This window comes from Pseudonaja textilis, chromosome 4, assembly GCF_049901715.1.
Source record: "Pseudonaja textilis isolate UNSWEBS1 chromosome 4, rPseTex1.2, whole genome shotgun sequence".
NCBI classification, from domain to species: Eukaryota; Metazoa; Chordata; class Lepidosauria; order Squamata; family Elapidae; genus Pseudonaja; species Pseudonaja textilis.
Window position 1 is genome coordinate 24,717,467 of NC_141993.1, and position 144,179 is coordinate 24,861,645.

General features: G+C 42.0%; 1 protein-coding gene across 1 annotated transcript; it reads left to right on the plus strand.

Annotated features, from left to right (window-relative positions):
* Positions 1-30,745: 30,745 nt before the first annotated feature.
* Positions 30,746-99,545, plus strand: KIF20B (kinesin family member 20B). Its single transcript, XM_087932414.1, has 35 exons — positions 30,746-31,074; positions 36,379-36,529; positions 37,569-37,655; positions 37,764-37,883; positions 38,038-38,176; positions 39,796-39,980; positions 40,344-40,389; positions 40,810-41,004; positions 43,544-43,655; positions 45,492-45,560; positions 45,955-46,101; positions 47,593-47,755; positions 49,084-49,395; positions 54,230-54,369; positions 55,761-55,926; positions 57,914-58,136; positions 60,557-60,618; positions 61,087-61,206; positions 65,463-65,592; positions 69,130-70,231; positions 72,696-72,834; positions 73,716-73,838; positions 74,668-74,725; positions 75,416-75,541; positions 76,265-76,404; positions 77,967-78,122; positions 79,575-79,742; positions 82,922-83,059; positions 84,705-84,899; positions 86,896-86,994; positions 87,984-88,172; positions 92,302-92,391; positions 93,269-93,416; positions 94,132-94,274; positions 96,905-99,545. Exons 2-35 carry the CDS (start codon positions 36,383-36,385, stop codon positions 96,968-96,970), a joined length of 5,643 nt encoding a protein of 1,880 aa, XP_087788540.1. The 5' UTR covers positions 30,746-31,074; positions 36,379-36,382; the 3' UTR covers positions 96,971-99,545.
* Positions 99,546-144,179: the final 44,634 nt, after the last annotated feature.

Genomic DNA, 144,179 nt, shown 5'->3' on the forward strand with positions numbered 1-144,179 from the left:
CACCTCAGGCGACATCGCCTTCCACTCCAAAAAAGACAAAACAATCGCCCAGGTTCTGGACTGGGTACGGAGGGGGTGGCCGGTCACTAATTTCACAACCGAATTCACACCATTTAAAACCCACCAGCTAGAGTTTTCCAGTTTACAGGGCTGCCTGTTGTGGGGAACCAGAGTCGTCATTCCAAGCTCCCTGCGCACACACGTCCTGAAGGCGCTGCATGAGGGTCACCCAGGCATCGTCCGGATGAAGGCGTTGGCTCGAAGTTACGTCTGGTGGCCGGGCATGGACGACGAGATCGCCAAATGGGTAAGCTCTTGCCGACCCTGTCAGGAATCCAGGCCAGCACCACCAGTTACCACCCCAACCAAGTGGGAGAGTGCCAACGCACCGTGGTCACAACTGCACATTGACCTGGCCGGGCCAATGCACGGCAAGACCTTCTTGGTGGTCGTGGATTCGTTTTCCAAGTGGATCAAGGTGGCCCTACTACCCACGACCACCACCCGGGCAGTTGCCCAAGCCCTGACCCGTTTATTTGTAACACACGAGCTGCCTGACACTCTAGTTTCAGATAATGGCCCCCAATTTACGTCTGCAGAGTTCAGCCGGTATGTCACCAACCTGGGCATCCGGCACATCTTAACGGCCCCCTTTCATCCTGCCAGCAACGGGTTGGCAGAGAGAGCCGTTAGGTCAACAAAGGAGGGCCAGATTCAATCAAGAGGACTGGCACTCTAAGCTCTCCCGCTTTCTCTTGAGCCAACACACGACCCCATGTACGGTTACAAACAAGTCGCCTGCCGAGTTACTAATGGGCAGACGCCTGAGAACGGTGTTAGACAGGCTGCATCCCCATTATTGCCCTGACACTCCTATCGGGTCTGACAGCAGGGTCAGAGATTTTGTGTTGCAGGACCCAGTGTTTGTCAGGAACTACGCCGGCGATCCGCTATGGGTACCCGGGAGAGTCGTGGCCATCACCGGTCCGAGGTTGTATCAAGTTCAACTGGAGGACGGGCGAGTCTGGCGCAGACATCTGGACCAGATAAGGAAGCGCCAGAGTGGGCATGCCAATGCTGAACCATGGACTCCTGTAGATCTCCAGCCGCCACACCAGAATCCGATCGGGAACCACCCAAGCGACCAGTCACCACGGACCGAGCGAGGGGAACGGACGGTAGACCGGGACCGTCCGCCAGAGACGCCAGCCTTGCCACCCAGCGATGCCACCGGGTTGCTGGACAATGACTATACTACAACCCAACCCGGCGGCAGGGACTATTCACAGACGCCAGATCAGGTCCCAGAGCAACCCCGCTCTCCAGCACCCACCAATCCTGATTCTCTGAACTCTGATCCACTCAGTGACTCACCGGAACTGCGCCGGTCCGGGCACTCGCACAGACCGCCAGCATATTTAAAGGACTATGCATGTTCGCATCTGGGGGGAAGGGGTGTTATGTCCTTGGAACTGACCAAAGTTCCCAATCCAGTCCGTCTTTGTTGCGGGGGCGTTTACAGCTCCCATTGGCTGGCTCCCTTCGACAGCCGGCTATAAAAGCCGGCTGCTAGGTCGAGCCAGTCGCTGTTCTCTGGAGCATGTCTGCTTGTTAGTATGCAGACGCGACAGCCCTTTATTCAGTTGAATAAAGCCTTTACTTGTGAATGCTCTGGTTTGGTCTCTCATTCCTCAATACATAATAGTAACGGCTTGGGTAATGGGTTGTGTGATGACCTTGTGAGATTTATTGCTGTGGTATCCTTGGTCTTGTGCTGTGATATCCTGGGTCATTTGCTGTGTTGCAACTTCTTGAGTTCTTGTGGTGTAATTTCCTGAGTTTTCTGATGTGATGTCCTGAGCGGGTGGTTGTGATGTAGCATTCTGGGTTTTAGTCTGGCTTCGAGTTTGGGGACTGGGTCTATGTTCTTGGCGTGTGTCAGCTTGTTTGGTTTTGGGGTCGGGGTGTGCAACAGTTGGCGAAGCAGCCGTGGTCTGTTTTCTGGATGGTGGTTGTCCTTCATTTATAGGATGGGCTTGGGCCTGGGTCTGATGAGGGGGATTGGCAGTGGTGTCACGTGTTGTTTTGGGTCTGGTGTTGGTTTTCGTGGCTGGGATTCATTTGTTGGTGAGGGCTAGCTTCCAGATGTCTGGTAGGCGGGAGGTATCATCCCGTCTATTCATGTTATGGGGGTGTTTCTCTATCACAATGGCTTCCCTGATTATTCTCTTGCTGGAGTGTTGGATATTAATTTGGTTCCTTCAAAATTAATTTCATGTCCTGTGGCTTTAAGGTGCTGGAAGAGGGAGGAAGTATTTTAATTTCATGTCCTGTGGCTTTAAGGTGCTGGAAGAGGGAGGAAGTATTTTCTCCTTTTCTGACTGTGTTTTTGTGTTCTGCGATGCGTGCATTTATTCTCCTGTTGGTTTGTCCAATGTATGTGGCTGGGTAATTGTTGCATGGTATTTCATAAACTCCTTGGTTTTCTAGCTGGATCTTGTCTTTGGGGTTTCTTAGGATGTTGGCTAATTTTTGGTCAGTGCCGAGGGCTGTCCTGATATTGTGTTTGTGGAGAATTTTGCTGATTTTGTCCGTGGTACTTTTGATGTAGGGGAGGAGTGTGATACTGTTGTCTTGTTCTGTGTCTTGGTTTTTTGGGGGTATCTCTTTTTGGATTAGATTGGTGATAGTCTTTCTTTGGAATCCATTGGAAATTAATACGTTAGTGAGGGTGTGTAGTTTTGTTCTCAGGTGGTCTTTGTCAGCTAGGCATTTGGTTCTGGAGATGAGGGTCTTGGCTACGGAGTTGATCTGTGCAGGGTGGTGATGGGATTGTGCATTTAGGTAGCAGTTGGTGTGTGTTTTTTTCCAGTAGATGGTTTGTCCTAGGGAGCCATTGGGTTTTTTGTAAATTAGGACGTCCAGGAAGGGAAGTTGGTTGTTGGTTTCTGTTTCCATGGTGAATTGTATTTTGGGGTGTAGGTTGTTAAGATGTGTGAGGAAGTTGTCCAGTTTTTTTTTCCCGTGTGGCCAAATTACGAAAGTGTCATCTACATATCTGAGCCAGAGTTTGGGTTTGTGTTCGGATTTGTCTAGAGCATTGGTTTCAAAGTGTTCCATGTATAAGTTAGCAATGACGGGTGAGAGGGGTGATCCCCTGGGTGCTCCTTCTATCTGTTTGTATCTTTGTCCATTGTGGATGAAGTATGTGTTGGTTAGGCAGTGGTTGGTCAGATCAAGGATGTGTTTGTGGGGGTTGAATTTGTTTTGGATGGCTGTCAAGGCTTCTTTGATGGGTACTTGGGTGAAGAGGGATATGACATCGAAGCTCACGAGTAGGTCGCTGGGTTGTAGGTTTTGTTTCTTTATTGTTTCCATGAAGTGGAAGGAGTTTTGTACATGTGAGGTGATGGGTTCTCCAGCCCTACACAGAATCCATCACCTCACACATACAAAACTCCTTAGAAAGACAACCTTAGACTCCATAGAAAGGACTTTTACTGAATTTGAAGTGGTAACATCAGTAGAAATACAAAGATCTGAGGCAATAGGTGCAGCAATTACATATAGAAAGTTATCCCAAGTTCCTACACCCAATAGTTCAACTAGCCATCCAATCTGAGGTGTGCATAGTGTCGTGTGGGTGCATCTTCAGGTGGCGTTTCACACATCTGGTATGCCAAGATGGTTGACCTTGGCTTAGAGAGACAAGAGGCTACATCTGCGCAGTGAGCATAATCAAGAAAGCACCCAACTTTTACAATTCACCAATTTCATTCTCTAGCACCCTTCCCCATACAAGGCCCAATTAATCTTCTCTCTCCCCATTTTTATGGCAGCTGGAAAGAAAGTAGCAGAAGAAGAATTCTTGGAGGCTGACAGAATCACCAGCTAGGAAAACACATCAAGGCAGCATTTGCTATCTCTTCAAGAACCCTGTCCATCCTTTCAGATTCTTAGTGAGATACTTCTAATATGCATTACTATAAATTACAGGCGTCAAACTTGATCACGTATCATGATGTATCGTGACATTTTTTGCCTTTGTGGAGCCAGGCTGAGCATGACCTGCACATGAAACATCTGGCCACGAGTTTCACAGGCCTGCTATAAATTACTCTTTACTCATTTGCCACTATTATTTCCTACAATTTCTTGTAAAATGCCATTAAATGCATAGACTACTTCATTCTTTCAATTAACAAGTTGGAATTTCAATCCAAGGAGTTAAACACATTCATCCATCCCTTTAAAAATATTTTGAATTTTGAATTTTTTTTATAGGTGCGAGTCTGGTATCATCACTCTTCAGGGTTCCAGATGGTCTACCTATAACTTGTTTTAACGAATTATTCTTTTTTAATAGTAATGTTGTTAAACATTACAATTAAAAAGATAAGAACAAATGCAAATAAAAAATAGAACAAAAAATAGAAAAGAAAGAAAAAATGAGGCTACAATAAAGTAAAAGAAAGGAAATTTTTAAAGACTTCATAACAAGTATAAACAATTTTAGTAATTTATCACCTTCTATTAAAATACAATAAATAATTTATTTTTTCCCATATTTCATCTCTATAAACAAATCTTTAAAGTCTTATCATTTCAGTCTGGAGGGGTTAGTAGACATAACATATATTTTTTAATCTTCATCAAATAAACCAACACTGTAATCCTTCCTTTTACTTTTAATTGTCTTGATATTTAGTCCTTTCAAATGCTGCCCTAGAACTTGATTTCTTTTCAAGTCTCTTTTCACAAAATCCTTTAAAACTTTAACAAAAGTCTTTCGTAAATCCAATATAGAAAAATTATCTAAGTTACTCTTTTGGTTTGTTATTTGGTTTGTATATCCAGGGGTGGGTTTCTACCGGTTCTGTCCATCTCTGTAGAACCGGTAACTCTGAAGAGCAGCAGGCATAGAACCGGTTCTATGTCTGCCGATGTTTTTGCCCACCTGCCCACCTGGGCTCTTACCTGATCTTTATTTCCTGATTTTTCAATTTCAGCTGCCGAACGAGGCACAGCCGCAGCTTTTCTAGCTGTTTCAAAGGCTGCTTTCTCTGCAGGCGGCTACTGATGACGAATTACAGGCGCACAGCTCGCAGCCTGCATGGAAGCTCGTAAATCTTTTGGCCTGTTACTTTTAAACTCACTTCCCAGTCAATCTTACTGGGTAAAACTTGTTCCTCTTCCGTATCATCTTTTAAACATAGTCGATCTATAATGGTAGACTCTTTTAAAATTAACTTCTGGGTCCATTGTTCATAAATATCCTTAAATACATCTGATGTTAAAGTATTTTGCTCCATTCTATATTAATAAGTCAAATTCTCCTTTAATTTCATCTTTAGTTCCTTCAGGTTTCCTCTAGTGTCCAATTTTCAAATTCTTTTCCTTTTTTAAAGTATTCAAAACAACAGCATTTTCCCATGGGAAGGATTCTTATAATTAATTTCAAAATCTTGAAAAAGTTCCTAATAGCTATAAAGCAGTTTTTCAGGGATTTTCACCATGAATCCTCACCAAAATTCCAATACTTTGGTGAATTATTCTTAGAATTTAATAGCAAACTTTATGGCCAAGTTTCCATATTGTTGAAAAACATAAGTTTGCACAGCCATAGTTTAAATAAGGACAAAACTAGCTGGATTCACATAGTGTGCTAAGCTATAAAGCATTGAGCAAAATCTCAAAAAACATTTTATGGCTTAGCTTAATGTGTGAACGAAGCTTATGTTTCATGTTGATCTTAATCTGTTATTCTCCAGATATTCTGAATGATCACCACTTCCAGCCAGGCTGAACAAAATCTGGGAGACAATGGAAACTTTAATCCAAGAATGGGAGGGTTACAAGGACAAGCCCAGAAAAAGAATCCGGAACAGGATTTCTGGATAAAGAACACTTTTTCTTTTGTATTATTTTACTTTAAAAAAAAAAATCAATCTGCAGGAGGTATCATTTAAAAGTGTTATCTCTGTCAATTGCATTGGTTCATTTCTCATTCTTCTAGTAGCTGTGCAACATTCCACAAAAACTTGCAAGTGCATACACATTTATCTACAAGCACACTTTCCTAATTTCATGGCACTGACATCCAAGAAGAGATTGATAAACTTAATTGCCACAGTAGTTTTAACCAAACCCTATTGAGAAAGTCTGCAATATGCATCAGGCAGTTAATGGAATGTTCTATGTTTGCCTTGTACATGTTCTTCCAGTAAGGTTTGGACAGGCAAATATACTGTACAATCCTTGAGGGCAAGGCAATATTTTCCTCTTCAGTGCTGATATTTTTGTTGGCTACGTTCAAAATTGTTTTGGATGCCTTGCATCCATTCTCTGATGAGGTAAAATAAACATTGTAAACAAGTTTGACTGGTAAGAACTTTGCTGGGAGCCTTAGTCAACCTATCTGCTTGCAATATCTGCATTTATTCCAACATAATAATTAAGTAATAGCTGAGGCAACCCCTTCTTTTGATGTGTAGCTGTTAATTAAATTCACTAAGTCTGTTAATGCCATTAATAAAAATTTGTCCATGCCTATAAATCTTGCAGCAGCATAATAAATTACCATTGTTATTTCTAGCTGCTACTATGGTTGTTATCAAAGTAATCTACTCTTCCCGTAACTCTTCTGATAATAATAATAAATAATGATCCATGGAAGTACCTCACCCTTTTCCAAATCTCTAGGCAACTTAAAGATTTCTGTGTTTGATCCATATAGGTATCAAAGGTCATGTAATTTTCCAGTGAAGTCAGCCAGGTCAAATATTTGGCTACTGGCTTTCTCCACTGTAGCTGCCACTCAGTGAAATGCATCCCCACTCTTTCAGTATTTAGGAAAATTATAAATATCCATTCCTTTCACTGAGGCTTTATTAGTTATTATAATATAGGTGTTAAATTTTGGCTTTGAGCGTAACTGTTGTGTGGCACATTCTGTACTTCTAATTGTTGCCAGCCACTGAGATTGTACAAGCAGAAGGATGTATCTATAATATTCAGTGCATCTCTGCTATCTCACATGGAGCTCATTGAAGAGCACACAGCCTGAAGCTGTAGAGTGCTCTGAAGGTCCTTCCCTTCCCTTTTAATTAACTTTTAATATCAATTTTAATATTTTAATTTGTAAGTATTCTCACCTATTTTTAAAACTTTATTGTTAAGTTCGGAGGAATGAGAGACTTAGCCAGGGCATTGCAAGCAACAAATACTTTATTATTAGAAATAAAGGGCTGATTGAGCTCGCCAGCCTGGAACGGGCTCGCAACAACCAGCGGCTAACCGAACCCCGCAGCCTGCTTATATAGCCGGCTGCTGGGGTAGTCAGCCAATGGGGAGGCAGTAACGCCCCCCACAACTTGAGCGGACCTGAGTGGGGACTGTGGAGAGTCCCAGGGACATAACACCCCTTCCCCCCAGATGTGAACATGAGTAATCGTTCAAATAAGCCGGAGGTCTGTGCTGGCGCTCTGAGCGTCGTAGCTCGGGTGCGTTGACCACTGGCCCAGAGCCCGAGGGAGATGGTTGAACTGATGAGGAAACGCGGGCATGCTCAGCGGACTGTGTTGGTACGGGGGTAGAACAGCCGACTGGCAACGGTGTGTCCTCGTACGTTGGTTCGGGCGACATACCCTCTGCGTGGTCTCTGTCTGGCTCCTCGCTCAGTGACTCACGTGGAGGTGGTGGAGTATCTCCCGGGCTGAAGTTGAAGGGAGTCTGGCTTGGTGCCTGTGTGTTGGGTTGTGCCCATGGTTCTGCGCAGGGCGTAGTGACTAGGCGCTTACGAAGCTGGTCCAGGTGTCTCCTCCAGATGCGACCGTCATCTAACTGGACTTTGTATGACCTAGGACCGGTGATGGCAATGACCACTCCAGGGATCCACAGTGGGTCCCCCGCATAGTTCCTCGCGAAGATGCTTTCCTGCAAAACAAAACCTCTGCTCCCCGCTGAAGAAGCGAGGGGTGAGTCAGGGCAGTAATTAGGGTGAAGTCTATCTAACACGGTTCTTAGGCATCTGCCCATCAGTAGTTTGGCCGGGGATTTATTAGTGACTGTGCACGGGGTTGCGTGTTGACCCAGCAAGAAACGGGATAGTCTATGGTGCCAGTCTTCATTGCCGAATCTGGCCAATGCTTCCTTCGTGGTTCTAACGGCTCTCTCTGCCAACCCATTGCTGGTGGGGTGAAAGGGAGCCGTGAAGATGTGACGGATGCCCAGATTTGCGGCAAAACGGCTGAACTCTGTTGAGGCAAACTGGGGACCGTTGTCAGAAACTATGGAGTCTGGAAGCCCGTGGGTCACGAACAGGCGGGTCAATACCTTGGTGACGGCTTGAGTGGTGGTGGTGGATAGTTGGGCCACATCAATCCACTTAGAGTATGAGTCCACCACCACCAAGAACATTCTGCCGTGAACTGGACCCGCTAAGTCAATGTGCAGTCTGGACCAGGGTGCGTTGGCGCTTTCCCACTTTGTGGGGGTGGTGATTGGAGGGGATGGTCTAGACTCCTGGCAGGGTTGACACGAGCTTACCCATTTGCTGATGTCGTCGCGAGGCCAGGCCACCACACGTAGCTGCGTGCCAACGCCTCATCCTGACGATGCCAGGGTGGCCCTCGTGTAGTGCTTCCAAGACTCGGGTGCGCAGTTGGGCCGGGATGACCACTCTGGTGCCCCACAGCAAACAGCCCTGCAAACTAGATAATTCTTGTTGGCGTATTTTAAAAGGTGTGAATTCGTTAGAAATACTGTGCCCGGCCACCCCTCCTCACCCAGTCCAGTACCTGGGCAACCGTTTTGTCCTTTTTGGATTTGGTGGCGATATCGAGGGCAGTGACAGGAAGGTCGAGCTGGGTGACCTCAAAGATAGCGTGGACCGGGCCGGGTCTTCAGCTGGAGCAGGCAGGGGCAGCGGCTGAGAGCGTCTGCGTGGCTTAAGGTTTTTCCTGGGCGGTGTATGAGTTTATACGAATAGGCTGCCAAGAATAGGGTCCACCTCGTCATTCTTGGGGACAACATTGTGGGGTTTGTTTGTCGCCGGCCAGGAGACCCAGGAGAGGCTTATGATCCGTGACTAGTTCGAAAGAGTGGCCGAACAGGAATTCATGAAATTTCTTAACTGCTGCTACGGCAGCTAAAGCCTCCTTGTCTATCTGGCTATAGTTTCGCTCTGTTGAGGAGAGGGTTCTAGAAAAGAAGGCGATTGGTGCCTCGGAGCCATTTGGTAGTCTGTGGCTTAAAACAGCTCCAATCCCGAAAGGGGATGCGTCAGCTGCCAACACTAGTGGAAGATGGGGGTCAAACTGAATAAGTACTGCGTTAGAAGTGAGTAACGATTTGACTGCGTGAAAAGCAGTGTCTTCCTTGTGACCCCAGTGCCAAGGAGAGTTTTTATCTAAGAGCCTGTGGAGAGGCTCAGCTACTGAAGCTTTATGGGGCAGGAATGATGCGTAAAAGTTCAATAACCCCAAGAAGGCTTGTAACTCTGCTTTGGTTGTTGGTGTGGGTGCTTCATGGATTGCCTTAACCTTGGACTCCAGGGGGTGAATACCTGAGGCGTCAATTTTATAGCCCAGAAAGTCCACCTGTCTAGTGGCAATGGCACATTTCTCCCTTTTTAATTTGAGCCCATGCTGTCTGAACCTGTCTAACACTGCTCTGACTCTCTGGAAGAGTTGGGGTCTGTCCCTGGCCGAGACCAATATATCATCGAAATAGGGTACTACGCCAGGGAGACCCTGGAGTATGCGCTCCATGAGGGATTGGAAAATGCCCGGGGCAACGCTTACGCCAAATTGGAGACGCTTGCAGCGGAAGGCACCCCTGTGGGTGACGATGGTTTGCAGTTCGGCTGTTTGATTGTCAACAGGGAACTGCTGATACGCTTGAGACATGTCCAACTTGGCGAAAATTGTTGCCGGGTTCAAAAGTGTGCAATAGATGTTGTATGACAGGGACTGGGTAAGCGCTAACTTGTAAAAATTTGTTGATTGTGGTTTTATAGTCCGAGCAAATTCTCAGACTGCCATCCTTCTTAAGGGGGGTGACGATTGGCGTCTCCCACTTGGCGAAGTCTGTTGGTTCAATGACCCCTTGCTTCAATAACTTGTCTAGCTCCGCATCCAGTTTAGGCCGGATGGCTAATGGGACTCTGCGGGGTTTTAGTCTAATTGGAACTGCCTGGGGGTCTACTGTGAATGAGATGGGGTACCGTTATAGCATCCCAGCTCATTGCTGAATACGCCTGAGTAGTCAGCGAATAAGGAGTCAGTGTCAGAGGTGGAGACAGCATGGACTCCTGTTAACCCTAGGCCGAGATGGGGAAACCAATCAAGCCCCAATAGAGAGGGGAGGTTGCCGCTAACTACCACTAGAGGCAGGTAACCTTTGAAAGCTTTAAAATTAACATGGAACTTGCCTTTGCCAAGTACCGGAATGTCCTTCCCCTGGTAGTCCCTCAAGGAGAGCTGGCACTTCTGGAGTTGGTTCCTGGATAGCTTGGGCTGTAGCTTCTTGAGGGTGTTCCACGAAATAATTGAGAGCGCTTACCCCGTGTCAACCTCCATAAGGCATGGTTTACCTTCTAATAGGACAGAGAGCGAGATTTTACTAATGGCATTGCAGGTATGTTTAGCAAAATGGCGAGTGCGACAGTTTAGTACTTGCCTTTGTGGACCCGATCGTGAAAAGGAGGAGGGGCCCCCGTGCGTGGGACAGCGAGCAGCTTGGCAGACTCTGGCTATGTGCCCCTTTTTGAGGCAATTGTTGCAGGTGGCTCCCTTGAACTTGCAGGTGGCCCTCGGATGAGATCCGCCACAGGACAGGCACAGGGTGATGTGCTTAGGCGGATGGCTGCTTTCTTGCCTGGCTCCTACCTGTGGTTGTCTGGTCTGAGCAAGGCGGTGGATGTCAGCCTGGTCGCTGGACTCCTCTGTGTTGACCACCTCTTCTGAATGGATGGTGGCAGCGGGTTGTTTGTGCACGGGGCCTTGGATTTCCGTGGCTGATTGGGTAGCCAGCTCTGATGCCAAGGCTTCCTCGACGGCTTGGGCGAGGTTGAGGTCCTTCTTGGCCAATAGACGTCTTTGGAGATGGAGGTCTTTGACCCCGCATACGAGCTGGTCGAGGAGCATGTCATCAAGGTAGCTCCCGAACCCGCAATGGAGTGCTGCAGTCCTCAAGGCAGCCATGTATTGGTTGATAGACTCTTTTTCAGTCTGCTTCCTCATGCGGAAGGTGAACCTCCTGGCAATCTGTGAGGGTCTAGGAGAATAATGGTTAGTGAGGATTTCTAATAGTTCGGTTCAGGGGACGTTTCTTAACTCACGTGGAGCTACCAGGGCTGTGGCAGTGTCGAAGACGATGGCCCCGCAATAGCTCAGAAAAAATGTTTTCCATAGAGCTGTCTCGAGTGTCCAGGTTGGGAGGAGCTCCAGTCTCGGCTCTTCCAGGCTGAGCTTGAAATTGAGGAACGCCCCCTCACCGTCACGTGGTCCTCGGGCGCTCCCCAGTTTTTTGCTCAGCCTCGTGGCTAACAGGCTGTTTTTCCCTTGCTCCGGTCGTTCAGCATTCTAGGCCTCTCCTTCTCATCGCTTTCTACTGGATCACCGGCAGGCAGCGAGGACTTCAGGTTTGAACTCCCAGGGAGTGTTTTTAACTTCCGAACTGTTTCCTTAGGGGAGAAAACGAGCGCTCGAGCGCTGCCCCCCCACCGCTTCGTTTGCTGCCTAATCGCTCCGCGCGAGGCCGCTCGCTCCTGCCTGCCTCTCCTCGCTTTAGCCGCCGTTCCCCCGCGAACGCCTTCTAGCCCAGGGTACGCTTCCCTGGTTCTCCCAAAGGCTCTAATCTCCTGGGAGTTTACCGCCGCTGGGGCTGCCTCCGTTACTTGCGGCCTCCATCTCGGGCCCCCTGTGGCGTCCGCCATCTTGGGTGGGCCCTGGAACGGCCGCCATCTTGGGTGTGCCCTGGAACGGCCGCCATCTTGGGTGTGCCCTGGAACGGCCGCCATCTTGGGTGTGTCCTGGACCGCCGCCATCTTGGGTGTGCCCTGGAACGGCCGCCATCTTGGGTGTGCCCTGGAACGGCCGCCATCTTGGGTGTGCCCTGAACGGCCGCCATCTTGGGTGTGCCCTGGAACGGCCGCCATCTTGGGAGTGGCCGCATGGCCGTCCGCCATTACTAGAGGCCTTTACAGGCCGCAGCCTTAACTGACTATTAGGCAGCCTGGGATTCCCTCGCCTCAGCCTGCCTTTCATTCTACCAAAGGCCTCCTGCAGAAATAGGGTCTGTTGGCCCTGCAGCCTTTTTCCCCAGCAGGCGAAGTAGCAGCTCTGCCCCCCACCCCTTCCCCGGTCCGTCCGGCAGGGGTAGCTGCCTGGCGCTTCACCTTTCTGGCTGATTGGTCTCTGGCTAGGCCCTGGTTCGTACCAAACCTCTATTTTAAACAGAAAAATTTTTTTGACTAAAAGGGGGCGTGGAACGTGCGTTGGGATTCCCGGCCTCCGTAGGCCGCATCCAGACCTGGTTTCAGCTTACATTATTCCCTTCTGCCTGCGGCCCCAGGGTCATTGGTTTTTTTTTCAGAGGCCTACCAGTAGGCCGCATTGCTTCCCTGACTCCTGGGCAGATCCTGGGACTGCTCAAATACCTTGCAATCCTGCCTAAGCCTCCCCCAAACTAAGGAGTTAGTTGCTTGCCATGTCCCTTCCCCGGTTCGCCCGGCAGGGACAGCTTGGCGTTTATTCTGGCTGATTGGCCCCCGGGCTAGGCCCTACTTCCCAACACGTTACAGAACAATTCTGTGGCCTTGACAAAAAAGGGGGTGCAACACGAGCACTGGGAGTTCCAGCCTCTGCTTTGGCTGTACCCAGACCCGTTAACCGCCTCGCATTAACCAAAAATTTTTTCCTTTTTTCTCTCCTCTCCAGATGGCAGACGACAATACCTCTCGTGGCACTTCTCTGAAGGCCAAGGCCAATCCCACCACCTGCGCAAACAGGCACAGGAACCATCCAAAGCTTCCCAAAGGGATGCCCTCAGGCGACACAGGGCCCTCGAAAGGGAAATTGACAGACGCTCTCAGGAGTCAAGCTCTGTGCCCCGGGACCCTTCCGTTCCATCAACCTCCACCCATCCTCCTCTCCCCTCCCCTCCTGCTTCTGCTTCTCCCCCACAGCCTGGACAGGCCCCTGAGGTCACCTTGCCCACCACTGCTGTAGAACTGCGCCCGGAGGAGTCTCTCCCCATGGCGGAAATACCCGAAAACCTAATGCAGGCTATGGAGCTGGCCATCCGGCAAAGGGTAGCGCACCAGATGCAGCAGCTGGCCGGTCTGGCTCCTCGGCCCGCGGCCCCCGAGGCCCTAGGATCAGCGGCCTCGCATGGTCAGGCAACTCCCCAAGAGGACTTAACCTTACCTTTGGAGTTGGAGGGAATGGAGGCCCAAGAACCCGGGGACCCTTCCCTCTTTGGGGACGAGCAGGACCTTGACATGAGGTCCCTCATAGGCAGTGATCTCTTTTCGGGAACAGGTCCCCTAGAAGGGGACATGTCGGAGGACGAGGGCCTCCCTCCAGGTCAGCCCGCGTTTCTAGGGCTCTTTAAACCGCACCTATTTAGGTCCCTCCTGTTCAAAGCCAGGACCACCTCGGGCCTGAACCCCTCCCCACCCAACCCAGCGGCGGCAGGGGTTCCTCCCGACTCTCTCTTCTTCAGCCCGTGGCGGAAACTGAGGTGATCCCTGTCCCGCCCATATTCTCAGACATGGTTTCTAGGCAGCTGGCCTCCTCGGGGCCCCCTCCCCCCAACGCCCAGGACAAGCGGTTTTTTAACCTGGAACCGCAGTTCTCCACCTTGCTCGATCCTCCCCGTGGACGAGCCCGTGGTAGGCCTGGTTTCCCGCTCTACTCCCAGCGACTCACCGATGCTCTCCAGCCCGAGGACAAGCGAGCTGAACTGGCCCTGTGCCGTGCTCACCTCTCTGACGCTTGGGCAGTCAGGGCTTCCACTGCCGCGTGCTTTTCACCAGGTCTTCCATCAAGTGGCTCCAGCAGCTCAAGCAGCATGTTCCCGCAGCCAATCTCAGGGCGCACCAGGACATTGCCAAGATCCTGGCCGCGGCCGAGTTTTCGCAGACGCCACCTTCCAGGCGGCAAAGTTCTCCACCAGGGCCATTTCGTCCCAGGTTACCGCCCGCCGTCTACTCTGGCTCCGCCACTGGCAAGCGGACGTTAAAAACAAGACTAAGCTAGCAACAGCCCCCATCTCTGGGGGAAGTTATTTGGACCGGTTCTCGACCCATTCCTGGCCGAGACCCGGAACAAGCGCAAGTACCTCCCTTCCCTCTCTAGGAGGTCCGACTTCAGAGGCTCCCCTCTCCTCGCCAGGGTTCTTCTCATTCCTCCTCCTTTGCCAGATACTACCGATCCTCTCCCTATAGATCTCCCTACCGAGCGGAGCCGGATGGGTCCGGAGGTAATCCTTCCAGGAAGCCCTCCCGGGGATCCGGGAGAGGTTCGTTCCGTCGTTCTCGATAATGCAGTCGCCCTCAGGCGCTTGTCTTTAAAAAAAAAAAAAAAAAAAAAAGAGGAAGGAGTGCGAGAAGGCCTATCTCTACTCCGACCTTTAACCCCTGCTTGCAACAGGCTCCTACCCCAGGAGCACTCTTGTCCTCCTCACCCTGCCCTGGGCAACTGGTCGGCAACACATCTACCCCCATTCAATGCTAGCCGGGGTCCCTTCTTGCGCTCCCGGGCCTCACACAGATCTCTGCACCTCCCCTCCTTCTCTCTGTCCCAGAGTTCTCCCAGGGGAATTCCCCACACAGGTCGGTCTTCCCAGTTTCTTGAATCCCGGTCCCAGTGCACACCTGTTGGCCTCTTTGGCGGGATTGCCTCCCGGATAGTTCCGCCTCCTCTTTAGGCCCCTTGTTGAGACATTCCAATATCCAGGGGTTTTCTCCTGTTGGGCATGCCTTCCAGCGGGTCATCAGGGTTCCAGGAGAGATTCTATACCAGACGGGGCCCCACCAGCAGGACTAGCCAAGCTTTGGTATGTCCCAACCTGGACACTCGAGACAGCTCTATGGAAAAGGGGCGTTGGTTCTTACCTGATACGCTTCTTTTTGTAGAGCTGTTGAGAGTGTCCAGCCCCACCCGTAGGCCGTCTGGTGGGAAACCTGGCTGTTCGACCGAGCAATCTAATATATTTTTTTCCTGAGTGTGATGAGAACAGGACTTTCCTTCTCGTCTGTGCAAAAACCTGGGGAGCGCCCGAGGACCACGTGACGGTGAGGGGGCGTTCCTCAATTTCAAGCTCAGCCTGGAAGAGCCGAGACTGGAGCTCCTCCCAACCTGGACACTCTCAACAGCTCTACGAAAAGAAGCGTATCAGGTAAGAACCAACGCCCCATTTCTTCCGGTGCTCCCCTGCATCAGCCAGCCCTATGGCATCGATGTAATGATTAAAACGATTCTTATATGACTCCCACTTCTCCTCATCCGGTTTGAACGATGGGAAGGCTGGGTGGGAGTTCATGATGAAATCCTCGTTAGATGACCTGTTGAGAAAATCTCTCTGGGTAGCAGCAGGAAAGGTTTTTTGTGCCAGCAAAAGGCTAGTGACTTCAGCTCTGGAGAGGTGTTTTTACAACTCTCAATTCTCTCTCTGGGACTGCTGGTGTTTTGGCTGCAACGGCCGTTGGCAGTGTTTTTTTGAATTTCGCGCCTGACTTCAGCTTACAGCACCGCGCTGTTACTAGACGGGAAATTCAACTGACAGCCGTTTGAATTTCGCGCCTTTTAGACTGAGCGGCTGCGGCTCGCAGCGCTACACTTCCTTCTGTAGCAGGCTAGCAAAACGGCTACAGGCGTTTCTCTCACTTTCATTAGTTCGCTGACCGCTTTCTCTCTGGCTGCGGCTCAGCGTTCGCTGCAGGCTAGCAAAATGGCTACAGCGTTTTTCTCACTTTCCCTAGTTCGCTTTCGTTGCCGGCTGATCGCTTTCTCTCTCTAGCTGGGATCAGCGGCTAGTGACTCAGCGGTCGCGTTATGCCTCTGGAAAGAATCCCATCCTCGTCGCCAGTGTTAAGTTCGGAGGAATGAGAGACTTAGCCAGGGCATTGCAAGCAACAAATACTTTATTATTAGAAATAAAGGGCTGATTGAGCTCGCCAGCCTGGAACGGGCTCGCAACAACCAGCGGCTAACCGAACCCCGCAGCCTGCTTATATAGCCGGCTGCTGGGGTGGTCAGCCAATGGGGAGGCAGTAACGCCCCCCACAACTTGAGCGGACCTGAGTGGGGACTGTGGAGAGTCCCAGGGACATAACATTTATGTTCAGTTTTTGTTTTTAACAGTTTATTTGTACACCACCCAAGTTACTCTGTGAGACTTTGAAACATAGGAAGAATGGTTGCAGGAATTGGACATGGCCAGTTTGGAGGAAAGAAGGACTAGGGGTGACATGACAGCTGTATTCCAATATTTGAGGGGCTGCCACAAAGAAGAGGGGGGACAACTTATTTTCCAAAGCACCAGAAGGCAAGATGAGAAACAATGGATGGAAACTAATCAAGAAGAGAAGCAACCTGGAATTAAGGAGAAGCTTTCCCTAACAATGAGGATAATTAACCAGTGGAACAACTTGACTTCAGAGATTGTGGGTGATTCATCACTGGAAGTTTTTAAGAAAAGACTGGAAAAGCCACATGTGTGAAATAATATATGGTCAAAATTCAAATACTTGTCAACTGAATCATATTTAGGACCGCTGTGGTGTCCTGGGGTCATGTGATCACCTTTTGTGACCTTACCTGCTAAGTCGATGGGGAAGCCAGATTCATTTAACAACCATGTCACTAACTGAACAACTGCAGTGATTCACTTAGCAACTGTGGTGAGAAACAAGGTGCAATGGAGCAAAATTCACTTACCAGATGTTCTGCTTAGCAACTGCTGGGCTTCCTTGCAGTCATAAGTCAAAGACTACTTGTGGGGAGGGAGATGGGCAGTTAAGAAATATGAAATATAAATAAATAATATCTGTTCAAACTCATAATGGACTCCCCAAAAATTACGACTACTGCCCCCGCCCCCCAAATTAAATGATCACATTTGGGTGGTTGGCAACCAGCCTGTATTTATGACGACTTGCAGCCTTCCTCAGAAGTATGACCATGATATGCAACAAGAATTTTGCTGAATGTCTTCCAGTTCCTAGCCAGCCTTGAGAAAGATTGCCTTTGCTAGCTTTCTACCCATCAGCTGGGTGTACCTCAGTGGTGGTATGCTACCAGTTCTGGCCGGTTCAGCTGAACCAGTGGTAAAAAATCCTCGACGATCAGCTGAGAGGAGAATAGAAGAGAAAAGTGCAGGATCGGCCCTCCCACCTGCCCCTGCGCTTTTCTCTTCTTTATCCTTTCAGCTGATTGGCACGGCAGGTCTCAGCTGGTGTGGGGAAAGCTGCCTGTGGGCGTTAGGCAAAGTATGCCCACCAAGCCACACCCACCAAACTGGTAGTAAAACAATTTGAATCCCACCACTGGTGTACCTTTCAACAGAGAACGGTAAAGGTAAGTGGAGCCAGGTGTGGTAGGGCAGAAAAAAGGCCCAGGCCTCTCAGGAAGGAAGAGCGGGGAAAAGAGGAGGTTAGCTCACTGAGGCCTGCTGACCTGTGGCAAGTTTCCATGTGCTGGTGGGTGCGAGGCCTCCCCCATCCGCCTGAAGCCCCCCACCTGTGATCACTTAACATCTTGCAACAGGGAGAACTGGGATTATACTTATTGAGCAAGGTGTCTCGCTGAATGAGTACAACAACTTGCCGCCAAAATTCCACGTACAAATTGTGAGGTCTTTTTTTTAATGTCCAGGACTACCTGTACTCTTAACATAAGTTTGACACTTCCGATCATCCATTTGTTTTTATTTTTTATGGATCAAGACCGAAGCCATTTCAAATTCATTATAAAAGAAGAGTGACTGGGGCTGAAAAAGACAAGGCCATCCAGAAGATAGACTGACCACTGAAAAGGAACCTCTTCTGTATTTTATTTGATATGGACACCCAGAGAAGGATCTCCAAAATCGCCTGGATAGATACAGTACATAAAGGAAGGGAAAACCATTGAAATAGCCTTGATCTCAAATCATTCAAGTTTAGGAAGAGCAAACAAGGGAGATGGCTATAAGGGAGGACCTTTATTTACAACTTCTTGTTATGGGACAGAACGTTCTCACACTCAGGACTTAATTCACTTAAGAAGAAACCATAGTTTCTCCAAAGAGAAACTGGCTACAATTGGATCATGGTGAACGAAGGAAGCCAATGAGAATCAACTCCTTTTTAACTTCTACTAACAAAATGAGTAGAACCACCAGCAATGAATATTTCAGGAGGAGTTGTGTGAATGTATCTCCCATAATCCTTGTCAAAAAATGGATATATGGCCTGGCAGAAAGAGAAACACAAAAGCACATGTTCAGAAAACATACCTTTTTATAAATAATGGTCTAAGAACAAGGGGAAAAAATACAAAAGAATGAGAGAAATAGCAGAAATTGGCTAGGGAGCCTCCCTCCCCCATCAAATCAACAAGGAGGATTTTTGCATATCTCAGCAGTCTCGATCCTAATTTGTGATCTCCAAGGATGCTTACTTGCAACAGCTGTCTTAGTAAAATGCAGGAAACAGCCACCAACACCTGTTAGCTTTAGAATCACTTAGTTTTGTTAATTAATTCCCTGAGAGAATGAGTCAGCCAGGCAGAAGCTAGTCATCACTTCTATTTTTGTACTAACTGTGATGGAGATGGCCTATATTCCTCATGACTTTTAAGGCCTGGCTGCTTACTGGTGCTGGCCCCCATTTTAATAGAGATCTTGCAGTAGAATTCAATACAAAACTAAAGTCAGCAAAGCATCTACTTCTGATTTTTATGTCTATTTGCTCTTTGTTTATTGATATGTAGAAAGTCAGCACCCACCCACCCTCGTAAAGAATTAAAGAAAGAAAGAATTAAATCCCAGTGGTAGGATTCAATTTTTTTTACTACCAGTTCCATGGGCATGTCTTGGTGGGCGTGGCAGGGGAAGGATGCTGTAAAGTCTCCAGTCAGAGGTGGTATTTGCCAGTTCTCTGAACTACTCAAAATTTCCATTACCACTTCTTAGCTACCTCTAATTCTGTGGAATATTAAAAAGGCAGGATAGAATATTTCCTCTAAAGGAAAAATGGGGAAAAAATCTTAAGGGAGGCAGAAACCAGCCCCAGTCTCCCTGCTCCAAGCAGAAACTGAGGAGGCCAGCTTTCAGAAACGTAGATTTGGTAATCCATTCAGAAAGACTGGGATCAGGCAGAAACTCCAGATAAGCACAATGGTTAGACAAGCCAAAGATTGGCTCAGACAAACATCTAGGATTTGCATTTCCCCTTTTGCCTATAGAGCCAGCCATGACCCCTACATAACCCCTACATGACTGCATAGAAATCTGACAACATCCATTAGAATATTAAAGGATACATTCTTGCACAGGGACAGGAATCTCAAATACAAAGCCCAAAAAAGGTATAAAAACCCACCTACTCTCAACTCCATTTTGGCAGCTGTCCCAGAACCCTAGAGTCTGTGTGTGGTCTTCTGTTCATCAATTAACTTTCTTTCTTAAGCAGTATCCATTTTATTCCCAGCTTGGAACCGGATCAGATGGATTTTTCTTCCAACAAATATATTTAGTTGAGCCTTTGCCTTATTTGTGAGATTAAATATAGGTGTATCATATAGGTTTCTACAGCTTGCCACAACCATGGGAAAATGACATGCACACAGATCAAGACCTTCACTTGCTTGGTTGAGGTTTACAGGAGTTGAAGTTAAACTTATGAAAAGGCCACCAGGAAAAGTAGAATAACTACAAGGCTGCCTGGTTTGCCATATAGTACTAAGTCATGATTTGTTTTTGTTCAACAAACCACCTGTAGGTGGCTTTGCATATTGCAGCGCAAGGGCTGAGGCCAACCTCAACCCACATTATGACTTAGTCCAATGAATTGGCTCATTCAGAGTCGCTTGTAGCAACAATGTGTTTTCTGGCAAGAATTTTTCAGAATATTACTTACTAACAATCAGTCGCAATTCAAGCATTACTTTTATACTGCATCCAGTTTGGGTCACCACACTATAAAAAAGACGTCGAGACTCTAGAAAGAGTGCAGAGAAGAGCAACCAAGATGATTAGGGGACTGGAGGCCAAAACATATGAAGAACGGTTGCAGGAATTGGGTATGTCTAGTGTTATGTCCCTGGAACTCTAGGAGTTCCCACTCAGGTCCGTCACATTGCGGGGGCGGTTTTTCCCCCTCGCTCATTGGTTGGTCCTCCCCAGCAGCCGGCTATAAAAGCAGGCTGCGGGGTCCAACCAGTTGCTGATCGCTGCGAGCCAGTTCCAGGCTTGGCAAGCACGGTCAGTCCTTTATTGCTATAATAAAGTATTTGTTGCACTCATGCTCTGGTTCAGCCTCTCATTACCCAAACTTAACACTGGCGACGAGAATGGGATGGCTACCAGAAGCACAATGCAACCGCTGAGTCACTAGCCGCCGATCCGCAGCCAGAGAGAGCGATCGGCCGGCGATAAGAGCAGCGCTGATCCGCAGCCAGAGAGAGCGGTCAGCAAGCAACGAGAGCGAACGCTGATCCGCCGCCAGAGAAAGCGGACAGCAAGCAACGAGAAGCGAACGCTGATCCGCAGCCAGAGAAAGCAGTCAGCCACTAACGAAAGTGAGAAGCGTCTGTAGCCGCTTGTTAGCCCAGCTACAGGAAAAGTGAAGCGCTGCAAGCCGCAGCCGCTCGTTGTTTCAGGCGCGAAATTCAAACGGCTGTCATTTGAATTTCAAACCTAAAAAGTACAGCGCGGTGCTGTAAGCCAAGTCACTGACGCCCACGCAGGCGCGAATTTCAAAACGCTGCCAACGGCTGACAGCCTAACCTCGTGTTTAGCCCAGAGAGAGAGAGAGGATTGTGAAAAAGCCTCTCCAGAGCTGAAATCACTTGTCTGCCACAGGCACTAGAAACCTTTTGCTGCTGCCCCAGAGAGAATTTATCCACAGATTGTACAATCGATTCCTCACTATGAATTCCAATCCAGTCTTCCCAGCGTTCAAACCGGATGAGGAGAAGTGGGAATCATACAAGAACAGCTTTAACCATTACATCGACGCAATTGGGCTGGCTGATGCAGGGGAGCACCGGAAAAAATCATATTTCCTGATCTACTGTGGAGCCATCGTCTTTGACACTGCCACAGCTCTCGTGGCTCCACGTGAGTTAAAAAACGTTCCATGGTCTGAACTGTTAGAAATCCTTACTAACCACTATTCTCCCAGACCTTCACAGATTGCCAGGCGATTCACCTTCCGTATGAGGAAGCAAACAGACAAAGAGACCATCAACCAGTACATGGCCGCCCTCAGGACCGCAGCTCTCCATTGTGGGTTTGGAACCTACCTGGAGGACATGCTCCTCGATCAACTAGTCTGCGGGGTCAAGGATCTCCACCTCCAAAGGCGCCTACTCGCTAAGAAGGACCTCAACCTCGCACAAGCCGTCGAGGAGGCCCTGGCAGCAGAACTGGCAGCACACTCAGCCACCGAAATCCATGGTCCAACTTCCAAACTAACGACAGTCCCAGTCCACTCCAAGGAAGTGGTAGCAGAGGAAGCCCCTACTGATGAAACCGACATCCACCGCCTCACCAACGCCAGGCATCCGCAGGTAGGAGCCAAGCAAGAAAACATTAGTCCACCCAAGCACATCACCCTGTGCCTATCCTGTGGTGGATCTCATCCGAGGGCCGCCTGCAAGTTCAAAGGAGCCACCTGCAACATCTGCCACAAAAGGGGGCACATCGCGAGAGTCTGTCAAGCCTCTCAAAACTCAGCACAAAGGCACCCTCCCTTCTCACATTCTGCACCTCAGAGGCAAGTATTGAACTGTCGCACTCACCACCATACCAAGCACACTTGCCATACCATTAGTAAAATCTCTCTCTCCGTTTTGTTAGAAGGTAAACCGTGCCGCATGGAGGTTGACACAGGGTCAGCGCTCTCAATTATCTCGTGGAACACCCTCAAGAGGCTACAGCCCAGCCTATCAACAAGCCGGCTCCAGAAGTGCCAGTTTAGCCTGAAGGACTACCAGGGGAAGGTCATTCCTGTAATCGGCAGAGGCAAGTTCCTTGTCAATTTTAAAGCTTTCAAAGGTCACCTACCTCTAGTGGTAGTTAACGGCAATCTCCCCACACTCTTGGGGCTCGATTGGTTTCCCCATCTCGGCCTAGGGCTAACAGGAGTCCATGCTGTCTCAACCTCTGACACTGACTCCTTATTCGCTGATTACTCAGATGTATTCAGCAATGAGCTGGGGTGTTATAACGGTACCCCTATCTCATTCTCAGTCGACCCCCAGGCGGTCCCAATCAGGCTAAAACCGCGTAGAGTCCCATTCGCTATTCGGCCAAAACTAGACGCAGAATTGGATAAACTATTAAAACAAGGGGTCATTGAGCCAACAGATTTCGCCAAATGGGAGACGCCCATTGTCACACCCCTCAAAAAAGACGGTAGCCTGAGAATTTGCTCGGACTACAAGACCACAATTAATAAATTTTTACAAGTTAGCGCTTACCCAGTGCCCGTCATTCAGCACTTATTACACACTTTTGAACCTGGCAGCATTTTTGCCAAATTGGACATGTCTCAAGCGTATCAACAGTTCCCTGTTGACAGCCAAACAGCGGAACTCCAGACCATTGTCACCCACAGGGGTGCTTTCCGGTGCAAGCGTCTCCAATTTGGCGTAAGTGTTGCCCCAGGCATTTTTCAATCCCTCATGGAGCGGATTTTGCAGGGCCTCCCTGGTGTAGTACCCTACTTCGACGACATCTTAGTCTCGGCCAGGGACAGACCCCAACTCTTCCAGAGAGTTCGAGCAGTGTTAGAGAGGTTCAGGCAGCATGGCCTCAAATTAAAAAAGAAAAATGTGCCATTGCCACTAGACAGGTGGACTTTCTGGGTTATAAAATTGACGCCTCAGGCATTCACCCCCTGGAGTCCAAGGTTAAGGCAATTCACGAGGCACCCACTCCAACCTCCAAAACTGAACTGCAGGCCTTCTTGGGGCTATTGAACTTTTACGCGTCCTTCCTGCCCCATAAAGCATCAGTGGCAGAACCCCTACACAGACTGTTGGATAAAAAATCGCCTTGGCACTGGGGTCACAAAGAAGACTCCGCTTTTCGCGCCGTCAAAGCACTACTCACGTCAGAGGCGGTACTTATTCAGTTCGACCCCAACCTTCCATTAGTGCTAGCAGCAGACGCATCCCCTTTTGGAATTGGGGCAGTATTAAGCCACAGGCTCCCCAATGGCTCCGAGGCTCCCATCGCTTTTTTTCTCCAGGACGCTCTCTGCAACAGAGCGAAATTATAGCCAGATCGATAAGGAAGCTCTAGCAGCTGTTGCAGCAGTGAAGAAATTTCACGAATTTCTCTTTGGCCACTTTTTCGAGCTGGTCACGGATCACAAGCCCCTCCTGGGTCTACTAGCTGGGGACAAACAGACCCCTCAAGTCCTTTCTCCTAGAATGACGAGATGGACCCTTTTCCTAGAGGAATACTCGTATAGACTCATACACCGCCCAGGTAAAACATTGTCCCACGCTGACGCTCTCAGCCGCTGCCCCTTGCCGGCTCCAGCTGAAGACCCGGCTCCAGTCCACGCTATTTTTGAGGTCACCCAATTGGACCTTCCCATCACTGCCCTTGACATTGCTGCTAAAACCAAGGCAGACAAAACAATCGCCCAGGTACTGGACTGGGTGAGGAGGGGGTGGCCGGGCGGTGATGTTGAAAACAAATTTACACCTTTCAAGACCCGCCTGCAGGAATTATCCAGTTTGCAGGGCTGTCTGCTGTGGGGCACTCGAGTGGTCATCCCGACCTCACTGCGTACCTGAGTTCTGGAGGCGTTGCACGAGGGGCACCCTGGCATCGTCAGAATGAAGGCGTTAGCACGCAGCTACGTATGGTGGCCGGGCCTCGATGAGGACATCATCAGATGGGTAAGCTCCTGCAACCCCTGCCAGGAATCCCGTCCAGCTCCTCCTATTGCCACCCCTACTAAGTGGGAAAGCGCCAGCGCTCCGTGGTCCAGAATTCACCTCGACCTAGCCGGCCCATTACATGGGAAAATGTTCCTAGTGGTCGTGGACTCCTACTCTAAATGGATTGACGTGGCACAGCTATCCACGACCACCACACTAGCAATTACCAAGGTATTAACTCGCCTGTTTGTAACACACGGGCTGCCTGACTCCATTGTTTCCGACAATGGCCCACAGTTCGCATCAGCCGAGTTCAGCCATTTCGCTGCCAACCTGGGCATCCGCCACATTTTCACGGCCCCATTTCATCCTGCCAGTAACGGATTGACTGAAAGAGCCGTCAGGACCACTAAAGAAGCCCTAGCTAGGTTCAGCAAGGATGACTGGCACCACAAACTCTCGCGTTTCCTGATGAGCCAGCACTCAACGCCGTGCTCAGTCACCAATAAGTCCCCAGCTGAGCTCCTGATGGGCAGGCGCCTGAGGACTGTATTAGACAGACTTCACCCACATTACTGCCCTGACTCTCCCCTCGCTTCCACATCGGGGGTTAGACATTTTATCTTACAGGAACCCGTATTCGCGAGGAACTTCGCTGGAGACCCTCTGTGGATCCCGGGCGAGATCGTGGCCATCACCGGACCCAGGTCATATCGAGTCAGACTGGAGGACGGCCGAATATGGAGAAGGCACCTGGACCAGCTGCGAAGGCGTCACAGCACCCTCGTCAGCAGCGACCCAGAATTACAAACCGGAGCGAGGCCTCAGCATCAACCCCACATCAGCATCAATCCCAGTGACCTGCTCGCACCAGCAGCCGTTCCAGGGAATCCGGACACGGACAGCGACGTCCAGATGGCTGACCAGTCCGAACAAGTCAACGGGAGCGCGTCCCCAGTGACCAGCCCTACGAGTCCCGAGCCAACCCGAACCGAGGGGCGCGTTAGTGACACCCTACCAATTCTGCCTTCCCCTACAGACTCTGAACTGACAGACAACCCACCAGAGTTGCGCCGTTCTGGGCGCCAGCATAAACCTCCTGCCTACCTCAAGGACTATGCGTGTTCGCATCTGGGGGGAAGGGGTGTTATGTCCCTGGAACTCTAGGAGTTCCCACTCAGGTCCGTCACATTGCGGGGGCGGTTTTTCCCCCTCGCTCATTGGTTGGTCCTCCCCAGCAGCCGGCTATAAAAGCAGGCTGCGGGGTCCAACCAGTTGCTGATCGCTGCGAGCCAGTTCCAGGCTTGGCAAGCACGGTCAGTCCTTTATTGCTATAATAAAGTATTTGTTGCACTCATGCTCTGGTTCAGCCTCTCATTACCCAAACTTAACATCTAGTTTATTGAAAAGAAGGACCAGGGGGAGACATGATAGCAGTATTCCAATATTTGAGGAGCTGCCACAGAGAGCAAGGAGGGGGAAGCTATTTTTAAAGCGCCTGTAGGGCAGACAAAGAATAATGGATGGAAACTGAGCAAGGAGAGATTCAACCTGGAAATAAGGAGAAATTTTCTAACAGTGAGAGCAATCAACCAATGGAACAGCTTGCCCTCGGAAGCTGTGGTAGTGCCATCACTTGAAATTTTCAAGAAGAGATTGGGCTGCCATCTGTAAGAAATGATGTAAGGGTCTCACTGCTTGGGTGGGGTGGCGGGGTTGGACTAGATGACCTACAAGGTTCCTTCCAACTCTGTTAATCTGTTAATACTTTACAAATCAAAAGAGGGGCATTTAATAAGAAAGTTTACTTTTGGGGGGAGTGAGATGTTCATGTAGCGCATCAAGAACAGCATTGGCAGAATGGGAAGTAGTATGATTACATGTTTCCCCACCAAAGAATGTTGAGAAAAGGCATGTTTTATTTTCACACATGCCACTCCGGCTCACCTATGATATTTTGTCATTCAGCAGGCAAGTAGGTGCAGCCTAAATATATATTAATATACTTGGGGCACTGTGAGAGGGTGGAATTCAAAGTGTTTCATATGAATTTACATTCCTGTGTAACAAGTCCGTATTTCTATTCCCATAATATGAGTGAAAGTTCTGAATTAACGTAGCTTGCCTAGAGCAAAGATTCAATTAAATGAAAATCCTTTTTAAATTATTTACTTATCATCACTTTGCTTAGGTAAACCCTGTAGTTTTGTATTGAATCCTACTGCCAGATCTCTGGAAAAAGATGTTCTCAGATAAGGTTAAGTTAGAATTTCCTCAAATCTTTGCAGGAGGCTGTCTTATTTAGTGGCTGTGTTTACACAAAACCAGAATGTAATTCTTCTCAAAATGTTTCACTGATCAAATTTACAGCTCAGCATGTTGTGTGAATCCACCCATATGTAACTTGTTCAATAAATAAGAAAATCATAGCTTAGTGTAACATTTGAAGCCTTTTAATGGATAGATAAAAAAAGTATTTTGTTCAGTTTTAGAGGTGATGCTCCCAATGAACCCATCAAATGTCTTCTAAGCCTTGCTAGGATTTGCCCAACATATTGAGCTATGTCTGGCTGGATTTGCCCAATAAACCAACATAACTCAGCCAACCACATATGTTAGCCCTATGCTGACTGAACTATTGGCCATATTTCACAACCAAGAGGGAGGAAATACAGTACAGGTAATTCTGGACTTACAACAGTTCGTTTAGTCACCACAGTTGGAACAGCACTGAAAAAGTGACTTATGACCATATATCACACTTATGAGCATTGTGGTCATGTGATCAAAATTCAACCGCTTGGCTACTGACTCATTTATGATGGTTACAGTGTTCTGGGGTCACATGATCACCTTTTGCGACCTTCTGTCAAGCAAAGTCAATGACAAGTCAGATTCACGTAACAACCGTGTTACTAATTTAACAACTGCAGTGATTCACTTAACAAATGTGGCAGGAAAAGTTGTAAAATGGGGCAAAACTCACTTAACAAATTTCTCACTTAGCAACATAAATTCTGAGGTCAGTTGTGATCATAAGTTGAGGACTACCTGTATTCCAAATTAGGCTGGGTTCATCCTGTCTGTAACTGACAGCTCCTTGCTAAAATTTATCAGCAACAATCAGGCCTATTACCCCTGTTTTGCTGAGACCTAAACATTACAAAGTTAAACATCACGAAAAGCATAACAAAAAAAATATTTTTACACTTTTAGCTCTTCCCTTCCCCCACTTTATATTACTTTCTATTAGTTTTTCATTTTCTTAAAATTTTTAACAAGGATGTCATAAAAAGCATGTAAGCATGTGAAATTGGTTTTTGCAGAAATTGGGGTCTGAATCTGACCCTGCACCTTCCAACCATGTTTTCCTTGGTTCCAACAATTGTCTGTGATGACCCAGGGCATGACACAAAGGCAACACAGTCAGATAATCAGTAGAAGTCCCTTTATTAGCTCCAACTTTGCCCCCAATGTCCTGGTTACCTTCTGGCTGGAGAAAAATTCTTCCAGGAACAGCTTTTGGCTGCCAAGAATCAAGTCCAAAACGTGGTCAACAAAAACTGTAACTGTAAGAACTTATAAGAATCAAGGCAAAAATGAGGCAATGAATCTGGCAGGGCAGAAGCAAGAATTCCAGAAGTGAAGGCATGGCAATAACTCCACATGGTTGGGAAGATGCCAGGAACACAGATAAGCAAAGTCAACACACAAGTGCGAGCCCCTGCCATTCACACAAATGGAGATGCATGTTCAAAAGCTCGCCTGCCACTTGTGCGTCCCTGTTCTGAACAGGCCGCCTGCTGTAGTCCATCAGACATTAGAAGCGAGGAGGAACTAAGGCCTATATAGGCAAGTATACCCTTGAACAAGTTTGGACTGTGTGAATCCCCAAAGCATTCTGCCATGGTGGCGCAGTGGTTAGAATGCAGTACTGCAGGCTACTTCTGCTGACTGCCGGCTGCCTGCAATTTGGTAGTTTGAGTCCTACCAGCTCAAGGTTGACTTGGCCGTCCATCCTTCCGAGGTCAGTAAAATGAGGACCCAGATTGTTCGGGGCAATATACTGATTCTGTAAAATGCTTAGGGAGTGCTGTAAAGCACTATAAAGCGGTATATAAGTCTAAGTGCTATTGCTATTCCCTTCGGTTCAGAGGCTGAAAGGGCACCAACAGATGGTTTTTTTTCTGGTGATATTGGCAGGGAATCCACAATCTTGAATAGAATCTCATAGAAGAAGACAATGACAGAGCCATCTATTCTTGCAGGGTTTTTTTAAATGGAAATGCACAGTTTTCAAGCAGGAAGGGAAGTGGAAAATTCTCTAAAGCAGCAGTTTCATTATTCCCCTAGTGGCAGTGGAGAGAAAGGAGTGTTATGAGAAGAAACAGGGTTCTCCCCAGAGGTGGTGTTCAGCAGGTTCTGACCAGTTCTGGAGAACCAGTAGCAGAAATTTTGAGTAGTTCAGAGAACTGGCAAATACCACCTCTGACCGGTCCTGGCCCCATCTGTTCTCTGCCTCCCAAGCCCCAGCTGATCGGCTCTGTCTTCTTTTGTTGCCCTGCACAGGAGAACAGAGCTGGAAAGCAGGTTAGTGGGTGGGGTGGGAATGGGATTTTGCAATAACCGTCCCCCAGGAGTGGGGAGGGAATGGGGATTTTACAGTTATCTTTCCCCTGCCACGCCCATCAAGCCATGCCCACAGAACCGGTAGTAAAACTTTTTGAATCCCACCACTTTTTCACCTGTTCCTTGTGCGATCCTATCTATAACAAGACATGGGTGGCATATAAATATGATAAATAGCTGTATAATTTAAAAATATATTTTTGTGTTTATAACAGAAAATCAGAATGAATATCAAGGCAGAAGCTGTGTGGTACTGATTCATGTTACATTACCTTCCTGAAATTGAAGCCTGCGGAAAACTTTTGGTGGCAAAACCAAAGTCCAAGATGGAATCCATGCTAACAGGCAAGGAGGAATAAAATTCGGGATTTAAGAACAAGGCAGCCATAATCATCAATGCCATTCAGAGATCACTGCTTTGTCTGATTCCTTTACCTACATTTGCAAAGATCAAGTTAAGAATATTCAATATTGATTGGAAGCAAAATGTAAATATTGTACCAATAATAGAAATGTTAATGGGTTTGACAAAGTAATGCCAAAACGGCTGCACTGTGTTTTGTATTTATAGTTGTAAACAATCAAAATACATATTAAAATAATAATTAAATTAAATTAAAAATTTAAAAAAAAAAGAATATTCAAGGACTCAGGGACCCCAAAAGTAATTGATATTGGCTCCAAGAGTTGATGGGACTGCCCAAGAGATCAATAAATGATTGGAGGTCAAAAGACCAGTAAATGTGTAGGTGGCTGATAAATGGAGTTAATTATATCTTTTGGGGTTTCTGTAAAGCTTCACGCCAGTCCCTAGTCCTAAATGTGAAGTGTTACCCAGCATTGAATGGTCAAATCCCAGCATTAGTGGCCTTGAGTTGTCTCTATTATTAGTGCATACACAACAATGTGAAATCCCAGCTGCTAAGTTCTTTAATGATGTGATGTTGGCCTTCATACAAACTGACTTCTTCCCAAGAAGGTAATGTTATAATGTAGTGGTGTAGTTGTATATGTGCATATCCAATCAGTATGGCCTTTTGCAATTGACTGATAGAATATTTTTTTCAAAAATAATAATTATTTGTAGTACTATTAAGGTACTTAAGTCATTTTCATATTAGTGTTTCTCAACCTTAGCAATTTTAAGAAGTGTGGACTTTAGTATTCGGAATTCTCCAGCCAGCTTGCAGGCTGTGGAATTCTGGGAGTTAGTGCACACAAGGTTGAGACATGATGTAAAAAATGTTTGGTGATTAATGAACAATCTCAAACTTCATGACGGGGATGATGACCAGAAGCGTTCAGGGATCCCTGTTCCATTTTGGGGTGGGGTGGGGTGGGATGGGGGCGAGGTACGCTGGTTCCTTAAAATGTGTGATGAGTTCTCCATGAAGTGAGTGTTGTTTTTACCATTGGTGACACAATGTGTTGAGTTTGGTACATTGCTAGCAAGACCTGCCAACTTTACCAGCCAGTCCACAATATGTGAGGTTTTGAGACGCCTACTGGGATTCTGATGCAATAAGTTGATTAGATTAGTATCGAGAAGGTTAAAAACTGAAACTGAAACAAGATGGGGCTTGCTTGCTTCATGTTATGGGAACTGACCTCAAATGTACATAAGGGGGGATTTTTGTGTGTGTGTCTCTCCACAATTTCCTATTTACCTTGAATAGAATAGAATAGATGCCTCTAAATTTCAACATGAGGTGGCTTCACAGTTAATTAAAGCCTGCCTTAAAGCCTGTCTAAGAAGCAAATTCTACAGAACCTAATAGGAATGACTTCCAAATATGCAAAGAATTCTAACGCCGGGTTTTTTCTCTCTTATGTATACTGCCTAAAATAATTTCAAGCCAGTCCTTAAAACCATCGCCATTAATCTATGAATACATCCATACTACAAACCACAGAGGAAGCAAAGGCTTCTCCCGCAGTTTTGGAAAGGGGGGGGAGAAAACTACCTTTCCCAGGATCCTTTTCGGCGTAGACGTTTAGCTCCCATCAGCCTTTGCGGCTGGATTTGAAAAAAAGCCGCGATTCAGGTGCCTTAAAGCGACTAGTGCGTTTGCTGCGCCGGTGGCTTTGAAAGTGGGGAGGGGTGTGCGTGTGTGTGTGTGTCTGTGTGTGTGTGTGTCTGCTGTGCCCCTGACTTTTGCACGGTTTTGAAGCGTGCATTGCATTTTTTTTTAATCGTGGCTTCTCAGAGGGAGAGGATGGATTGTAATGGGGCGCAAAGGATCCCGGACGTGATTTCTGCTTTCTAGAGCGGAGAGAACGGATTCCTGACTCGATCCTCTTTCTCGTCGGTCACCCCAATAGATTTGGAAGTAAAGTAAGTAAACGAAACACTCCCTTTCCCCTCCCCGAAAGATACAGCCAGGATTCACTGCGCTCAGTCCAGTTTGATGAAGTCCAAGACTGAGTCGGAACTTTTTCCTTGAACCTTTTTCTCGCCCTCCGTTAGGTTCACACGCATTGTATTTGAATATTTGAAACCTTAATCTTATAATCTTGGAAGATTTCCTTTTTGTGGAAACAAATTCATTTATTACCGACTTAACACCCTTTAAGTTTGCACAGTTTGGGGAGTGTGGGGGTGGGGGTGGACTTAGGGTCAATGGCCCGGACGAGTCCCTGCAGTTTTTCTTGGCAAGTATTTTCAAAAATAGTTTGCCCTTGCATTCTTCCTAGGGTTTGAAAGAGCATCACTGGCCCAAAGTCACCCAACTGACTTTGTCTTCCGGTTTCTAACCTGGACTTTAACCACTAGACCAAACTCATTAACTTTGCATAATAAAGTCACTTATAAGCCGATTGACTTAGAAATCAAACTAATGAAGTTTGCACCCCAAGGTCCTCATTGCTAAGTAGTAATGCTCTCTACCTGCCTCTTACTTGGCAGACAACTAACCCAATATAGTACAAGACATTTCTCCCCACTATCGATGCCTGCCCTGATTCTATGCCTCTACTCTCAGTCGCTGTGGTCTTGAAGAAAATGTATGATAATGCTTAATAGACATTAAAAATAGAATAGAATACCATTATTGTCATTGCATTCCACGAATACGATGAAATTTGAAAGCTACTCCAGCACAGTGCCCCAAACATCACATCACAATCATGCTACAGAGTATTTAAAAATTATAACAACAACAACAACAATACTACTACTACTACTACTACTACTACTAATAATAATAATAATAATAATAATAGGACTAAATCACAAATGCACTGTTTGGTTCAAGACAATTACTGCCTTGGAAAAGAAACTTTCTCAATCGATTAGTCCTCATTTTAAGACACCTATAACGCCTCCCTGTTGCTAACAGTTCAAAATATGAATGTCCAGGAGGAGAACGGTCTGTGGAGATTTTTAGTGTTCCAGAGAGGAGTCTGGTCTTCACAATCTCTTCCAAAGAAGAAAGAGAGCAAGCGATGATTTTTTGTGCTGTGTTTATAACTCTCTGGAGCATCATCTTATCCACTACAGAGCATCCAGCATACCATACCGTTTACACAGTATGCCAAAATGCTCTCAATGGTAGAACAGTAAAAAGTAACCAGCAACTTCTCACCCAGACCACTCTTTTTCAGCAACCTCAGAAAGTGTAGGCGCTGTTGGGCCTTCTTTGCAATGGCCATAGTGTGGACCAACCAAGTAAGGTTGTCAGAAATATGAGTTCCTAGAAATTTAAAACTATGAACTCTTTCCACACAGTCTCCATTGATATATAGTGGGAGGGGTTCTGCTTTGCATCTTCTGAAGTCTATAATCAATTCTTTGGTCTTTTTGAAGTTCAGGGTGAAGTTATGACTCTTGCACCACAAGACCAGTCTGAGAACCTCTGACCTATAGGCCGTCTCGTCTTCTCCTGATATGAGTCCCACTAACGTGGTGTCATCTTCAAATTTTATTATAGAGTTAGTGGGACAAGAGGGAGCGCAGTCGAAGGTGTAGAGTGAATACAAAAGGGGGCTCAGCACACAGCCCTGTGGAGAGCCAGTGCTGAGAGCAAGAGTGGAGGAAAAATAGCTGCTAATCCTAACGGTTTGGGGTCTGTTAGTAAGAAAGTCCATTAGACATTAAAAAGGGGGTTAGAGAAATGCATCTTTAATAATAGTTGTTGTTGAGAGTTGAATAACATTCAACAACAGCTCTTATTAAAGAGCTGCCAAGTAAGAGGTGGGTAGAGAGCGCTTCTACTCAGCAATGAGGAAGGGACCTTAGTTTGGTAATGTTATTCCTATTGGCACAGTTGAATAGGGATACTTAAGCCCATCTCACTTAAGGGGTGGAGACAAAGGCAACATTATGGGCAGAAATAAGCTCTTGTCAGAAGTAGGCTGTGGTCTGTTTTGTTGAATGCCTTGATGAAGACGAAATGAAACAAGCCACATGGCCCTCCCCCCTACCACATTCCCTAAGAGGTGAGAATTTCTCAGGGCATTTCAGTGCCAGGATACAAATTATAAAATACCAGTTGTTACAGGCAATAGTAATGAATCGAATTCAAGCCCTCCCCCCTTCTCGCAACTGAATGGCAGCATCACTTTTAGGGATCTGACGGTCGCTTTGTCAAAAAATGAAATAAGACTGGTTTGGCATGATCTGTTTTTAACAAACCCATCTTTTAGTTATAACTTTGCTTCTTGATGTTTGCAGATCTGTTTTTCGATTATCTTTCCCAATATCTTCCCAGATATTGATGTTAGCCTTTCCTGATTTCATCTTCGCCAGTTCAGGCTATCTGCTGATACTCTGCCTTAGTTATGTGTCCCTCTTTCCATTTTTTTGTACTTGTTTTTTTTTTTCTCTTTCAGTTTATCAGAGGGATCTTTGTGCAACCATGCTGGTTTCTTCTTGGATTTCTTTTTCTTTTTCTTGTGCAAGACTGGGCTTTTATGATCATATTTTTCAGTTTCCCATGCTTCTTGAGTTGTTTTCCCCTTTAGGATTTTCATACATGGAATTTTTCTTAGCCTCTCTCTGAGTTTGTTAAAGTCAGTTCTTTTAAGGTTTAAAATGCTAGATTATGTTCTATTGCTTGTGTTTGTGTTATACCGAATTCTGATATGATGTGGTCACTCTCGCCCAAAGTTCTGGCACCTTCAAGTTCCTTTGTCACTTCTCTATTATTAAGAATTAGGTCCAGTATAGCTTTTCCTCTAATTCCTTCCTCTACCTTTTGGATGACAAGGTTGTCAGCTAGGCTGGTTAGGAATCTGTTCAATCTCCCGCGCTTGCTGCAGAGTTTGTCTCCCAGTTGATGGTTAAAGTCTCCCATTACTACTGTGGTATGTTTCCAACATACATTTATTGTTTAGCAAAAAGTTCATCTATTTCTTCTACTTTGTTGGGTGGTTCGTAATATATGCCTATAGCAATGTCATTCTTTTTTCCTTTTATATTGGCCCATATGGGTTTTGTCATGCCCCTCGGAATCTGATTCAGAGGGGGAGGCTGAGCAGCTGACAGGGAGTGGGAATGTGGCTCCGTTGGCTGTGGAAGAAACTGGGGAAGGGCAAAGTCTGGCTGGGCAGAGCAGGGGAGCGGTAGAGCAAGGGAGAGGCAATTCAGAGGAAGACCCAGGCCCACTCCCTATGCATTCTAGGGCACGCAGGGAGGAACGGAGAAGGGAGCAACGTGGGTTGCGTGACTTATGGGGGAGGAACCCTTTCCTGATTCCCTTCATTAGCTGTAGCTGGGAACACAGCGTTTAAAAAGGGGAATTGTGCACAGCAAACCATTGGGAGCAAATCGTGAATTATCTGGTATTGTCAAAGCTTATCTGGGTTCCTGGCATCTTCCGAACTGTGTGTGTTTTGCTGGCCTTTCAAGTCTGCAATTCCTTCTCCTGCCCTGTCAAGTTAATTACTGCAGCTGTGGTTTGTGTGGATTTTTATTTACAGTTTGTATGCCCTTTGTTTTTGGGCTGAATTTCCTCCACTTAAAGACTGTTCTTGGGAGAGTTTTTTCTCCAGCCGAAGGTAACCGGGACACTGGGGGCAAAGTTGGAGGTACTAAACGGACTCTTCTTACTTATGGGACTGTGTTGCCTTTGTGCTACGCCCCGGGTCATCACAGATTGTAGGAGGTTTTCATCCTTGGTTTTGTGGATTTTTCCAGAGGTGTAGTGATCTTTTATGTTTCCTATGTACTTTTGTTAGTTGTCTAGGAAGAAGTTCATCTATTTCTTCTGCTTGGTTGGGTGGCCTGTAGTGTACGCCTATAGTAATGTTACAGAAATGTAGTAATCTTTTATGTATAATTCAACTCCATCTCCTCTTTTGTTAGGTCTGTTTCTTTTGAATAGTTTGCATCCTTCTAGCAGTACATTCCAGTCATCAGTTTCACCCCACCATGTTTCAGTAATGGCAACGATATCATATTTACCTTCATGTACTAGTACTTCAAGTTCACCTTGTTTTTTGTTTGTTCCCTAAACTTTTTAGCATTCAAGTATCGGCATTTGAGTCCTTGATGGGTCTTGGGTATGTGTAAAGTCTTGTCTCTCCAATCTTCCCAAGAAAGCAGGATTCTTGAAACTGAAGTTGTTCCCAAAGGAGCTTTTATTGCAAGGCTTGTGATAGCAAGAGGTCTAGGCAGGAACTAAATTTCCCCACTTAAAAACAGCAATTTGAAGCAGTGCAAACAAAACCCCTCCCACAGTATGACAATGCAGGAAACAGAAACTTAATATAGAGATCTCTCCAATCCTCCCCCCTCCCACCAGAATTCCAGCGTCCCAATAGAAATACTGTATATGGGACCTGACAGTATGTTTCTTATATCTCCTACTTTGTAGCTGGGATTTCCATCCTTCCCATCACTCTCCACTTCTTTATGTTTTTCCTTTTTTTCTTTCCTCCCTACCTCCATGTATGATTGGTTATCTAGCGGTTAGGACAGGGACGGTAGGCACGTTGGTGCGCTTATGCACGCCCCCTACAGACCTCTTAGGAAAGGGGTGAGGTCAATAGTAGACAGTCTAAGGTTAAAGTTTTTGGGGTTTGGGAAGAAACCACAGAGTCAGGTAGAGTATTCCAGACGTTGACCACTCTGTTGCTGAAGTCGTATTTCCTGCAATCAAGTTTGGTGCGGTTAACCTTGAGTTTGTATCTATTATGTGCTCTTGTATTGTTACGGTTGAAGCTGAAGTATTCATTGACAGGAAGGACATTGCGATGTATGATTTTATATACTAAGATCGGACCGAAGGTGGCATAGTTCTAGATTTTCTAGGTCTAGAATTTCGAGTCTGGTGGCATAAGGTATTCTGCAATGAGTAGAGGAGTGGAGAACTCTTTGTGAAATATTTCTGGACTTTCTCAACTGTGTTAATATCAGATACGTAATGTGGGTTCCAGACTGATGAGCTGTAATCGAGTATTGGTCTAGCAAATGTTTTGTATGCTCTAGTTATTAGTGTAATATTACCAGAGAAAAAGCTACATAAGATTAGGTTAACAACTCTTAACGCCTTTTTGGCTATGTCGTGAGAAAAAATAAGGGAAGATGTGTTCCATGTGTATGTCCCCTTGAGTTGTTTGCAAAAATACATCTATGCTATAATTGTCAACTCTACAGTGCCTTGGGTAATCTATCTTCAAGTTCTTTTTTGTATTCTAGTAGAATGGAGGCAGATCTGGATAAACAAACAGTTCCCAGACCTTCCTTTCTTTCATCAGTTGAGCTATCCCCAAGACCTGAACTTGTGGATGTTACTGATGTTAAAAAAAATCTATATGGTGATTTTTCTTCAACTTTCAATATAAGCCAGGTAAGAAAACAAGCACTGGAAATTTATTTATTCCGTTTCTATGACCACCCATATCAAACAAATGACTTTGGGGTGATGAACAATCCTAAATCAATTAAATCAATTGCAAACGTGATGCAATATATACAATGTGTACAGCAGCCAAGAAACAATATCAAGAATCAATAGATGTTATTATAACCTGGTAATGGGGCCTTAACACGCTTGGGATCTCCTTTATGCTCAAAGATCCTGTTTCACAGTGAGAGGAAGATTTTTTTTTAAAGAAAAATCTTAAATAACTAGGGAAATAATGGCTTAGGAAATGGCATAGGATATTTGAGTAAATGTGGTAAAATTGATTCGACAGTTTGATTAAACTAGTCAGGTGTTGACAGAAGACTTAACACAGTTTCAATCTTTATTATTATTATTTTTTTAAGTTGTCTTATAGGAGAGAGCCCAGTCCAATGTTATATATCGAGGTACTTTGGATGGGGATTACAGGGGAGTAAATTGTTGTTTAAGTAGATCCTTAGGGCTTCGTATGCTAGTTTATTGTTAAGGTAGAAGCACGTAGTTACTGTTTTGCTGGTGGAAAAGATACGCCTTGAGAATATGGCGGCAAAAATTGACACTAAGACAACATATTCCAGAAATTACGTGGAACCAAATGGGGAGTTTCATCTGCCCTAAATTTAAGTTGTTGTTTCAATGGTCATGTCTTGAATTCAAAGGCTTAAAATCTTGGGACAGTAATATAACGTCCTTTTTAAAAATAGCTGACAGTAATACCCTACATGCTGTCTTATGTTGCACAAAAATGAGAGGTATCAATATAGTGCATTTAGGAATAGCCAGTGGGCTTTTTCATAGTTAAGGACTGACAAGGCTTTGCTATAAGTGAAAAGTTTATTCTTGGTGTATGAGAGAGATGAAGAGAAAGAACTATGGGAAAAGGCTTGACTAAGAGGAAAAATGTTCTCTGCAGTTGTAAGTTTGGAGCATTCGAAAATCATTGGGCACGAACCAGATTTGTATCACTTTTTCTTTTAATTAGAGAGAGAGCCTGGAATCCAAAGAACGAATTCATGTTTGCCTTCGGGTCAAACCAATTTTAGAGTTGGAAAAAGAACATGATACTCAGGTATTATTCAGCTAAAAGAGCTAAAAGCAAAACTTCATTAAAATTATGTTATTTGCATAGCTCTAAAGGATTCTCTTCCCTCCTCCTGCCCCCCAATTTTTCTTATAGGGTTGTGTTTCTGTCGTTGACTCAACAAGTATTATATTAAAAGCTCCTAAAGGCTCCAAGACATTTCGCCTTAGTGAAAAAAACCTGCGGCAATTGGTGCAGAAATATACTTTTTCCCAGGTATGGCCAGTTTCCTTATTAGTAATATGAAAATGTTATGGATGTTTAACAGAATTATTAAACAATCAAAAAAGCTTTTAAAAGTGAAGACTCAATATATTTTCTGCAATTTTTATAATTGAAAACTTAAAGACGTTTCTTGTATATTTCTTAGGTATTTGGGCCCAAAACAACACAAGAAGAACTCTTTGATGGTGCTGTGAAGCAGCCTATGTTGGATTTCCTAAAGGGACACAGTCGACTAATATTCACTTACGGTGTTACAAATGCTGGGAAAACACATACCTACCTAGGTACATCTGAGAAACCTTGATTTATTTAAGCTTTACATTTCAGCTAAGGTTGCTTATTGTTCTCTTAGTGACATATAATAATTACACAGTTCCAGCTGTTACTTTTTGGGGGGTATTTAGATTTGAGAAGATGAAAAGTTCAGACTTTTCTATATTTCATTGACAGCTACCTTGTTTCCCTGAAAATACGACCTACCCCAAAAGTAAGCCTTAGCTTGATTTTTACATGTGAGCCTAATATAAGCCCTACCCCCCAAATAAGCCCTAATTAAGATCCCATCCATTCCGGGGTGCGTGGGGTGGGGCGAGGTGCATGGGTAAAAACTAAGCTAGAGTGGGGATGGGGTGGTGGTGGAGCTGCCCTACTTACCAGGCCTCACACACCTTGACACTGCTTGCCTTTCAGCCCCTTCTTTTGCGGCCACTTGTTTCCAGATCAATCCGGAGCCCTGTTATCGGCTGCAGAGGCCATTCCGGAAGGCCTCTGTCAGTGAAACTGAGGCTGGGGTTGACATGCGCGAGTGGTGGCAAGCAGCCGCAGAAGAAATGGGCCAGCAGCGTGTTCCTGCTGGGCGGGGCTGTTGGTGCCACTGCCGTGAGGTGAATCAGTAATTAGACATCCTCTGAAAATAAGACCTGGTGTCTTTTTGGTGGTAAAAAAAGAAGACCAGGTCTTATTTTTGGGAAAACATGGGTACTTTAAACCTTTAAGGCATCTTTCCTATCTCTTCAACCCAAGTTTCAAACAGTAGTTGGCAGAGATTGGGTCTTGCATGCAAAATGTGCGCTCTGCTATTCGGTTATAGCCCTTTCACTCAGCTGGCGGAAGGTGCCCTTCTTGAATTCAGTCACTGTAATAGGGTATATATTTAAAATGAAAAGTAAGCCAGGATCTAATATCATGGTGCTCTAATCTTAAACTCCTCAGTTGTCTTAGTCAAGTCTTTTAGCATTCTCAATTGTAATAAGGAATAAATAAATCCAGGAATCAGAAGGGTGTGTTCCATTTCCCCATGCTGGCCATGTCAGTGTTGATACATCTGGCCAGGAAAAATGCAAACAGCTAAAAGAAAAGCTATCTCAGGACTCACAAGTATTTTTCAGTAGGAAGAAAGGAGGAGAAAAAAGAACAAGGAAACATTTTCCATCTAAATGATATAATGCTAATGAATGAGTTGAATTCATGGAATGTTTTCCATTGTTTTGTTTTTGGTGGCAAGGAAATTATCAATACATATAATCTGGGAGTAAGTCCCACTGAATGCAAATAGGGCTCACTACTATATAATGAATTAAGTGAGTTCCAAGCAGTAAAAACACTTGGTGCTTTTTATTCATTTAAAAGCCAAGCAAATCCATATATGCTCTCTGTTGTAAAACTGTATTGTATTTGCCTGAAGGATGGCTCCAGTTCAGCCTTCTGCAATCCGGGTCCAGCAAATATTTTGGATTTCCTTGGCCAGGAGTTATAGAGGATAGGGTCTAACATACCTGGCCAGCAACAGATTGGGGGATAATAACAGTCATTCAAAATATATTTAGGTCAAAAAGTTCAAGCTTTCTTTATCTCTGCTCCAACAGCTTCAAATTCTACCTAAGTCTTAAATTCTATATGCCAGGTACAGATGAAGATAAAGGCATTCTCCCCAGGAGTCTGGATATGTTATTTCAAAGCATTGAAAACAAACTGTATCCAGATATGAATCTCAAGCCCCATCGATGTAGAGATTATAGAAATCTGTCTAAAGAAGAAGTCCGAGAAGAAATATCTCTAAAAAATTCATTGCTTCGCCTCCTGAAAGAGGTATTGTGACTCCAAAAAGAACCAAACACACACACATTTTTAGCAGCTTTTAGTAAATAAACCCAGAAAAAATAATGTGTTTGACAATAAGGAAATATTAAATAGAATGTAAGGACAAGGATTAAAATATTGCCTGATTGATGGATTGATGCATATGCCCCACCCCCCCTCTCTGTCAGTTTGGGTGATATTCAGGGGTTATATTACAATTGATGGACGCCGTACACATTAGGTGAATGCTCTGTGATCTGATTTTATTTGTTTTTGGTTATCGCAGAATATTAAGATACAAGGGATGATGAAGAGAAACTTCTAACAAAGAATTTATGGCAATCTAAATTTTGTTCCTGACTTAATTTTCAGGTAGATTGCAACAGCAACAGTAGTAGAACAACAGATAATTGTGAAGGTAAGTTAGGTGGCTCATACTCATTTGCTAAACCATTGTTTACTGAAGACGGTTGGGTTCACAAATGATGTGCAGCTAGTGTCACCAAGGCCACCCTCGACTTTGGAATAGTGTGATGGGACTATTATTCAAGGGATTGGTAGGATCAGGACAAAGAAGTGAACAGAGTCCAGACAATTTCTGCATATATTATACCGTGCCAATCACGAACTCTGGGTCTGTATAACATGTTAAAGCCAAATCAAGCATTATTGATGTTAGTGTAAAAAGTGAATGTCACATTGTTGAATTCATTGCTGTAGCTGGCAAATTCTAAGAGCTAACTGCAATATATCCAAGCTGAGGTTGCATCCTCCATACCAATTGCCCGCTACTGAATAATATGGTTTTACATTATGACTTATTCCAATTTTTTGCCAGATAAGAAAGAACCAGAAAAAGAAGCAGACCAGTCTGACTTCGAAGACCAGAGTGGTGTAAAATTCTCAGTCTGGGTTTCTTTTTTTGAAATTTACAATGAGTGCATTTATGACTTATTGCTTCCAATATCTAACGACAAGAAGAGAAAAATGCTGCGCTTGGCCCTGGACATAAAAGAGTATTCCTATGTAAAAGGTAATGAAATTTTTAGCAATTGACTATAATTTCAATAACTTACAAATACCGTTCTCTTTCAATATGGGATGGGCTTCCTTTGGCTAAAATGATGCATCGAATTATGCTATATATATATATATATATATATATATATATATATATATATATATATATATATATATATATATATATGTGTGTGTGTGTGTGTGTGTGTGTGTGTGTGTGTGTGTGTGTGTGTGTGTGTGTGTGTATATATATATATATATATATATATATATATATATATATATATGTCATTGTAAAATGAATAATGTGATACAGGTTAGTATTTTTAATCTTTGACTTTTACCTCCACTTGTTTGAACATTTTATTTGGAATTTCTTTATATAATGAGTAGATTTAATTTATTCCATTTTTTTAAACCAAATCTTGCTATTTAGGAATCCAGAGATGCATACTATTATCTTAAAAGTACCTCTACTAACAACTATTAACTCTTCATTGGCATTTATTAGGTCATCGCTTATGTAATAATTTTTGTTCAACTTGATTTCAAAGAGAAGATTCATGCAGATTGACATATAACTTTTGTAACTTCATTATTCTTTGCGCAAGGCGGTGTGGTGTCTTGATGGGCATGGAAGTCTATCCTGTGTTCTTGCTGATTTTGCTCCACAATTATTTCCTCTTTAAGTGTAGGATCTTAGTCACACACATCTGAGGCTCCAATGTGAGGACTTTGAGCTTAGCTATGTGGGGAAAAGTTCCTGTTCTTGAAGCTTATTTACATCCCCCACGTATGACTAATCTAGAACCAGTCAATGTGTGAAGTAACACTTAATTTCAAAGGCAAAATGTTGCTAAATCAGATATTTATTTCTGAATTCTATTTTTCCAATTACATTTATGGGTGAAACTCAAAAAATTAGAATATCGTGCAAAAGTTCAGTTTTTTTTTATTTCAGTAATGCAACTTAAAAGGTGAAACTAATATATGAGATAGACTCATTACACGCAAAGCAAGTTAGTTCAAGCCGTGGTGTGTCCTAATTGCGATGATTATGGCTTACAGCTCATGAAAACCCCAAATTCACAATCTCAGAAAATTAGAATATTACATCAATAAAACAAGGATTGTCCATAAAACAATACTGGACCTCTGAAAAGTACAAGCATGCATATGTACTCAGTACTTGGTTTGGGCCCCTCTTGCAGCAATGACTGTCTCAATGCGGAGTGGCATGGAAGCTATCAGCCTGTGGCACTGCTGAGGTGTTATGGAAGACCAGGATGCTTCAATAGCTTCAACTCTTCTGCATTGTTCGGTCTCATGTCTCTCATCTTTCTCTTGGCAATGCCCCATAGATTCTCTATGGGGTTCAAGTCAGGTAAGTTTGCTGGCCAATCAAGCACAGTAATCCCACGGTATTGAACCAAGGTACCAAGTCTTGCTGGAAAACGAAGTCAGCATTCCCATAAAGCTCGTCTGTGGAAGGAAGCATGAAGTGCTCCAAAATCTCCTGGTAGATGGCTGCGTTGACCCTGGACTTAATGAAGCACAGTGGACCAACACCAGCAGATGACATGACTCCCCAAATCAATACAGACTGTGGAAACTTCACACTGGACTTCAAGCATCTTGCAGTGTGTGCCTCTCCATTCTTCCTCCAGACTCTGGGTCCTTGTTTTCCAAATGAGATGCAAAAGTTGCTCTCGTCAGAAAAGAGGACTTTGGACCACTGAGCAACAGACCAGTTCTGTTTTTCTTTAGCTCAGGTAAGATGCTTCTGACATTTGTTGTTCAGGAGCGGCTTGAAAAGGGAAATACGACATTTGAAGTCCATGTCCAGGATCCATCTGTGTGTGGTGGCTCTTGATTCACTGACTCCAGCCTCAGTCCACTCCTTATGAAAGTCCCCAACACTTTCGAATGGCCTTTTCCTGACAATCTTCTCCAGGCTGCGGTCATCCCTGGTGCTTATGCACCTTTTTCTTCCACACTTTTCCCTTCCACATACTTTCTATTAATGTGCTTTGATACAGCGCTTTGGGAACATCCAACTTCGTTTGTAATTACCTTCTGAGGCTTTCCCTCCTTATGGAGAGTGTCAATGATGGTTTTCTGCACAACTGTCAGGTCAGCAGTCTTTCCCATGATTGTGATTCCTACTGAACCAGATTGAGACCATTTAAAGGCTCAGGAACCCTTTGCAAGTGTTATGGCTTAATTAGCTGATTTGAGTGGGACACTTTGACCCCAGAATATTGAACCTTTTCACAATATTCTAATATTTTGAGATTGTGGATTTGGGGTTTTCATGAGCTGTAAGCCATAATGATCTTAATTATGACACATCACAGCTTGACCTATCTTGCTTTGCATGTAATGAGTCTATCTCATATATTAATTTCACCTTTTAAGTTGCATTACTGAAATAAATGAACTTTTGCACGATATTCTAATTTTTCGAGTTTCACCTGTATATGGTAGGATTATATATCTTATAGGGCTTTGTTGTTGTTCCATAACTAATGAATACTCTTGTTTCTTGAAAGATCTACAATGGATTCAAGTTTCAAACTCAAAAGAAGCTTATAAACTCATGAAAGTAGGCTTGAGACATCAGAGCTATGGTTCCACAAAACTGAATGCCAACTCAAGTAGAAGGTAAAACAGGAAATGCTTGGTATGGAACTGATAGATGTCTGCTTTCTATTTAATTTGGAAATCTTTTCCAATCCAGACTTAATGTTCCCAAATGCTTCTTGTTCATAATATGTTTCTTGATCTACCAACTCCAATATTCTCATTGTATATGTTTCTTTCCATGAACAACCACAAGATGGAGCTTACAAGCTGTCATTTTCATTTCTGATCAACTTGTGTTTGCCTTACTAATAGCTGACTGGTTCAGACAATCTTTAAACCCACCATTTAAAGAAATTATAGCTAAGACATATTAAGTTGTTATTGAGCTTATAAACCACTCCAATCACAATTAACTCTTAGCAGCCTACAAGTCTTTCTCCCTGGCTCAGATTAAAACACAGCAAACTATAATGAAAACAAAACTATAAAAGCACAATAGTTGTTTGGGAACAGCTGTGGTCCACCCTTACCCGACCCTCATTTCATGTATGTATCACTGGTATTTCAGTTAGTAGAGGGGCAAAAACCTCATTCAACTTTCCAGAACTTGAATAGCTAAGAATTTGGAAATGTCAGGCAGGAGGATACCATTCAAATGTCCAAAAGAATGCTGTACTAAAATGAAGGTATGCTTCCATAGCTCTAGATATGGAAGTCTGGGCAAAGACATACAAAAATAAACTGATCTTATCGGAGAGTGGGAGGCGGAGGTCCAAGAGATATCAAGGAACTGAATCATGCAAGTTTTTGAATGTCACAGCCAGCAATCAGTGCAATGATTAATGCTGTGGATCCACAAATAAGCAACAGGAAGTCAAAAGTAAAAACTTCTAAATTTGTAGTTGTGAGCATATTTGGGAATGTCAGTGTGCGAGTATCCCAGTATGGTAGAATTGTTTGTGTCTCACTGAACTATAGAATGGCATGCTCTTTGGAATCTGTCCGCTCTGAAGAGCAAAGAATATACTTTTCATGTGCTAACAATTGCAATGGGAATGTTGACTGGCTGGCTGGATTTATTTATTGGCTGGTAACAAGCTGGGTGCAACTTACTTGAAAACAGAAGTCCTCACTTAACAACAATTTATTTAGCGACAATTCAAAGTTATGACAGTACTGAAAAAGTGACAACCAGTTCTCACACGTAAGACTGTCCAGTGTCCCCGTAGTCATGTGATCACGAATTGGGTGCTTGGCAACCATTACATATTTATGGCAGTCACAGTGTCCCACAGATTACAGTGGTAATCATTTGGGACGTTCCCAGCTGGTTTCTGACAAGAAAAACTAATGAAGAAATAGCAGGAGGTCACAAATCTCAGGATTAACTCACTTAATGACTGTCATGGGACTGTTGGGACTGCCATCACTAAGCAAGGTAGTCGTGTGTTATGTATGGTCGGTGGGTCCCATGAATAGGCGAGACTCGAGTAGTGAACAATAGCTCTTTATTTAACAGGTAAATTCTGAGACTCAGAACCCTAGCGCGCGGCAGCTCTTATAGAGCTGGCCGCGGCTAGGCAGCCAATGACAACTCTTCGAGTTTGCCGCACTTGGTTTCAGCCAATCGCGGCAAACCCTGTATGAGCCAATCAGGAACATTCAAGCCATCCAATCACGAACCGGCTTTTCTGGACCAAAGGAACGCAAGGTTTCAAGCCTGCTAGTATGGAACACCGTGAAAGTGCTTCACTTAGCAATGGAGTTGCTGGTCATTAAGCAAGAACTAAACGTGTCAGAAATTGGTAAACGGAAATCCTTTACATTTATGTAAAATTGAATCTGTTGGCTTTTGAGATATGTACTGTTTGCATCCAGAGATGCTGGAGGTAACTTTTTCTTTTTCTCTTACAGCCACAGCATATTTACTGTGAAAATGCTAAAAATTGATTCAGAAACCATGCGTGTGTTGCAAGTCAATGAGTAAGCAGCCTTTTTTCCCTCAAATTACACCTCTTTGCTTACATTGTTAACAGTATTGTGTCATAGATATTACATATATTTACGTTTATTTCTATACATTAATCCTTATTCCTATGTTCTATCCACTTAGCGAAGATAGTTTTCGCGTAGGGTTGGAAATTAGAAAAACATACCGTCTGAAGTGATGTTAATACAAAAAAATATTAGATTGTGCCGAGATGGACAAACTTACAATAGAACTAAAAGGCAAGGAGGAATCAGAATACTATGTCATATGGGATAAATGGTATAAGTGGATAGAGTAAGCAGTCTTAATGTTTCAGGAAATCATTATCTCTTCAAAACCATGCTGCGATATGAGTCTTTGCTGAATGGGTGCACTTTTCTCTTCTAGATTATTTCTCTGTGATCTTGCTGGCTCAGAGCGCTGCACGAGAACCTGCAATAAAGGGGAAAGATTAAAAGAGAGTGGAAACATTAACACTTCATTGCTTATTCTAGGCAAATGCATCGGTGCCTTAAAATCCAATCAACAAACAAAGTAAGGACAGGAGGGCGTTCTTTTTCTGAATAGGCAAATCTTGGGGCATCTCAGGCACCCATTTATAGAAAGGAAAAGGAAAATCTAAATAGGAAAGAGAAGTTTTTTACCTTGTTCCTGACTCTTGATTTTCTTTCGAACAATAAAAAATATACAAATTATGTGTTCCCTGTTTAGTGTTCTCCTAACCTTAGCTTCAAAAAAATGCTTGATAGTTTTTTGTCCTCCATTCCAGTGTAAGAGAGAGAGAATAAGAAAAGGAAGGGATTTAGTAAAACAGGGTGCTTAAATGTTCTTTATGGATTGCCTCCAATTTCTAGGACCCCCTCAGAATTGTACTACAGGTAGTCCTTGACTTATAACCACTCACTGAGTAAAGTTACAGTGGCACTGAAATAAGTGACTTTAAGGCCGGTCCTCACACTTACAATTGTGGCAACAAACCCCTAGTCACAAGATTTGAGCATTTGGCAACTGGCATATATTTACGATGGGCGCCATTTTGTGACCTTTCCAGCCAGCTTGCGACAAGCAAATTTCACTTAACAACCACGTGAATCAAACTTAACAAACTGCAGTGATTTGCTTAACTGGCAAAAAAAGGTTGTAAAATTGAACCCAATTCACTTTGCTCAGGAATTTAAATTCTGGGCCCGATTGCGATTGTATGTTGAAGATTATTTGTTTTGAGGTTCAAAGATGCAATGTCTGCTTATCCAGGAAAAAAAAAATGATACGAAAGGCACAAAGTCTTAAAACTGCCACGCCTCTTCCCGAATTTACCTTGGAACAAACAACACTCTCTGTCTGATATAATATAATAATTTCTTCACTGTGCGATCCTTGTAATTAAAGCATTTAAATAATTTTTCAAAAGTTCCTGACCTTGCCTTTAAAGGTCGAAAGATTACCTGTTCTTAATTGACCGGAGGCCTCTGCAGCCTTTCTATAAGATTTTCCTTCTATGTTGATTTTCTAAAAATACCCTTTTATTGTGGCAAGGCTGTTAGTCTGTTATTTATCAGAAAAACAGTTTCCAATCAGATGTAATCTTTTGGTTTTGAAACTTAAATGGCAGGGCTATGTGTGTTTAGACAATTTTTCATCTTGTTAGTTCTCTACGTTGGAGTAGCAAGCTTTAAAACCTCTTTAACAATAAATATCTAAGTTAAAAATAGAAGATAAAACTTGTTTCAGTCATCATCTCCCTGCACAGCCTCTTAAACTCTGGGATATCTGCTTAGAAAGTACACTATCCATTGGGTTTCTCCACCAAGTATCTTCATTTTCTCCCATGAATTCAAGCTTAGCTTTTGCTTGTTTAGCCAGGAAACATGCATTTGATTAGAACCAAAGTTGGACGAACCCTAAGCCTATCTGTAGGAACGAGTTTTGTACTTATTTCTGAAGTAAAATTTTGCAGCCAACTTTCTATATGTTTTAAACCTTGACGCAAAGTTAATTTTTTTTTTTCCTCGTGCCTCATTCCAGGCTACAACAGCACATTCCCTTTCGGGAAAGCAAGCTCACTCACTTCTTCCAAGGTTTCTTCAGCGGCAAAGGAAAGGTTTGCATGATAGTTAATGTCAGCCAGAGTCCCTCAGCGTACGATGAAACTCTCAACGTGCTCAAGTTCTCAGCAATTGCTCAAAAGGTAAATGTGTGCCAATGATTAGTGGCTGGGAGTTAATGCCTATGACAAAATTATTGGGTTACAAAACTTCCAAGATGTCAGACTTCATACCAAGATTTGATAATAAACCTGAGGTTTCTGAATACAGGTAGTCCTCGACTTACAACAGTTTGTTTAGTGACCGTTTGAACTTACAACAGTACTGAAAAAAAGTGGTATGGCCATTTTTCACAATTACGACTGTTGCAGCAGCCTCGTGGTCATGGTTCAAAATTCAGATGCTTGGCAACTGGTTCATAGTTATGACAGTTGCAGTGTCCCAGGGTCATGTGATCATGTGATAACCCGGGGTGTGGCACAAAAGCAACACAGTCAGATAAGCAATAAGAGTCCCTTTATCATCTCCAACTTTGCCCCCAATATCCAGGATTCCTTCGGGCTGGAGAAAAACTCTCCTAGGAACAGCCTTTGGCTGTAGAAAATTCAGTCCAAAACAAAGTACACACAAACTGTAACTTAAAATCCAAACAAACCACACTGAAGTAATTACTGAAGTAATTAGTTCAGCAGGGTAGAAGAAGGAATTTCAAACTTGAAAGCACGGCAAAACTGACACAGTTGGGAAGACGCGAGGAACACAGATAAGCCCCGACAATACAAGATAAAGTCACGTTTGCTTCCAACAGCTTGCTGCACACAGGTTGCCGTTTTTATACACTGTGTTCCCAGCTGCAGCTAATGAAGGGAATCAGGGCCCTTTCATCCCCCGTAAACCACACAACCCACGTTGCTCCCTTCTCTGTTCCTCCCTGTGTGCCCTAGGATGAAGAGTGGGTGGGCCTGGTTCTTCCTCTGAACTCCCTCTCCCTTGTTCTACCACTTCCCTGCTCTGCCCAGCCGGACTTTGCCCTTCCCTAGTTTCTTCCACAGCCAACGGAACCACACTCCCATTCCCTGTCAGCTGTTCGGCTTCCTCCTCCGAGTCAGATTCTGACGGGCATGACATCACCTTTTGCGACCTTCTGACAAGCAAAGTCAAGGGGGAAGCCCAGATTCACTTAACCGCGTTATTAACTGAACAACTGCAGTGATTCACTTAACAACTAAAAAGTCATAAAATGGGGCAAAATTCACTTAACAAATGTTTCACTTGGCAACAGAAATTTTGGCCTCTGTTGTGGTCATAAATTGAGGACTACTTGTAGTGTCTTTGGAGAGCTCTTTTTTACTTATATGCAGTGAGTACCTATAACAGTTATGATTCTGGGGCAGGAATGGATAAGGATGATGAATAAAATGTTAATAAATGCTAATTTATGAATTGTGGCTTTAAACACGTTTTGTGACAGGTCATGGTACTGGATCCTGAGTCTCCCCAAGTAGAGAGAGTTGACCAGGTGTCCTCCATCAAAACAGAGTCCGAAAGTATCCTTGACGATGGCATGCGTTTACCCACGAAGAGAGCAACTATATTTTGGGAGGGGACTCTGGAAGATGTGATGGAAGATGAAGAAGAGCTGGTGGAAGATGGCAATGAAGAACACCAGGGGGATTGTTTGGCGGATGACACACATGCAAAGGAAGCTGACCCAACCGATGAGACGGAAAGTCAACTCGAAGGCGAAGATAGTGATATCATTATCAAAAAAGAAGAATATCAGGTATGACTTTTGCTGGTGCCCAATCTTCAACCAAAGAGACTCTCTAATGAGCATGGGTAGCATCAAGGAAGTTTAAAATTAGAAAATGGGGTAGTGAAGAGGGGAAAAAAGGAAGCTTGTGCATCAGTCCCTATTAGAATCAACGCAGTTAATTAAGAGCGGGTCTTTTATCGGAATTGATGGCTTCCTTTCGCATCGTTTCTTTGTAGTCGAGTAAAGAAGATAGACTACCTTCAAAAAAATAAAAAAGTCGTATCAATTCCTGGCCTTGGCTGATCTCATTAAAAACTAAGGAACGTCATGCCTGGTTAGTAAGAATATGGGACATAGACTAGTCTGAGAAGATTTAAAAAAACACCTTGGGAAAATGGATGTCAAGTCATTAAACTGTTGCTAAGAAAATTACACAGAAGTAGCTGAATAACGTTAGGAGATACCCCAACTGGAACAACCAACAAGGTGGAGTCAAGTTCGTTAAACTTGACTCCACCTTGTTGGTTGTTCCACTTGGGGTATCTTTTTTTTGGGGGGGGATATTTTTTAGGGGGGTATATTTGGGCGGGGAGACAAACATTGAGCATTTCTCCAGAAGGAGAAAAGGCATTTAATAAAAACAACGTATCTCCAATATAAACTACATTTAACTAATATTTGTGTAATCAATGATCAATAGCTACACAAGATTGCATTGTGCTACATGAATTCTGTAGAGGCAGTCTCTCTTTAGCTGTGGATGGAGACCGGTTCTGTTTAATTTAGGTCTAAAGTGGTTGTGCCAACTTGTAAGATTAAAGACATTTTCTTTGAGGTTATCTTACTCCCGTTACTGTCTGCAGCATCTGCTTGCTTAATATAGTTCCCTTTATTAGCCAAGTTCCTTCCATGGTAGTAACAAGAACTGAGCTGGACTCAAGGGCCTTTGCCTAGCAACCAGAAAGCAGCATTTTATATTTGAAAGCAAATCTAGCTTGTGTTTATCCTGCATATCTGTAGCTTGCTTTTCTAACAGCAGCCTATACTCGAAGCTGATTTCTAATTTGACAAGAATTTTTTTTAAAAAAAATTAAATATAAAAATGTCACAAAAACCATCCTGTGAGCTAGCAAATTAAAGAATATAATAAATCAGGCTGCTTTTAGAAATGAATTTAGGCAAAAAAAAGGAGGTCAGGCAGAAAGCAAGTTAGAGGGGTATCTATCTATCAGAATAGAGCTGGAAGGAACCTTGGAGGTCTTCTAGTCCAGCCCCCTGCTCAAGCAGGAGACCCGATACCATTTCAGATAAGGGACTGTCCAGTCTCTTCTTAAAAACCTCCAGGGATGAAGCACCCACAATCGCTGAAGGCAAAGCTGTTCCACTGGTTAATTGTCCTCACTGTTAGGAAGTTTCTGCTTAATTCCAGGTTGCTTCTTTCCTTGATTAGTTTCCATCCATTGTTTCTGCTTACAGATGCTTTGGTAAATAAGTTGCCCCCGCTCCTCTTTATGGCAAACCTCTCAAACCCAGGAATACTGCTATCATGTTACCCCTATCCTTTTTTTCTCCAGACTAGCCAAGCCCAAGTCCTGCAACCATTCTTCATATGTTTTAGTTTGCCAGCCTTTAATCATCTTAGTTTTATTTAGGGAATGTATATTTATTTAGGAAATTTATATTATTTAGGAAATTTATATTTATTTAGGGAATTTGTATATATTTAGGGAATTTATATTTATTTAGGGAATTTATATTGCCGCCTATTCGCATAAGGTGATTAAAAGCGGCTTACAGAATATAAAAGCCCCTGTAAAAACAATAAAACTTATAAAAGAAGAGTCATATAATAAATTCATACACTAAAATCAACCCCAGCGAGAGCATCTCACAGGAGCCATTTAATGGGCTCCATCCCGCTCTGGGGTCCCCAGGCTCACTGGCAGAACCAGGTCTTCAGTGCCTTCCGGAAGAGTGTTAGACTGGCGGCCATTCTAATCTCTAGGGAAATGATGTTCCAGAGAGAGGGAGCCACCACGGAGAAGGCCCTTCTTCTGGCTCCCACCAGGTGTATCTCCCTCAGGGATGGGACCCGCAGCATTTCGTGCCTCCCTGCTCTGATGGGTCAGGTAGATGTGACCAGCAAGAGACGGTCTTTCAGATAACCTGGTCCCAAGCCGTGTTGTTGTTGTTTGCACTTTTTTCAAGTCTCAACATCTTTTTTGTGATGTGTATTTTGTATCCATGGGACGTGGTCAAACAAGTCAATGGTGTGGCTGTGATAATATCAAAGCTGCACCTGTTTCTTTATGAGCTTTGATTGCATGTTGTGGCTGTTATCTTGGATTTTTTTAACCACATCCTAAGAGGCAGGTTCGTCTTTTTGGAATGCCTGTTCCCTGGTTTAGAGGCAGCTGAAAAGGTCATGTTCCTATAAAACATGCTGTAGAAGGAAAGCAGAAGGATTCCCCGGGTGCTGAGCAAATTATTATTGCCTGTAATGGCCAGAACCGATGACTTTGAAGAACAAGCGAAAGAGCCGCTGCCAGAGAAAGCGCCTCAAATAAGACTCTCCCTAATTATCCCAAAAATAAAGAAAGGGAGGAGGGGAGGGAAGCACATTCAAGCTTGCAAGATTTTATCATTCTATAACAGGGCTGTCAAACTTGTGGGCCACACCCACAACCGGTTTCGCGAAGGGGGAAAAAATCCCGGTATGTCACGTGGTGACACCGTAAGTTTAACACCCCTGTTTTATAATAAAAGCAGTATTGCATGCGGGCGGGGGTAGGGGGGTTCAAATTTTTTAACAACCGGTTCTGTGGGCGTGGCTTAGTTGTTAGGCGTGGCTTGGTGGTCATGTTATTGGCTGGGCGTGGCCAACTCAATATCACTCTCATCAAGGCACGCATCTCCTCGCCTGGCCTCTCATGACTGGGGATGCTGCAATAGTCGTAAGTGTGAAAAATGGTCATAAGTCACTTTTTTCAGTGCCACTGTAACTTTGAATGGTCACTCCACACAATCAAAGTACCAGCAAAGGAGGAAAAAATACTCCAGAGAAGTTCCTAAGAAGGAAGAAGAATGCCAAGAATGTAATAAGGGTTAACGGAGAGGCAGTTTCTGTAAGCAACACCAGAATGTTTCCTTCCTGCCTTCCTTACAGGATTAGGCCAGTAATTTCTTCTAACAACCGGTTCTCCGAACTGCTTAGAATGTTAACCGGTTCTAGCGAATAGGTGCGAACTGATAGAATCCCACCCCTGCTTGCCTGATCTCAGTTTCCTATTCTAGTCTACCTTGGTCCTGTCCTAAAGTGGGTGGCTTCACAATTAAATTGTTAACAATCAATATAATGAGCCGCAAATGTTAATAGGATGTAACCCAGTGTAGGATGCTGCGTGGATGCACAATTCATATGTCTGTAAGCCACCTCCAGGTGCCTCTTTGCTATATGACTCGAGGAAGTGTAGGCAGTGCAATTTGGCTTTCTTTACCCATTCATGTTTTCTTGGAGAAAAGAGGCAGCTTTCTCCAATGTAAGCTTTCTTGCCAGGTTAGACAACTACAGGCATATCCTGACTGAAACATTAAATCAATAATACAGGTAGTCCTCAACTTAAAACAGTTCATTTAGTGATCGTTCAAAGTTACACCAGCATTGAAAAAAAAGTGACTTATGACCATTTTTCAACATGACCGTTGCAGCATCCCTGTGGTCACATGATCAAAATTTGGAGGCTTGGCGACTGACTCATGTTTATGACAGTTGCGGTCTCCCTAGGGTGATGTGGTCCCCTTTTGTGACCTTATGACAAACAAAAGTCAATGGGGAAACCGGATTTGCTTAACAACCATGGAACTACCTTTAACAACTGCAGCGATTCAGTTAACGATGGTGGCAGAAAAGGTTGTAAAATGGGGCAAAATTCACCGAACAAATGTTTCACTTAGTATCATGCCCTTGTTAGAGTCGGACTCTGGGGGAGAGGAGGACCAGCTGACAGGGAGTGGAGGTGTGGCTCTGGAGGTTGTGGAGGAGGCTGGGGAAGGGCGGAGGCCAGCTGGGCAGTCAGAGGAAGAACCAGGCCCATCCCCTCTCCATCCTAGGGCACACAGGGAGGAACGTAGAAGGAAACAAGTTGGCTTACAAGAGAGGAAGCGGCCATGATCCCCTTCATTGGTTACAGCTGGGGAGAATAGTATATATGAGAGATAGTTAAACACAGCATTGCCAGAAGCAAAGCATGTTTTATTTTGGGCTGAAGTTATCTTGGTTGGTGTCCTTCCAACAGACTGTGCCTTGTTATCTCCTTGAAGTTGGTAATTACTTTTCCTGGTCCTTGTGGAATTTCCTTCATTGTAGTTTGTTTTGGGTTTTTTTTATTTCGCCTCTATCTGCTCATTAAGTTTAAACTGTATTGCTTTCTTTTAAAGACTATTTTTGAATAAGTTTTACCTCCAACTGAGAATTATTGAACAGCAGGGCCAAGTTGGAGGCATTAAAGGACATTTATTTATGTTTTGGATTTTGTTGCGTTTGTGCTACACTCCGAGTCATCACACTTAGCAACAAAAATTTGGGGCTCAATTGTGGACATACGTCAAGGACTATCTGTAATGGGTAAAGAAAAAAATAGGGGATACCTGTACAAGTGACGTCTGTTGATAATATGGGTTGTACTGTGAATGTATTGATTTAGGAAGCTGTCCATCTTTTGCTAGAAGCCTCTGCCTTATTCAGTAGTGCAACTTTTGTCTAAGAGACAGGATTACTTGAGTTTAGCATCATGTCTACAGAAACTCACCTTGCATGTCGTAACACAGAAAGTCTCATAATATTTATTCTTCTCCTCTCTAGAAGTTACTTTATATAATTGATGAATTGAAGAATAAGTTGATAGAGGAAAAAAAAGCTAAGCTGTACACAGAGCTAAAAATTCGCAAAGAAGTTACTCAAGAATGTTTCCAGTACTTCTGTGCAAAGGAGAGTGACCTCAAGTAAGTCTTCTGGGTTGGTTTTGTGTGTATGTGTGTGTGTGTGTCTGTGTGACTTTGGGGATTTACAGTATACAACAAAGGTGCATGCATATTGTTTCAGAGATCAGGCTGCTTAAATCAGGGAGCAAATTACTTAACAGTGATGGAGCCATTTCTCGTGAATTTTTAGATAGAACAAAAAGGTTTTAGATACTATTCAGCATTTAAGTTTGCCACTTAAAGGTTGTTCACTTGTACACTACTGATAGGTAGCATTCTCATTCACCCGAAAAGCAATCTATTTCCAGATAACCTGAATTATAAACGTGTACTTAACAGAATGAACCAAATGTATATAGATTTTGATAATGTGATTACATAAAACGGCCATCTGTTGAGCTGCGAGCTCACTGACCCGCCACTTGCATGTCCCACCCTCTCCTCCGTCCCCCGCGGCCAGGCCACCAAGCTGAAAAGGTTGGAGACCACTGCTATAAGCTATTTAGGTAGAAATAAGAAGTTTATAAGGAAGACCTTTTAGGTTTAGGTTTGCCTGTATGAGACATATTGCAAAGTAGATGGAGTGACACTGGAAGCCTATAAAATCGTCATATAAAATCGTCTGTTTGTATAAATTAATGGTATAGTGGGATTTTCCCATTCCCAATAATTCAGGGGTGTCAAACTCAACGTCCACAGGTTGGATACGGCTGGCAGGATGCTTAGATCTGGCCCATGGTTCTACCCTGGAAACAGCGAAGGACCGGCCTGCGATGCTTTCCAGTGAAAACGGAGCCTGGGAGGGCTGCATGTGGCCCTCCCGGTCTCCATTTCCAGCTGTGACGGCCTCCTGAAACCCTCTGCCAGTGAAAATGAAGCTCAGGGGGAACCAAATGCCCCCTGGATCCATTTTTGCTGGCAAAAGTCTGCAGGAGGCTGTCACAGCCGAAAACACTCCCCTGGCTCAGTTTATGGTGGCAGAGGGCTGCAGGAGGCCATCGTGGCTGAAAATGGAGCTTGAGAGCTCACTTTCACTGTCACAGCACTCAGTCCCCCATAGGCGCCCTGACACGGGGGTCATCAAGCTGGCCATGCCCACTCTGGCCAGGTCCCTGGGCCCCCGAGGTCAAACAACCCCGATGCGGCCCTCAATTAAATCAAGTTTGACATCCCTGCAATAAGTGAATGGGCAGCTTTCCTCAGTTTCCCTCCTACATTTCTTCTGGATTCATCATGATAATAAAGTTATTATGCATAATAAGGAACTTGCATATGAAGGGCAATTTCTCATATCAAATATGCTTATCTCTTCCAGCTAAGGTTTTTTTTTAAGGAATAAGTTGAAAGGGGGTAGATTGGTATGTTTTGTTTCCAAGAAGTCTATGAATTGTTTTTCTTTCTGATACATTTAGGAAGATCTTTAGCGATAAAGAAGAAATAATGGCAACCACGTGTGAAGAGCGGATGATCATTTACAAGGACCTGGTGAAGGACTGTATTGCACTCCCAGATGGCCAAGGAGGAGCAGAAGAGACGCTAAAAGAGGGTGAAAAAGCAGCAAGTCTTGTTCCAGCAAATGTAAGCAGTTGCGTTAACAGGTAGTCCTCGGCTAATGACCACTTGTTCAGCGATCAATTCAAAATTAAGACAGTGCTGAACAAGGAGACTCACAGTGGGGTCCTTGAGGGTGCAGCATACCCATGGTCGCACGGTGATGATTTTGGCAACTGGCTCATAATTGCAACGGTAGCAGTGGTCATCTCATTGGTGGGTCTCATCTCCCGGAGGGGGGGAATGAGTCTGCCTACCAAGATGAGGTGCACCGGTTGCTTTTGTGGTGTGGAGACAATAACTTGGTCCTCAACACCAATAAGACCAAGGAGCTTATAGTGGACTATAGAAGGAATAGACCAGACATCCAGCCCTTGCTTATCAATGGAGACCAAGTGGAGCAAGTGGCCAGTTTTAACGTTTTGGGTGTTACCCTAAAAGAGGACCTGACCTGAGGCACCCACATTGCAGCCCTGGTCAAAAGGGCCCAGCAGAGATTATATTACCTGAGACTTCTCAGAAAATAACAACTGAATGAGAAACTGCTGGTGACCTTCTACCGCTGCTCCATAGAGAGTCTCTTAACTTACTGCACCTGTGTATAGTTTGCCAATTGCACAGGGGCAGATAGGAAAGCACTCCAGAGGGTTAACATCATTGCCCAGAGGATCATTGGTTGCCCTCTCCCCTCTTTGGAAGAGCTTTATAGCTCCCACTGCCTTAAGAAAGTTCAAAACATTCTCATCTCATCCTGGGCACCCTTTTTTTGAACAATTACCATCTGGCAGACAGTGCAGGGCAATAAAAACAAGGACAAAGCAGCTTCTATCCCAGAGCAGTAACTACTGAATTCTACCGTATAGTGCATATTTTCATAGTCCTAATGTACACTGAAGATGGTATTTAATTTCATTGTATGAGGTGCAATGACAATAAAGTAAAGTGACTGCCATTTGCCACCTTCCTTTCGAGTTCTGACCAGCAAAGTCCTTGGGAAACGACGATCAAGTAACAGTCGTATTTAAGAGCTACACCAGATTTGCTTAAATACTGCAACTGGAATTGCCTGGTCTGGTGTTGTAAGTTGATATGATGACATCAGGATTCACCACTACCTCGTTTAGTGATGAAGTTCCCAACCTCAATGAAAGTAGTTAAATGAAAGTTGGGTCAACATGTCGGCTTTGAGATACGGCCAGCGAACCTGTCATCTTCGGTTTACTCTCAGTGAGCAATGCTTGAGCAAGCCATGGCTTAGTTTGCTTTCTGAACCCAGGCCTATTCTTCTTTCTCCCCCTTTTTCCTTCCCCAGATAGATTGGGAGTTTTTCTTTTTAAATAAATTTTATCCATTTTCTATTAATTACATCTTAGTGCTTAATAAACAAGATGTTGTCTGGGTATTTAATTTGCTTAACAATACAGATTCCATTCTTATTCTCCACCCCTTTTTTTTCCAAACATTGGTAAAAAAAAAATTCCATGTTTGATAATATTCTGTGCCTTCTTTCTGTTTAATTATCAATGTAAGTCTATCCATTTCTGAACAGTCAAGTATCTTTTTAATTATATCTTCATCTTGCGGTTTTTCTTCATCTTTCTAATATTGTGTATAATCCTTGCTGCTGTTAAAACACATAATACTACTACTAAATACATACTTTTCTTATCAAATTTTTTTATCATCCCCTAATAAAAACAGTTCAGGTGTAAAATCTACATGTTTCCCTATTATCTTTTCTAGCCATCTGTATTTTTGGCCATTTTTTTTTTAGCACAAGTCCACCACATATGACTAAATATGCCCATCTTTTGCTTACATTTCCAACATTTACTAGACTTAGTTTTAAGCATTCTAGCTAACCTTAGCAGGTGGTAAATGCCCCAGATAGATAGGGAGTTTTTCAATAATGCTGTTAACTTCTGAGACTTTTATGTACTCCTCTGGTTTTCGCTCTGGCTTTTAAATGTTCTGGGGTTTTTTTTTTGTTCGTTTGTTTGATCTTTGCAACAAGGGAGGTGAAGGTGGAGAACCTGGAAGCGTGGCTGATCTCCCCAGTATGGTGGGGTCACTGCAGCAGAACGTTGCTGATATTAAGCAACAGGCAGAAATGGCGTTCAACATGCTTGATGCTTTGGAAGAGCCTCAGCTGACCATTGAGCGACTTGAAAAGCAGTTGGCTGACGTTACAGCGGAGCTGGCTCACACTCGAGAAGACCTTTGTAGCAAGAATAAAGGTACACAAAGAGCAAAAAAAAAAAAAAACCCAATAAAACTACTGGTAGTCCTTGATGTATGACAGTTGGGCCCAGAATTTATGTGGCTGAGTGAGAAATTTTTTTAAAGTGAGTTTTGCCCCATTTTACGTTTGCTTGCCACGTTTGTTGAGTGAATCACTGTAGTTGTTAAATTTAGTAATATGATTGTTAAGTGAATCTGGCTTCCCCATTTCTTATCAGAAGGCTGTGCGCCTTTTAGTGCGGCCGTTGATAAAAATAGGATCACCAACATGATCGCCAACATCCAATGACAGGGGGAGGAGGAGGAAGAGAAGAAGAGGAGGAGGAAGAGAAGAAGAGGAGGATGAGGATTAGAAGAGGAGGAGGGGGAGGAAGAGAAGAAGAGGAGGAGAAGAAGAGGAGGGGAAGAGGAGGAGGAAGAGAAGAAGAGGAGGAGGAGGAGGATTAGAAGAGGAGGAGGGGGAGGAAGAGAAGAAGAGGAGGAGAGGAGGAAGAGAAGAAGAGGAGAGGAGGAGGAGGAAGAGGCGAAGAAGAGAAGGGGAGGAGGAAGAGAAGAAGAGGAGAGGAGGAGGAGGAAGAGGCGAAGAAGAGAAGGGGAGGAGGAAGAGGAGAAGGAGAGGAGGAAGAGAAGAAGAAAGGAGGGGAGGAGGAGGAAGAGGAGAAGAAGAGGAGGAAGAGAAGAAGAAAAGGAGGGGAGGAGGAGGAAGAGGAGAAGAAGAGAAGAGGGAGGAGGAAGAGGAGAAGAGGAAGGGAGGAGGAAGAAGAGAAGAAGAGGAAGGGAGAAGAAGAGGAGGAAGAGAAGAAGAGGGGAGGAGGAGGAGCAAGAAGAAGAGGAGAGGGGGAGGAGGAAGAGGCGAAGAAGAGAAGGGGAGGAGGAAGAGGAGAAGAGGGGAGGAGGAAGAGAAGAGGAGGAGGATTAGAAGAGGAGGAGGGGAGGAAGAGAAGAAGAGGAGGAGGAAGAGAAGAAGAGGAGGGGAAGAGGAGGAGGAAGAGAAGAAGAGGAGGAGGATTAGAAGAGGAGGGGGGAGGAAGAGAAGAAGAGGAGGAGAAGAGGAGAAGAAGAGGAGGAAGAGAAGAAGAGGGGAGGAGGAGGAGCAAAAAGAAGAGGAGAGGAGGAGGAGGAAGAGGTGAAGAAGAGAAGGGGAGGAGGAAGAGGAGAAGAGGGGAGGAGGAAGAGAAGAAAAGGAGGGGAGGAGGAAGAGGAGAAGGAGAGGAGGAAGAGAAGAAGAAAAGGAGGGGAGGAGGAGGAAGAGGAGAAGAAGAGAAGAGGGAGGAGGAAGAGGAGAAGAGGAAGGGAGGAGGAAGAAGAGAAGAAGAGGAAGGGAGGAGGAGAGGAGGAAGAGAAGAAGAAAAGGAGGGGAGGAGGAAGAAAAGAAGAAAAGGAGGGGAAGAGGAGGAGAGGAGGAAGAGAAGAAGAAAAGGGGAGGAGGAAGAGGAGAAGAAGAGGAGGGAAGGAGGAGGAAGAGAAGAAGAGGAGAAGAGGACGACGAGAGGAGCCAATCTGCTATTGGCTACCTGAGTCTGTCACATAAAATTTGCTTGCCGTGAGTCTGCACTGAATAATAGAACCTTCAGTCCTAAGGGAGGTTCGGCTGTGCTTAAAAGCAGAGCCAAAGATCTAAAGACTAGCTAGAAAGCAAGAAATCCAACCATCTCCTGCTTCCTAGCTAATCTAAATCTCCCGGCACAGCAGTACAGATGATGGTCAGAAAAAGGAAAAATAGCAATTTAGCAGGCAAGTTTGCCAGGAAAGGAGTGAGTGGGTGGGGAGGGTTCCCAGGGGCCATGTGGGTGGCGCAGCCTTGTGTTTCTGTGCAGTCTGGATTAATTGTTTGGGGGGCTGCTCTGGGGGTGAGATTTCTCTGTGGCCCACCAAAATTTTCTCGTGGCCCACCCGCGGCCCACAGGTTGGCAACGCTGCTCTAAATCCTCAATAAAAGCATTTTATATATCAGAATGTAGATTAAGTCTATTTCTTCATCGTTTGAAAATAAAAATGAACCAGTGATGAATATTAAAGGTATGATAAACATAAGCACTAGTATAATTATATCTTTTGGGTCTAATTAAAAAATGAAAAATAGATTTTTAATTACTGGGGAGCCTAGCAGTGAGCTAAGAGATTCGCCATTTGACCAATTAGTAATTTTACTCTTAAGAGTTTGTTTAATGACTGCTTGTTCATTAAAAGCAGATTGGTCAGTTATTTCCTAACCAATTAATTGAGCAGTACTGAATGTTATCAAATTAACAAAAAAAGACAGAAAATAAGGGTATCAAGAAATTTAATTAAAAATATTCCCTTATTTACATGATGTATAAATCCATAATGTTTGTTTAACATTAGTTTTCTAAACAATCGAAGTAATTCTTCTCATGGTACTTAAAAAATATTTTAAAAACTGCTTATATTCCAGCAGCGGTAATGCAAGGAGATAAACTGAGTGAATCTACTAAAGTCCTTCAAGATGCTACTGAGGTAAAGATTGTTCATTACATTCAAATCAGGAGCAAATAGTCTCTTTTTGTCCCAAAATCACAACAAAAGTAGATGGGTCCATGGAGAGAAAAATGGGGAGACAATAACATCACTTGCTTTTTCTTTCTCACATCCACCCACAGCATTCCTCCCCCCGACCAAAAAAAAACCCCCTCAGAAAAATGATTAATGAAAAAATAAAAACATTGACAGTTGTTAGAAGGCAGTGAATATTGGCATACAGAGAAATAGACTTTCAAATTGAGGAGGAAACTCCAACTCATATCAGGGATCATCTGAGCTCGTGGGTTGTCTTCTTCTGCAGAGGATTTGGGACAATCTTCTGTAACTTCCTAAACCAGGACTTAATGAAGCTAGCCCAACACAGCTTGAGACTATATTTTGTTGTAAGTTGCCAACTATGTGCAGACACATCTCTTCTCAGTCTTCTTTCTCTTTCTTTTCAAGAAAATGGCTCTACAGAACAAACACATTCAGGAGCTGAGTCAAGCTGTGAAAGAAAAGGACAAAGAAATTAGTCAGCTACAAACTCTGGTTGCTCACTTGGAAACTACCATAAAAGATTCTGTGAGTATTGAATCTGTCTACCTGATCACCTCAAAGGTAGCCATGTTACCTCTTAGGGTCAAGGTTTGCTAAGCTTTTAGAGGTAATCCAAAAGTCAATTAGAATTCAGCTCCAAAGACAACCTTTGGAATGTTATTATTTATTATTTCTTTGGAAAAAGTCAGCCTCTATGTTTACAATCTATTAAGACAAAGATTTTTGAAGATAGCGTATGATAAAACAAAGAGGGCCTGTACATTTTCTTGAAAGGTAAGCAACTTGAGCTGGCCAAATATGTTCCTTTACTCCTTGATTTCCTACTCTATTGGCATTTTTTTAATCCATAATGGAACATAAGTGTGGATAGAAAAGTAATGTTTGACTTGCTGTCAGACATAACAGAAAATGTCTGCTCTCCTAGAGGCACTCTATCCAATCCCCACTCTTGAGATAGCACTTAGCAATAGCCCTTAGACTTATATACCGCTTCACCGAGGTTTATAGCCCTTTCTAAGCGGTTTACAGAGTCAGCATATTGCCCCCAACAATTTTGGTCCTCATTTTACCCACCTCGGAAGGATGGAAGGTTGAGTCAACCTTGAGCCTGGTGAGATTCGATCTGCCAAATTGCTGGCAGTCAGCAGAAGTAGCCTGCAGTACTTCACTCTAACCACTGCACCACCACAGCTCTGAGATGACACACAATTGAGTTAAGATTGAAGGTCCGCTTCATTATTTGTAGATTTTCAAATTCAGTGACACCAAATAGTGCTCTGACCACATAGGCTTCTTTCCCACATTATAAAATTTCTTCAAAGCCTCTTCAATTGCAACCCTATTCAGTAGTACCTTGATCATTGCCATTGTATCATAAGAAAATAAAATACTTTATTGTACTCACACTTTAACCTTAATGAATACCTTAATAGTGGCCATGTGACTGGGAGCTTGCATGCACCCTTGTGATAAAACCTCCTTTGGGGAAATGGTGGAAGAGACTTTCTTTCTCCAGTGACTCAAGGAGCTACACCATTAATAGTGTACACCATAATGTGGAGTCATCCATAGGCACGACAAAGAAGAATTAAACTAAATATGATCTGTGGAAGAAGGAAATTCCAACTCCCTCCAATAGTGTGCCAAAACCAAATGGACACTTTATAGTTAGAATATCATAAAGAGATTAGAAGATGAGTCAGAAAGTATTCAAAAAGCACTCGGAGAGCAGAGATTGAGTACGAGTAGCACTGGCATTTATGTTGTGGCTGGAGCAACGTTGAAACAACATTTGTCAACTAACATGGCTATAGCAAAAGGACAGATTAATGCTGTAAAGGTACAAAGGCAAACCATAGGTAAATGAAACATTAGATCCATGAGCAACAGAAAAATTGATGTCAGAGTAGAAATGTCAAGATTTTACATCGATATTCTGGGAGGCAGCCAACTGAGATGGACTTGAATGTACCATTTTACCTCAAAGCATCAGATTATAGATTAGGCATCATTAACAAAAAAAAAGGTGTCAAAAGTTGGAGCCCTTATACAATCTCTATAAATGATAACTGAAACTAAAAGAAACAAAGTCACTTGACCAAGAAGGTATTAGTTGAGCAATATTCCTTGACTTTGGCAGATACAAATAATTACTTTAATGGCTTAGATTTGGTAAGTTAAATGCCTGAAGAATTTTGAATTGAAATCTGTCACATCCTTTAAAATAAAACCAACAACAATATCCTGAAATGAAAAAAAAAATCTAATGAAAGAAAAACTGTGTCTGAGAGAGAATTGTACCATGAAATATGGTGCTTGCTAATAGAAAAGAGCTGGATCAATTCATGGAAGTCAGAGGGATCAGCGACTCTTAGCCTTGACGGCAGTGTGACCACTTCTGAAGGCCATCTGCTAGAAGACTAGTGGGTTTCTTTATGGGGTTGGTTGGCCACTTTGAGAGCGATCGCTGGGTCTGATCCAGCAGGGCACCACTTACAATTTATTTGGGAGAAAACATGGTCAAAATAGTAATGTTAGACTCTGGGGAGGCATCTCTGACAATTAATGTGCTGAGAAATTGAATGTCCCCACATTGCCTTAGTTACACATTGCCTATGTCATGGCTTTCCCAATTGTAATGTACAGCCTTGAAACTGAGCCATCAGGAAAAAGTAATGAAGAAAAATTGATGCTTTTGAATTGTGTTGGAGAAGATTGCTCAGAATACCTTCGACTAGAATCTAATTAATTCAGTACTGGATGAAATACATTCAGAGAGCTAATTGGAAGCCATAATAATGAAGTTAAAGGTAGAATAATTTTGGCACATAATGTGAAGGCCAGAGTCAATAAAGAAAACCCTGAAGCTTGGGAAAAAAAGCTAGATACTATCACTAGTATGATTCCAATTACAACTCTCAAGATTGTCCTGACAGACAATCCCATTGAAATATGTCCGTTGAGGTACAAAGATTTAAAAGCAACTGGACAGTAACAAAATGATGCAAACTAAGGCCTCATTCAAAAAGGCACACAGCCTTGTGTAGGTAGAAAAACCTTCGTGATGTCCTCATTTTTCATGTCATTACACACATTTGTTCTTAAAACATAAGGAGCTTTAGGGAGCAACTTCTTAAGCAGCGTGGGAAGTGTGGAGAGAGGCTGATTCTCATATCTAGAAATGTTTTCCCAGGCAACTTGATTTCATTCTAATAGCATACATCGGTGGTTAGGTCTTGAGGATCCGTGGCCATAAAAGGTATTTAAAGGGGGTCCATGGTGAAGAAAAGGTTGAGAACCACTGGCATACATGATTTAAACCAGGGGTCTCCAACCTTGGCAACTTTAAGACTTGTGGACTTCAACCCCATGCTTTGCTGGCTGCTTTGCTGGCTGAGGAATTCTGGAAGTTGAAGTCCACAAGTCTCAAAGTTGCTAAGGTTGGAGACCCCTGATTTAAACTTTCAGAGAGCAACTTCCATGTGAGAGAGGGAGAGAGATCTTGTGATACCTTGCATCACTGAAGAACAGTTTGTTTTGTTTATCTTTGGTGTTACCATGTAAAGCAATTATCTAAATTTTAGACTGCTCCTTGAAATAGATAATTGGAAACAACAAACTATTTTGGATGTTTTATGAATAAAATCTGAAGGAAAACATTTCATGACAATGAAAAGACAAAGAATTATAGACGTGAGGTGAGGTAATATATAGATCCGCTGTGTGGGATCCATTATAAGGAACACACTCTCTATCCTAGAGTCAGCTCCATTTCTATTTTCCATACAAGATCCTACAAAAGTTATCTGATCCTATGCATCAAGATAGGGAGAAATCTAGGGAATAAGATTTTTTTTTCTTATTTGTGTGTATCAAGTTTCAAATGAGAGCACTAAAATTCTTATGGTATTGGAAGGGAGCAATCTCCAGAATACTGAGAAGTTATCATACTTACTCAGTGCCTATATCCATTAATTTGACTAATACTCCATGCAGAAATAATAGTTTTGGTGATCCTACCAAAGGTAAAGGAGGCCCCAGATTTTACTCAGCTAATAATTGCTGACTCTAGGGTAGGGGTCGGCAACCTTAAACACTCAAGAGCCACAAAGGTCCTAACCAGAAGCCTCCCGTTGAATTCTGGAGCCGACCAGAAGTCTGGTTCCCCCACCATAGAGTCTCCTCATAGCATGGCATCCTTTTTCCTCTACTGACTGGCAACAGGGAGCCGCAGCAGAGCGATGAAAGAGCCACATGCGGCTCTAGAGCCATAGGTTGCCAACCCCTACTCTAGGGGGCAGTGCTCATCTTGGTTTCAAGGCTGTTGAGCCAGCGCTATCCAAAGGTATTTCCAGTCGTGGCCAGCGTGACATCAAGGAGTGCTGTTACCTACTCACCAAAGTGGTACCTATTTATCTAGTTCCATTTGCATGCTTTCAAACTGCTAGGTTGGCAGGCGTGGAGTGAGAATGGAAGCTCACCCCATTGTGTAGTGCTTAAGTCAAACGTGGGCTGTTGGCTTTCCAGCCAACAAGTCCAGCGTCTGAATCGCCGAGCCACCTCAAGGTGAGGCATTAGTGAAACTAGCAAAGTATCTAAAAATAAGCGAACTTGACAAACATATTGACTGGATACTACATTCCAGCATGTATGAGTAGCAATGGAAAAAAAAATCTTATTTATCTTTTTTATTGTAGGAGTCATTTAAACTAGAAATGGTAAAGCAGGTGAATTGTTAATGGTTCTGCCCTTTAAAAATTGGCTTCTTTATTTTAATGCAGGAGATCACCATTGCCACTATAAAACAGCAAATAGAACAAGAAAACTGCAGTGAATCCAAGGAGAAAAACATTGGCTCAAGAAGGAAACGGTATTTAGAAAGGGATGAAGAAGGCCCCCCTTCAAAGCAAGGTATCACTTCCTCTTCTGCATATACCGAAAGGCTGCTGAGGTCAAAAATAATTTATATATCAAAACAAAAAGTTAATAAAGTACAGAATTAAATGTTGAGACCCAGAAGACGGCTGTCACATCAGATGTGCATCTTGCATGAACTCCTATTATTTTTATAAAAAATCAGAAATAAACATTTTTTTAAATGGAACATCTCCCTTTCCATGTAGTGTGTGTGTGTTTCTCATCAAATTGATGTTGTGAGCTAGCTTCTGTTTTGTGAATCTGCTGGGTCTGCTCAAGTGTGTGTTGTATTTGTGTAATTTTGATTGTCCTAAATGTACTAGTCAATGGAAATTCCAATCTTTGTGAGTCTGCTAAAAACATCATGGTTTGCTCTGCAAGATCCTGCATCTTTTTCATCTGAATTATTCTTCCCATTTATTTATTTTTACAGCCAGCAATTTACATGGTAGTTAATATTTTTGGTTTGGGATTCATATAGCCACGCCCCCCCCCCCAAAAAAAATCACAACCCTCATTGTTAAGAGAATCTTTAAAGGTCACCAGTATAAAACCTATTACTCTGTAGCACGTGCCAAGAATTGACTAATCTCTGCCTCATTTATCTGGATCAGTGCTTCTCAACATTGGTAGCTATAAGTTATATGGACTTTAAGTCCCCAAATCTCTAGCTATTACTGGCTAGGGAATTCTGGGAATTAAAGTCCACAGTCTTACGTTTCTCCAGGTTGAAAATCACTGGTCTAGACCAGGGGTGTCAAATACAAGGCCCATGATATGGTTGAATCCGGTGGGGACGTCCTGGAAAATGTAAGGGACAGGCCCACGTCACTTTGGCCTGGTCTACCCAATGCAAAGAGGAAACATTGGGCTAGCGTGGCTTTGGCCCGGCCTACCCAGTGTGAAGAGGAAACATGCCAGCAGTTTGGACAGTGGTGTCAAGTTAGCTACGTCCACCCAGTCAGCCATGTCCAGTGAATGATGTCAAGCTGGCCATGCCCATCCAGTTGGCCATGCCAGCCTAGCTCCCCACAGCCCTGAGGCAGCCCTCAAAAAAAATGAGTTTCACACCCTGGCCTTAGGCTATCCTGTAGATACAAAGGATTCTGTTCTAATGTTTGTTTTTCATTTGCACCAATTTTCAAAGCTACAAACACATGAAAGTATATTTTCAAAGCAACATTATATCTGCTTTTCTATTGGATTTGCTACCTCCTCTTATATTTTTCTTATTTTTTTTTTTTCAAATGAGAGAAAACCTCTGTCCCATGCCTTCAACAGAGAAAAATTCAAATATATTCCCCCCGCCCCTCCAAATGAGATTTAAAATGCTAAATTGGTCCTTATCATAAAAAGATGAAATTTACTGTTGGGCTTTTTGATAAATTAAAACTAAATCTCCCCCTCTTTTTACTCCTTTCTCTTTCCTGTATATCGGATATCTGTGATAACAGAAGGAAGGTCATGTATGTATAGCTAAATGTCTGATCATGTGTTGTTCTGTGGCCTCTCCGGTGCTCTCTCAGCTTGGCTGTTTTCTTGCATACGCTTCAATACCAAACTAGGCAACATCATCAGTGCTAGTAGGGAGTGGTGTTTGTGTTTTGTATCCCTCTGTATGCTTGTGCTGTACAGCAGAAGTCCCCAACCCCCCGGGCTGTGGCCTACTACTGGCTGTGAGCTGTTTGGAACTGGGCCTTGGAAGTGGCGGGGGAGTATTCAGGTGCATGCGCACCTCCCCAGCTATGTGAGCAAGCACATGCCCTTGCACCCCATTTGCACGAGTGGCAGGCATGTGTCCCCGATGTTCCCACAAATGGAGCTGTGAGCTTGCATGCTTGGCGCCACTCACACAGAATCTCCTCAACCAAACCCCGCCAGCCCGCAAAGTCGGAAAGGCTGGGGAACTCTATTGTACAGTGGGACACTTCTTCTGGATCAGTATGAAGCTTGTTGGAATCCTGCAATTAAAGTAGCTTTCTACTACTGTACATTTTCATGCCACTGCAAAATTACATTCCACAAATGCTTATATTCCAATATCAACATAGATATTGTCCTTTAATGAGTTTTTTTCCTCTTGTTGGCCTGTCAGTAAGTGTGACTTATCATTTGATATATAGAAATACAGGCAGTCCTCAATGTACGACCACAACTGAGCACGACATTTCTGTTAAGTGAGTTTTGCCCCATTTTACGACTTTTCTTGCCACAGTTGTTAAGCGACTCGCAGCAGCTATTAAGTTAGTGACACGGTTCTTAAGTGAATCTGGTTTCCCCATGGACGTTGCTTGTCAGAAGGTCGCAAAAGGGGATTACAAGCCCCCCCTCCCCGGGATTCTGCAACCGTCATAAATATGAGTCAGTTGAACTGTTGTAAGTCGAGGACTAGCTGTATGCATCTTTAGAAAGCACAAAGGTTATGTGAAAAGACTTACATTTGTCCCTCTGTTTTGTCATTGAATACACTCTATGGTTTTTGTTTATGTGTGTGCATGCATGCATCTGCGACTGTAAGTTTTTCTTCATCATTCCTCTCTTCAGGTGTGTGCTAAATACCATTTGGCTATATTTGGACCAGCAATTTCAGATTTCAATTACCAGTAATTACTGTACTTCAGATTAGAGTGGCTTACCACATCATCATTCTCCTTGAACAGGAAGAACTTTTTTGGGTGGATCAACATTGCCCTGCTATATAAAAACACCACAGATTCCTTTTTGAAATTGATGTTACCGTATTAATGCCTGGTCTGTAGAGATTTAAAATTGCTATTTTTTGAAGCTAATGTTTTTATTAATGTATTTGCAAACCCAGCAGAATTTTTTTAAAAATTTACCTCAGCCTCAAAAAAAAATGGTATAAAGAAAGAACACAATATATTTGAAAGTATATTATAATAAGATAAAAAATAATAATAGGACTTAGATTTATATACTGCTTCATAGAGCTTTACAGCCCTCTCTAAGCGGTTTACAGAGTCAGCCTATTGCCCCCAACAATCTGGGTCTTCATTTTACCCATCTCGGAAGGATGGAAGGCGGAGTCAACTTTGAGCCGGTCAGTATCAAACTGCTGTCATTCGGCAGAGTTAGCCTGCAATATTGGATTCTAACCACTGTGCTACCACCATGGCTCTTTATGTAAAAATCAAATAACTATATAATGTTTTATTTTTTTGACAGCAACAAATAAGGAAATAAAAACTTCAGGAAATTTTGTGGTGTCTAAACTGTATATTCATTTAGACTTCTGCCTCAAGCAGTGCTATCACTGCAGATAAGCTAGTCTGCACAACAACAGTGTCAACTTCTTAAATAGTTGCTCAGGGATAGTTAATAGACTAGACTTGTAAGGCAAGTCAGTTGTCTGGTTTTCCCAAAATTGATTTGAAGGAAACAAGGAACCAAAAATGGTCTCTAAAATACCTTTTTCAGATCCTTTATTCACGTGGCAAATTATCTAAAATGATGTTACAGATATGTTGGCAGTTGACGGTTGTATAAAATTCATCTTTTTACTTTTCGTAGGATTCATTCACAGCAGTTCTAAAGATGCCATAGTCTCAGAGAAAGCTGATGAAACACAACCCCATCCTTTGAAGGAAAAGGGAGACATGGTGGCCTTGGAGGAAAGAAATAAAATGCTAGAAGTTCAGGTGGCCTCACTTAAAGAAAAGTTAGAAAAAGAGAAAAATGAGAAGGAGGGATTTTCCAGTGAAATTGCTCGATTGTCTCAAGCTCTTTCTTCCGAAAAGGAAAGAGTTTCTGGCTTGAAAAGGGAGCTCCAGCAACAGCAGATAATTCAGGAGCAGGCAACACTTGAATTAGCTATGCTGAAAGAGAGAAATAAAGGTCACGAGGAGAAAATTCGGATTCTGCTTCAAGAGATAGGTGCTGCTAGCCAAATAACTGTAGAAGAAAAATCACAGGTAAAGACACTTGAAGCAGAACTGGGTTTATTGAACAGGTTAGGGTCAGCTTGCCCTATGGTAGATGTTGTCTTGGCAAATCAAGAAAATATATCAAGAGACAAGCTTTTGCCAACTCCTGTTAACGCTGATGAAAAGAGCTCGTTCCATCGTAGCATTGAAGGCATCTGGAAAATCAGCCAGGAGATCATTAATGCCTCATCCCAAAAAAGCAGTAGTATTGCAGACCTCATGCAACAGGTTGAGCAGTTACGGATGAAAACTTCGGAGGCCGATGAGGAGAATTCTCAGCTGAAATTGAAACTGAGAGAAACTATAAGTCAGAGAGACGCATTTGTGCAGGAGAAGACATCCCTCCTTAATCAGCTGAGGGACCTAGAGCAGAAAAATACTTTTTATGTTGAAAAATATAAGGAAGAGGAAAATAGAGCGGTTGAGAAAATAAAAACGAACGAGGACTTATTAGAAGAGTGTAGGGCAAAAGATGTCAGAATAGTTTCTTTAGAACAAATAGTGAAAGATAAAGAGTCAGCCATTTTAGTGATGAAACAATCCATTCAAGACATGGAGGAGAAGCTTGGCATTTCGGAAGCTAAAATCGGAAAATTCATGGATCAGGAATCACAACTGAGGGTGGAAGTTGTAGACCTGAAGAGACTGAATGAAGTTGGAAGAGAAAAGTTAAAGCAAGTCACCAAAGAGTAAGTTTTTGTTACCTTCCTGCTAAATAATACATAGATACAAATATAAATATCAGATGAAATTAGACTATCTGCATTCTGTTTCCTTTATCCCAAGAAATGCTTAATCTAGGATAGTTTTTCAATTAGATGTTTTCTAGGAATTGAATTCCCACTTCTAGACTTCTGTTAATTGAAGTCATTGACTGATCTATTGTCTTAATAGTATAATAGTATAGTATATTAGTATAATAGCTGGTAATAGTGATAAAAAATCGAAACTTTGCAAGCCAGCAAAATTGCAGACTTCTATAGTAGAAGGGACAAGCATTATGAACATAATAGGGGCTGCTTCTCAATAAACAGCCTTGGGAATGGGTTGTATACAGCTTTTGGATAAAATGCTTTAGAAGTGGCAGCCGTTCAAGGTAAACCAGGCTAGGAAACCAAATACCATATACATTAGTGTTACCTTTATTGTAAGGCTTTAGTAACAAAACCTTGCAGGTCTGAACGCGCTTCTGTTTTTGTTCATGTTGTGTGATCTAAGGAAGGGTTTGAGATTAGAAGAGAAGGGAAGAGTTGGAAGGGATCTTGGAGGTCTTCTAGTCCAGCCCCCTGCTCAGGCAGGAAACCCTATACCATTTCAGACAAATGGTTATCCAATCTCTTCTTAGCAGTTTCCAGTGCTGAAGCATTTACAATTTCTGAAGGAGAGGTGTACAATCGATTAATTGGTTCTAGCTGTCGGGAATTTTCTCCTTAGTTCTAGGTTGCTTCTGTCCTTGATTAGTCTCCACCCATTGCTTCTTGTCCTGCCCTCAGGTGCTTTGGAGAATAGCTTGACTCCCTCTTCTTTGTGGCAGCCCCTGAGATATTGGAACACTGCTATCATGTCACCCCTAGTCCTTCTTTTCATCAAGGTAGACTTTCCCAATTCCAGCAACCATTCTTCATATGTTTTAGCCTCCAATCGCCTAATCATGTTAATCAACCCTAAAGATGTTACATTACATTTTTGACCTGGGCTCAGAATCTCCCCCCCACCCCGCCCCCATTGCTGCCTTGGTGGTGACTTTTCCTCCTGGCCCAGAAGGTGCCTCTGCCCTCTACAAGAGCATCATGCTCAGCAAACTAATTAAATAAGTAACATAACAGAAGCTCAAAACTCCTGCTCAAATAATACTCATGAATGGCTCTTACCTCAGACAGAGAAAGGCATTGAATAGGCTTTCTGGTACATATAATCTTAAATATTTTTGTTAATGATGAAGTGAGGGGATGCTTACCAGATCTGAAGAGGGCATAAAGCTCTATGGAATAGCTAATGCCTTACAAGACAGAAATGAAATAGAGTGAAGATCTTGCTAGATTAGAGGAAATAGGTTGAAAAATAATAATGATATTTAACAGAGAAAAATGCAATGTCCTTTAGTCTGGAAAAAGAGATAAGTGTGCCACATTTTGAATGGGGGAGAGTGTTTGTATTTAGAAGAGAAAATTAATGCACTCTGCTTCTGTTTGTATTTAGAAGCTTCAATTAATGCAAATTGCAGCAGCTAGCTGCTAATGTTAAAAAAAATTACAGGTTGTTAGTTGTTGTATCTGCATAATTTAAGATGCTAATTTTAACTTTTAAAGCCCGGAACGGCTTAGGGAATTTTAGAGAGGCCTTTTCTCAATAGGAACCTGCCCAGACCCGTCTGGAAAGACACTGACCAAATCTGCGAGAAGATCTCCATGGAACTGAGTAGAACACAAGCAGTGATAATAAAATTGCAAATTTGGCTGATTTGGCTGGAAGACCTAGGTAACACTGCTTGGAATCCAAAAGTGGTTGTGTTTGTGAAAGAGAAAAATAGAAGTTCTCTATAGAAATCTAAATTAATGTCCTTACTGAGTTTTTTCTAACTATTTTTACCTATGGTTGTTAGTCTATCATAGCTTTAGTGTAACTTATGCCTCCTAGGTAGTCTGCATATAGCTTCTGACCATTTTTGGTTTTCCTTTAATGCCCTTTGAAGGCTTAAAGAACATTATTTCTGTTTTCTGATCATATACCAAACAAGGGGGTTAAGTTTTTCCTGACTATTTTTTTTTTAATAACCCTTGGGAACATAACTAACAAAACTTACAAAATTGGAGATGAATATTTTGGTCCCATTCAAAGAACACTATTTGCAATGACTCAGTGGTACTGGAGTTGGGACCCAAATGCCCTGGAGCTCTTGGAAGCGAAGACCAACTTAAAAAATTAAAATCCACAAATATTTGCTTGTTCCTATCGGAGAAGAACATTTTCAAGGTAAGAAGTAGAGAGTGAGCCATTTCACCTATATGTTGCTATTGAAACATGTTTGACTCTTGGCTCTATTCTATTCCTGGTTTGTTTAACTAGAACTCTGCAGCTTAGGGAGTTATTTCTAAAAGACTTCACTCTTTTTTTTTCGCACTCATGCACAGAAGTTGTTTGCTTCTTTTTCAGATTGAAAGAAGAGCTATCAAAGAGTACCGATCTTTCTTCCCGCCTGCAAGCAGAAATCCAGCAGAAAGATGAAGAATTTGCAGATCTGAAGGAGAAGTTGGCTGATAGCAAAAAGCAGATTGAACAGGTTCAAAGACAGGTCTGCAAGAGGAAAAAATAATAATAATATTTTTCCTGTCATTCTGTATGCAACTCTTCTTTTGTCTTCTGCATTTGACTTACAAAAGTTCATTTAGTGGCCAATCTAAGTTACCAGAGGACTGAAAAAAGTGACATGATACTTTTTCACATTTAGAACCATTACAACTTGGCAACTGGTTCATATTTATGACGGGTGGGGTGTCTCAGAGCTGCGTGATCACTTTTTTTGACTTTCTGACAAGCAAAGTCAACGGGGAGGCCAGATTCACTTAACAATGACGTTGCTAACTTAACAACTGCAATGATTCACTGAACAAACGTGGCAAGAAAGATCATAAAAAAGGGCAAAACACTTAACAAATGTTTTACTTAGGAACAGAAATGTTGGGCTCAATTGTGGTCGTTAAGTTGAGGATTGCCTGTACTTCTAATTTGATTAGTCATGCTTGAAGACATAAAATTGAGTTAAATTGAAGCACTCCAGGAAGAAATTAAACAGATTGACCTTCCATGGTCATCAGTTGAGAATCTCTTTTGAAGGTTTATTAATAGTGGTGGATATCTTTTGTTTGAGTTTTGTTCAAAGCCTCTTTAGGCCAACATCACTGGACAATTTCCATTCCTACTGATGTAACAAAACTATCAACTCTCAGATTTTTCTGGCTGTTTCCTTTTTGTCCACATCAAGATCATTTTTCCTCCCTGCTATTAGAAGCTCCATTTGTTCTGCTTTCAAAAGATGACACATGTTCCTGCTGGAAGTCATCTCTCTGCTCACATCGATGTTTGATTTGTCCTTCTTCTCTGTATTTCAAATTGCAGCCCAGATACGTGGGGAAAGTAGCACTCTCTCTCCAACTGGGTATAATCTTTTTACAGGTGGGCAGCATGCGTGCTGAAGAGAAATTGCTGCGGAGTAAAGTTAATGAACTTGAGAAGGCCAAAGGCCAGCTAACTGAAGAGCTGGATCTCAAGCAGCGGACAATCCAGCAATTTAAGAAGGTGCCACAGAAAGTTTCAATCTTGGTAGCATTATGTGGGGGGAGAGGTTGAATGTGACTTGCATAACATGGCCCTTGGAGTGCAGTTGGTGCCTTGCGTGTGAAGCTCTTAGTGAAGACAGTCGGTGCTTTGTGCGTGAAGCTCCTAGTGAAGACGGTGCTTTGTGTGTGAAACTCCAAGTGAAGACAGTCAATGCTTTGCATGTGAAGCTCCTAGTGAAGACAGTGCTTTGCGTGTGAAGCTCCTAGTGAAGACAGTGCTTTGCGTGTGATGCTCCTAGTGAAGACAGTCAATGCTTTGTGTGTGAAGCTCCTAGTGAAGACGGTGCTTTGCGTGTGAAGCTCCTAGCGAAGACACTTGGTGTTTCGCGCATGAAGTTCCTAGTGAAGACAGTTAGTGCTTTGTGTGTGAAGCTCCAAGTGAAGATGGTGCTTTGCGCGTGAAGCTCCTAGTGAAGACAGTTAATACTTTGCGCATGAAGCTCCTAGTGAAGACAGTTGGTGCTTTGCGCATGAAGCTCCTAGTGAAGACAGTGTTTTGCGCATGAAGCTCCTTGTGAAGACAGTCGGTGCTTTGTGCTTGAAACTCCTAATGAAGACAGTTGGTGCTTTCTACATGAAGATCCTAGTGAAGACAATGTTTTGTGTGTGAAGATCCACTCAAAGACAGAATTTAATGTAGGTTACTGCTATGTGTATTTAGCATTGCTATCTGCAATTGAGCACAGTGGTTCTGACTTTAGAATTACCCAGTTTTTATGGTTAAAAAAAACTTTTACAAAACGTTTAGTGCCTATGTCTGATGTTTTTTATTTCTGTGTCCAAATCAGGACAATCTAAGTAAGAAGCTGGAGGACTTGTTACAGCAGTACCAGAATTCATGTGAAGGTATGTAACAACTAGGAAGGAGACACACCCAGAGAGAGAATGAGTGTCGGTGTATTTGTCCATGCTTCTAAATGTTTCTGCTTCTTATTCTCTCTGGATTGTATAATTTTGCTAATCTATATATAGTGTTGATATGAAGTACTACAGTATATCAGGGGTCGGCAACCTTAAAAACACTCAAAGAGGCATTTGGACCCGTTTCCCACAGAAAAGAAAACTCCGGGAGTCACAAAACTCTTCCCATGCCTGAGTATTTCTTGAGCGGCCACAAAACTAGCATATGTAGTTGAATTAAACATTCTGTTTTCTTCTGAAACTTTTCTTTTCTTGGATTTATCCATCGTTGGACAACCGGGGGTCAAAAAGCTCAGTAAATGGTGTGCCGGCAGGTATTGCACATTGGCGGTTGTGACGCATATTTTGAGCGACAGGGAGCTGCAGCAGAGGGATGAAAGAGCCACATGCGGCTCCAGAGCTGCTGGTTGCCGACCCCTGTACTATATCAATGAAACCCCTGCTCCTCACATGAGCAGCCTCTTTTCTGCATATAGCAGGAAGCTGAAATCACTTGGGTTGGAAAAGTGAACCTGAGGCCCACAGCTACGTCTCCCTGCTCTCCCTAAGAATTCATTTTGCGGAAGGACTGCACAGAAGGCTTTCAAGAGTAGCCATTTTTATTTCCAACTTTAGATGTGCTTTGCAAAGAGAAGATCATTGACGACATGAGACTGACCTTAGAGGAACAAGAACGGACTCAGTATGAACAAGATCAAATTCTTCAGGCCACGCTAGCAGAGAATGAAAGGTGTAAAGCAGGTAAGCCACAGTGGAGGAGGATGTGCTTTATTCCCTCGGCTCCCTTACACAAAAGCCAGGCAGCCTTTGAAGCTGAGGTGTAGATTTCAACCACAGGTAGTCCTCGACTTGCAACAATTTATTTAGGGGCCGTTCAAAGTGACCATGGTACTGAAAAAAGTGACTTGTGACCATTTTTCACACTTAAGACCTTTGCAGCATCTCCATGAACACATGATTAAAATTCAGATGCTTGGCAACTGGTTCATATTTTTGACCGTGGCTGTGTCCCAAGGTCACTTTTGCGACTTTTTGACTAGGGGTCAGTGGGAAAGCCAGATTCATTTAACAACCGGGTTGCTAACTTATCAGTTGCACTGATTCACTTAATAACTTAGGCAAGAAAGGTCATAAAACAGGGCAAAACTTGCTTAATGAATGTCTCACTTAACAACAGAAATCTTGGGCTCAGTTGTGGTTTTAATTGGAAGGCTACCTAATATAGATACATATGCAGCTTGCAGGAGAATTAATCATGAAAGTTGCACCCTTTGTTTCACATGCCAGGAAATTTGACCTGTCCAGTCTCTTGGTCATCTGAAGTTTCATCTTGCACCAGCTGCTTGAATTCTGTAGTCATTGTAGGCAAATTGTGACTATCTTCAGTTGCTGCTAATGGGATTCATTTTGTCATCTTGTATGTCAATTGTATGTCCACTTGCTAATGCACATGTTTTGCTGTAGAATTGAAAGAATGGGAAAAAAGATACCAGGAGCTAAAGGAGCAGAAGAATGATATGAGGCCACAAGACATTAATGAAGGCTGTGAAAAAGACGCCAACTTGCTTCACAAACAATTAAAAGAATTGCAAGAGAAATTGGAGGTAACGCGTCACTTCCTGTCACATTTAGTGGCAAATAGGGGAGGGGACTTCATGCCAAGCTACTTGCTGTTCTCACCTAGGCTTTTCACGATCAGGAAGCAGATCCTCATTCCGATAAAACCCCTTTTATTTAGGTTAAAGGGAATTCCTCTCCAGCAAACAGTCTTTCACGAGATTTCACAACTACAGACCTTTATCAGGCTTGGAGAGTTGCCAGGCCGCTATCTTCCAAACACCACACTATAGCAGCAATTACTTGGCAAGAAATCAGGAACAGATCTTCACCCTAATGAATTGAACTAATTATCTCCTGCAAACACCACTCTCCTTTTGCTCCTCTTTGTTCCCTATGGGAGGGGCCATTCACCTGAGCCTAATTTGTTTCTTAAAAAAAAAAACCTCTAATAAACTGGCATTGGTAGTCCTGAGAGACCAAGGATTTTTATAACTGTATGATCAAAACAACACGGTTCTAATTTTTACAAAAATCAGTTCCCCACTAACTACACTTAGGTTGTTGGGTAAGAATAATGGGAAAACATATTTCTTTAGATGCTGTCAGCTCTAGAAATGAAGGGCTTATTTGGTTTGTACTAACATTATAATAACAATAGCAATAGCACTTACACTTACAATATATACTGCTTTATAGCCCTCTCTAAGCGGTTTACAGAGTCAGCATATGGCCCCCCAAAATCTGGGTCCTCATTTTACCCATCTCGGAAAGATGGAACCTTGAGCCTGATGAGATTTGAACTGCCAAATTTCAGGCAGCTGGCAGTTAGCAGAAGTAGTCTGCAGTACTGCACTCTAACCACTGTGCCACCGTGGCTCATCCAATGCTAATGGCAAGAAGGAAGTCGCCATTTTGGCAGAATTGGTAAAAAGGACTGGGAAGCCCACTCCTTAATCTTATTCAGCCGAATATTCAGTCTTTGAGCAGGCTCATGAAGGAAAACAAGCCGATTCAAGTCAAGTATTATTGGAGATGGAAGAAAACCAGTTTCCCATTCCAGTATATGAAAGAAGTGAATATATATGCAACCTATGCATGTGAATGGATGTACATACAGCAGAAATTCAAGATGGCAGCTACAATGGTGCAACTGAAGCTCTGCTTGTTTCTATCTATGTTGGGCATGCAAACCTCCAATAATGCCATAAAAGCTCCACCTTGCCTCTTTTGACCCTACTTTTACAAAAAGTATGATCTTATAACAAATAATGATCAGGAATTTAAAAAAAACTATGATTCCTGGATTAGAAACAGTTTTTATGAGACATTCGCTTGGCTTTGTACAAAGTCTGTGCTTTTCAAATTCAGATGAAACAAGATGAGAGCCCATAAAAGTAGAACATATTCTATAATTCCTTTGTCTGTAGAGTTCAGTGTTACATGTGAATCTGATATTTAAACACATACTGTTTTGACAGGAATTCAGGCATATTTTGAGGGATTTGGAATGCGGGAGTGGAGATTTTCACATTTCAGTGGTTTTGTCTGTAGAGCATTTTCAGTTCTATTAGAAGAAATGGTGTAACTCTGATTCTTATTAAAACAGGAATGCGAAGAACAGCATGAAACAGATCGTAGGAAGTGGCTGGCAGAAAAGACGCACCTTATAACTCAGGCGAAAGTAGCGGAAACTCTCCGTAACAAGGAGATGAAAAAATTTGCTGGAAATAAAGACTCTTATGCCAAGCAACTCAAAGAAGCAGTACGTTATCCCTACCCCGCTCCCGTTTTTCTTTGTATCTGTGAAAAAAAATCCAAGAGAAACATTTGTGAATGAATGTGCCTTACTATTAAGTGTATAATATCCAAAAAGTACATGTGTAGGTAGACAAATTATGTAAGAACACACACACACACACACACACACACACACACACAATATGCTGCAGCTTTAAAACTAGAAACTCCTTCAACCGCAATACAAGGAGTTCTCAACTTTTGACCACAATTGACCCTTGTCCAAAGTTAAAGCTGTTGCAGTGGCCCCTATGGACATGTGATCAAAATTCAGGCCTTACGATCCCTCCTTACGACTGGCTGCAAGGACATTGCAACTGCTCCCACTCTCTCCTCACCATCTCAGGTGCCCAGCTGGCTCACCAACTACAAACTGGGTCCTGGAGGCCTCACCCCACCCTCCATCCTTACCCCATTACTTTTTGTAATGTTGTTCTGCAGGTGTTTACGTGCACGCCCAGCTGATGGGAGGCATGGTTTTCCTACCAAAGCTGCATTGAGCCATCCTGCAAGCGAGTGCCATTCTTGCGGTCGTTCAGAAGGTTCTTTCTCCAAATCATGCCAGGGCGGCCACCCCCATCCCCTGAAGCATGCTCTGCTTAATGACCCACTCAATCACACAATAGCCACAATTGGAAGTGCTGGGATTGCAGTCGTTGAGTGAAACAGTCACGTGGTGCCTTGATTTATGACTGCAAACAACTTGCAATCAACATTCCAGGCTCAGAAGTCATACAACACTTTTTTAGGTTTACTGTTTTGGTTATGTTTTGGGATGCAAACTAAAATGTTGGTTTTGACCTATATGTCTTTTATCGCGATGCTTGTTGGCACCAAAGTACTTATATATAAGATAGCCTTTCTTTGCTTTGCTTTGGGCCTCTCAATTCATCCTCCACTTATTCAATATGGGTCTTTTTTAATGGTTCTCCAAATAAGGAAGGTGAAAAAGGTTAGGATTTTGAGCAATGCTTTCTGAAGTAATCTCCGGGTTTTTCAACCTCTTCCTTTCTATATTAGATTTAGCACACACTAGCACTCTCATTGTTGGCCAAGTTGGCCCTAGGACATGATAAAAAATGTCAAGATGGCGGGCACAATAGTATGTAGCAATTAAAAAACAGTCAAAGCTTTGATTGCATTGCCAGAACTACTATCCTATTTTTTTTGACCATATCTATGGACACACCCGCCTCATTTGTTGGCCTTCCGGAGTTAAAAACAGATTTGCTCCCAAGGGCCATTGGGAAATGGTCACCTTTATATTTATCACTTTGTATCTCATGGTTGTTTCTGTTTTTAATTGGCTTTTATATTTTACTTTATTTTTACATTTTTAAGCTATGAAGAATCATTCATACTAAACACAACAAACACATCAGTCATCGTCATCATCAATCTCTTGTCTTCTCTCCAGGAAAAACGTGCGGCAGAAAAAGACAATGAGCTTCAAAGATGGCGAGTAGAAAGAGACCAATTGGTGGCAGCTCTGGAAGTTCAGCTGAGTTCTCTAATCTCAAGTAATGTACAGAAAGATAAAGAAATGGAAGAACTGAAAAAGATGGTACCGCAATCTTCTGGGAAGGTTTGTATAGTATTGTTACTCCTTCACAAGTCTCTTTTCTCCATTATTCTCAATTTGCCTACCATAGGAGCACAGGTGGGGTTTTAAAAAAAGAGAAGACGATGGCCATGGCAAGGTAATCAAAGGCCTGTTGGTATTGATTTCCTTGCTGTGGTGACCATCTGGCATTTTTGACATCTATGCTCCACGAACACTCATGTCTGCCTATCACTGCTTCACAACATTGATTAATTGATGTGTACACCACCTGACTTCCATCGACAGCCCATAAGAAAACAGAATTATAAAAGAATGAAGGAATGTAGCAATAAAAGAAGATAACCTAGAAAGCAGAGATGATAAAACTGGGCAGCAACAAATCACATATCTATTTCTTGCAAGTAGCAATAGCAATAGCACTTAGAGAGCAATACCACTTTATAGTGCTTTACAGCCCTCTCTCAGCAGTTTATGGAGTCAGCTTATTGCCCCAACAATTTGGGTCCTCATTTTACCCACCTTGGAAGGATGGAAGGCTGAGTCAACCTTGAGCCTGGTGGGATTCTATCTGCCAAATTGCCGTAGGAGTAGCTTGCAGTACTGCACTCTAACCACTCTAACCACCGAGGCTCCCTCCCCTAAGTAGCTACACTCATCCTAATCAAGGGCCTGGTTGAAGAGCCAGGTCTTCAAGGCCCTCCAAAACGCCAGTAGGATGGGAACCACCCAGGTTTTGGGGGGGATGATGGGGGTGGTGGAAACCTCATTCCAGAGGGGATATCTGATGGAAGCCTTTGGGGGAGTTTTTGAGGGCCTAGAGAACAACTTTACCTTCACAAGGAAACTTCTGGAGACAATGCACTCATTATTTGTCAGGAAAATAGACCTACTACTTCAACTAACGTGATACTAGGAAATGTCTGCTTTATGCAGAGATGAGTATAGCCTACATGGTTGCACAACTAAGAAGAACTGCTTTCAATCACACTTGCATTGTGTGGCTCTCTGGGGAAGAATTTCTTGGGAATGGCCATGAGAGAAATTCCCAGTTACATCTGGGTGGCCACTAGGGAACAAATGCTGAAGTACTGTTAGTAGGTGGGTTGAGCAAGAGGGATTTTTGTTCTAATCCAGCCCTCACGGCTAGTGTTTCTGTAGTCGCTTTTCAGAAATTATCAGTGGCTACACAAAGCCCTGTAAGTTACATAACTAAGCACTGCATTCTCCACAATCTTTGGCTGCAGGCCTGGCTCTTGATATTTAAAGATGCTGATTGAAAGTTCACAAGAATCTAGTTGACAAGAATCTCTTTGGAGGTGCAAAATCACCACCAGTCTTTATCTCTTCTGTCTCCAATTTCTAAGTGCTGCATAGGCTGGTTTGCAACTGTCAGGTCATTGCCACAACCAATAATAATGACAAACATGAATTTATTCTGATACAGTCAATCCTTGATTTACAACCATTTGCTTAACAACGGTTCAAATTAATGGGACTCTTGGGATGGATGCTTTATGATGTATAAAACACTGCCAAGTGTTGCAAAACATTGCCTACACCCCTTGGTCACATGTTCGAGATCTGGATGCTTGGCAACCATTTTATACTTACAGTGGGTTGCTAAGTGCCCTATATCAGTGGCCGCCAACTGGTGGTCTGCGAAAAAAAATTGGGTGGTCTGCAGAGAAATGTCACCCTCAGAGCACCTCCCAAAGCAATTAATCCAGGTTGCGCAGGAACACAAGGCTGCGCCGCCCACATGGCCCGCAGGAACCCTCCCTGCTCTCAAGGCCCACAGGGGTGCTTAGATCTGGCCCGCAAGGCCGCCCTGGAAACAGCAAAGAACCAGCCTGCGGTTCCTCTGCCAGCAAAAACGGAGCCATTTTTGGCCACAACGGCCTCCTGCAGCCCTCAGCCAGCAAAAGCAGGACCCATTTTTTATGGCAGAGGACTAGTAAAACAAACTAAAAACAAAACAAAAGGAGAAATGTTTCCCCTTTTGCATTTGAACATGAAAGAAGGAACAGGAAAGGAGAAAGAGAAAAGAAAAAGAAAAAGAAGGAAAGATGGGAAGAGAGCAAGGAAGGAAAAATAAGGAGAGAGAGAAAGGAAGAAAAAAGGAGAGTGAAGAGGGAAGGATAAAGAATGGAAGGAAGGAAGGAAGGAAGATTATAATGAAAGTGAGGGAGGGTCTGAGGGAAGTTTTGCCTTAGTCCTTGGCCACCACAGGGCCCCCTGGCATGAGTGATGTTGAGCTGACCACGCCTACCCCAGCCATACTCCCCCACCCCCCCAATCAAACACAACCCTGATGCGGTCCTCAATGAAATAGAGTTGGACATCCCTGATTTATAGCCTTCATGCTGTGGAAAGAAATTGACCCCATCCTCCTGGGCAACCTGTGAGACCATTAAAACCTCCCTCTTTCAATTTGCCTTTGACCTGGAATTATAACGAGTACCAATTACATTAATTAGTATCTTTTTTTTAAAGAGCCAATCTGGGTCGGTCCCCGGGACTTCAGATGTAGTCTTCTGAACTTTTGGACTCGTGCTAGAAACCATCTTCGGGGAACTAGCGGAGTGTGTGCTTCGTATCTTTTTTTTTTTTTTTAGTTTTAAATTTTATTTGCGGTCTTATTCTGCTTCGTTCTGCACTATTCAGAATCTCCACTGATTGGGATGGTTTACTAATATTGCAAATAACCAAATAGGCTTATTATATTTAAAAGAAATGTTGGGAGAGAATGAGGAACGGTCGTCATGTATACCTGAAGATGTGATTCTGCCCGTGGGCCTGGGGAACCCAGACTGGGATGGAGCCTATTAAATGGCTAGTATGAATGTGTGTTGTCACCGGGGTGGGGATATAGGGGGTTATTATTTTTCTTTTTTTATTATATTTATTTTTCTTTCTTTTATATTGTGCTTTTATGTCCTTGCAGGCTGCCTTGAGTCTCCATGTGCGAGTATGCGGCAATATACAATTTTCTAATTAAATACCATCTTAAATTTCCAAAGGAAAACCAGGCTACAGATTCAGTGAATAAAGAATATGTTTAAATTAAATACTATTGAACAGAAAGTGCACTGAAATCCCCATATTGATCCACGCTTCGCTGCGTTTTAAATTGTCTTCTTATTGATCCTGTCTGAATCTATTTAGCTAAATATACGATGTCTTTTTTTCCCCCTGTAAAGGAGCACAAAACTATCGCTGAAGGATTGCGAGATGATGATTCCAAGAAACTAACGGAGATTGGATCTGAGAATATTGCCTCTGCAGGGTCGAATGGAGCCGAAAAAACTCAGGTGGAAGAATCCAGTGACTCTAATCAGGTGCAGATAATGGTAGTTGACAATTTGTGTCTTTTTAGCCCAGGCAGATTTATCCTTAGGTAAAGGAGTGGTGTGTTTCTCTTCCATTTTGAAGGAGAAGGTCTTAGGATAAACCAAAGTGTGCGGGCGGGAGTGCAGCTGCCATAATACTACCATGGAAATCCCCAAAGTGCTTTTTTCAGGAGGCAACTGGACTTTCTTGTTTTTTCTTTTGAAGATGTGTCGCTTCTCCATCCAAGAAGCTTCTTTAGCTCTGACAGGATAATGGGGAATGAAAGGATTTATATTCCTTTGCAGACAGCTGGTCATTTGCATCCTTTTAGAGGGTCGTTGAAGGATGCAAATGACCATCTGTCTGCAAGGAATATAAATATTTCCATTCCATTCCTCACTGTCCTGTCAGAGCTGAAGAAGATTCTTGGATGGAGAAGCGACACATCTTCAAAAGAAAAAACAAGAAAGTCCAGTTACCTCCTGAAAAAGCACCTTTGGGACAGCCAGGACCTGGATGACAGAATCTCTACAGACTCCCATGGAAGGTTTTGTGCATGCAGATTTACTATCATTGTGGGTCCCAGATAGGAACGGGGCAGTTTTGCCTTTGTTTCCATTATATCCCAAAGTTCTCCATTCCTTTAAGAGCAGCTCTGGTTTGGTATGCTGTATAGGTATACAACCACAGTGGAGCCCAAAATTTATGTTACTAAGTGAGAAATTTGTTTTGCACCATTTTACGACTTTTCTCGGCACGTTTGTTAAGCTGTCACTGCAGTTATTAAATTAGTAAATACAGTTGTTAAGAAAATCTGGCATCCCCATTGGCTTTGGTTGTCAGAAGGTGGCCGAAGGAGATCGCGTGATGCTGGGACACTGCAACTGTCATAAATGTGAGTCAGTTGTCATCATCCAAATGTAAATCACGTGACCATGTGGATTCTGCAACAGTCATAAGTGCAAAAAAGGGGTCGTAAGTCTCTTTTTTCAAGTGCCGTTGTGACTTTGAACGATCACTAAGCAAACTATTGTAAGTAGAGGACTATCTCCATTGAAGCTAACAGCAATTTTCTCCCATCCCACTCAAGACTGTTGACCAGTTCTGTTGCCTCTGCACAACCTGTGGCCCTTTCCAAGTGTTAATATCTATGTCAGGGCTCCAACAGATCCCCCTCATTCAAAGCAAAAGTCTCTAGCTGCATCTCAGAAAAAGTAAATTGGTTTAATAGAAATCGCCATGTTGGTGCGTGGCTGGGTGCAGCCGATACTAAATTATATCATATATTTCCCCCTTGACCCTAGTCTTTCCCCCACCCCCTGGATGTGACTTCTCCAATAGGACACATCCGTCTCCAGGAGTCATTCATCATGCTCTCCAATAACCTTCTTATGCTCCAACAACTTTAGACTGCTGAATTGATATCTAGGCATTTCAAGAATGTGTTGTTTTCCCACACTCCCTTTTTCTGGCAGCTAAAAAGACCAAAGGAATATTGTTTTAGCTGACAATCTATTAGCTTTGTTGGCTGAGGAACTCTGGGAGTTGCAATCCACAAGTCTTAAAAGTCGCCAAGTATTAGGGTATGAGTCTAGTTATAGCAGCTCAATTGTTTTCTGTAATGTAACATTCTGTAATGTTAACATTTTCCAGTGGATACCTAACGTGAAACATCTCTTGTCCCATCTAATCTGCCTCCAGCAGCATGCCCTATCTTCCTGTGATAAGAATGATCCCAGGCCAGGATCACAGAGGAGGCGGGACCCTGGTTTTGCTGACAGATGCCCATCATCGGCTTCAAGTCAGCAAGAAACAGTCATCTCTGACCATGCTGCAAGACTTAGGATTGTAAGTTAAAAAACATCCCGTCGGTCAAAATCAAAGCAGCTAAGCAAAACCCAACAGCTGAACCCAACAGACCCAGGTTGTCTGGCAATTTGTCCTGGAGAATAAATAAAGCTGGATCAGAGTTCAGGACCCAACACCAGTTGTATGTGCATGCACTGTCGGAATCGCAGCCCAACTTGCAAAGGTCCCTCTATAGATAGGAAGCTCACAGAACATCTCTGTGGATTGTATTTATGCATAATAAGAAAGGGGAAGCAAACCCATAATTAGCTTTCCTGAAGAGCCTAACCCCATAAACAGTGTTTTTTTTTCCTCCCCCAGTGGTGATCCAGTAATCAATTCATAGCCATTGGAAGAGCGAGAAACTAAGATCCTTAGAACAATGGCCCCCAAATTTTGGGCACGGGGCCCGGTTCCGGGGAGCGAGGTTTTTTCCACGGACTGAAGAGGGCATGCTTTTGCACATTCCATGAATCCCACGGATGGGGTTTTGTTTGTCTGTGCAGTCCGGTTTCTGGCATGCCATGGCCCAGTGCCACGGTTGGAGACCCTGAGGAGATTAAAACCGGAACCTGATTGTTCTATTTTCCTTATCCTGCAGCAGACTTTTTTTCTTTTTGTTTCATAAAGCTTTTCCAAAAAATGTGTAATGCACAAAAAGAGAAGAGTTGTTATTAATTTCACACAGAACTTATTGGCAGGAAGGCAAATCAGGAGGCAATCTAACGGTTGCAAATATCAAGATTTTTTTTTTTCCTGTCTTCCAGAAACTAACTTATTTCTGAAATGGGCAAAATAAATCTTTGTTGAGGATTGAACCCTCACATATGTATAATACAGAATATTGATCTCGTACTATTTGTATTCTGATCTGGCACGAGTTATTAGTTAAAGTGAGCTAAGCATGCCAGAGCCTACTCACTTAAAAATCTAACATTGGAGTAGTTTCTTTAAATTGAAAAAGGATTCTAGTCTGGTTAACTTTCAACTATGTTTAGTTTGGAAGAGAAGGATTAGAAGGATTAAATCAGCACAACAGTTCTTTCTATTAGGATCTTTAGCACTTGTTCTTCGCCTGTTAAATTGGTTAAATTCCTGAATGAAAGACTATTAGTGGTAGGTTAGTGTTGTTAAAAGAAATGTATGTGTGAGAGAAAAACAATGGCCACCATTTTTATTTTTTTTTTGCTTTGAAGGCCTCAATTTACTCCAGCAATCAACTAAGGGGAGTCACATAATGTAACTAAAAGAGTGTAGCTGGATTCATTTGTTACTTTTACCTTTAGTAGGAGATTTGTGGAGAGGAGAAGACAGAAAGTAAATAGTTTTGGAGGCAAACTGCTCACACTTTTTATCTCTTCCAGTGGCTCAGAATTGTGTTGCCACATTTGAGCATCACAGTGGCCAAATGTTGGCCCTGCAATTTTGGGGGGGTTGTTTGGGGAAGAATAAGAGTAGAAATGGAAGCGTTGTCTTCCAGAAGTCTCCAATCCTTATCCCACCCAAGACAAAAATAATATTACCCCCAAATGGCTTATATTTTGCTGAATGTGGCTGGCACAATACTGGAAGTCACATGTAGTTAGCAACCATCTGTTATTGGTTCCTTATGCAGACTATTTTTGTAGTTATTAAAAGAAAGTGGTTACTTTCTATACAGCAAACTTCAAGTCTCTGTAAAACATTTTTTTTAAAAAAATTGTTTAATTCCAGATAGCCTGACACATTCAGGTGCCATTTTCTCAATCAAATACAGCCCATAATTCTACAAAGCAGCATATATTATTAATATGATTGACAAAACAAGGCACTTGGAGTAGGAGATAAAGTTGCAATTAAGTGCTGTTCTATTAGGAAGATATTTCACTATGTGGTCACCACTATGATAGAAATCAGGTTCCTCATCTTGTCCTCTTACACCACTGGTGGCAACACAATCATGTGTCTTTCTGAACAATGCAGGTCTTAAAACCCCATCAAATTCTTTCTTCCACAGCTTAAAGAAAAACAAACTAACTTATCAAATTGCAACACTACTGTAAATGGCTCATCACTGCAACAGTCCAGCAAGGTATCTTCAGGAGATAATATTCAGGTAAGCCTCCATCTTGTTTAGTGTACTGGTTAGGGCATCAGGCTAGAAACTAGGAGATTGTGAGTTTGTCCTGCTTTAGGAAAAAAACCAGCTGGCTAACCTTAGCCAATCATTCAGTTTGGGTCGCCACGATGTAAAAAAGATGTTGAGACTCTAGAAAGAGTGCAGAGAACAGTAACAAAGATGATTAGGGGACTGGAGGCTAAAACATATGAAGAACGGTTGCAGGAACTGGCTATGTCTAGTCTAATAAAAAGAAGGACTAGGGGAGACATGATAGCAGTGTTCCAATATCTCAGGGATTGCCACAGAGAAGAGCGAGTCAAGCTATTCTCCAAAGCACCAGAAGGCAGGACAAGAAGTAATGAATGGAAACTAATCAAGGAGAGAAGCAACTTAGAACTAAGGAGAAATTTCCTGACAGTTAGAACAATTGATCAATGGAACAACTTGTTTCCAGAAGTTGTGAATGCTCCAACACTGGAAGTTTTTGAAAAGATGTTGGATAACCATTTGTCTGAAGTGATGTAGGGTTTCCTGCCTAAGCAGGGGTTTGGACTAGAAGACCTCCAAGGTCCCTTCCAACTCTGTTATTCTATTCTATTCTATTCTATTCTATTCTATTCTATTCTGCTTCTTGGTATTGGATTTTGCTTCACTGAAAGATGTTTAGTTTTCAGCTGAAACTGATCATCTGGGAGTAAATCACTTTAGGTTTATTGATGCATTTCTATACTGCTTTTCAACGTTCTGTCCTCCAATAAAACTACTTCACTGAGTTCTCCTTTGACAGGACAAGTTTTTGATATCACATTATAAGACCTACTGCAAAGATTTGAACATAGTGTGCGCAACGGAGTCACTTTTTCTTAGAGATTTCTGTTCAATTTCTCACCTTAGGAAATTGTTTGTTTTCCTCCTCATTTTAAGGGCAAAGCAAATAGTATTTTCCCCTGCTTTGTATTTATGTCATATTATTGTACTTGTAGGACCAACCGGATACTGTCTTAGATTCTTATGAGGGTGATCAAATTAGCCGCTTTCCAAAACCTGAATTGGAAATTCAGTTTTCACCTTTGCAGCCCACTAAGCTGGAAGTAAAGCATCAAGGAAGTCCTTCCACAGTGACTCTTAAGGTCCCAAGGACAAGGAAAAGGAAGAGCTGCACTATGGATGAGGTACGAAGTTTGGAAGAAAGCAACTATTCTTAGTGTGTTTTTTATATACACGTCTCAAAATAGTACTTCTGAAAGAAATCTAAAAAGTTGATGATTAAATCAGCAAAGGATGTAATCCCAAACCAAAGAATAAGTCCCATTGGATACAGTAGGACATGCTTCCTTATAAGCGTACAATTATACATGGTTTCTTAAAGATGTGTGGCTGGCTTTTTAAAAAAGGAATTGGATGAATCTGGTTCTATCTTTATAATCTAGGCCAGTGTTTCTCAACTTCGGCAACTTTAAGTCATGTGGACTTCAACTCCCAGAATTCCCCAGCTAACATGAGAAATTCTAGGAGTTGCGGTCCACACGTCTTAAAGTTACCAATGCTGATTTAGGGAGGCAATTGCTTTGATGCTAAAATAAGGGTACATCTGGCTTTAATTGTCACCAAGAAAATAATAGGAATGTGTCCATGAAGCCAGAAGGGCTCAAGACAGAAGACTTTTTTTAACAACCTGCACTGATATTTATATAAGTAGTAGTCGTTTTGTTCAATTTATATGGGGGGGTTAGGCTGAAAACATGGACCCAATTTATTACAAGTCTCTTGTTTTTTTACTACTGTGTTCTTCATGGCTAGCTGATAACCGCCCCTGAAGTTAAGCTAGAAATGGAATGCCATAATGTGAGCTGCAGATGTAACTCTAGTTTTCTAGGCATCTGTATATGACTAAATCTTTGGGGAGAAACACAGGCCTGTACATCAAGCATATCTCTTTTGCCCCCCACTCCCCCCACAAAACCTAGAAAATTCCACTTCAGGGAATCTGAATGTGCAGCTAAGATCTGACCTTGATCAGTGTCCTCAAACATTAACATCATTTTTAACCATCAATACTATTTTCTTTTCAAAAGTCACATTTCTAAAAGGGACTGTTTAACCTCAGGTTTGAAATTGTATACGAATACTAAGGGGTGACTGCATGAAAAAATAACTTTGTCTTCTCAACTATGCTTCCTTTAAGAGTAATATGCTGCCAAGTTTCTGGAAAAACAAACTTAGAAATAAGGGAATTTCTGATGTGAGTCAGGTACATAATCTCTTTAAGCTTATGTGGTAGACAAACAAGTACAAGTAGATAACAATACTTTAATTCAGGAGTCCCCAACCTCTGGGCCACGGCCCACTACGAGGCCACGGCCTATTTGGAACTGGGCCACATGAACAGCGGGCCAGCACGCATGCGTACAGCTCAGCTTGTGTGAGTGGTGGGTTGTGCATATAAGTCAAGCTGTGTGTATGCGCGTGTGCGCCACCCTACCGCTCACATGGGCCGGTCTCCCGCCTCACTCCCCCAAGCCAAGCCACAGAGGTTGGGGATTGTTGCTTTAATCCTTCTTCACATTTCACCCAAATAGCACATTCATATTATAACAATGATCACAGATGATCTTTCCTCTACTATTTCTTAACCATCTCTTGCAATCAAACCTGTTTTTCCAATATACAGTAAAACTTCAATTTAATGGATCATTTTGAGGAGAAAAAGGTATCCATTAGGCTAAATACCTATTATATTTGTATTTTTGTATTAAATCTAAGTCATGTCATTTTATGCCAACTTAGAGCATTTGCTTAAATGCATAAGTGGAAATAGGCACAAATAACGTATTTTTATAAATGATCTGTACTATTTTGGAAACCATGTTCATTGTTTAAGGGTAAAATTTTAAGCAAAATTTTGTTCACAGTATATCAAGTTGTCCCCTGAATTAGAATCTGTCAATTGAGGTTTTACTGTATCTGTCTTTTGATCAGAATCGTTGCTAACTCACTGAAATCTGCCATTATTTATTCCTATCCATTAATAGTTTTTTGAAATGGTAATCTTAATCTTGTGGATTTGAAAATAAATTTCATTTGAACAGGTTTTATTTTGCTGCTTTAATATAATAATAAAAAGAAGAAAAACCAAAATTTTATGTATGCAAATAACACACAAGATACAGAGAAATTGAGAGAAAATGTTAATAAAATAAAAGATAATCACAACAATAATATCTCAATTAATTAGTAGTTTTTGAACAGTGAATTGACCTTCACCACATATAATTATGTCTGGTCCCCCGCTTGCAGGACTTTCTCGTTCCTTATTAGCCCCCAGCACAAAATACAAAGGCAGGTTGGTCCTAGCCAGCAGGCATTAAAAAAAAATCAACATTCTATTCTATTCTATTCTACTCTACTCTACTCTACTCTACTCTACTCTACTCTACTCTACTCTACTCTACTCTACTCCACTCCACTCCACTCCACTCCACTCCACTCCACTCCATTATATCATATCCATCCATCATCATTATCTATCTATCTATCTATCTATCTATCTATCTATCTATCTATCTATCTATCTATCATCTAATCTAATCTAATCTAATCTATTTTTGTTAAATTTATTTGCTGCTTATCTCACCATGGGGCTACTTGCCTTCTCTTCCTCTTTCTTTTCCTTTACTCTTTCTCAGGATTTTACTTTCCTATCTTTTAGCAGCCAAACCTATATCTAGTCCAAGTTGAATAACAGTGTCTAAGAAATCCCGAGAATCTAGAAGTAGTCAGAATCATATGTCACTGAGTCTCCTGGCTATTTCTAACATTTCTGTATGTAATGTTAAGAGATGTGTTGGGGCTGAATGGCCATCATTCCAGTGAGAGAAAGGGGATAAAAGTGGAAGATAAAAAGCAACCAGGGAATTTTTTTTATCTTTTTTTTTTAACCTCATCCCCTGAAGCAGAAATAGGCTCCTCAATCGTTGTTACTTGGACCCCAGGGAGGGCCATGAAAAGCAGAGCGACTGATTTTGTTAACTTCCTATTTAGACTCTTTTTCATTCAGGAGGAATGTAATGGGCAACAAAATATTGTCCAATCCCTAAATTCAGTCTAAGTACAAACTAATGCTTGCACAATAATTGCGAGTATCCGCTTTTGCTAAAGAAGTGCCTGTATATATTAGATCAAAATCCTACCACTCTGATATACACTTAGTGAAAATCCTCAGCACTCAGAATCCAGATGGTATCCAGTGAGAATTTGCTGAAAGTTCTCCCAGAGACCTGTGATTGATCCTGAGTCCTTCATTCTAAAATTGGAACGGTGTCCAATTTAATATAACGCAGAAGCCAATTTAATACAAAGCAAAACTTTTCTTGTTGCAAAAAAAAAAACCATTTATAAAGTAGATCAAATGGCAGAACAGTTTAGCTTAATTCAGAAGAATGTTTTTTTTTCTTTTTCATATTCTCAGGTTAAACAGTATGGAATTAATACAGAGCAGGACAGAATTATAGATTAGACTTAGAATTCTTTATTGCCCAAGTAAGACTAGACACATAAGGAATTTGTCTCTGGTGCATAAGCTTTCAGTATACATACAACAATAATGATAGATCATTATCATGGTTATTGTAAAAATATATTCATCATAAAACATTAGATACAACACTTAATGATAATAATGGATACTGAATAAGAATCAACATAAATCATACTAGGATACGAATTAAAGAACATAAATCATAAGATACAAGTAACAAAATTATATCATAAGATGATAAGGAGATAGTTAATAGGGAAGATGAGAACAATGGTGGTAATAATGCCTTTCTAGATAGTTTGACAGTGTTGTGGGAATTAGTTGTTTAGCAGAGTGATGGCATGGGGGGGGGGGGAACTGTCCTTGTGTCAAAAAACTATCCTCTTGTCAGCCAAAATAAAATTGACAGTATTTCTCTTCCTTTGCTGAAATTCCTAGAGGTAATAACATCTAGAAAAAAATCACAGATTGCTTTGTCCCTGATGGAATAATTCGTGATTATTGGAAAATTGCTTTGAATTTAATCTGAATTTAAGATTAACCATAGCAAATATGTAATAAGAAGTAAATGCCTTCCCATGAGATATCATAAGAGTTTGGCTTTTAAAAAAATGTTATTTTTTTAAAATGTCTGTGATGCTCCATCCAATGTGTGAAAAGATTGGCAGTCTTGGATAAAGCTGTCCCATTTCCCTCTAAAAAAAATGTATCAATCTAACATTAAGACTGTAGCTTAGTACTAAACACACCTTTCTCTTTCTAAGGACTCCTTGAAAAATGAAAATGAAAAGAATATAAAATTGCCAGCTAATATGAATGTGTGGTCTGATTCATTAACGAGACAAGGAAAAAAGGTATGTGAGTTAATAACATTAATATAATGCTTCAGCAGTAGTTTGACCTGGAATAGCTTTATGTTGATGATATAATAATTTAATTATTAGATTGCATACATTCCTGATTTGAACGATTATGTAAAGCACATGTTTTGTTATATTGCAGATAAAAAGGAGATAAATTGTCAAGGAGACTAGCTTGCTTCAGGCCAGAGTAATGGGCTCTTCCTTTTTCTTCTAGCAACCAATTATCTTTTTCTCCTCACCAAAGTACACATGCAATATACTTGAAAATACTTTTTATTAAGCTATTAACAGCCAATCTTCATTATCTAAGGGCTGTCAAACTTCCGGTGGTGGGTCGGATATGTCATGCGCTGGCCACGCCCACACCCAGTTAGTGAAGGGGGGAAAAGTCCTGATATGTCTTGTGACACTGCCGTGACAATGTGAGTTTGATACCCCTGATCCCTTTAGCCTACTTAAATGGTCAGCCTATTTCAACTTTTATGACCTTCAGATGTCTGGCTTTCTGGGAATTCTCTCACCAGCAAAGCCCTTGCTGAGAATTCTGGGTCACGAAATCCAGACATCTGGAGACTTGTTCAGATTGGTAGAAAGCTGGTATAACTGCAGCCGCTGGAAAACATCTAGGCAACATAGTGCTGCTAAGGAACGAGAAAAGAACTGCACAAGTGAACTCCAATTCTTTAGAGAAGAGATGTATAAGATATTGGAAATATGTGTGAGAACTAAATTCAATATCTAATGTTCAAACATGGTAATAAACTGGTGCAGGTATACTTTTTATATAAGACAATATGATTTAGCAAATGTCTTTAGTTCCTAAATGAAATGTTTTAAACATATGTTTTAATGTTTTCTATTGCTTTAGATTGCTCCTCCTAACCCCACTCTCAGAAAGAATTATTCCTTAAGAAATAAATATTCATCAAATATACAATCCATGGCATCCCCAGGTGGAACCCTATACAAATTTGGTAATCTCTTGCAGAATTCCCCTACAATCATACAAACTAAAGGTGAGCAGCCAAACAAAGAAGCCCATTCCATTAATTTGAGGCAATTAGGAGATATTTGTGTTGTTCCATCTGGAACACTGCGTATTTTAAAACGGACAGTTGGTATTTAAACTACCCAGCAGAAGAAATCCATTTTGGGCATCACTTTTTGTGTTCTTGAGCATAAGAAAGGCAAAATATGCAGTTGGCTGAGAGTGAACCAGTAATGCTCAACATAAAACTGTGAGGGGCAGCGTATACATACCATATATTGGCAATTTTTTTCTCTCTCTCTTCCTCTCGCTCTCGCTCTTTCCTTCTCCCTCCCTCCCTCCCTCCCACCCTCCCTCCCTCTCTCCCTTGGCTGGGGAATTCTGGGAGGAGAAATCCACCTGTCATAAAGTTGCCAAGGTTGAAAAACACGGTTCCAAAACATTGCTTTCAAGATTTTCCTCTTTGTTGAATAGATTTCAGTTGTATGTAACATGGCTTTCAAAGACGACTTCCAGGAGAAGAAAGGAAGGGATTTAATTGAGAAAGACTGGTCTTTAAACATTTCGATTCACCAATGGTCTAAATCGGAGTCTCTCAGAGAACTCCCTGTACTTCTTAGGCAATGCCAGAGTTTCACAGAATGCAATTTGAAAAACCCTGGTCTAAATAGGAATAGAGCAAATACTAAGATAGAATTGCACTTTTCTGAATAAAAGAACGTTTGCTACTATTCCCTTTCCAGCAAAGAAGCTGATGGCAACAATGAAATCTCCCAAATCTACTGATGAAGAAGCTGTTAAGAAAAATGATGACAAACCCAAGAAAGCTAAGCGGAAGCTCCACTCAACCAACATTTCTGCTCCCGTTGAATTTTCTGGTCCCGCAGTAAGATTCCACAAAGCATTTTGACCAACTCAAGAGTGTACAACCTTTTGAAAGCTGGGAACTATACCTAATTTTTTGGGGTGGGGGGGGTGGCGGGAAAGGGAAACAGATGTTATTAAAAAAACAGATGTTTTTTAAAAAGCCCATGATGCTCAGAAGAAATAAGGTTAGATCAAAGATAGGGGCAGTGGCGTGATTTTTCTATGTTTTTGTTTGGCAAGAGGGATGTTTTTGTTTGGTAAGGGGGATAAGCTTTAGGGTTCTGTACTACCAGGTAGTCCTCAGCTTACAACCACAATTGAGCTCCAAATGTCTGCTGCTAAGCTGAGACAGTTGTTAAGTGAGTTTTGCCCCATTTTACAACCTAGTTGTGAAGTGAATCACTGCATTTATTAAGATAGTAGAATAGAATAGAATTCTTTATTGGCCAAGTGTGGTTGGACACACAAGGAATTTGTCTTGGTGCAAATGCTCTCAGTGTACATAAAAGAAAAGATACATTCATCAAGAGTCAAGAATCATCAGGTACAACACTTAATGATAGTCATAGGGAACAATAAGCAATCAAATCATACTAGGAAACAGTCAATATAAATTGTAAGGATACAAGCGACAAAGTTACAGTCATACAGTCACAAGTGGGAGGGGATGGGTGATAAGTAATGATGAGAAGATTAACAGTAATAGTAATGCAGACTTTGTAAATAGTTGGACAGTTTTGAGGGAATTATTTGTTTAGCAGAATGATGGCCTTTAGGGAAAAAAACGTCCTTGTGTCTGGTTGTTCTGGTGTGCAGTGCTCTATAGCGTCATTTTGAGGGAAGGGTTGTTTAGTGAATCTGGCTTTCCCATCGATTTTACTCGCCAGAAGCTTGCAAAAGGGGATCACTTGAATCTGGAACACTGCAACCGTCACAAATATGAATCAGTTGCCAAGCATCTGAATTTTGATCTCATAACCATGGGGATGCTTGAAAACAGTTGTAAGTGTGAAAAATGGTTGTAAGTCACTTTTTTCAGGGCAGTTGTAACTTTTGAATGATCACTAAACAAACCGCCATAAGTCGAGAACTACCTTTCTTTAAAAGAAAGGCAGAGAAATTGGGTAGACATTATAGAATGTGATACTGGTATATTGTATAGAGAGACGACGTAGATTTCGGACTCCCCCCTCCCCCCCCCCAATTATTATTTGACATTATCTGCCATCTTCTAGGAATATAACTGAAACAGATGCATTTCCTATTGCATTCTGTGCCTGTTCTCCTTAACTCTCCGTCTTTAGTTTTATTTTGTATACCTCTACTTTAATTGAAGTCTGTAGAGTCCAGTGGGTTTGTTCAAAGTAAGTGTGCATAAGGTGGGAGGCTCAATCTTTATCTTCAAGAATAGTATTTCAGCAAAATCACTATTTTCCACTTCTGTCTGGCCTTCAAAGCTGATGACCGTCATTATTTTGGCTTGAATAAGATGCATTGATTATATATTAGTTATTCAATAAGCCTTAAGCTTACTCCCTGCCCCACTTCTCAACTGCAAGATTAACACAAAATCACAACCCCCTGATATGGATCAACCAGAAATGCAGCATTGTATCCAAATTAAAAGTAAACTGCTTAATCATAAATAAAGCAGAGAAAAGCAAACGAAGTTTATTACCTGTATTTGGATTCGGCTGGTTTTTATTACCTTTAGGTGAGATTAGTGATACTTTATCTTGGTTTAGAAGCTGTATTGATTCCAGTATCCCGATATGTCTTGTAGTTGTGGTGGAGGAGGTCACATACATTTCTGCTTTGTTCAAGGTACAAATAGAACAGATAATAATCACTTAATTAAACCACTCATTAATGTTTCATGGCAATTCAGTTATCTCAATCTTTCAATATGTTTTTTTGAAACAAAGTCCTAAACTAGTTTGCATACAACGCTAAACTGTAATGATTGCATTTGCTCGTGTTAAACCATAGGTCAAGTAATTTGTTTAATGGGGGAACACCATCATACAATAATAAATAAAACTGTAAACATTAGGTAAAAATGATAAGATGGTCAGAATTTTGAGGCGTGTAATTTTTTTCCTTGTCCAAGTGGGAATCTTTTATCTTTTGGGATAATATTGAGAGTCAGCAAACATAATCTAACGATATTCTTAGTAGAAAACCTAAAATACATTATTGCTTAGTATTTGGTGCTAAAACCATTTTTTAAATTATTTTTTTCAAGGTCTGTTGTTAGTCATCTAAGAGTCATGAATTCAGATTGCTAACCGGCTTTAAGAGGTTATATTCTAAAATAGTAATGACTTTCCCACATCATTTGGCTTTTAGTTGGACAAGTACTGAACATTGGATTATTTTTTTTACTTTACATCTGAACTAGGGCAGCTCAGGATTCTGAAACCACCACCAAGCTCCCCTAAGTATAAATATATAAGATATTGTGGCCTTTGGGCACCAAAGATACTTGATCGCTGGCCTCTCTAACTTGAAAGCTCTTGAAAACTTGGGAGGTTCCACTTCTTTATTGTTCTGAGAAAGAATTTGCTCCAATTCTCACCCTTTGACCGTGTACTACCTGCGCATCTGATCACTTAGAAAACTTTTTTCATTCCTTTTTCTTTTTTTTAGATCTTTGAAGATCAAAAGGAAACCCATCATGAAATCATCAAACGACGTCTCCGAATGAAAAAATAATAATATTCTTTTCATGGATAATATGTATAGAAGTTATCAATGCTGTAACTATTACTTTTCAAAATGTCGGATTTTGTTGATATTGCTGTAAAAATGAGCGGAGGGAAATTAAAATATGTTGAAGAGTCCACGGTGGTATAATGGTTAAGGTGTTCAGGTAGAACTGGGAAGAAACAGTTGCCAAGTATCCAGATTTTGATTATGTGACCAGGGAGATGCCTCAATGATTGTAAGGGTGAAAAATGGCCACACACCACTTTTTTTTACTGCTGTAACTGTTCTGACCGAGCCTTAGCAGAAACAAGAAACAGAATCCTTGCCACGAAAACCCCTTGTTATTTACCTCTTGCATTCACCCACCAAAAAATCCAGGCAATAGTCCTTCAAAGAGTGAATGGCAGCAACAGACCTTATCAGTTCCTTGCGATAATTGCAAGGCTGTGAGCTCCCAGCCGAAAGGCTGCAAGTTAAGTTCTGGCAAGTAGTCTCTGTGGCACGAAACACATTGAGCAAAATCTTCAGCAAGAGGAACTGTTGTGTCCTATGACAACCACTCCCCTTTCCTTCTATTTATTCCCCAGCCAGGGAGAGGCCATTCCGCATCCATGTCGACTCCTTGATCTCCGTTGTTCTCCTCTCCTAACTGCTCTGAGCATATGTGCATCTGGAACAGGCCCCAGCCGTTCTTCCTCCTCACTCATATCAGCCTCCGAAGGCAGCTGCCTCTCCGGTTGCTGGGAAATGTCAGGTGGCCCTGGCTCTATCTCTGCGTCCGACCTAGAGTATCCATCAGAGCCTTCCCCAGACTCCAGAACTGGCCCAAGTTCCTCCCTAATCTCACTGTCTGATTCTGCTGCCAGTTGGCGTGCCACAACAGTAACTTCAAATGGACACTAAATGAACTTGTAAGTCAAGGACTACCTGTAATTCAACAACTCTAGGGCTGGAGTTATCTCTTTCCTCGGAGCAATTCCACGGGAAAAACTTGTGCTACCAGAAGCAGTGTGTTTTGATTCTTAACTCTTTGGTACAAGAACTGATAGTTTTAGGGAAGTGCCATTTGGAGCCATAGAAGGAAATATCCGTATCAATTTATGTTAGTGGTTGTATCTATTGCAACAAACTGTTTTATGCATCCTCAGTCTATTGCTTTAGGTATTGTACATTTTTGCTATAGTGGTGGCAGAGATTCAGGCTCCACCTTGTTAGCTTGTGATGACCCTGGGTGGGACACAATAAACACAGTCACAAAAAGCAGGTAAAGCCCCTTTTATTCCTTCACTTTGCTTTCAAGCTCCAAATATGCTTGACTGGAGATAAAAACACTCCCACACGAGCAGTTACAAGAAGGAGGAAATGCCGTTTAAACTAAAAATGCCTATAAATTATAAAGAGTAAAAAACAACACAAACCAGGCAAGATAAGGGCTTGAAGCCGTCCACAGATATCAGAACACACACTGGGAAGGACGCCAAATTCAGAGCAACAATAAACTAGAGATATTTACATGCTTTGTTTCCAGCACTCGCCCATATGCATGTCCGTCCTCTTATCCAGTTGTCACAGCTGCAGCCCATGAAGAGGATCAAGACCCACTTCTTCCCAGTAGACCACGTCTCTCCCTTATCCTCTCCTCCCTGCGTGCCCTAGGATGGAGAGGGGATGGGCCTGGGTCCTTCTCTGACTGCCCAGCCAGCCTGTGCCCTTCCCCAGCCTCCTCCACAACCTACGGAGCCACACCTCCATTTCCTGTCAGCTGTTCCTCCTCTCTCTCAGAGTCAGTCTCCACCAGGGGCATGACATAGCTTTTCTTTCGAATTCAATGCAAGAGTTCTGCCCCTTAGCACCGTGTAGTGCCAATGTTGCAAATTCTAAAATGTTGGCTTCCATTTGGGATAATTTCTATTTCAAAATTTAAAAAAATGATGAGTGCAAAAAGGCTCCGAGTGAGCAAGATGTATTTATTTTAATGACTGTACCTTTGTATAATGGCAAGGAGCGAAATTAAGCAATTTCATAGTTTTACTATACTGATCCCCCTCATGTCTATGGAGATTCTCAGTCATGATTGTCCCATAGGTGCTTTTTTTTCCAAAGGAAACTGGACTTTGTTTTTTCCTTGAAGACATATCGTTTCTCATCCAAGAAGCTTCTTCAGTCCTGATTGAATGGTGGAGAATTGTCTTCTGCAGTCATCTGGTCATTAGCACTCTTCCCCTTCATCTTCAATCAGTACAAAATATGTCTCCTGAATCTTCTGGAAGAAGCACTGAAGTACCATATTGTCCTCCATACTTTCTGGATGATGTCTGTGTGGCATCTGGGAACTACATCTTTCATTTGCACAAAGAATTTGCAAAAAATGTCAGGACATGTTCTCTGTGAGGATGGGAGCAATGATGTATATCCAAATATTCAAAGGAAAAGTCTGACATTTTGTAAAAAAAATATTTTGCCCTCACCTTTGGAAAGCTAATAATTTCTAAAGCAGCACCTGAGACATTGTGCTTTCTCTTGCTGCCCAGAGTCCTGATTCAACCAATTTTATTATTAAATTCTAATAATGATGCTAATACTCATGTGTTGATAGGAAACCAATTCTTCAGTTGCGCTTGAGTGAATATCTGCTTTGTATTTGGTCGCTGCCTTCCATAGAGCCATCTTGCATAGCATTCATAATATGTTTTCAAAATTCCAAACATGCACACTAGTCTAAAACATCGGAGATCCCTAGATCAGAGAAACCTTCCTAATATCCAAATAGGCCTTATAAAGTTATCTTTGATAGTTCATTGCAACTGGCACAACATCAATTCCATCATTTGTGTGATGTCATGATACCATACCTATGCTGTCACTTGTTCTGCTTTATTTTCTCCGACAGAGACCAGTGACAATAATATTTCAATATTCTAACAGTATAATAAATCTGGGAGGGACCTTGGAGGTCTTCTAGTCCAATCCTATATAATTTCAGACAAATGGTTATCTTCTAATTTCTCCTTAGTTATAGGTCGCTTCTCTCCTTGAATTAGTTTCCATTCTTTGCTTCTTGTCCTGCTTTTTCATCAACCAATGAGATTTGGATGTCAAGTTTGTTGCCATCCTTCCTTACCCTATACTTGCTTGCTGTTTCAATTCTGCTTATGTATACATTTTAAATAATGCATTTTGTCTTTCTAGAAAGAGGGGGATTAATCAGCATTGAATAATAGCTTGGAAAAGAATTAGTAATAGATAATTAACAGTTCCAAATTTGAGCTAGTTGGATCTATGCACCGCTAACCGTTAGAAAGTGACTGAGCTGGTAGCCCTATTTCATCCTGAGCTCTAAGTCAGGCGATTGTTCATCAAATAAGACCTGATATTTTTGTTTCTGCAATTAAATTTGCGACTGAATGGTTTTCTCTGGATCTCTATCTTGGTTTTAATTAGAAGACAAAGAAACCTCCACTAGATGGCATTTCAGCACCTTTTTAAAATTAAAAGTGAAAAGAATCCCATTCTGAAACGTTTTTTATCCTGAGAAGAGTTCAGGTTGCAGAAAGGAAGGGGAAAATGTTTATTTGGACCAAAGCACAATGTAATACAGCCAAACAGGTAAGCATTGAGGCCTTAGTCACTATCTGGCACATCTACTTTGGGTATTAAATGGTATGTGACACACTCTAAAATATTCTTCAACATAAAATATTCTGCAAATAATAATAGATGCTCAGTTTGGGGTGGTGGGATGGCAAAAAAACAACAACCCTCATGTCTAAGAACAAAAATAAGCCTTCGCCTTTGGAGGGCTATTTTATTGTTTCTTTTTAAAAGGAAGTTGCCAGTAGGGCGGGTGTATGTTTTGAGATGTATGCTGGTCATGTCTGGCTAATTTGTAAGAGGATTGGATGCCGTAAATCTAAATAGTAATGCATTAAAAGACAAATGTGTCAGCAGTGACAAATCTGCAGTGGCTGGGCTCCCCATTTCCCTCAGCCATAATGCAGTTGATTCAATTGTAGGTATAACATGTTGTGTGAGCCCGGCCACTGAGGCTAATAAACCATGGTGTTTGAAATTAGGCGGTGTCTAGCATATAAAGGATAACCAGAAGAGCCTCTGTACACAGTTGGATTCCTGGTAGAGCTGGTTTTCAAAATGATAGGGCTCTCCAGTTGGAGTGAGAGACCTTTAAAGAAAGGGGCTGGGGAAAGCAAGAAAAGAAATAATAGAAATCACCTACTTGTTTCCTCTGTTCCCATTTCCTCCTTATTCCTTTGTCACTGATATTTTAAGAAGCTTTGACGCTGTTTTAATAGAGAATGTTGAATAACTGCTTTCAAACTATTGTAGAGATTCTAAGGTGCTTAGATACTAACAAAATGTGGATCCTTATTCATAAAGCAGATAGAAATCACATTTAAGTAGAGAAAAGAAAAGTGTTTCTATTTAGAAATCTGAGGCTGTATGTGGTCAGCAGGAACTTTCTTGTGAGCTTTCTTATCTACCTTCTCTATATTCTTTCTGAGATACATACATCTTTCATACTTTATAAGAAGCTTGATGTGTAAGGAACTGTAAACATATTTACATTATATTCATTTACTGAAATACTTTCTAGAATTTGATGAAGTCTTGTTGGTTGGTTGGTTTTCAAATGTATGCAAGCAAACACAAGTTTTGTCTTTTTTTTTTTTAAAAAAAGTTTTTATCGCAGTTTTCAAAAATACAAATCTCACTTATTTTTGTAACAACATTTTGCCATCGATAATGCATACATCTTATATACATACCTACATTAACACTCTGTTAAGGTCTCTTGCTTTATTTACTATAATCCTTCCTAGTCTTTATATCTGTTTTTTAATCATACATACCATTTATCCCATATTAAATAATATTCGGAATCCTCCTTTCATTTCCAATGTGAGCTTGTCCATTTCGGTGCAATCCAATATTTTTTGTATAACTAAATCTTCTGAGGGGATATTAGCACCTTTCCCTGATAGTGCAAAAGCTGTTCTGGCTGCTGTCAAAATATACAATATAGTATATTTAGTCTTTTTAGTATATTAGTATATTGGCCTGAAATTATTCCTAGCAAAAAAAAAATCCAGTTTGAGCTCATTTTGGTGTTTGGTAATCTCTTGCAGCCAGTTCTTTATTTTGACCCGATATTTCCTGGTCTCGGGGCATAACCACCACACGTGATAGAAGGTATCTTTTTGTCCATATTTCCAACATTTTGGACTTGTGTTAGGGTATATCTTAGCCAATCTCTCTGGGGCTAGGTGCCACCTATAAAACATTTTATATAAATTTTCTTTGTAGGCCATAGATGTCGTTAATTTATAATTCCTTGTCCATAATTTCTCCCATTCATCCAATTCAATACTGTATCCAAAGTTTTGAGCCCATGCTATCGTGGAACCTTTTACGATTTCTTCTTTCATGTTAAACCCCAATAAATAGTTATACGCTTTGGTTATAAATTTTTCCTTTATTCCAACTAAGAGCTAATTGCTATTGTTCTTTGTCAAATCCAAATTCTTCGTTTTTGTATCTATCCTGTATTTGTAAATATGGCCTCCAGTCAATTATAACTCCTTGTTCTCTTAGTTCTTGGTTCATTTTAAGCTTCCCTTGATTATCTAATAAATCTTTATAGTTTACCATTCCCAACTCCCCCCCCCCCCATGTATTCGTGTTGATCATGGCCTCCAGAGTTGACAGCCAGCGAGATATCTTCATATAATATTTCTTTTTAATTTTCATCCAAATCTGGATAAGTGAATTGATGTCTATAGAAGTAGGAATGTACCTTGTTCCTTTTTTCCCATAAAAACCTGTGCCAACCTATCTTGGAGGTCATGACCTTCTAGTGTTAAGGTTCTTTTATTCTTTAAATTTACCCAATCCTTTATCCAGGTTAATGCAGCTGCCTGATAATAGAGTTCCCACTCTGGCAGTCCTAAAGTACCTCTGTTCCTACTATCCTGTAGCATTTTTAATTTAATACATGGTTTCTTTCCTGACCAGATGAATTTCATTGTTATTTTATAGTTTTGTCTTAAGAATGTAATTAAATTCAGGCTCTATGGCTTGTTTTTCCCTAGTTTTGCTGTCTTCAAAAATTTGGATATGACCTATGGATGTGACCCTTTCTAAAGTTGCTGCCAAATTTATATGTTTTAATGTATTAGAAGGAGAAAATGATTAAAGCTACAGTATTTAATAATTCAGTTGAAATTAAATTTAAATTTAAAGAAAGGAAATCTAATTTACCCTGCCATAAAGAACAAATGTAGTCCTTACTCCTTATTTTGCCTAAGGGGTGATAAAGAATTCCAAAGCACATCCTGTACTTGTGAACTTCAATTGGTCTAATAAAACGTTACATCCTTTTTTTAGACGAAAGACTGCTTTCACCCTTCACTTGGCATGCTATCCAAAGAGGAAAAAAATCGCTTTCTCTGACATAGAGGGCAGCATCAAGCTAACCTTGGCTAATCTTGATAAAAGTTTAGCCGAGTCAGGTGTGATTATTGCTTGGAAAACAGACCAACAGGAAATCTCAGACAGACTAGAAAACATTCAAGAAAAAGGCTGTGGCAAATTATTTCTGTATTGTTACCGAGAAAAAAGAAATCAGCGCTATTGGGAAGGGTCCCCCCCCCATTTTATTTGCATTGCCTGATTGTTTTTACTGTATGCCACCCAGAGTTATATTAGAGTTGAGCGGTCTTATCAATTTCTAAAGCAAACAAATATAGTCCCCAGGAACTGACCTTAATTCAAGCAAGAGTTTGTTTACTTGGTTTTAATATAGATTTGTTATTTTCATATGGCAGCACAGTTCTTTTCGCTTATGGGGTTTCTAAAGTAGGTTCCTATAGGAACAAAGACATTTGGCTTAATTTCAACATTCAAATATTGAAACTTAGCCAAGAAAGTAGAACGAGTGGTTTATATTTTAAATGTTACTTTTAATTGCGGATTATCATATTTAGAGTCATTTAGCTGAGAATTTACAAACTCATGGCATTTGTGTAAATTAGGCAGAGGCAGTATGATGATAGGGAGCAAGATCGTGTCTGGCATAATTTTTATTGGTGCTCTGTAGTCTCTTTGTGCCACTCGACTTTAATGCTTGTTTAAATTATTTTAATTAAAAATAGTAATAAGTGGGAAGGTAGCAAAGCAAAGCACCTGTCTCTAGAATAATATTTCATTACAGGAAAGGCATTGGGTCTACAGCTATTCCACAAAAGAAACAGTTCTAAATGGCTGGAATCAGGGCTGTACTGGAAAGGGCCACCTGTACAGAATAAATAGCCAGGTGTCTGCAGGTTGTGGTAAAAGAAAAATCAAGATGGCGGCCATGATGTTGTTCCTGAAGTACCTGTTTGTTTGTTTTTTACATGTTTCCACTGCATTGTTGTGGGCACCATCTTGACTTAAAGTTAGATTACAGAGTTGGAAGGTCATCTAGTCCAACCCCCCAACCAAGCAGGAGACTCATTCTGACAAATGGCAGTCCAATCTCTTCTTGAAAGCCTCCAGTGGTGAAGCTCCCACAACTTCTGAAGGCAAAGCTGTTCCATTGGGTGATTGTTCTCATTGTCAGAAAATTTCTCCTTATTTCTAGGTTGAATCCTTGTTCAGTTTCCATCCATTATTGGACTTTTAAAGCTGTACCCTGCAAAGTCCCTTGGGCAACATGATACTAGAACACAGGAGAGCTGCAGGGAACAACTTCACCTGTTTGCTTTTTTGTGACAGTTGCACCCACCGTGAAAGCTATTTGAGGATAGCACCTGTATCATGTTCTCAAAACTGCAAATATGTCTAGGCTGATGGTATACTGTATTGCAAAGAGTTTCAGTAGCAGAATATGGCCTTGGAGGGCAGTCTTGTGCTTTTAATCTGGTTTCTTCAGAAAGTGTGGGAACATGAATGAAACTTCTGTTGTTGACTCATTAAATCAGCCATATCTTTTTCCATTCTATCACAAAGCTGTTTTAATGAGTCATCAGCAGGTTCTCCCTTCACACTCCTGTGCTCTCTAAAGAACCTTTTTTTAGAACTGAATTCCCAACAACGCACAGTTTTATTGTCATTGGAGGAGGTTCCTTAAAAATGCTTCCAGGGAAGTAGAATTCTTCATAGTTTTTTGGAAAAATGTAACGCTATACAATGTTCTACAGCAATTCTACCTAATTGGTCAATTGGTTCTATCCCAAAGTGGATAAGTGGGCCTGATATTCTCTCTCTGTCATTTCATGTTCCTCCTGCATAATGTGTTCAGTTCCCTTCCTTCTGCCCTTAATCAAATATTTAGACCTCTTAAAAATGCCATGCTGTTATCTCGTTAATGTTAACTACACTATGGGGGATAAGATGAGGTTCTTGCAAGTACAGCGTGGCATTTTTAAGCATATATGTCACTCAAGTGTACCCAGGGGCAAAATGGACCTCCTTGATGGAACAAAAATGAAAGAGAGAGAAAGAAGCAGGGAGGCAGATTGTTTAGCATTTGCTACAGCCTTGCCGGCTCAGATAATCTCTTTACCAAATTCAAGCATTGGTGACTGAAAGAGATGGGCATCTTCTACCCTATCTAGTCTCTTATAATTATTTTTCAGCACTGAAAGATGTTTATCAGCTCTGATCCTTGGAGGCACAAGGCAAAAAGAAGCATCCAAATACCAAGTAGCTATTTGTCTTTCTGTATCTAGCTTGAGAAATGCTCTTGGGAGGAGGATACCTTTGAACACTCAGAAGAGTCTTTTATTTAAGAAAACAAACAGCTCGCACTTCCTTGGGGGTGTCTGCAAAGAGGGCCTCAAAAATGTCAAGCTAGCGGCCACAACTACGCAATCAAAGCCCTGCCCCTTAAAGATGGCTGTGGCCACCATCTTGACTCTTTTACCATACAAACACCCTGGTGCAGTACAAACACACCCAAGTAACACAGTGCATACAAATAGGAGCCACACAGGAATAATATGATTGGTTGAGCAAGATATGAATCCTCCCCCTTACTTATCATCATAAAATGTCTGAAATCAAAGAAGGAAGGAAAAGAACCTCAGTTTTAACTTGCTGCTGGAATAGAAGCTAGTAAAATAATAATAATATTAATACTTCCAGAAGCATACTACATCTGATAAGGCTGTACAGACTCCAAATATGGTGACATCTAGAACAGGACTTCAAGTGATTATCTCAATAAATGGTCAGTGTCCTGCAAGAAAGGATACATCTTCAGATAGTCCAGTTTTAAAGCATTAATAATACTTTGAATTACATTTTTTTTAAATGGAAGCTGAAAATATTTTAAGCACTTGGATGATAACAAACAAAGGATGACACTCTGATGACTAATCTGGTCACCATAGCCTACGCTTATTGAAATTTCCTGCCTTATTTTTTAAAGTTTGTCAAGAGATAGCCGAACTAGCTTCCTTTTCTGGAGAAGATGAGGACCTGATCCATCAATGTTTATGTATATATTTACAAATCTTTGTCTAATCCTAGATTACAAGGAACTAACAATATCTGAGGAACGCTAGCATTTCTTACCATGGATACACACACACCTGAAATATCACCATGTTGTGAAATTGGTTCCTACTATGTTTGACTCCAATTAAGAACAAGATAAATTCTGTGTGCACATATAGACCCCCTATTTCAACACCTAAATCTTCTCTAGGTAAGAAGAAGATGGAAGGATATATGCCAACACAGTTCCTGCAAACACAACCAGCAATAAATCCAACTTGTGAAATGCATTCAATGGAGCCTCTTACACCAGTATGTTTCAAACTTGACAACTTTTAAGATGTGTGAACTTCAACTCCCAGCACAACCTAAAGTTGCCAAGTTTAAAAAACACTGACTTATACTGAAACGTTTGAACTAATTTCACACCCTACCATGTGCTTCCAAAAGTAAACAAGCATCAACACTTGAAATAAAACCATAGCCAAGAACCCAAACATCTCCAGGTGTATTTCTAAGATTCATGCCAGCAGCTGTCAGTTTGTCAAGTCCCATGCAATCAAGCAAGTCAAGGAAGTGAGAACTGCAGAGATTTCAATTCTTCTATCTTTAATGCTTGCCTTCGGATAAACAGAGAATCTTGGAAGTGGTGAAGAGGATTAGCCCAATCTCATTTCTAATGAATTTAATTAAGAGTTTCTCTGAAGAATCTGAAATGCTTCTTTCAGGGACTTTTGTCACCAAGGCTATGTTGCTGTGTTTGGGACAAACTCTCAATTATTGGCCGATCTCTGTAGATTTTTTGATGTCTGTCTCTTATCTAGGACTAGACAATTTCTGTCATAGCCTCTTTACAATCTTTTGCATGGCCTGTCTTTAAAGAGCATTCCATAGCATGGTCAATACAACTCCTCTTACCATAGACTTCACTGCAATTTAGATCCTATCTACATCCTGCAATTTAAATCCCACCAATTACTCTGAAAAAATCTCCAGGCACCTCCCCACCCAAGACTGCTGGAAAGGTTATGCAATGCACATTAAAACATGAGCAGAGTTTGAGTTACAATTGGTGGCCACCAACTTGATTTATTTTTAGCATAACCTGTGAATAACCCATCCAGGCAATACATAACACAACTTGTGCTTGTTCCCAGGCACTTTCTGCCTCAACTCTGAGAGCATCAGGGATCTTCAGATTCCATAGAATAGCAACAGCCTGAAACCCATAATCCTGAGCATGTCTGTAGCAGCTAACTGAAGGACCCTGCCCCATATCTTATTCCCAAGGGCACCCTGCAAGATTGTCCATACAGGATACTGTATCCGAGGCTCAGATGAAACAGAAGATCTGGAAGACAATCCCCCATGTCAAACTTTTCACAATGAAATGGTACAGAAGGCATACCACAAATCCATGGTTGAGAAAAAAAATGTTGTGATCTGGATCACAGAAAAGTTGAATGGGGAGACCTTCCATGACACTTACCAGCAGGGCCCAGGATACCTGAAAGTCATGAACCAACAGTTCAATGGGTAACCAAAGTCAACAAAGGAAGTAGGAAGTAGTTGCAGAAACAGTCAACTGATCACATTGAACAGACATCATCCTTGCTGGAGCACCTCAGAAAATAGAATTAGCAGCAAAATTCCACCCCAATATTAGAAATCTCAAAGTGGCAGGGAGGACTCTGACACCCTGGCCATCAACGGAAATCCCTAGCCATCTAAGTAAAAAGGAGTCCAACCTGGCCTGTCTTCTAAAATGCTTATTGGGGCCAGATCCATTCCAAAGGATGATGGTTCCATTAAATGCTCACTCACCCATCTGTGACTATGTGTCACCATCAGTTTGGTGTAGTGTTTAATGTGCTGGCCTAGAAACCAAGAAACTGTGGCTGCTAGTGTTCTGATCTAGGCTTCCTTAGAAAGCATAGAACACAGTCTTAATCCCAGCAAAACCTCTTTTATTTCCACAGCTGTGAATTACCTTCATTCACAAGGCTTCACATACAGTCTTTCAGGGGAATGTTGATAAATACCCACCTTATCACACTTGGAATGCGGCCAGAGTACTAATTGCCAGACGCAGGGCAAAGCCAAACTTGACACAGAGTCAAACAGGATTTTCCAAAGCTTGTGTCCTGAGAAAACAAACTAATTGCTTCCTGCAAAAGCTCATGTCCCGTTCGCTCCTCTTTTATGTCCTATGGGTGGGGCCAATCATCTCCGAGGTGTGGCCTTACTCCTGAGTCGACCCTGATTTCTCAATTGTTCTTGTCTTCTGCTAGCTCTGCGCATAAGAAGGCTGGGAACCGGTTCCATAAGCTCTCCCACCTCACTGCAGCCTGAGTCTGAAGGCAGCTGCTGACTGCCAGCCTGCTCTGGCCCCATCTCTGCTTCTGATGTAGCGCCAAAAATCGTCCGGATCTTCCTCAGCCTCCAGGCCCGGCTCAGGTTCCTCCCCAACCTCCTCATTACTGTCCGACTCTGCTGCCAGCTCTGTCAGCTGTCGGTGGGCCACAACAACTAGTCCTTCCTAGGCATGAGTGACTTTGGGCCAGACACTATCAGCGCAACTCACCTCACAGGGTTATTGTTGTGGGGAAAATAGGAGGAGAAAGAAGTATTAGGTATGTTCAGTGCCATGAATTACATAAACCAATAAAGGCGGGATAAAAATCAAATAAAATGTCCCAGGAGTTCCCACTAGCTTCAGTGACTCATAGGACAGTAGAATAAGCTCAATGTCAGGGAGATGAGGTCAGTCCTTTGATCAGGTACCTGTAACTGAGAAAAAGACATGCTTCAGATTTCATACAAACACCATATCTCTCTGCTATTCATTAAAACAGATTAACTTTTTTCAGGCTGATCCACAAGGCAAGATTTGTTTGTTTATTTATTATTCAAATTTGTGTAGTCACCCATCTTATATATATGACTCTGGCTAGCCTTGCACTGAGAAATATGTAATTTCTGGGTTTACTCATTTTGTTCCTATTAAGTAAAGAACAGGATCCTGATGGAAATATGCAGGAAGTATTATCTAGGAAAGAGGAGTTGAAATTTTTTTTCAATCAAGAACATCAAGATAGCGTTTGGCAGTGTGTTTCAAGCAGATACCCTACTAATTCACTGGATTATAAGAAAGACAATAAAGATAGTATATCAGATCTGTAAGATCACTAGTGCAGGGGTCTCCAACCGTGGCAACTTTAAAACTCTGGGAGGTGAAGTCCACAAGTCTTAAAGTTGCCAAGGTTGGAGACCCCTGCACTAGGTAGATCAGGTCAGGAAATCAACTCCTGAGGAAGGCTACAATTATTTTTATTGAGATTGGCTATAATAAGAGAATCTTGCAAGTCTGAGTGTGTTCCCTGCATATTTTCATCAAGGTCTTCTTCTGTAGTCTCTATATTCTGCAAAGTAGCAGGAGTAGTACTTAATAGCCCGCAGTTAGCTTGGTGTTCCAAATATTCTGAGCTAAACTATAGTTCATATATCTAACAGTTGGCTTCCTTCACCAAGTTCATGTTATATGCTTTAAATTTGGGGAAAAGAGAAATCAAATGGAGCCATTCTATACTAGCAGCATGTCATCATTCAACAAAAGGAAGCCAGTTTCTTGCCTCTCCTGCTAGCAAATTAAAGTGAATTGATTCAAGGGTCTTGTAAGAACGTTTGTGCTATAATAGAACTCTCTGAAGTGAGATTTCTTTTTTCACTACTCCGGAGGGAAAAATAACCAATTGAAACTTTGAAGGAGTAAAGATGGACTTCACAGATTTTTAAGTAAAGACAAACATTTCTGCTGGAATTACATTTAGGAACCAGAGTCCCTTGTTGCAATAGCAATGCCATAGACAACAGTACTTATATGTCTCATAACAGCCGTTCAGGGAGATTTCTCTCTCTGCAGTTAAAAGGCATATTATTCGGTTTAAATGTTTCTGATATTCTTGAAAAGTAAAATTTGTCCCCCATTTACAGTCAAAAATAATATCACAGCCAACATTTTTTTTTAAAAGAACTCTGGCTGCATATTCTATTTAGCCCCAAAGGTGCTTTTTCTTCAAAAGGCAACTGGACTTCTTTTTCCTTCAAGACATTTCATTTCTTGTCCGAGAAGATTCTTCAGTTGAGAAATGAAATGTCTTCAAGGAAAAACAAAGTCCAGTTGCCTTTTGAAATAAAAGCACCTTTGGGACAACAATGACCTGGATGACTGAGAATCTCCATAGACATGTTTTATTCTGGTCCTTTCCTCCCTTGCCTCTTATGATGGAAGAAATGTCTCCTTGCAATGTTTTTTGTGCTGTTATCTTTGTCTTCCTTTCAGTTTCAACCCATACCTGAAACAGCCTTTAGGTTAGCTTAGCAGCTTTAGTGTTGGAGTTCTGTGGTAGCCCCTTCATTCACAGCAATTCCAAAATCTGAGATAATGTAAGAAGATTATGCACTGAGGGTGGGGTTAAACATGTCATCAGTTTGGAACTTTTGTGGAACTTTGCACTTCCACAAGAGACTTAAGTCCAGTCCCCTGTGAATTCTGTTGATCCTTACGTCAAGCCCGAAATTGACATATGTGTAGCCATTTTAGTTAGGCTTAATATATATTCTTTTTCTTACTTTCTCTATGGCAGTCATGGGGGAAGGGTTTTGGGCTCACCACATTCCTAAGCGGGGAGGAGTGGAAATGAAGAGAGTTGTTTTGGCTAGCTGCTAGGTGATCTTTCTTCCCGTGGGAAACAAGCTGTCCTTGCTGGGGGCCCTTTGAGGTGGAGATTTATGACATCAAGCAACGTTGAATTACTTACATTGGAGAATGTGACTTTTTGGGGTTGTTTCTAACTTGTAATATTGTGGGGTAATTCCGGGTTGTGTCAGATCTGGAATTACCATGGACTTTGCCAATTTGATGCTTTTCTAAATAAAAGAATTTATCTTGGAAGATGGACTTTGTTCTTTTCTTTTTAAATGGATTTCATTACTTGGAAACCTGACACCTTATCTAGCACCAATTTAGCTTTGACCATTAGTTGACCAGATTCTTGTGTATAGGTATCAATAATCTCATCTATGCAGGGGTGGGATTCAATCGGTGTTACTACTGGTTTGGTGATTATGTTTTGCGCGCACGCGATAAACCTTAAGCTGTGTCACCCGGACAGCTGATGAGTGCTGTGCGTGAGTGCGCAACGTTTCAAAAGCCACTTTTTTTACTGCTTTTTGAAGCTCAGCTATGCCACACAAAGCAGCTGAGGTTGAAAAAGCAGGAAATAAAGGACCGGTAACAGCCCGGGCAGGTGGCCAGGCAGGCCAAACAGCAGCAAACACAGAACCAGTTTGGTGTCTGCTGCTCTTCAGAGCTACTGGTTCTGCAGAACCGGTAGCATCCCACCCCTGCTTCTATGCCTTGAACTCAATGAATGTTTCTGGTTATTTGCACTTGACAGATGATGAGCTGCTAATCTTAAAACAGTTGGCCACTGCAAGGCAGTGCAGACCCATCCTCCCCCTGAGTGCACCTCTCCCAAAACCTACTATTCCTTCTAGCTTGCCTTCTAGCTGATGGGAGGCAGGCATGGGGCTTTTTATTAAAGAGGGAGAAGCCAGACCTCTGAAGGTATCATTCTTCAGGTTACAGAGACAAACAAGATTGGCAGCAGGGACAGGAAATGTTGTTATGCTGATGTACTGTAGTTTTTTGACAGCCTTTGTGGGGAAAGGTGATTGTACACTAACCATTGTCTTGTTATCATATTTATCACTGAAAAGGAAATTCCCATTTCTCTGACTTGGATCCCTCCATGCTTCTTGACCGAGATGGAATAAAGTGGGAATTCTAGGTGCAAATAGCTTTTCTCCCTGTTAAATAGTTATAGTCCCTTTTCTGTTGTGTGATTGATTTCTGTAACTTTAGACCAATGGAGGAAAAATGTATTAAATGGTCCCAAGAAGACCAATCTTGGCTCTTCTGCTCTTCAATATTTTTATCAATGGTTTGGAGGAAAAGGGAATAAATGCTTAAGATGATTATAGATGATTCAAAATTGGATGGGGTAACTAATACTTTGAGAGCTGTTTTGGTGTAATAGTTAAGACACCAGTCTAGAAACTGGGAGACACTGAGTATTAGTCCTGCCTTAGGCTCAAAAGCCAAATGGGTGACTTTAAGCCAGTCCCTGTGTCTTAGCCCTAAGAAGCAGGACCAAACTCTCTTCCCAAAGGTATAGGGATAAGCAAGCCTATCATACCTCAAACAGAAACAGAGGCAGAAGAAGAAGAAGAAGGAGAAGGAGAAGGAGAAGAATGGAGATGGTATCAGAGCTTTCAACATTTATTCAGGCCTACTTTAAATAGATGGGGTTTTTTTTTTAAAGAAAAGTATTCAAAATAGAAAACTTCTGGCAGGGTCTATTTTCCAAGGTGTTTGCTCTGGTCCTCGGACTGATTCTTCATGGGATCCCACAGGCTTATCTTGGTTCAGCAGCTGAGTTAGTTCATTCCCGCTGAATCTGATTCTCCATTTTTCGAGCTGGATTTCTGCAGAGCCTGGGAGCACAACATTTTCCCCTTTGGCACATGAATGCCTCAATCAGTTCTAGGGATCCCTTGTTTCACTGCAGTGGTCTTGTTGCTGTAGCATCCTGCCATGGCTTTTAGTCTTTAGAATGCATTGAACAGAGGAATGACATCTGGTGGCATGGAATCTTAATGGCTGTGCAACTGATCCTGATAGACTAGGCTAGACTAGACTAGACTAGACTAGACTAGAACAGAACAGAACAGAACAGAACAGAACAGAACAGAATAGAATTCTTTATTGGCCAAGTGTGATTGGGCACACAAGGAATTTGTCTTGGTGCAAATGCTCTCTGTGTACGTAAAAGAAAAGATACATTCATCAAGAGTCGAGAATCATAAGGTTCAAGACTTAATAATAGTCATAGGGTACAATAAGCAATCAAATCATGCTAGGAAACAGTCAATATAAATTGTAAGGATACAAGCAACAAAGTTAGTCATACAGATACAATGGGAGGGGATGGGTGATAAGGAATAATGAGAAGATTAATAGTAATAGTAGTGCAGACTTTGTAAATAGTTGGACAGTATTGAGGGAATTATTTGTTTAGCAGAGTGATGACATTTGTGAAAAAACTGTTCTTGTGTCTAGTTGTTCTGATGTGCAGTGCTTTATAGTGTCATTTTGAGGGAAGGAGTTGAAATAGTTTATGTCCTGGATGTGAGGGGTCTGTAAATATTTTCACAGCTCTCTTTTTGACTCGTGCAGTATGCAGGTCCTCAATGGAAGGGAGGTCGGTAGTAATTGTTTTTTCTGCAGTCCTAATTATCCTGTGAAGTCTGTGTCTGTCCTGTTGGGTTGCAGAACCAAACCAGACAGTTATAGAGGTGCAGATGACAGCCTCAAAAATTCCTCTGTAGGAATTATTGTATCAGCAGCTCCTTGGGCAGTTTGAGCTTTTTGAGTTGGTGCAGAAAGAACATTCTTTGTTGTGCTTTTTTATCACGTTTTTGATGTTAGATGTCCATTTTAGGTTTGTGATATGATAGAACCTAGAAATTTGAAGGTCTCTGCTGTTGATACGGTGTTGTTTAGTATTGATACTGATACTAGTATTGATATTAATACTAATTGCTAGTGTTGAGATGGTTGAAATGCAAAACAGAACATGCTGTGGATCAGGAGTGTCAAACTCGCGACACCATGGCATCATAACATAAACACCTATTGTCTCTCCCCCCCCCTTTGATAAATTGGGCATGGGCGTGGCCAGCGCGTGATGCATCCGGCCCGTGGGCCACAAGTTTGACAGCCCTGCTATAGATAAAGGCACAGAGCTAAAGGGTTTTTTTTTTTTTTGCAACCTCCTATTTGCTAACTTCAGAGGATGCTGACTGACAATTCCAATCTATGTGCTTGGGGTATGTGATTGTAGTGAGATTTATTTTAGTCTGAAAATGTTTCTGGGCATGAAGAGCTTGACAATATTAGAGAAACTGAAGTCAAGTATCCACAGCCCATTATTTCAAAGGACTTACTGTACTATGTTGAATTATAGCAATTGCGGGGAAAGGGAGGAAATTTTCTTCAAGTATGTTAGTTTTCAAGACTTTTGAGTTGTGCCATGCAGACTCAGTTGGATTTTAGTTTGAAAACTTAGTTTTTTCTTCCATTCAATCATTCTCGGAAAGTGGCTGGACAAATCCCTGCAGTTTTCTTGGCAAGGTTTTTCAGAAGTGGTTTGCTGTTGCTAACCCAAGAATGCTTTGACATTCATAATTGGAAGATGTACCTTTGAGCTCTTCTGAGCGTGCTGTTGCTCAACTTGTTTTAAGCTTCTCACAAATTGAGAAAAAAGGTGCTACTGCTAAAAGACTATGTTATCTCAGTAGGCAGATTCCTTAAAGTAATGCCTTTTTTTGTTTGTTTCAGGATTGCATACCCGACTGGAAAATAATTGTGAGAACTGGCACAGAGGCACCGTAATTGCTCATATGAAGTCCAAAAGTTTCATATATTCCAATCACAATTTTAAGTCATTTTGCTCTTAGAAATGCAATGCGAAAAAGAGAACAGCTATCCCTGCTGTTCCATTCTTCAATCACATCCTCTTGACCTGGCCACATAACACTCAGTGCATTGGAGGCAGATGGCATGAAGTGATTGATGGACTTAGTCCATTGTTTGGAATCTTGACTGTGCCAAGTTCTGAATTATGTATGTGTGTTTGTGCCCACTTGTATCGCAAAGCAGGCTGCCTATTTCAGACCTTTGGATTTTGAAGACATGGAGCCAGCTGTTGGATGTGCAGGAGAGGGATCCAATCAAATTATGTGACCCTTGTCTAATCATTAAGTGATTTGAAATGTGCAAGCATTGTACAGTTTGCAGTTGGAGTTTGCTTTGGAATCATTCTACCTCTGTGCCAGTAAAGAAAGTAACTGGAATGAAACGATAGACCACTCAACTGATAGAATCGGAATATAGAATTAATGGGGCACTTCCATCTAAGGAGGGCAAAACCATCCAGAAAAGCTTGAGTTTGGTGGAGAGCATGTCAAATGAAGAGCAAAAATCACATACTTCAATATTGGGAAGTGTCCCTGAACAAAATCCTGGGCCATCTTATCCCCTGTCTCCCCCCTCCCCCCGGGGCCCAAATCTGCCAACTACAGACTCCCAAGAGGAACAAAAGCATTTTCAGTTCTGCATGAGTTCCCACAAAAGTGGTGAAAGATAATTTGGCAGGGTCTCTTAATTGATCTGGGTCTCTTAAACATGCAAATTAAGTTCATTTGTACAAAACATTACAGATATCAAATCTGCATCATTTTCCCTTTTATTTTAGTTGCTATTGTATTAATTTTCATGTGATTGTGTGAAGCATCACCTCAATTAACTGCATTTCATTTGTATGTTGGGAAGTGAGTGCAAAACATGCCCTTGTAGGAAAGGTGTTGTGTGTTTGGGAGTACTTTTCTGCATCTTTTTCTCCTTTATCAACCCTTCCAAATGTATGCCAGAAGCACAATGGAATCAAGGTGCTATGAGGTTTGGTGGCTTATTCTATTGAAGTACAAGGGTGGAAACCTTTCTTGACAAATGCATATTTTGAAAGGCACTGTTGAAAGAAATATCCATCTGGTTCCATTCCAAGTGGGGAGAAAGACACTGAAAACATGGAGGCTGATTGGAAAGATGGTTTATTGATGAACAGGACCACATAGGTTTGAGGTCCTGGCAGCTGAGCACATGGAATAGAGAGTGAGGGTTATTTATACCCTCTCTGGGGCTTTGCCCTTGAGCTTCCTGTTCCTGTGGCAAGAACATGTATTATATTAGTTGCTGTAGGGGTCACAGCTAACTTTGTAGGCTATCTGAGTCCCAGGTTTGGTTGAAGCTTGCTGATGCAATGAAGGAGTTTGTTGGCAATTCTTATTGTGGCTGAATGGCTTTGCCCTGAGGGATAATCCCATTATCCTGGAGCTGAAGGTCTTTTATTGTGTAGACAGGCTGCCCAGTCTTTCTTAATGGGCACCAAATATCTCCTGAGGGCTGGGAGCTGTTTTCTGTTTTTAAAACATGTTTCTTCTTTTATCATCAAGGGAAATATAATATTCTGCCTTTTTTAAATATTTCCTAAAACATTTCACTCTTCCAGGAGCAGGGTGAGTGCTAACTTTCTACAGCATGAAATTTCAAAGGGAGAATAACAAAAATGCTCAGATGCTGATTACAAATTTGATATGCTTCTCCTTATTGTCCTCCATACAATGCGCATCTCCAAATGAAACAAAATACGAAAGTATGAAAATAAAGAGCCTTGTTTTTCCCTATTTACATTTTTATATAATCTTTCAGATTATGAGAAAAGAAACCTTACAATAGCTTGATGATAAAATAAACGGTCCAGGTTATCTTCCGCTTTCATCCTTTGTTGATATAACAGCAGTAATAAGACAAAAGGTTTTTTTCACTAAAAGTTACCCTAATGATAGATTTAAAGCTTAAATGGAGAACACTTAAGTGGCTCTAATATTAGGATATTTATGTCTACCCAAATTCAAGTGACAATCTATTCACTACCTGGGTTTACATGTTTGGGAGAAGCCATAATGACATACACAATACCATTATGCAAAGGGCGAAAAAAATGTAATTTGCATCAGTATTACAAAATCCATATTTGAGTTTCTGCCATTTTGGTTGTCCACCCACCTCTCTTGTTGGCTGCCCAAGTTCCCTGCTTTACTTCCTTTTAATTTATTTTAAGATACTCTTTTAGTTTTTTAAAAATTAGAATCTGACATGCTGTAAATGAATCACCATCCATTCCCCCCAAGATTTACTTGAGATTCCAGAAATATCAAACAATATAAGCCACACAGAGGTACAGTCTAAAATATTGTTTCGTAGTACACCCATTTGCTTTAAAAAAAAAAAAACACCACACAGGAAACCTGAAACGGTAGATAGTAGGTGTGTGCAAAATTTCCACTCTGGAAAAGGAATGCTCTATTTATTCATTTTTTTCACCTCTAGATCCAGCTAGTACTTTCTTGGAAATGTAATTATTCAGACCAAAAAATTAATTACGTTCTAGACCAGCGTTCCTCAAGCTTTCTGGTTTTGTAGACTTCTGGGGGTGGGGACAGGGGATGTTTCCATGCAAGCGGCCGGCAAGCACACATGTGCACAAATGCACAAATGGAGCCACCACTTGTGGAAGTTGAGCTGGGTGCATGCTCCCCCCCCGTTTCTGTGACATGGTTCCGAAGGCCTGGTACTGGGCCACAGCACAGAGAGTTTGGGGACCCTGTTCTAGGCCTGGTGTTCCAGAGATAACAGAATTTCTTTAAAAATGAACTATATCTGAAATACTTTGAGGGACCAACCTTGGAATTACTGGATTGACAGCATCCAGAGCAGAGGTGGTATTCAGCAGGTTCTGACCAGTTCTGGAGAACCAGTAGCGGAAATTTTGAGTGGTTCGGAGAACCAGCGAATACCACCTCTGACTGGCCCCGCCCCCATCTATTCTCTGCCTCCCGAGTCCCAGCTGATCAGCTGAGTCTTCTTTTATTGCCCTGCACAGGAGAACGGAGCTGGAAAGCAGGTTAGTGGGGTGAGAAGGGAATGGAGATTTTGCAGTATCCTTCCCCTGCAATGCTCACCAAGCCACATCCACCAAGCTGAGAGAAAAGAAATATAAGTTACTTTTTTATAACGGGAAATTTTATGTACTTAGGCTAGAAGATTCTTCTTTGTTCTTTCTGATGCTTTTCTGTTAGCTTCCTCTTTTGCTTTTTCTGCATAAAACCCCCATACTAAAACCTAAAATGTGTTCAGTGCAAGTACACGATACATTGTTATAAGAGACATCCTCCCAAGGTAAAGCCCAGCTGTAAAACAAGATAAGACACTGAAACACAGAAAACAATGTCATGCTGACTCTTAAGCTTATAGTTTATCTCATTTTAGAATATAGACAATAAGGGGTCTGTGGGGAGGGCTTCTTAGGCATGTCATGTTCTGTGCAGGGTATAAAAGGTGTTGTTTGAATATGGAAGCTTGCTCTTCTTGTACCCATTCCACTTTGGAAGGGACTTGAAGGCCCATTTGCAAACGCTTATTTTCTTTAATAAACTTTTGAATTGTGAACCAGACCTGTTTCTGCGTTGTGAGTATTGAATAATTTGGTTCTTCCATCTCACAAAGTCACGCCATGCCCACCAAGCCATGCCCACAGAACAGCTAATAAAAAGTTTTGAATCCCTCCACTAATCCAGAGGAAAAAAGAATCCCTGAGTAGATACCTAATAATAGCATCTTGGGAAGAATATAGAGGGCGGTAGGGAGCAACAAACATTAACTTTTTTGTTAAACAGATGTTTTCCTCTAGTAAATGACATGGCCGTCATTTCTGAATTACGGATTGCAATAGTACAGAACATGCTCTTCACACTCTGTGTTTTGATTAATTTCAGTCCCAGAGTGGACATCAGCTGCCATTCTGGAAAACATTCTGCATTGTATTTTTTTTTTTTAAATCAAAAATACCTAGAAGGCTGTTTCTGAAAATATATGCCATGATTTGTTTTTTGTTCGAGCTCTGTGACAGTGTGTGAAAAAACAGGTCATGCCTTAAAGCCATATTGATAGTAGAGTTCCTTATTAGTTTGGAGACAGTCTTTTCTGCAGAGATATTCAGCTATAAAGATTACAGACCTGTCCTAAGAAGCTGAGTAAGATCTTAGCCATTGTCTTTAATATCCTAGACACTTTTACTTACCAAATAATGTCTGAGCCCGTCAGAAGTACATTGCTCTGCTGGGCTCAAATAATCCACGTTTAATTTGGTGTCAAAATGTTAATGTTCATCAAAACACGCCTGTTCAGCTCATTTAGAAGCATCCATGAAACACAATGTGACATCCAGCCGTCCTCAGAACATTATGCACTTGCTTGCTTTCAGAAACAACAGGAGAATCATTATCACATCCCTGAAAGATTGTTCTTTACTGCCCCTCGATTAAGATTTTATTCTCCCACAAGGCACAGCTCCATATAGTTAAGTTTTAAGTAAATATAGTGGGTATCCCTTCATTTTGGCCCACAAAGCTGGTATTTTGGAAGAAAGGGACAGCTAAATTAGTAAATAGCACTTGAATAAATAACATGCATATGTGATAATGCATAATATGGGGCCTGCTGTTTTAATGAGTTCTGTCTGCCAAATTTTCTAGCTCACATTGGCCAAAGCAATCAATATATCCCGTGACCAATTTTCCCTTTTTTGCCATTGTGGGAGGACAACATTTAGCCTACTGGTTTTAAAAGTCTTCAACTGCAAAACCTCTCAGTTGTTTAAACAAACTTGGCTTTAGGCACAGCAAAGAAATTGTTGTTAAGAATTATTGTTAAGTGAATCACTGCAGTTATTGAGCTAATAGATTTATATACCACTTTACAGTGCTTTGCAGCCCTCTCTAAGTGGTTTGCAGAGTCAGCATATTGTCCCCCAAAATCTGGGTCCTCATTTTACCAATCTCGGAAGAATGGAAGTCTTAGACAACCTTGAGCCAATAAGGATCGAACTGCTGACAGTCAGCAGAATGCAATACTGCATTTCTAACCACTGCGCCACCACCGTTTGTTAAAGAAGCAGATTTCAACAATATAAACTAGACTAATAGAGCTAATTAAAAACTGAACATTTCTTGAGAACCGAATGCAGCAAGGCTCCTTCCCTTCAATTTTCTGCTACCTTCATCCCATGGTTGTGCTTGCAGCTTTTTCGATTGATTTTTTTTTCTTTTTTTATGTTCCCCTGGGTCTCATTAACAAACTGGGAAACTGTGAATATGTCTCCCCCCAGCTCAAAAAAAATCCCCAATTTGTCTTAGGGAACGAGAGTTTGGATCTTATAAATGTCAGGATAACCTCTGGTTCTATGTTTAGCCATCAATCCCTATTGGTACATCCAGCAATACAGTTGCTTTTTTTCGGTAAAAAGTATGTTATGGAGAGTGAACCTGCTTCGTTGTACAATGAAGTAAACATGGCAACAGATGCTGATCATCTCGGCACAAAAGAATCTTCAGCTTTTGCTGACTGTCAGTCAACAGGAGGAACAAGACACAGATCCTGAACACAAGAAGATGGCAAGGAGATGGACACTGAAGCCACAACTCTGTTCTATTGCAATTCCACCCCCTCTTTCCCTCTCACTCGGATTAGAACAACTCACGATGGCCAATTTGCCATAGCTAACTTGCCGCGGCCAGCTCACCACAGGAAAATTCACCACAGGAAAACTTGGCGCAGGGCAATTCAACAATTTTAATTATTTAAAATATTTTTTTAATTAAATTTTTGTCGTTTGCGTTTTATTTTGTCCCTCCTTTCACATCTGTTCTTTAATGATTCTTTTCCTCCACCATTTTTTCAATATTATGTAACTTTTTATTCCATGGCCGGTTGACCCGCAGTGATTTGGTCATGGTGAATTGTCCTGTGGAGAATTGTGCCATGGAGAGGTGACCGCAGCGAGTTGTTGGTCACAGCAAATTGGCTGGGGTGAATTGACCGTGGTGAGTTGTCCTAGACCCCTCCCACTTACTCTCTGCTTAATCTGGATGGAGATTGAAGTGTTTCAAGACTGAGGTCTTTCATTGAATAAAACGAATCTCTTTTCTACCATAGTTTGTTTATTTATTTATTTGATTTGTCAATCGCTTACAAGGTAATAGGTATGTATAAACATGAGTAAGAACACAGGAAATAGGTACGAATAAATGGGGACCAGAGGTGGTATTCAGCAGGTTCTGACCAGTTCAGGTAGTGGAAATTTTCAGTAGTTTGGAGGACCAGTAGTGGAAATTTTGAGTAGTTCAGAGAACTGGCAAATACCACCTCTGACTGTCCCCACCCCCATCTATTCTCTGCTTCCCAAGTCCCAGCTGATCGGCTGGGTCTTCTTTTGTTGCCCTGCACAGGAGAACGGAGCTGGAAAGCAGGTTAGAGGAGGGCGGGGGGCGGGGATTTTGCAGTAACCTTCCCCTTCCACGTCCACCAAGCAATGCCCACCAAGCAACACCACGCCCACCAAACCATGCCCACAGAACCGGTGGTAAAAATTTTTGAATCCCACCACTGATGGGAACAATAGGACAGACGTGGTAGGCACGATAGTGCACTTATGCATGCCCCTCTTGGGACTGGGGTGGGGTCAATAGTGAATAGTTTAAGGTTAAAGGAATGGGGGTTAGAGGATGTAACAAAAGAGTCAGGCATTTAAACAGGCAAAAATTTTGACTCAGAGAAAAGGATTTTTTAAAAGGAAATCTAGATATTATTATACTTCGCTGCACAGATGTTCAGAGTGGATTTAGCATTTTTATCCACCTATCAAATCCTTCCCAAGGGCCTTAGATGGATAGATATTGCTGTTTGATGTGTGAAAGGTATCATCACAAGATGTAAGCTATTTCAGGTAAAGCTGCCTTTTGCAATTGACTGATGGTGAATCTGTCAATGCCGACAGTGTTCAAGGGGTGCTCCAGTTGTTCTGGGATTCCACGCAAGGGATCTATTACTATTGGTTCTATCTTTGCCCTTTTTTGCAGTCATTCTTCTTCTAGCTGATCTATTCTGCTGTCTCTGGAGACTGCAATGTTCACTATCCAGATTTTTTTTGTTTTTCTCTTGACTATTGTTAAATCTGGGGTCTTGTATGACAGATGTTTGTGTGTTTAAATTCTAAAGTCCCGAAGCTGTTTAGCTTCTTCATTTTGTATTACTTTCTCTTATTTCATGGTCTCACCAGTGCTTAATTGCAGGCAAATGATATTTATTGCAGACTTGGTCATGCTGTTCTTTGTAGTCAGTTTGTGTGATTTTCTTGCAGCAGCTACAGTAACTAGGTGGTTCCCCATTTCTTCAGCTTCTTTGCAGAGGTGGCATTTGTGGTCTGTTGCTATCTTCTCAATTGTGGCTTTGTATGCATTTGTTCTTAAGACTTGGTTTTGTGCATCCAGAATTAGTTCCTCTGTCCCTTTGTTCAACTTTTCTGCATTTAGCACTGCCGGATCTTATTAGTAACCACATGGAAGAAGGCATCTCAGGGTGCATAATGTCTACCTCTTTAAATTTCTGGGCCAAGAGGTCAAGCGAACCCAAAGGGGCCACCGGGAGAGGCCGCCCGAGGCAGTGATAGCACCCACCCATCTATGGACAGGGAGGCAAGGTGATGGCCTGCGCCGCGTCCTCCTCCAAGCTGAGCCCCAACGAGTGAGCGCCTCTGCCCGATGTCCGTGCTGCTGCAGCGCTTGGAACTGCTGGCGTGTTTGGAGATATGTGGGGACGGGGACAGGCTGGGCGAGGAGTGGAAAGGATGGGTGGCTTTGGGCTGTCTCTGCTGGACCCGCCTGCCAGGGAAGCAGCACTGCCGTCGCCTCACCTCCCTGTCCATGGATGGGTGGGCACTATCATTGCCTTGGGCAGCCTCTCCTGGTGGCCCCTTGAGGTTCGGGCTGGAGGGACTTGGGAAGGAAGCCAAGCTCAGGTTGGACCGGCTCTTTCGGTTGGCAGGCACGCACGAACCTGTGGCTCGCTTTCCCAGCTCTGCCCAGCCCACACGGCTGGGCAGAGGGTCTGGCAGAGAGGCGCTCGCTGCCTTGGTGAGAGCTCTGCTGCCGGGCAGGAGGGCCCGCCTGTCAGCTGTGCTGGGCACCCCAGGCAAAGCTCTTCGCGCTCTGCCCAGTGCCAGGCAGGGATGGCATCTGGGTGCTTCTCCCAGGGTGGACCGATCCTGCACTGTGGCCCCGGGAGATTCGCCTCCCCACGTGGGGTTGGGCTGCTGTCTCAGGCAGGGGAGTCTTTGTCGTACTAGTAGTAGGGCATCTTTTTTAAAAGAATTGGCTTTGCCTTTGAAGGTGAAGGGAAGGTGGCGACAGCAGCGCCTGAAGCTAAGTGTCTCCACTGGGCTCCTGTTGCAGGGAGGAGCCCTGGCTGGCCGTGCATGGCTGCGCCAAATGCCACAGCATTGCTTTAAATGCTGCGGCAGCACAGGAAGAAGGGAAAGCAATGGTGGCGGAAGGTCTCCCGATACGAAGTGCCCCACCAACACTGAGGTCAACGCAGGCAGCACCATATCCGGGTATGCAACAAAAGTACTTCCTAACAGCCAGCCCCCCCGCCATTCCCCCCCATTTTGCATGTTTAATATAGGCCTTAATTTGGGGGAGGGGCTTAATTTGATTTTATGCCTATAAAGCATGCTGGGACTTTCTATTGGTGAGGCCATATTGTTGGAGAAACACAGTATCCTTTGAACAGTGTTGGAAGTCCCAGCACTGAAGATTTCCAGCATCAAACTGTCCTTGACCTTTCTCTGATCTCAATTTAAGACTGGCAATTTTTCAATTAGGGTCAGCCCCCAATTGGCAGAGACTTAGATTAAAGAAGCCATCAAAACTTCTTTCTAATTTTTATAACATGCCTGACAAAAAGATCCTTGTCTACTCTGAACTTCAGCTGCTGCTGTTTTAAAGCTTTTTTTTTTTTAAGAAAAAGATTGTTTCTTAAAAAAAATCAGATTGCAGTGGAAAATGAGAGTGCTATTGAACGGCCTACTGGGGGGTTTATTTTTCCAGTTAGAGGAAGAATTGTACTAATAAGTATATTAAAAAAATATATCGGTTCTGTTTTCTTTTGTGGGGTTAGTATTTTGTATATAACTCATTCAGAGAAAGGAACAGAAAAAAACAAATATCTTCTCTCAAAAGAGCAGCAGTGGTTTGTTAGATTAAAATCATTTTTGAAATTCTTATGCAAATAATACTACCAAAAACATTATTTTATTCACACTGTGATTTTTGAATTAGTGTGCATAATATTTGAAAAAAAAGAATAAATTTTGCTGTGGCTAGAAGGAGTAGCATACAATTCTGCTATTTCAAGAGAACTTTCATAGAGATTTTTTCCCCTTTTTGTCTCTAAATGTTCTCATATTATTAATGGTTAATCATTGCTCCATTTTCTACAGCAGTGGTTCCCAAACTTTTTCAGTCCACTGCCCCCTTGGTGCTACAAACTCATCCTCAATGCCCCCCACCCAGGGGCGGGATTCAAATTTCTATGGGAGTTGCCTAATTTGAGGGTGTGGCTTGCTGGTCACATGACTGGGTGGGCATGGCTAGCTGGTCATGTAACTGGGTGGGCGTGGCTTGCTGGCCACGTGACTGAGTTGGTGTGTCTTGCTGGTCATGTGGCTGGGTGGGTGTGGCTTACTGATCATGTGACTGGGTAGGCATGGTTAGGTGACTGGCAAACCAAATACAAGTGGTCCTCACTTAGGGGCTGGTTGCTTAGCAAGTGTTCTAATTTATGACTGGCCTCCCCATAACTACTTGACCTGTTTTGGGAGTTTTGACAGCCATGCACACACACACACACACACACACACACACACACACACACACACAAACACACACTCCCTTCTAACACTGCTGGAGCAGGTCATTGGACTAGAATCAGCAAAGCATCTCTGATTAGATTCTAGTAGTGAATAGAATCTAATCAGAGATGCTTTGCTGATTCTTGTTGATTTGTTTTATTTGTATTTCTTTATTTTATGTTGCTGAATTGCATTGACATGTGTGCCCCTTCTTGAAGCTTTTGTGATTCTTTGCAGCAAAAAATACCGACCTCTGGCTTTGTTCTACTTTTCAAACGTGCCACCACTGCTGCATTCCAGGTGCCGGCCCTGCAGGTTCACCCCATTGAACCCACTGCAAAAACTCCCAAAACAGGTCAAGAAGCCCTTTTCCACATTGAAACATCTTTGGCGCCTATTAATTAAAGGTTTTGTGGACAAAACATGGCCAAGACTATTAGGAAGCTCTCACATTTTGTTGAGGCTTTAAACAGGATCCATTGGACCAGATCTCCACCCTAAAAAATTACTTTCTCCCAATGAATTACAGTGCCAATTCGGAAGAAGGCAAAACCAAAATGTATTGGTAAATTACAAGGAGAACACAGACACACAGACACACACACACACACACTCCCTTCTAACCCTGCTGGAGAAGTAGATATCTCATTATCTTTCTCCTCCCTCCCTCCTTCTTTATTTCTTTTTCTTTTTGTCCCTTCCTTCCATTCCCTCCCCCCTCTTTCTTTGTCTGTCCCATTTTCTTTCTGTCCCTTTTCTCTTTCTCTTCTTCCTCTTTCTCTTTTTTCTTTCTCTTTCTCTCTCTCTCTGTCTCTTTCCTCTCTCTCTTTCCTCTCTCAGGCTCACCCCATTGACTTGGTGCACCGCTCCGTTCAGACTTGCTTGGGCAAGTCCCTCCGGTGCAAGGGGCTCAATGGGGTGAGCCTGCAGGGCCTGGCACCTCGAACACAGTGGCAGCAGGACGTTCGAAAAGGAGAACAAAGCCACTCTGGCTTTGCTCTCCTTTCCCAATGCTGCGTTCGGGATGAGGCCCCGCAGCTTACCCCATTGCGCCCCTTGCACCAGAGCGTGCAAGTCAATGGGGTAATCCTGCGGAGCCTTGCCTCAAACGCAGTGGCGGTGGGATTTTTTCTCACCCCTGAATTGTGCCCTGTGAGGGGCGCACCTCCAGTGCCCCCCCTGGCCTCTTAGTGCCCCCCCTAAGGCATCCCACCTCCCCCAGGGGACGGTACCACCCACTTTGGGAACCACTGTTCTACAACTACTTTACTTTAAATAATCTGTAGTGTGCTAATAAAAGGAAGATACGTGTTTTAAACTACACCCCCTACTCCTTTTCCCTTTTAGCTCAGCCTCTCTCTCTCTGTCTCTCTCTCTCCTTCCTAAGGGAGTACCTGATGTATTTCAGTGCCTTTTAAAGCTATTTAATGATTTTTAATACGATACAACTTAAGCTCTGTTACGAGCGCTACTAGGAAGCAAATTTTCAAGGAAGCATGGGGTGGTGCAAAAAAAACCAAAACCATCTGGAATCAACACTAAAATATTTCAATATTATTTTCTGTCTTGTTCTGTTTTAATTTACTGGCTGAATATAAAGACGGTTAGATAAACTCTACAAAGACTTCCATACAAAGTTTCTTTATTGGATTGTAATAGGCATCCTCAGGTATAACTCACAGTTATGTTGAGATTCATTTAATGTCCAATCTTTGCATAGTCATCTTCATAGTGTGAAAATATAGTTATCTTCATTCCATAGTGATGGAGCAAAGGGAAAGACACCAGCACGATACTGGAGTCCAAGCAAGAATAAAGGAAACTCTCCCAACCCAACCAAGGGTCAATTCAGTGACCAATCAGGATTTCAGATGTGACCACATGACATGAACTACATTTACCATGAGACATTCCCTTAAGGGGACAGCTCCCAATTCCCAATCAACTATATACTGTCTGAACAGCACATGTCCTATTCAAATAAGGAGATAATTTGAACTGAGGCGTAATGATCCAGGACAGCGCACGAAGGTCACACAGCCAGCTGAGACTTCAAACAACCCTTTAATGCTCCAGATTTCCCCCAAACACTCCTATATTCATGGCAAATCCCAGATCAAAGTGTGTGTGTGCGCACGCGTGTGCGCGCGCGCACACACACACGCACACGGCAGCCTCTGGCTGCGTGCAGTTCAGCAAAGCAGAGGAACAAACAATGAGTCCACAAAACAAGGAAGAAGCAAGGCAGTCCTGCAAATTCCAGATGTCTGCAACAGCACACAAAACTCTACAAATCGAACATTTGTTTCTGAAAAATGTCCCTCCCAACAGCATCTCTTTAAATCTCAGTCCTCAAGTGTGCCTTGTGAAGAGGGGCGGGGCACTCTTCTTCCGACTCATTGGGTTGGCCTGCACTGTTCCTGCCTTCTCTCCACTCTCTGTGCTCAGGGATCAGCAGTCCTTGCGAGCCCCGTCGCTCTTCATTTCCACTGCTTGCCCTCTCTCGGTCATCCTGCCCCTGTTCCTCCCATGATTCTGCATGTTTCTCTTGGGTTTTGGAGCCTGATGTCAATCTTGCTAAACTTGACTCTCTCCTATTTCTCTTGGATCCACATCCCTTCTGAGAATCTGGATTATATTCCCGCAGAACATTTTCATCACATGCACTTATTTTTTAAAAAATAGTTATGTCTATAAAGATTTTTTACGAATTGGAGTTTAATCTGCTGGGTAGAAAAGTGGCATGGTGTACACATTGTATATCTTCCACAGGCAAGTGAGAAGCTGGTGGAAAAAATCAAGGGAGTTGTGATGACTCCCCTGGACACTTGCCCAGAAACCTCTCCAGATGCCAGCTCAGAGGAGGATGAACTACTAGAGCAGAGGTCCCCAAACTTGGCAACTTTAAGACTTGTGGACTTCAACTCCCAAAATTCTCCAGCCAGATATGACAAGTCTTAAAGTTGCCAGGTTTGGAGACCTCTGAACTAGTGGCAGTTGGTCAGTTGCCCCGAGCAGTTGTTTGAGAGGGATTTGGCTGAAGCACAACTGCAGTAGGACACACCTGAGGTTTCAGGTGGGGAAAGCATGTAGCTGCAGAGGGTGGGTGACAAGGAAGAGAAACTGCCTTCTGCACCTGATCTACGAACACGTAGTGAGAGAAAGGCATTAAGGTCAGCCAGATTACTTGCAAAGAGGCCTATATTTTTAGGCATGTGAAAAATAAGTTTATTATTAAGCTCCTGCTTAATAATAAGCTTATGGCATGAGTTCAGGGCAGGAGTCTTACGTAACAAAGATCTTGGCCAGTGGTGGGATTCAAATTTTTTTACTACCGGTTCTGTGGGCGTGGCTTGGTGGGCGTGGCAGGGGAAAGATACTGTAAAACTCCAATCAGAGGTGGTATTTGCCGGTTGTCTGAACCACTCAAAATTTCTACTACCGGTTCTCCAGAACTGGTCAGAACCTGCTGAATACCACCTCTGCTTAACCAGAATTGTGCCTTGTGAACTCTGGACATTTCTTGCCATGCGAACCCTCTTGTATTGTAGATTTAATTTTGCCTAGTGTGTTTATCTCATTTAGAAAACGTTCAAGTGCCTTGTGCACTCATTGGCCATTGCTCTGTGGACCAGCATTGGTCTGCTTTTGGCTGGACTTAATTGGGACAGTTCTGAGTTTTTGGTAAAGGGAATTGTTGGGGAATAATAATAAACCCTCTAAACCCATGATGGCGAACCTATGGCACGCGTGCCAAAGGTGGCACGAAGAACTATTTGTGCCAGCACGTGAGCTGCAGGAAAACTTACCTCACTGCGCATGTGCACGCCTCACAGCTGATTTTTGGTGGCTTTAAGGCCTTTTTTGGCCTCCCAAAGGCTTGAGGAAAGCTTCTGCAGACTTCTGCAGGCTTTGAAGGCTGAAAACTAGCCCCATTTTGTCACTTCCTGTTTTTCTGAAAATATCAGAAGTGATAAAATGGGGCTAGTTTTTGGCCTGCAAAGCCTGCAGAAGCCTTCCTCAAGCCTTTGGGAGGCCAAAAAAGGCCTCAAACCGGCTGAAAATCAGCTGTGAGGTGCAGTGCAGGTGAGGGGGTAGCGGGTGGGTGGGTAGGTAGTGGGGATTTTGCGCGCATGTGTAGGAGGCATGGGGGGCACACATTGCCTTCTGGGTGCTGGCACACGAGCACGAGCACGAGCACAATTCACACAATTTTTGGCACAGGAGCCCAAAAAGGTTAGCCACCACTGCTCTACACCATTGTTATATGTGTGTGAGTGAGTTGGACAGCACAGGAGAATGCCCTATTTTATCCCAAATTTGCTTTTTCAAGAGACAACTGTACTTTCTGGCTTTTTTTTGAAGACATTTCAATTCTCATCCAAGAAGTGAAATGTCTTCAAAGAAAAACCAGAAAGTCCAGTTGCCTCTTGAAAAAGCATCACTAGGATAACCATGATCTGGATGACCGAGAATCGCCATAGACATGCCCTTTTTTTAGTTAGCAACATTTTCATTATCCAATTGACTTTGTGTGTTTGTATATTGTCCTTCAAAGTGGATTAGAGATGTTCAGCTAATTGTTTTCCAGCTTCAACAGTAGCACGTCTTGTTGACCTTAGCTGAACCCAGAAGCTAAGGAAGAGTGACTCTAATGAATGAATGAATGCATTCTTTATTAGCCAAGTGTGATTAGACACACAAGGAATTTGCCTTGTGTTTGATTGATTATTTGATCGGAGGACAAATGGAGTCAAAATACATCATGGAAGAAAGCAATGATAATGACTTTTAGAATGCTTTTGGGATGAAATCGCCAAGAACTGACCTCAGTATGAGGGCATCTTCATATTTATTTTAGGTACTGCAAAATAATGTCTTGTTCTGTCCTTAAAGGCCAGCGGTATCTAAGACAGAATTCATTAATCTATTTCCCTCTTACAAAAAAGCAACCCATCTTATTAAATGGTGTGGAAACTTGTTTTATACACAGGTTACAAAAACAGATGACAACCTGCTGAGTTACATCTCCAAACTTGTATTTTAACACAAGTTCATACAGCATAAATTATACTTAATGGCTAAGGGAAATGTTGAACTCTTTGCAAATCTGGAATTTTCTTACAGCATTTCAGTGAACCATCTTGTTCCTTTTAGATACAGATGGTCCTCCACGTACCACAGTCATGGTTCCTGGAATTTCTGATGAAAGTCATGATAGTTGTAAGTCAAGGCATGCTGTAGTTAGTCGGCAGCAGGTGCAGATGGCTGAGGAGAGCGAGGACGCTGGTGAGGGGCCAGGACCATCAGGGAGTGGACTGCTGCCTTCAGAGATTGTGGCGGCTGGCAGCAGCGATGAGAAGGAAAGAACAATTACAGCAGCACAGGCTATTCGGCAGTAAGGCTGCAAAGTAATGACCCCTCCCCCAAGAGGATAAAAGCCAGGTTTGGAATAGCGTCCTTTGCAGACAGCAAAGAAGCTCTGAAGCTCAACTTGTGGACATCTTAATTTGTGTTTGGAGAATCTTGTAAATTAGTTCTTATCTCTGGGTTTTTGGCATCATTGACAAACAACTTGGCAAGGCTCTTTCTTGTTGGAGCTAATTAGTGGAAAGCAACCTTTTATCTGTAAAGGAACAGAATTTGTTATTAAACCTTAAAAGGTGGGGGCTGCTGCCTTCGTCTGTGTTTGCTCTTTGGGAACCTGGTTGGGTCAGAACAAGGCACCTGTGTGACCAGCCCAATTTTTTAAACCTTTTTTGTGGTGGTCATTAATCAAATGTTGTTAAATGAATCAATGCATTTTTTTTTTGCTGGAAACTGACCAAAAAGACCAGTTTTCTGCAAAAAGAAAAGGGAGTGTGTGTGTGTGTGTGTGTGTGTGTGTGTGTGTGTGTGTGTGTGTGCCACAAATCACGTCATGTAAACCCAGAATGCTGCAACTGGTCATAAAAGCAAGTCAGGTGCCAAGCACATGACATGAGGTCATGTGACTATGAGGGGGGTTGCTACAGTTGGGACTCTAGAACTGGGTTGTAAGTATCTTTTGGGGGGAACATTGTAATTTTGAACAGTCACTGAGTGAGCAGTCATTAAGTGAGGACTGCTTATATTCTAGATCTTTCTCTTTCACTTGGTCACCACACTATAAAACGACATTGATACTCTGGAAAGAGTGCAGAGAGGAAGAACCAGGATGATTAGGGGGCTGGAGCTAAAACATATGATGAACGGTTACAGGAACTGGGCATGGCTAGTCTAGGGAAGAGAAGGACCATGCCAGCACTGTTCCAATATTTGAGGGCTGCCACAGAGAAAAAGGGGTCAAGCTATTTTCCAAGGCACCTGAAAGCCAGACAAGGAATAATGGGTGAAAATTAAACAAGGAGAGATTCAACTTGGAAATAAGGAGAACAATCAACCAATGGAACAGTTTGCCTTTGGAAGTTGTGGGGGCTTCATCACTGGAGGCTTTCAAGAAGAGATTGGACTGCCACTTGTCAGAAATTGCGTAGGGTTTCCTGCTTGAGTGGGGTTCGGACTAGATGACCTACAAGGTCCCTTCCAACTCTGTTAATCTGTATCTGTATCTATTCTCTAGTTCAGATCTGGATATTTTACCCTGTCCCTGTCCAACCAGCCAGAGGTCAATCAGAAATTACAACATCAAATGTAAATAAGGATGCCACAGGAGGCGAGAGAAGGAACTGAGCCAGCCATGACGCTCTTTTAGTCAGCTGGCAGCTATGGGAGAGTGTGGAGAAAAAGCATTTTTCTGCACCAGTGCAGCGCTCATCCCTCGCCTGGAGCAGCTTGGTGGTGGTGGCAGTGGCAATCATAGTGTGAGGGGACCCAAGCTCAGCCACCCACCGCCACCTCAGTCAAAGCACGGTCTTGTGGGTGAGTGGATGGAGTACAGCCAGCAGCTAGCAAGTGGGGACTACAGTGTCAGTTGTGGCAGAAGAATATGGAGCAGAATTAAGTTCAGCCAATTGGTTTAGCTCCCCACAACCAGTTTCTCGTGTGGCCCCTTGGGAAAATTAATCACCCACCCTTGCTCTAGTTTATCATGCTGTGGTTACCTTCCCTAGCTCTCCAAAAAAGAGAACCATCTCTATCAGCTTTCTTCCTCCCCATAGACAGAGAAACTTCACCCATACATGCAAATAACATTTAAATATCTACCCTGCTGTGCTCTGTCCTATCTTGCCCTTAATTAGCTTAATTGACAAAGATTGAACAATATATTATTTGCCCTGATTAAAAGCATTAATTCTTTCTGCAGGGAGAATGCCTTTCTTGAAAATCCAAAAATAAATGCTCAACGTTCTCCAATGAAGATGTTATTGAGAGACTCCTACCCTGAACTCATGCTATAAACTTATTATTAAACAAGAGCTTAATAATAAACTTATTTTTCACATGCCTAAAATATATAGGCCACTGTCACCTACTGAAGTTGCTCAGCATTTTAACATCTACAGACCATTTCAGGTAACAGATCTTCTTGGCCCTGCGAAGCACAGAGACATTAGACACTTTTAGAAACTGCCCGTGGAAACTGAGAGATGGTAAAGCATGGACAAGCTGAAATCTACCGTCATCCATGGAAGACTTTGAGCGTTCAGGCCTCTTGTTTGAATTGAAAAGAAAGAGGCAGCATCTGTTGGAAGAAATATCCAGGTACAGTTCCAAGCCGGGAAAAAGGCACTGGAGACAAAATGGAGGCTGGAGATTGATTGGAAAGAGGGTCCATTTATTGATGAAGCAGAACCACCAGGGTTTGTGGTTCTGGTGCAACTGATAAAATGAAATTGAGATAGGTTTTTTTTAAATACACCTTCTTTGGGCTTTGTATTTGAGCTTTCTGTTCCTGTGCAAGAACATGTCTTCTAATATCCTATTGGCTCTTGTCAGATTCTTATGGAGTCATTATGTAGAGTTTATATAGGGGTCATAGCTGGCTTTATAGGCAAAAAAGGAAAATGCAAATCCCAGGTGTTTGTCTGAGCTAATTTTCTTTAATTAATTTATTTTATTTTTGTCAAGCAATTATAAGATAACAGGTGTAAGTATAAACATAGTTATGAATACATGAAATGGATACATATAAGAAAAATAAAAAGAAACAATAGGACAGGGACAGTAGGCAAGTTGGTGTGCTTATGCACACCCCCTACAGACCTCTTAGAAAAAGAGTGAGGTCAATAGTAGACAGTCTAAGGTTAAAGTTTTGGGGGTTTGGGGAAGAAACCACAGAGTCAGGCAGAGTATTCCAGACATTGACCACTCTGTTGCTGAAGTCATATTTCCTGCAATCAAGTTTGGTACAATTAACCTTGAGTTTGTATCTATTGTTTGCTCTTGTGTTGTTATGGCTGAAGCTGAAGTATTCATTGACAGGTAGGACATTGCAATGTATGGTTTTATATACTTAGATTGGACCGAAGGCGGTGTAGTTCTAGGTTTTCTATGTCTAGAATTTCAAATCTGGTGGCATAAGGTATTCTGCAATGAGTAGAGGAGTGGAGAACTCTTTTTGTGAAATATTTCTGGACTTTCTCAGAGCTTCCAAGTTTCTGTGAACTTGAACTGTTAGGGGAGGGCTGCTCTGGGCTGCTTCTAATCCTACCATTCTGCCTTTATTTCAAAATATCCTGTCTTGAATGGATTACCAAATCTGGCCTCCTCAGTTTCTGCTTGTGGCTAGGAAGACTGGAGCTGGTTTCTGAATAGGCTGGCCCAATCTTTCCTAATGGGCACAAAATACCTGCTGGGGGCTATTAAGAAAGACTGAATCTGCTTCCTGCCTCTAAAAAAAACATGTTTCTTCATTTCTCATTTAGGGAAATATAATATTCTGCCTTTTTTATAATATTCCTCAAAACATTTCATTTTGTGGGGGAGGCGGGCTTCCCACACCTCACATATTCTTCCCTCAGTTCTTGAAGGAAAAATCAAGTAGAAACTCTGAAGAATTTAGGGTAGAAAAACTAAGAGTCTAATTTCCTCAACAATTATTTTCCAAGAGGGCTCTGCACATTTTGAAAATGCTAGAAACAAAGTAGCCTGTTCCGTGAGCAAGCACAAAACTCTGCTTTCATTCTTCCCAAGGACCTGAAATGGTAAATTTTTACCGAAAGGATCCAGGATCATTGCCAAGCATGAAATTCCAACCCAAATTTTATCCTGGCAGCCATTTTGCGGTTCGGGTACAAAAAAAAAAAATCACCACCCTCACCTCTACACAGAATCAGGATTTTTTTCCCCTGGGCAAACAAAATGGTCCATTTTTAAAAAGAGCATTCAGGACCATTTCTATGCATGAAATCCCACTCCAAATCTTATTCTGATGTCCATTGTTATGTTCAAACTGAAAACAATTGTCATTTCCTGGTGAGGACCTGAAAAACAAAGAAGAAAAGGTTTTGCTTTTATAATGAACAGTACCTGGCTACAATGCAATCCATGACTGAATAATATTGATGAGACTCTGTGGACAGCTCTTCACAGTTCAGCAATTGGCACAGCATCCATGAAGGCCCTAGAAAATATATTCAAATGTCATGGTGTGTCTATATGTTCTGTCCTCACTACATGTTAGTATGTGTGCAGCTCGACATGCAGCTAAACTCACCTATCCTCCAATAAAACAGGCTGTGTGCATGGAGCTGAATGCTTTATTGAAAGAACAGAATATGGTGAAACTGTGGAAAATAGGAATACATATAATGAGAACCAAATACAAGATAGGCAATATTGAGTTACTGCTGAACATAACAATTAATAAATACAAGTAATTTAAATCTCACCAGCGATGCTCTGTATGTGGGATTTGGGTTTGTCCTTGGATGACCATGTGCCACAGATTAAGATGGATTCTTCTTCTTGCTTCTTCCTTCCCCAAATGCTAAAGGAAATGGAGTCTGGCTTCCCAGTGTGCTCTTGTTATGAGAGTGCGGGCTGATGAGTAAAAAGGTTGGCTCAGCTTAAAACAATATGCTTGGTATTTGTCCCTCCGACCACTAGATGGGGATAGAGAGCAACAACAGTATGTAAAGTTATATGCTGGGGCATGACATTATACTTACAAAGATCAGACTCATGTGACTCCCTCTCACTCTTCAGAAGTTAGACTTGAATAAAGCAGGATAGGAATTATATTGATGCTTTTGAATTTTGATGTTGGAGAAAACTGCTGAGAATATTGTGGACAGCCAAGAAACTAAACCAATCATTAAACAAATCAGGTCAGATTAGAATAACTTTATTGTCACTTTAAAAATACATTAATTGGCATATATTGAAATGAAATTTCACTCTTGTTGAGGTAATTCCCCGTTAGGAGTATAAGTGCACACAGGGAGATGTAGTGAGAGTGGTAAGGAATAACACACAACCAGCACACAGATACACTGTATAGTAAAATGTAGATTTTTACTTCCAGTAAACGGTTAAGCAACGTCCAACAAGCAGTCCAAGTCATACACGGTTAGTTTTTCAATCCAGGGATAATCCAAATATCAAAGTCCAGTATCATAAACAGTTCAGTAACAGACTTACAGCAATCCAAGAAGAACAACGATTAACAACAGTAAATAGGAAAAAATTCAGGAACCAAAAACAACGGACATCAGAACATCAAGCAAATAGCAACTATCAACAACAGGACTAAACAACCCAGGTTTCTGGCTCCATCTTATGGCCGTTTGAGGAACCACACCCAATTACAATTTTAGCATTCCTTTAAAGAGACAGTATTAAATGTCTATCCTGGTTTATATATTTCCAACCCAACTGTTAGGTGACTATCAATTCCTAACAGTTCTCACTTCAGGCAAAAAATGACCAGGTTCAAATCATTCTACTTATAGTTTATAGCCTGCCCTTTTCTCCAAGGGTGATTTTTTGTATCTTTAGGTTATAAACAAAACATACAATCATAATTAAATACCAAAATCACAAAACAACAAAGAAAAAAAATCATCAATAAAATCAGTAGCTTCGGAATAAAATGTCCAGTGAACTCACAGCACGCTAACTGTGAACCAGAGCAAATAACTCTTTGAAATACTTCTGTAAGTCAGCAAAAGAGCCATATATGTCTCATGGAAAAATATTCCAAAATTTGAAGCTGATGCAGAAAAGATCTCCTCCTTGATATCCATCAGTATAATGCCCCTGTCGGAGACTGACTCTGAGGGAGAGGAGGAACAGCCAACAGGGAGTAGAAGTGTGGCTCCGGAGGTTATGGAGGAGGCTGGGGAAGGGCAGAGGCTGGCTGGGCAGTCAGAGGAGGACCCAGGCCCATCCCCTCTCCATCCTAGGGCACGCAGGGAGAAGAGGATAAGGGAGAGATGTGAATGGCATGGTCTACAGGGAGGAAAGGGCCTTGATCCTCTTCATGGGCTGCAGTTGTGAGAACTGGTTAAAAGGATGGACATCATATGGGCCAGTGCTGGAAACAAAGATATCTCTTATCTGTCATTCCCCTCTGAGTTTGGCGTCCTTCCCAGTATGTGTTCTGATATCTGTGGACATCTTCAAGCCCTTATCTTGCCTGGTTCCCTTAATTGCTTCAGTGGTTTGTGTTGTTTTTATTCTTTATAATTTATAGGCATTTTTAGTTTAAATGGCATTTCTCCTTTTCGTAACTGCTTGTGGGGGAGTTTTTTGTCTCCAGTCAAGGATATTTGGAGCTTTGAAGCAAAGTGAAGGAATAAAAGAAACTTCACCTGTTTTTGTGACTGTGTTTATTTTGTATCCCACCCTGGATCATCACAATCACAGTTCTTTGTAAGATTGAACATCAAACAAGAACATCAAGCAAGATATGCACCTTTGATTTACTGCCCGATGTATTATCAGCAATCAATCGAGGCAGTTTGGAACCCAAAACCAGATCAGAAACCAGATTGGAATGAATCAAAATAATTCAGTATTGTGTGCATGGGCATGTAAAGGCTTATGGAGCTGGGTGGTCTCATGGCATCTTTCAACCATTACAAGGCCCTAATGCAATACTGCTGTGAGGCACAGGATCACGGTTGGTGGAAGACAACTGAAATATGTTAAACTATATCTGGGTTTGGCTAAATTATATTGTTCAGCTCTCTTGACCCTTTTGCCAGAAGTATAGACTCTTGACATAGTAACTACCAATGTATGCCTTCTGCATCAACTTGTCAATTGCAAGAGGTGAAAGGATGAATATTTCCGAGCAATTTATGCTGCAGAAAAAAGGTCTCTTGGTAAAACACAGTAAGTCGATGTAATAGTAAGCTTATAAATGTGTAATATTTTACAACAAGCACAATGAAAATGATAAATCCTGGATATATGGAATGTAAATAATTGTCTAGTGGAGGAAGTTTCTTCCTTTGGTGAGGCTTCTGATAGAAGATAAAGGCAATATCCTAGCTTTTCTTCCTATGTGGTCAAAGGGCTGCTAATTCTACCATTTTATGAGCTGCTTCTTGGTCTTGGTTCTTGGTCTTGGTTCTTCAAAAGGTGGGTGGTACAATGATAGCAACCTTCTTTGAAAGTTTGCAGCAAAACCTCTCTTTGTACTTCTAACACATTTTCAGTTTGGGAATGAAAGCAATGAAAGGACAATTCATAAAACTCACGCTGAATTCTCCGAAGCTACACAAGGGTATACATGAGATAATAAATGATGGTACAAATATCCATGCTTTCGAGTTTTAGTCATCCTTTTCTGTAGCTGGATATTTGCAGTTACTCAGAAGTACGTTCTACTGAACTTAGTGTGGAATTGTACCTTAAAATGAATTAAATATATCACAATAGAGCTACATTCTCTCTTCCTTTTCTGCAACCATTTTGTCTCCCTTTGTTTGAATAGACTCTTCTGATAATTGATCCTTTATGTTTCAAAGAGCTGTCATAAAACATTCTTATACTTAGTAATCCATCATTCTCTCCTTCTGTTCCTTATCAATGGCATCTAAAAATAGTTAGGGGAGCTATTTATTGAGAAGAAAAGGAAAGGAAAGGAAGGGACATAAATAGTTCATTCTCTATTGGCATTCATGATATTTATAGCACAGCAAATCTTGTTGCTGTACTAATTGCATCCTGGCTAAAACTCCAGGCCTTTCATCTGCGCTTTGGTTGATGGCGCAGCTTCTTCTTGAATTCTTCTGGTGAATTAGGTTGAGATCAGTGGAGGAATCCACATTGCAATTCTTCTCGCCAGCTTCACCCTCCTTTAAATTTACAGTAATATTTGGAAACAGACTGCCAATCTGGCTCTTTATTTAACCTGACTGACAGCATTTCTAGTTTCAATAAAAGAAAATATCTGTAGCTCAATGTTAAACTGTGGAATCTTTGGTCGTTTTTGAGCTTGGTTATTTGCTCCAATATGATCAGTCAGCGTGGGGTTTGTTCTCTTTTTATGTACAGTAGCTTTCCCAGCCAGTGGGGGAGAGGGAGAAGATTCTCTTTGTTAATTACTTGATTATGGTATAATTTCTGCTTTATTGTTTCTCTGGTGTTAGTATTCTTGCTTCTTATTTTCTCCATAACAACAACCCTTTGAGATGGATTTAGCTGAGTGAGAATGACTGGCCTGAAGTCATTCCACCAGTTATCATGCCTAAGGCAGGACTAGAACTCACAATATCCTGGTTTCTAGACCAGCATCTTACCCACTCCCCCAAACCAGGTCTCTGTATGTAAGGTGCTGTCTAGAAACCAGGATACTGTGAGTTCTAGTCCTGTTTTAGGCATAATAACTGGTGGAATGACTTCAGGCCAGTGGATCTACCCATTAAATCCAATTTGATTTGTTCCTTTCATATTTATATCTCTATTTCTATTAAGCATATCCTCCTTTATTATCCCTACTCACCCAGAAGTAGTGCTCCTAATTATAGACCTTCAGATAAACAAAATCTTTAAAACACAGTCATACAGTTACCAGAAATAGCAAGCCCCCTTTTTAACCTTGATCAAATAAACCAATATTATGTTCTTTTTTTATCTCTCTCAACAATGTTTAGACCCCTCAAACAAAGTTCTAATATTTGCTTTCAAAGTCATCTGATCAGTTGTTTCCAAATATAAACACGAACATTTTCCAATGGGAAACAATTCTTTCAATGAACTTTAAAAGTGTTAAATCAAGTCCATCTGAGTCTTTAATCCATTTAAAACTTTATAAAGCCAACACTAACTTTTGTTGTATCTTCAAAAACATTTTTCTACAAATCTTTCAACCTCTAGCCAAAACTTCTTTTTTAAGGGATTGAAGAAAACTCTTCCATAAGGTTCTCAATCTTTCAAAGGCATAAACAAACAAATCCAAAGAGATTAAGAAGTGAAACTCGGTTAATAGAAGCTACATTAGCTACCATCTTGATGAAATCCTGTATCTCCTAGCCAATTGCAAGTCAACCACAAAAATGCAGTTCCTTCTGTCTGCTCACACCTCTCCCCCAATTATATGGAGAATATGTGGGTAATCTTAAGATCTCTTTCCTTGTCAAATTGCTGTGGTATTCATTGAAGGTACCTCCTCCTGCTGTCTCTCTTATGGACCACTACACTTTGTTCCTGGCTTCTGGTGAACTTCAACCTCTGCCAATGGGCTAGCCCTAATAATTACATTGATTTGTAGATCTTTAGAATTAAGCTAAGTTTGAAAATATTTTGGTTTCTTTCTTTCTTTATTTGCTTGTTTGCTTGTTCATTAATTATGATTGTCCCTTCATCAAAGTGACTGTTGCCAGTGGACAACATTTAAGAAGTAAAATCATATGAATAAGTATAAAAACCCTCTACACTTAACCTAAATAGTACCTTTGTTGAATGTATCTTTGTCTACATCATTTTAGAGAAGCAGAAAGACTTGCATTTACCCTAGAATCCTAAGAGGCACATGCATTTTCTTGATTGGTTTCCATAAGAAGAAATGTTCACCCATTATTGATGTGGGATCACCAAGAAATGATGTTCAGGGATGGAGATATGTCATAGGAAAAACCCAGATTTATTTATGATTTATATGCAATCTATGGATTAGACTATAAATCTTGGAAATCATAATGCATAAAAAACTTAGTGGTCCCACATGTATAACTTGGCCATGTCATGGGGGGCTCAAAAAGTAGTGAAAAATTGGAAGATATGGAAGGACCTGGCCTACAGAATTGCCAAGAGTCCGATACAACTGAATGGATATCATCATCATCATCATCATCATCATCATGCACGATTGGTTGCCCTTCATTTATATGAAGATCATTTTTTTCTTTAATTTTGTTTTGGAAGTATTATTGCAGTGAGAATATAACCAATTTTCTATGTTGGATAATGGTCATCCAGAAGTAATGGGCCTAAATATCTTCCTTCATTGAACAGCTTGATAGGAAGAGAGAGTAGAAGGGAGGGAGGGAGGGAGGGAGGGGGAGAGAGAGAGAGAGAGAGGTGCCACTTGTCTTTTAAAAGGACTAGGACAAAATAGCATGAAAATTTCTGTAACAAATGGATTTGCTAATTTGAATTTTACAGCTAATTTGACATCTAGTTCTTAGAGAAAAAATTGTTGCAATCACCCAACCAGAATCAGATGCATTAAACTCTTATTTTTCCTTAAGAACAAATTAATTCACAAGCTTAAGTTAATTAGGTTAACTTCCGAAGAGGAGTTTTTTTTCCTTAAAAAAAAAAGAACTGGAACCATTTCTTTAATTTAAAAAAAAAACCCAGAGAAATTGTTTAAATATTTCAGCAGAAGAAACTCAACAAAATCCACCATCACTCCTTTAAATTGTGGCTGAGGTAAAAAGCAAATGAAATAGCAGCATCAAGTGGACTGTGGTGCTTGAAAGGCCAATATGCCCATGTTTGCCTTCAGCTAGATTTCTTATACCATAAACTGCCGGAAGCTGTCTCCCATCCAATTCTTCCCACCTGCCAACTGGTCAATAGAAAACAAACAGCTTGTTAAAGATTTATTTATTTTTTAAAAACGTCTGTTGCCTTCTCTCTCCTCACAGATGCTCAGGTTAAGATTGCTGGTTTCTTGATCTCTGTGGAGGATAGCTAAGCTGGGTTGCCAAAAGAAGGTGATACGATGGAAAATAACGTAGACCTGGCCTTGGGAATGGGGAATGAATGAATGAACTTGCACAGAATATTACAGAATCCTTAGAAACAGGAAAGCACAACAAAAATACTCAAAACAATCCCATCCTGATTGGTTTTTCTTTTTTTAGTATATAACAGGTCAGGAAGAAACTTGGATAGATTCTAGCTTAGTACAATAAAAAGCATTTTCAGAATTTCTACCCTGCTTGTTTTTTAATTCAGTCTACCTTGAAAGGATGACAAATAAGCTTCCCAACCTTCTCCCGGGAAATACTCTGCCTTCCCTTCCAACAGCTCCTTTTAAGGTTGTGGAAGGATAACAGTTGGATTGCATGTGAGAATCTTGCATGAAAGCCATGCAGCTATGGGTGCTCAAGAGAGGAGACCAAAAAATGGGGAAGAGAGTATGGGAGGAAGAAATAAGAATCTGTGCACAAGAAAAATATGTGATACTCTGGAGTATGGGTGATGGGATCAGGTAAAGATCTACACACAGACTAGACACACCTACAGTTGTTGGACACAAAAAACATTTGATCATGGCAATAGCCTCCATCTTATTTCCTGCCATGTGTCTTGGATAATTCTGGAAGCTTGTGCCTCCCAAGGGGAGGTCCACACAGACTCTATGGCCTTCTAGAATTGGCCTGGCTCTGCCAATTGGTCTGGGCCCAGTGGAGGCATGTCATACTGGAGTTGGTTAATGGACTGAGATAAGATCCCACTTCCTCCCTGTGTACATCTTTTTCCCTTCCTTGTTATTGTTGTGGCCTGTCAGTTGCTGGCCCCTCCAGCAGCTGAATCAGAGGAGGAGGCGGCGGCATGGGAGTCAGGGTCAGCATCAGCTCTGAGGTGGAAGAGAGAATGGAGCTGGCGGGGTGCGGGGGAGGGAGAGAGACACACACATACAGAGACAGAGGCAGAGTCAGCCCTCAGATGGAGAGTCAACAGCGCCAGGTCTGGAGGTGGTTGATGAAGAAGAGGAGGAACAGCTGGGTCAAGTGCCTGACGTGTGGATGCGCATTAGGCAGAGATGAGGAGAGCAGTGGAAAGCCATAGGCTGATCCTTCTTGAAAGTCTCAAGTGATGGTGCTTCCACAACTTCCGAGGACAAGCTGTTCCATTGATTGATTGTTCTATATAGAGTTGCTTTAAATATCATGGGAAGCTTGAAAATGGGAGACTCATATTAATATGAAGAGTGACATTAGAAAGCTCCTGTCCAAATGTTGGCACTGAATATGTAATGGTATGTGAGAAAGCCCTTGAGGAAGGGCAAAGAAGTATTGTTTAGACAGGGAATGGCCAGATAAGAGAGAGGGCGAGAGCAGGGCCTGTCACTGCATAATGGGCAAAGAGACTCAGAAGAAACTCTCTTTAGCTTCTTATAGAGATGGCAGGAGAGTTGTAATTTCAGATTTGCAAGATTAACGTGACTTCTTTAATGTAAATCTACATTAAGATAATCTAGATTTAATCTATCACATCTTCTGATAATACTTTATTGCTGCTTACTTTAAGATAGCTGGATAACCACTGCCTGCATCAGAAAAGTCTGACCTGGAATCTTACAGCCAAACTGACAGTAATGAAAGCATATAGCATTTCATCTAACCATAATAGTCAAAGATATTAGGAGCCTGGAAGCAAACTAAAGGAATAAAAGGGCTTCACCTGTTTTTTGTGACTGTGTTTGTTTTGTATCCCACCCGGGGTCATCACACGTGTGTACCTACATACATAAATGCAACTCCATCATCCCCATCCACTGGTTGTAAAATGACCTCAGATCGAATTGGCTGGAGTTGGGCAGTTTTAACCAGAAACACCTGGAAGGCTTAGTTATGGAAGACTGTCATAGACTATTAAAAGACCACCTTAGTCCTGAGTGTTCATTTCATTTGATTTGGTGAATTGTGCCTTGGGGTTCAGTCTTCTCCTGGAATAATGACAATTCATCTGAACTGTGCAGCAGAAGTAATAGCAAATTGTATGAATTAAACAGCAGTGCTGTCCAAGAGGCTCTAAGCTACATTTGTGGAAATGGCCTGGAAGCTGTCCATCTCTGTAACAAGGAGCAAGATCTATACAAATTGCTGAACAAAGGTGAAAGCCAATTTGCAAATGAGAGATGGCTGATGCCTTCTGATGTCTAGGACACCATGAATTTTATTGAGGGTGCTTGATCCTGACCATACTCGAGTCTAGAATCAATTGAAGCCCATAGACATTTCAACATCGGTAGTAAATCAGTCTGCTGGTTGAAAAGCAATACTTCTCTTCCTGATAACCCTTGATGGCTTTATTCCTATTTTCTTGAGCTAATTGTGATGAAAGAAATTTCCGGGAGGGAAATAGAAAAGCAACTTATTCCAGAGATGCAGGAATGGTTGGGGTTGATAGTGGTCCTGTGAAACCTTTAAAAAAGTCTCTGGCATGGGCGTGGGGACCTTTCTCATCAAGGATGTTTCATCCAACTCAAAAACATATAGTCAGGATCTATCATTTTACAACATGTTTCAAGAGATTTCAGGGTGTCCCTGTAAGCGATGGCTATAAAAGATCATTATCTTTGGTTTTCTGAAATGTCAGGTGTTTCAAATGAGGCTCCTCTGAATATGGGCAAAGTTCTTTTGATAAGGAGAATGGAAGTATAATATTTCTTACATAAGACTAACCAAATTTTCCAGCGCCATATGAATCCCCTAAATCTTTCTCCCCCTCCCTCTTTGTAGCCCTAAGATCCCTTTGAACTGTGCTCCTGAAAATTAGTAATACAGTTTTCTGCCATTTTGAAGAAAAATTGTAGCCACCAATGCCATGCTGTAAAAATGGGCTTAGAATAGAATAGAATAGAATAGAATAGAATAGAATAGAATAGAATAGAATAGAATAGAATTCTTTATTTGCCAAGTGTGATTGGATACACAAAGAATTTGTCTTGGTGCAAATGTTCTCAGTATACATAAAAGAAAAGATACATTCATCAAAAGTCAACAATCATAAGGTAAAACACTTAATAATAGTCATAGGGTACAATAAGCAATCAAATCATATTAGAATATATACTGTGAGGAAAACAAATCTCCCAAAGTGTCCCCCCCACAAAG

Bases quoted from the DNA above. Each gene is read 5' to 3' on its own strand.
- KIF20B (XM_087932414.1), top strand. From the start codon at position 36,383: ATGGAGGCAGATCTGGATAAACAAACAGTTCCCAGACCTTCCTTTCTT. The intron at 58,137-60,556 runs GTACACAAAGAG...CTTATATTCCAG, and splicing joins CCTTTGTAGCAAGAATAAAG to CAGCGGTAATGCAAGGAGAT. The intron at 83,060-84,704 runs GTGCAGATAATG...AACATTTTCCAG, and splicing joins AATCCAGTGACTCTAATCAG to TGGATACCTAACGTGAAACA.